The following is a 144179-nucleotide window of genomic DNA, read 5'->3' as shown; positions in this document are numbered from 1 at the left end:
GACTAGGCGCTCGGAATCCTAGAAATAGTTGGAAAAGAATCATCTTGGCTGCAGAGCTTAGAAAAGAAAACTTTCATTGTAATGACCGTTAGAAAATATAGTTTTGCCTCCAACAAAGTTATACTCTGCTTATTCCAAACCTGGAGAAAGCAGATATTTAAACACAAAAATAAACACACTCAACAGAAAACAGTAAAGGTTAAATAGTATGTTGTGCACATATCTATGAACTAAGGAAATATCTCATATCCCAACTTCTCACGTGTAACCTTTTAAGTGAACTGAAAATACTTATCACTGACACTGACTGGCATTCGGAATCCCTCGTCTCATTCCGTTAGCTTCATAAAACCTCGGGAAGCAACAGTGTACTGATACCTTATGATATCACTGTAATCCGTGTAACACGAAATCTCACTGCTGGATATAATAGTAATACTAGTAATAATCCGCCTATATTGCGCTCATATCCAGGCACATTGCTTGCTCACGGCGCTACGTACATTACTATGCCCTGTCTTAGGACACTATCGTACTTTCCGATACTTTTTCAACTCCCTGGAGATCATACAGCCATGGTGCCTGTTAGGCACATTGGACTAAACACTCACATTGCTAGCACATCCTCATGGGTACCCATTTTACAGATGGGTGAACTGAGACAATGTGGATCTAAGTATCTTGTCCAAGGATAAACGCAAATGTGCCCACCTCGGGACCCAAACCTAGGTGCCTCCACGGGGATCGAACCCGGGCCTTCAGCGTGATAGGCAGACGCCTTACCACTGCACTATTGCGCTCCGCACATATCCATACAACTTTACAGTAAATTTAAATAAAAGAACCGCACATGAGTCAGAAATATACAATATGATAATAGGTAACACTTAAGGGTAACGATTGCCGACTAATCATGTTTTGCAGTGTGATAGTAACACGAATAAGTAAACCTAGTGAATCCTGTTTCATTGCGGATTCATCCAAGTGCCTGCCGATGTGTCTGTGGATTGAGGGAAGTCGAGTTCTCTCTGTCCTTGCCATGTCCATACTTCATTTCTGCTACAGAATAAGGCGATCTTCTCAAAATGGCTTATGCGTTTTGTTGATGCAAGAACTACAAATACGAAAAACTCGCACCATTTAACAAAGTTTATTCACTGGAGCATATTCGTCATGTTCATTTATTCACGTTGTGGCATTTGGTTGTACTGGTGACAATTTGGCAATATAACCTTGACGACATTGAAGTCCACATGTCAAGGGACGGTTAGAAACTGTCGGCACAATACTACACAAATCCATGAATTGGTAACATTAAAGCTGGTCTCTTCCATTAGCCTTTAGATAGACCAGTGTTCATTTAATGGCAAGGTTCATTAAATGGCGAGGTTCAGAAACTAAAAAGAAACAAAAAATACCTTACTAAATATGCTTTGACAAACAATACCATAAAACAGTTTCTGAAACAAGTTACTTACAGCAGCATAACTTTAAGGCATAATTACTGCTGTGTTAGTAGTTACATTGGCTGAATAATAATTCAAATGAAACATGAATTGAGAATAGAATTATTTCTGCAATGAAATGCAAACATTACTTTAGAATTCCAATTCCTATTCAATAACCACAAGCATGATAAAATACTATACTCAAAATAAGTCATTACTCCAACCTTTCAGAATTGACAGATAACCTCAAATACATGAAATAAACTTACATTTGTGTTCCAACACTCTTGTCATTACACCAGAGACCATCTCTGTTCACACATCTGTACACCTTGAGGCCTTCCACTCTTATGCCATGTGGCTGGATTGCATGAACTGCACATGCTTTGGGTCACATGACCACACACTGCCCTGGCTCCTCTCTAGACTTACTGCTAGGCTCTTATTAAATACTGATTACATGGAAAGACCACTGAAATTACTTCTTGCTTTTTGGTAACTTGTTAGAATATAATTGAAATATAATTTAAAATGACAGAAAACTACCTTTGGAAAAGAAAATTATAAAAACAATTTGCAATTAGCATTGAAAACAAAATCTGCATTCTTTCTTTGAAGAGTGTATGTGATATTAGCCACCATGTTAGGTGGATATTCCGATGTCGAAGGCATAAAAACATATTCCAAGTTGAGAACCACTGAAAACAACCTCGTCCATGCCCACCGGATATGTAACAAGGTGACACAGTCAGAACGACACACCACAAGTAGGTCCAAACTGTGTGATGTTACCCACAAGCAAAAAAAACATTCACCACAATTAATGTACAGCACCGAGATAAAAGTAAGGAGACGCGTTGTCGTTGATGACAGCTGTTAATCACTGGATTGTTTACAGACCGCCGCCATACAGCTGGAAGATTGCTGAGTGCGGTGTAAAACTAAACTCACTCACTCACTCTAATTTTAGAAAACAGTTGCTAATTAAAGAACATTTGCCCTTGCCTGTGTTGGTTGTAGACCTACTCGTAGTTGGGAATGATTCCTGGTAAACGTTTTAAGTTCCATCTTGGAATGGAAAGATGCAAACAAATCCAATAAAGACTTCGTCCGGAGGTTGAAATACACACTTGCCAATCTTAATCCCTAGTGTCACATCAAAATCTGATTGAAAAACTGTTACATATTTAGAGATATCATTTTTAATCAAAACACAACACCTCCTACGTCTCTGTCCAGAAGCCCTGCTAGTTAACACTGTTTTAAAGCTATCAATATCAATCACGTCATCTATAACATCTGTTTATATTTCTTGAAATCCAACAATACTAACTGTATTTATTTAATCTATTAAGCCCTGATATTGGAGCTTAATACGTAAACGGCAGACATTCAGTGAAATTATGTGAAATCTACTGGGTTCTATTGTAATATCAATGTCACTGATTGATGCTGAATTACTGTCACAAAATGATAACCGTAGCCCTCTGTAGATGAAGTAGGTTTCGTGCTTCCCCGTTCATGCTCAAGCGGAAGTTGGTCGTCTTCAACTACCATTTCTTAGATAGACAGTCGATCCCGGTAGAGAGTGAGTCCCAAACTTCGCAAGGTTTTGATATTTCCAAGTAGTAAATGTTTTTGAAATCGACTTATCAACTGAATGATCATTGATTATAGCCCCTATATCAGTTGGTCATGACATATTACATTTTGTTTACATTTGAAGCATTTCGTGACACGTCTGTCGGCGCGAATCGGAAAAGCCGAGAAATCGACCGCTTTCCACGTCTTAACATGTAGACAAATGTAGCTACTTTTGACATTGATGTTGAAACCGAACATGTTTGTGTTTATTTTTATATGGTTTTTATAGGTGATCGATAGCCAACAAAGCTCATGCAATATACATGTAATTAAATCTAATGATATATTCCTTCAAATAAACTTTCACATTATCTTGCAAAATTCACCAAACCTAATTCATTAGGCTTTGAAAATTGTAAATTGATTTGATCTAAGATGAAATTTTTGGGGAAATCCTCAAATAGTTTAGGAAATAATCACTTTTTAGTGAGCATGGGGTCGGTCTGGCGAAAGGCTAACAATCCAATGTATTGTCGTACTTATTGTATATTATCGAGGCGAGAGGTGTTTTTAGCTGAATGAAGCGCAGGTCTCGGAAGTCATCACCTCGCTACCGTCTTGGGGATTACTTTGAGCGAGCGCTGTGGACGAGTATAAGTGTAGTATAAGTGTGCGTGTGTCTCGGCTCAGGCTATGATGATGCACGGCAGGCTGACTAGCGAGGCAGACTGGTGGCGCTCGTGGTCGGCGGCAAAGCCAAACAATATTTGGGTGGGGGTGACCACACTCCCGATAAAATTCACAAAATGTCGGCCGAAGAAATCGACAAGCTGTACCCGAGATACGAAGCCAGACTCGGCGCCGAAATGACGAAAACCATAGGGTCGGTCCTAACGCAGATCTACGCTGGCATAGCCTCCTACATCCTTCCCATTCCGTTGGAACGTCGACTTCTCGAGAAAGATCCGTTCATCGAACATGCTTTGAGCGCCGTCAGCTGCATGCTGTACCACAGGTACGGCATGTTTTAGCCCCGTTGACCGCGGCGATCATCACCGCAAAGCATTGCCAATTTAAAGAAGAACATAATGATGCTGCTGTTCCCGAGCAAAGACAGCAGACGATGGAACAAGTGATTGATACCGTAACCAGAAGAAAAAAGGATCCCAAAAAAGTGGCCACCGGTCGCAAAGGTCAGTTAGCTAAAAAGCAGAAACAAAACTCGTCAATTGATTTGTTACACCATAACGACGGCAGCATGCATCACCACCGTCATCACCGTATTGCTGTACAAATTCAACCCGAAGATATCACCACCACCAACCCGGGCAGCGGTACCCGCCCCTCAATTAGAAGTAAACCCTCACATCATGTTATAAAAAAAATGTCGACAACCAATGGAAAAACGTTCGTCAACGACGCGTATCACGCCATCTTGGTCAGCGTACTGGCCATAGGCTACGCTCGATTGAGTAAAATGATCACCAAACAACCAGCACCCAAACTCGATTTCAACCTGCAAGACATGGGCATGCTCGTGTTCGATTTAGGATTGGCGACGGCCACCAAATACATGCTCGTCAAGCAAGGCATCATTCCGGAAAACATATTGAAATAATATCGTAAATAACATACCATAAAAAGATGGCCACGATCGCGATGATGGTCGGCAGGGCATTAGTCAACGCCCTCGCATTTTCTGGCAGCAATTACCTATTTTCCAAATTACGAACGTCCAAAGCAGCTGAAATCGAAGCGGAACGCAAACGTCACGATATAGCCGTGGAGAAACTGCAGGCCGCGCAAGCCGAGTACGCCAAAATACGCGTGCAGAGAATCGATTACATCAACGCCCAACTCGCGTGCGAAACCCACGCCCTCAAAACGTTCGTGAACGTCAACGACGCCATGCGAGAATACAACGTGCTCACCGGCAAACGACTCGAACCTCTCGACGGCGGCGGAGGCCCACCACCCACGCTATCTCAGTATTACGCACCTTCCAAAGCACAGAAACAAGGAGAGCTGATCTTCGTGGCTCTGGGTCTAGTCGCAACCGTGTTGATCGTCAAACAATTAGACTAGATCATATTTATGTGTATACATAAAGATGGGAAGACGTGCGTTGAATAACTGCTAGTACGTGCTGCTCGGCAAAGCCGAAACCTGAGGCAGGAAATGCATCGCCGACTATTTGCGGCATCCACATGATGTCCATACGAAAAGGTTTCGTGAATTACACGTGCGAAATGTGCAGCGTGGGCGTGAAATGCCATTATCGCCGTTGCAAAGCCCACAGAGCGGACACAGTACGAGGCCATCTCATCTACTTGACAAAAAGAGACTACCTCAACGAACGCAACCGACAGCTGAGAATAAAAATCTGATATTTTACACTGTCTGTACAGAAAGGATCGTGGTGTGAAGGTAACATAGACGAGGTCACAATACTGAGGTACAGCGTTCAAATCCAAGGTTCAACCGAAACTTTTGCGAATTTGTTTTCACAATATTTACAAACCTGTTAGAGATTTGACTTACCCTTCTAGATATATAAGCAACTGAACTATAAATTGCTTAACATTTGCTTGCATTATCAACAACCTTCGTAGTGTGAAGGTAACATTGTTGGGGTCACAATACCGAGGTAACGCGAGTTTCGCAAAAGGAACTTTTGTTTTTCGACAATGCCAACTGTTCGAAAACTGAAAAAGATTGCCAAAGAACGCGGAGTTAATGGTTACTCCCGTTTGAGGAAACCTCATGTCGACGAACCTACAATGAAATAACTGAAGCCCGAGCAAAGGAACGTGGGCTCAGAGGTTATTCACGCATGAGGAAAACCGAGCTCGTCGAACTGCTCGAGGAGGAACGCAAACCCAATGAACTACGGTTCGAGTGGACGAAGCATGCCGTGGGTAAGTATCTGAGAGGCTGGCGGATCGACGTTAACAAGATCATGGAGGTCGACGACATCAAACGACACGAAACGATGGATCGCCGACGATGGAGTCACCACCTACGCGTACGGACACACGCGCCTGTATTAAACAAGTAACATGCAGGCAATACATACACGATGGAGAAAATATACTACAGCCCACGCTGGTACTGGAAAGGTGCTGATGCCATCCCAAAACTCGCCAAAGCCACTCGAGTCTCAGAAGAGAAAGCCAAAGCCTGGCTCAACAAACAAGCCATCTGGCAAGTCTACCTTACGACAGAGTGAGGCGCAAAACCTACAAGTACGCCCTGACGATCGTGGACGTCGCCAGGCGCTACAAGGAAGCTGAACACATCTACAAAAGATTCGAACGAAGTCGCCAAAGCCTTGGAACACATCTACAAATGCAGTCGCTTGACCTGGCGTACCGTATTGCAAGGCGATCCCGGACGCGAGTTCATGGGAGCCGTGTCGCAGCTGCTAGCCAAACACAAAGTACGGGTGAGACTATGTATAGTGGGAGCTCACCGCAGCCAAGCCATCGTCGAGAGATTCAATCGCACACTAGCTGAACGCCTGTTCTCGCATCAGTACTCGCAGGATTTGATGGATCCCGAAGACAGAAACACGGAATGGGTCGTGCGCTTGCCACGAGTGTTGGATGCCATCAACAACTAAGTCACCAGACTCGTGGGCAAAAAACCCGTCGAAGCCATCAAAATGAAATCCGTCGAAACGTCATCGGCTGCGGCACGACGTAGTGATAAAACGGAGAAAACGTTACCGGACCGTGTCAGCGTTGGATACTTATACCAGCCGGGCGAATACGAGGGAGACAGCAGAAAACGCGCCACCGATCCGATATGGTACATGAAAACGTACAACGTAGACCTGGTCGACATCAAAGACGGCGAAAGAAACTTGTACTACTTGAAAGACGGGCCACTGAGAGCATTCGTCAGAGAAGAGTTGATGATCGTACCTCGCGACACAGTCCCTTACAGATCACCTACTGCTGAATAATTCTCATGGTTTGTGTGCTATGATATGTTATGCGACCAAAAATCCATGCTCGCTCAAAAGTCAGTATCTCCTAAACTATCCAACCGATTTTCGTGACATTTTGCATGCACCACAGCAGTAGTATAGGGAATGGTGGTACGGGATCAGGGCCGTACCAAGGGCTCAATTTATATATTGAGCCCTTTATGGGAAGGGTCTGGTCCCGTACCACCATTCCCTATACTACTGCTGCAGCATAAGTTTGCGTTGAGGGAGGTGAACGGCTTGCAACAACTTTTTTAGCTTCTTGAAAGGAAATGTTGTTTTGACATTTCACTGTCAAAACAAACTTTTCATGTATCCATGAAGGACAAGATTTAGAAGCAGCGTCATGTTCACCCTTACAATTCACGCAGTTCAGTTCTGGTCTACAACCAGTGCCTTCATGTTTACCTCCACATCGGGGGCACGCAGAAGGACGATTGCAGAATTTAGAACCATGTCCAAATTTCCGACAATTGTAACAGCGGATCGGACAGGGCACATCCACATCCACTCCGATGTTGAAATAGCAAGCTTTAATGGATTTCGTGATAGCAGTCAGTGAAAATGTGAACAAATAGGCATTTGTTGTAATAGATACGTGTCCATCTCTTCTCATGAAGCGTTTCACTGAGGTAACATATTGTCCAGAAAGTTCTTTTAAGATTTCTTCCTCCATCATTTCCGCTAGACAAAGGGAGCCGCCTCGAACACGTGAAACATATATCACCTCACCACAAATACCTTCAATTGCTTTGAAAATAGCAAACAGGTTGGTGTTTAACGGAAGACCATTCTTAGATTCAACAACAATAAATCGTGCACAAGAAGGAGGAGATACATCATCATCAGACGACAATATCTCAGCTTCCAAACATCTCTTTTTTCATTTTGGTTAGAACCAAAATGATTGTGAGCCATGATTATATCAAAGAAATTCGACAACCCTGCTCCCCACCCACCATGGAGTGTCAACAAGGACGGTGTCTAACTGCATCGGGTCACCAGCATGCAGACACCAGGGATACAGGGGTGCTATACTCCAGCAAATATGACATAAATTGCTATATTCGTTTACCAAGTTTATTGTCAGGCTGGTTCTGCCCATAACAATAAATTATAAACATATAGAATTCAGCGGTCAACATCACCAGATTGGCCCATGAGCCACCGCCTTCTGGCATAGGACTCTAGGCAATATAATATCATGAATAATTGGTATTTCGAAAAGCCTAGGCCAAATAACATACCAAACGTGTGCAATAATACCCACTTTGCACAGGGCCTGGCACGACCAGCCGATTGTTAAAACGTTGCCCATCCACCACCCGTCAAGGTGAAGTTAGGGCCGAATTGATGTGTGTTGGGCAAAAGGAACACGGTTCCAGCCTCCTTTTGCACTCTCACCACCAGAATCCCTTCATCCATCGACACAGGGCGCAACTCACGGCAAACAGGTTGCCCAATTCGGTCCTAGGACCAGCAATGGGGTGCTGGGGACCACTATACTCCCGGATCCACAACGGGGTTTTGAAGAGCTCTTGGCGTTACCCAGCATCCACCACGAGGAGGTTTCTCTTCATGGGTGCCCAAATTGTATGAAGCCAGATACTAACCCCGATGTAACATTAGGGGGAGTGGGGTACCCTATTGGTTAAAGCCTTCGCTCGTCAAGCTGAAGACCCGGGTTCGATTCCCCACATGGGATTTTACAGTGTGCGAAGCACGTGTTTGGTTACCCCAAGCCGAGATTTCGCTGGAATATTGCTAACAGCGGCAGAAGAAGACAAATGCCTTGGCAGATGCTGTTGAAAGTCTCCGTGACAAAAGTGTATGAAGTCAGATGCAAACTGTTCAACATTAAGGTTCTTGTAGGTAGCCTAGTGATTAAAGCGTTGAAGACCCGGGATCGATTCCCCCACATGGGTAAGGTGTGTGAAGCACATATCTGATGATCCCAGCCGTGATATTGCTAAAATATTGAAAAAAGTGGCGTATAACTACTCACTCCCTCACTGTTCAACATTAACAAGTAGATTCACTCGGAGTGTGTCTGTTGGTAGAACGTGATTGCCAATGGAACCACCCTGAAGAACCGCCACCATTTTCCTGTGGGGTTTTAGTGGACATTATCTGGCGAAAGAAATTATAAATTGTCGTGACTTGTTAGCTTCACATTCATGGCTGTGTTACTTGTGCGACCGTGACCTTGTTAATTTCTGCATATTTACTTGAATGTGCGTGTTGTATTAAGTACCATGTTTGATTCACTGTTAGGACCCAGTAAGATCTGGATGATTTGATTCTTACATTCCTTTTTCAGAGTGTAATGTGGACAGAGAGAATATAAACGGAGCAAATGGAAAAGAGGGAGTACCGATAACGCTTGGTTTCGTCTTCTTTGAATCATGTATTAATATTCAGAAGCACTTCTTCCACCACACAGCTCGTTGCTAATTTCAAATGCTCAATTCTTAAAGATTTCTAAGTAACTAGTAACAGTTTCTGTTTCATTTCTTTTAAAGGAAAGACTTTTTACAAACAAGTATTCGAGATGGCATTGTAAACTACAACACGGCATGACTTTTGGCATTCAATTTTATTAAAGGTCAGGCTGATATTCTAAAGGACGAACGTTTTAAATAAGAATTATGTCTATCCATAGCAAACTTTAAAGGACATGACGTTTCAAAAAGGACGAATTTTGCCTTGTTTGGAATATCAATCAATCTTGTTTCAGTACTTAAAAAGACCACAGGCCTGTAGTACATTTATAGTTTACATGAGTAGATAGAAGTCATTTATAAATGTGGCATGGCTGGTTTTGGCAGGCTGCCAGTTTGCACGAAACTAGGTCCCCATCCACAGCAACATAATTTTACACGTCCTCCACTAACAGACTCAAGTGGATAGATAAGAGGCAACTGAATGCATCTGGAGATCGGGTTGGCTGATTTGGTTGACAGGTGTCTTCGTATCCCAATTACCATGGTGGATGCCCAATCACAAGATTGTTTTGTCGAGACTCGATCATGAACAAACAGCCGTTATCTGGGTGAGGCATTGGTTAGAACAAAGTCATGGTACACACCTGACTTATGAGTGTTAAGATAGTGAGGTATGAGTGTCACCTGACGAGCCTGCACGATGAAATATTCATGATGTCAGGGTCTCCAGGTGTAACGCGATCCAGTCACCGTGGACTTTGTATTCCTCATGACAAGGTTTGTCTTTCACTGATGGTCCTCGTTGGTGACAGGTCCACTGATAACAGTATATCAAGACTGAAGTAGATTTACATCTGGTAATAGGGTTGAAGGTAGGGGTCAAGCTGTGATCACATCACGTGAAATGTACGTGTGTGTACGTGTCCGTTTGCAAGCGCGCGTCCCTGTGTGTTCGTATCCATGTACGTGTGTGTCTGTGCGTGTTTATGTGATTGTGTCTGTGTTTCTGTGTGTGCGTGTGTTATTCACATGCAGGTACACCCGAGTCGACCAGTCCTATTTTATCCCTTTAAATACTGAGACTACAACAAGCAACGTCGTATTGGCTCTTAGCTATTCACTAACTAAACCACTAAATAGGAGATGAAAGAATGTATCGATACTCATGCTCTCCTTGGCATTTTTAAATGAGTGACTACAAAATGAATACAACATGTGTAGTCTCGTAGTCACACATTTCTTCCGGATCCTTAACCAAGAATGGGTAACTCTAACCTGTGTTCCAAGAGTGAAAATACAAAGCTGTTTAATTTTAGGAAAACAGAAAGACGGGAGCCATGCTGGTTTTTAGTTCTGATTGCTTTTCAAATAACTATTCAGTTGTTGGCTTCATTATTAATACTCTCATCACTTCAAGGCTCCCTGACAGGTGACACACTTTGTTTAAGAAGAATTGATTCATTAAACAGAGAGAGATAAACCCTGACCCCATCCGATGCCAGCCTACCCTCTCCCCACCCCCACCCCCACCCCCACCCCCACACACACACCAACACACACACTCACACACACATATACTTGGACACAATAGGTTCTTTGAAACTACATGTACCTGCACCTGTTGAGAGAACGTTGTGTCGGTGTTTCGATCTCCATTCCAAAAGATGGTAAAGTAGCAACTGATTGTTACCCTGCCTGGTGCTCGGGTTTAAGGGGTGAAACAGGGACTGTCAATATACTGTGGCTGTCTGAGGTATTGTTGTGACTGTATTTTAGGGTGCAAAGGAGTGCCCTACACCAGGTACCTTAGCGTAATGCCGTTTGAAGTGGCAATGGTTAGTTTAGGACACTACATGGTCGTGAGAGAGATAGGGGTCCATCTACCAGCATAACATTCAGGTATCCTGGGTACATTAATACAAGTAATAACACAAGACAAAGTTTGATAAACAAATAAACGTTACTAAAATTGGGTCGATCTATAAAACAAAAGAACGTGGCCAGGTGACTCCTCACAGAGTGGGTAACATGTGTGAGTGTGTGTTTATGTCTGTGTGCATTTGTGTGTAGGTGCGTTGGTTCATGTCGTTTGTGTGCATGTATATACATGCCTGTATGTGCGTGTCTGTCTGTGTGTGTGATTGAGTGTCTGCTTAAAAAATTGCTGTCTGTGACCGTATGTGTTTGTAGACTTGTGTATGTCTGCTTCCCTAAGTTTGATTGCGTGCTCATGTTTTTTTCGGCCTGTGGTTGTGTCGTCGTTTGGTCTGGCATTAACATCGGACAAATACGTGGACAGGACCGACTCGTCACAGAGTGACTAACGTATGTGAGTGTTGCCTGTTTGTGTTTGTGTGTCTGTATTAGTCTCAGTACGTCTGTCTGTATGTGCATTGGCTTATGTCTTTTTGTGCATGTATATACGTGTATGTATATGCGTGACTACATTTGCTTTTTTGCGTGAATGTGTCTGTGGGTGTCTGCTGGCCTGTAGTTGTGTCGTCATTTGGTCTGGACTACTACTTCTGACACACATTACAAATGACGAAGCATGCAAGACCTGCGTAATGTTCTTTAGAGGTGACCGTATATGTTTGGTTTCACCCACGTGAGCATATTACTTGTGCAAAGTAACGTGACATGCATAAGTCACTAATGATAGAGCTGTGTTCTACATATTATGTAGATACGTGAGTGTTAAGGCATATCACGTGGTAGCCAAACAACCTTCAACCCTGATTACGTTGTTATGACATAGTACATATAAACCTGTACCTCACGCCGACCTGTCACTCGCAGTAGACGTCGAACCATACGGAGGGCTTCATGTATACATTATTCTAACGGACAAAGACATCTCACAGGATTCTGTACTGTTCACGAGATGGCCGAGTTCAAATGCATGTCATGGTTTCTGACATCTATGTCCCTAATCTGTATTTGTAATGGCCAGGACAGTATGGTGTCTGTCCTAAACAAACTGAGACAGTTTGAGAAGGATCTGCTTGACAATAAGGTGGGTGTGCTCCTTATGGAGAAAAGAGTACTTGACACCATAGATGTTTCTAGGGAGTCCTTGAGAGCTGAGTTAAAGGAAAATATACGGGATGAAGTGAGAGAAGCCATGGCCGAGATTCTGCAAGGAGATTCTCTTCAAGAGATGGTGAAAAGTCAGGTTGTCTCTGAGTTGCGGCATCTAAAACACGGCTACCACCAGATGAAGAGGCAGTTGCATCATGTCTCAAGATCATTCAAAGTATTCCAAGACGAGACGAACGTATTTCACGAATCTCTCTTGAAGAAAACAGACGTTTGGAATCGGGAGAACTCAAGTGATATCTGTGTCAAAGAGAAATACAGACTGGAAATAGAACTTCACAAGGCCGATGTTACCACTGCTAATCTCAAAGCTGACATCAAGCGAATCACGAGATTGAAAGAGACGTGTGAGTCAAAAATGTCAAAGCTGATAACCGTGTCTCCTTCTATCCCCGCTCCCCTAAATGTTACATCAACCTTCAGGACATCTGTGTCAACAACGGCACCCAGGCCAGAGGAGAAGAAAAGTAGGATTTTGATAGCTTTAATCCAAACAAATTACAGACATGCGTTCCGTCAACTCAACATTCACAGTAACGACGTTAGTACCTCTCCTTATCACTCTATGAAGCAGGTGACTTCCCTTGCCTACATAGCAAAGACAAACACACTTCTGATAGGGTTACAGAGCCCTAATAAGATAGTGTCATCTACCCTGGATACACGTCACGTGACGGTATTCAGAGAACGTGTAAAGACTTACGGCATGGCAGTGGATGAAGATCGGGAAATCGTATTCATGTCCACCCACAGTCCACATTCAATCAGCCGCATGTCAACACAGGGAAAAGACTTCAGTACCATCATTGAATTATACAAGTACGGTAGGAATCCACTCGATATAACTCTTGACACAAGGAAAAGAGGATCTACGGGTCCAATCAAGGGACACTGTTCACTGTGACATATGATGGTCAAGGCCTGATAACATTAGTCACAAGAGGCGTGTTTGCCGTAACCCTGGATCAGACAGCAGGTGTGTTGTATTATAATATACAGAAGAAACTGATGAAGATGACTGTGTCCAATAATGTGAGTACAGAGGTGACCACACTGGACACCGTCCTCTGGAACATTAGACTGTATAGAGGCACCATCTACTACAGTTGCTATCGTTCTTCTCTTGTAGGTGTACTTCATGTAACACATAACACTGTGGCACATGGTCTCCAATCAGTCACTACGGCCGGTTTTAGTTCCTGCATGTGTTTGATTCCCTAAATGTATCAGTTGCATCGTGTTTTCTATCTATATTCCGATCTCATCAAATCTGGGAAACTGTTTTAAGAGTATATATTTCATATAGCATATAGCCATGTTGCAATGTTTGATGTATGTATTATCAATAAATATCTTGTTACAGTTCTACTGCTACTATTTGTTCTTCCAGCTTACACAAAACAATGCTTCATTACCCATTATCTCCGCTGATCTTTATGTATTTTGCAGCAGGGTGGGAAAATGGAATGTTTTGTTTGTAATAGGCTTCAATTTAAAATGGAGATAGAGTACTGTGTTTTAATATAGCCTTATTTATTTATGAATGGGTCCTCTTCTTATCAAATCCATCTTGACTGTGGTGTGGTGTCGCACGAGGTTCCGTACTTGGCCCTGTCCTGTTTACATGGTACATCAAAGAGCATGGAACCTGCATAACTCCATGATTGGCCGCCATATGTATGCAGACGATATTCAACTATATGATGCGTTCAGACCAAGCCCAGTTGAGATAGACCCTGCACTTTACCACTTGCTGCAGTGGGGAAAAACCTGGACGTTCAATAACAAGTTGAAACATAATGAAACTAAGGCTGAATGTTTTCTCTTTGGAACTGATCTCCGTAGGGCTCAGTCTTTCATCTCAACTTTTGATGCTGGCGACGTCGAGTTGGGTCAGTGGATTCAACAGGTAGTTATCATCTGAATGAATATCAAACCCCTGGGCAATAGGATTCAACGTAGAGTCTTGAACCTCTATCGATTCTAAACCGACAACAACAGATATAAAACCATGTTGTGTGTATTTGTAAGTGAGTGTGCACTTGCGTCTGTGTGTGTGTGTATGTGCGACCATGCGTCTGGTTTTGTATTTGTGCATATACTTATGCATGTACGGGCAATATTCACCTGTGTGGCATTAAAAGCATTGTATATGCAAATCCTTCAGCAGCTAGTGGGGTTGTGTCAGTGTGACATCCACGTTGCTAAAGTCTAGTGAGGTTGAACCCATGTGGGAAATCGAACCCGGTCGTGAATGCTTTAAGTGCTAAGCTACACCATTTTAAGTGCCCCATTTAATTTCGCCCGGCCCTTGATGCTAAGGCAACCCACGAGAAGCAGATCCTGACAAAAAAATAGGAGATCGATTATCTAGCAGTCTGCAATCTCAACAAGTCAAACACAGGGTTGGCTGTCCCCAAACCTCACCACATCCACTCCCTGCCCCCAGCATGCATCTGCTCCATCCTACTACAGTAGACGATTCCCGTTCAATGTGAACAAAATGACTTCAGCCTTGGTCCCTGGCAGTGAATTTCAAGTATTTCAAGGACAGGTGAAAGGGCTTCGATGTCCATAAAACAAAACTGATGTTCCTTCCACGGGCCCAATGTCATTAAGCATGCAGTGACTACGTTCCCATAAAACATGTAAGCTGTTTCATTCTCAATTAATGTAGCATTCTCAATTACTATTGGCCTTAATATTACTATTACGTTTAGGCATTGACGGTGATCTTGACCCTTTACATAATGGCATCGTATTGACATTTAACGTTTGTCTTCAAGCAGCTGTTTAAGGCAAACCAGGCGGGCGTTTACCCTGTTGAAGGTCCGAGTGCCTTTTCCCCAAGGATATTCAGATATATTGTCGTGACAAAAACAAACTGTGGTTGTAAATGACTTCGACGAAACCTGGCATGTGAAGTTGAAGAATATTCATTACTATATGATGCCAAAGTGTCCTCTAGCCTTAAACTTTAGTCATTCATAATTTAAACATTCGCATCACTCACGTCAGGTTTGAGTGTGTTAAAAAATAATTATTAATTATGTATTCTCTAAATAAATACTCTCTGTGTATTCTATAATATTTCAGCTATTCCGAGGAAAGTCGCAAGTTTAATATGATGGACTAGGCGCTCGGAAACCTAGGAATAGTTGGAAAAGAATCACCTTGGCTGCAGAGCTTAGAAAAGAAAACTTTCATTGTAATGACCGTTAGAAAATATAGTTTTGCCTCCAACAAAGTTATACTCTGCTTATTCCAAACCTGGAGAAGGAAGACATTTAAACATAAAAATATAAACACTCAACAGAAAACAATAAAGGTTAAAAAGTATGTTGTGCACACATCTATGAACTATTGAAATATCTCATATCCCAACTTCTCACGTGTAACCTTTCAAGTTAACTGAATATCACTGACACTGTCTCATTCCGTTAGCTTCATAAAATCTCGGGAAGCAACAGTGTAGTGATACCTTATGATATCACTGTAATCCGTGTAACACGAAATCTCACTGCTGGATATAATTGTAACAGTCCGCTTATATTGCGCTTATATCCAGGCACATTACCTGCTCACGGCGCTACGTACATTTCTATCCCAGGTCATAAGACACTATCGTACTTTCCGATACTTTTTCAACTCCCTGGGCATCATACAGTCATGCTGCCTGTTAGGCGCATTGGACTAAATACTAACATTGCCAGCACATCCTCACGGGTACCCATTTTACAGCTGGGTGAACTGAGACAATGTGGATCTTAGTATCTTGTCCAAGGATAAACGCAAATGTGTACACCTCGGGACCCGAACCTAGGTGCCTCCACCTATGCAGACGCCTTACCACTGCACTATTGCGCTCCACACATATCCATACAACTTTACAGTAAATTTAAATAAAAGAACCGCACATGAGTCAGAAATACACAATATGATAATAGGTAACACTTAAGGGTTACGATTGCCGACTAATCATGTTTTGCAGTGCGATGGTGGCATGAACAAATACAACTAGTGATTCCTGTTTAATTGCGGATTCATCCAAGTGCCTGCCGATGTGTCTGTGGATTGAAGGAAGTCGACTTCTCTCTGTCATTGCCATCTTACTACATTCCAGCTCCAGAATTAGGTGATCTCCTCAAAATGGCTTATGCGTTTCTTTCTTTGAAGAGTGTATGTGATATTAGCCACCATATTGATATTCCGATGACGAAGGCATAAAAACATATTCCAAGTTGGGAAACCACTGAAAACAATCCTCGTCGTTGACGACCGCATATAGAGCAAGGTGACCCAGTAAGAACGACATAGCACAACTAGATCCTAAATGTGGGATGTTCCCCACAAAAACGTTCACCACAATTATTAATGTTTAGCACCGAGATAAACCTAAGGTGACGCTGTCGTTGATGATAGCTGAAACAGGTTTACCTCCCTCACAACGTTCGTCTTTCAAAAGACAATTTTGTATTTGCCTTACCCCATGACTGACTGACGCTCACCTGCCCGATACTTGTATTAGGTGTGTGTCGCCTTTCTACGGGATCATATGCACTTTATATGGCCTTTTCTTTGGTATGCAAAGGGAGCTAACTCTTGCCTGTCATCTCACATTACATCTCAAGAAGACCAGGATTGTGTGTGATGATTATTATAGCCTGGATACTTTTCTACCTACAGTAGCTAGAATTGATCTTCAGTAAACGATGCTTGTGTAAGAAGCGACTAACGGGATCGGGTGGATCAGGTTCGCTGGCACTTTTTCATCGTATCACAATAGCGTAGATCGATGTTCCTGCTGTTGATCACTGGATTGTCTGGTCCTGACTCGATTATTTATAGATAGACAGTCGATCCCGGTAGTCCCAAACATCGTAAGGTTTTGATATTTCAAAGTAGTAAATGTTTATGAAATCGACTGGTCTTATCAACTGAATGGTCATTGATTATTGCCCCTATATCATTTGGTCATCACACATTGTATTTTACAACATGACCAACTGAATTAATTTTTCTTAATTGCACTGTGTCATCGGTTCCCAATTGCGCAGACCGATGCTCATGCTGTTGATCACTGGATTGTCTGGTCCAGACTTGATTATTTACAGACCGCCGCCATATAGCTGGAATATTGCTGAGTGCGGCGTAAAACTAAACTCACTCACACTCACTTAATTGCACTGGGGGGCATTTTAGAAGAATTTATTGCGTTAGTTAAAGAGCACTTAATGGTAAAATGGTAAAAAGGTGAAATTTCACACGTCAATAGACAAAGAGCTCTCCACTACAAAAACAACCATTGTTGTTTTGCTGTGTTTTGTTTGATTTTATTGAAATTAAACAAAGAAGGTTTAATTCACATAATATTAAAAATAAACGTGCAGAACGAAGGAGAGATTGTAATGAGAAAGACACAGGGTGCAGAAAAGGTTTACTCAAAAAGAATAAAATTTGGTTAAAAACATTGACATTAAGGGAACAGATATGACTATTTTATATGAAAGTTTACGTCCTTTTCGCCGAAAAATATCTTTTCTAGTTTGAAATGAGAGGAGACTGTAATTGGTTTTCTGATTCAGTCAAACCAGATACAAATACACGCAAGAGATAATTGAGTAACCTGCCACAGATTGATAAGATAGCTACTTTGACATTGATGTTAAAACCAAACATGTTTGTTTATTTTGATATGGTATTTATCCATAGCCAACCAAGCTCATACATTATACATGTAAGTAAATCTAATGATATATTCCTTCAAACGAACTTTCATCTGTTCTCGCAATATTCATCATACATAATTTAGTAGGCTTTCAAAATTTAAAATTGAGTTAAGATGAAACTTTGGGAAAATCAATATATGTTTTTCACCTTTTCCCCAAAAATGAAAAATGTCCCAAATCTGCAAGACTTCTCGTTTTGAATTTGCAAAGAAATGATAAACAAATGTGAAATCATGGTATGATCTCATACTTATTTAACCGATTTAGCCGCCGGCCATTTTGAAAAATGTCCATAAATGTTCCCATTTTCGGGTAGTTATGATATAAATTGACGTCCGTAGACCTAACCGTTAAAGATAGAAAGATATAAATAGATGGAAAATTATCGGCTGTTGATTTCTTACAATTTGATATATACTCAGCAGCCAAACAAAACCCCGTCAGTACGAATTCAAAATTAGATAGGCACTGTAATCAAGTCATTACAGAAATTGACATAATAAGCGGATCAAAAACATTTTTTGTGTACAATATTTTGACACATCAGTGAATAACTCAGCAGAATTTAAAGACATTACGTGAACGTTTGCAGCCCATTCAGACTCTTGACTTCAGTATCTAGTGTGACCACCACGAACGGCAATAACTGCAGCACCGCGTCTATGCATTGGGTGCACCAATCGATTGATGAAGGCCATTGACACCTGGAACCACACTCTGAGAAAGGCCTGGCGCAATAAATCGACTGTGTTCGGTCTTGGTATGACATTATCCAGTCTCCTCTGAATTTCATCCCAAAGATGTTCAATTGGGTTTAAATCAGGACTAAGGGCTGGCCACTGCATAATGTTGACACCGTTGTGCTGAAGGAAGTCCCGTGTAGCTCTGGCAGTATGGGCCCGGGCGTTATCATGCTGAAAAATGTTGTTCCGGTGACGTGCGAAATGTGGTATGACGTTGGGTCTGAGAGCTTGGTTGATGTAGCGCACCGCTGTGATGCAACCTCCTCTCCCTGGACCAAGGTTCTGGAACACCACAGGACCCACTCACTGGTTCAGGCCTATTCCACCCCATACCATGATGCTTGCACCTCCCATGAGTCTCTTTCCATAACACATTGGTCTGAGTAACGCTGGCCACGTCGTCGCCATATTCTTGTTCTGCCATCTGCAGTTGATACGCAGTACCGACTCTCATCTGTGAACAGAACAGTTCTCCATTGCCTGTATCGCCAGTTTTGGTGTTGTAGGGCAAACTGTAGACGTTCACGCCGATGACGAGGATTGATATAGGTCCACGGTAAGGTCTACGGCAATGGAGGTTCCCGCTGTTGAGACGTCGACGTACTGTATCAGTACTGATTGTCGTCCGTGTGTTCCCATTGTTTGGTGTGCCTGCATGAAGGGATTCTGTACATGCTGTCGCACAATATGGCGGCCTTGTCGTCTTGTGGTCACCCGTGGTCTGCCAGTACAGGGGTGATCATTTGTGATGTTGGTGGTCCGGAAACGTTGCTGCAGCCTGTAGATGGTCCGAACGTTGACCTGGAAGTGATTGGCAACGACTTTGCAGTGTGGCCGGCTTCAAGTCTTCCTAGCGCCTGGTTCCTCTCAGCTGTCGTGAGTTGCTGACGTTATAATGTGAATGTTTCAACCAGGTTTGGGGGTGCAATTTATAGGGCTGGTCCTTGTGAACAGTACGTGCAGCATGAGTTGCATGAAAAACATGGAGAACACCGTACCATCTCCGAGATCAAGTTGCGTTTTTGAGACCATTTCCTCGGTTCCATTCTGAGTTTCGGAAGGAATGTCTTTGCTCAGGTAAAATAGGAGATGTTGTCAAAAATATACAATCAAAACATTAAATGAGTTTACAGTAATCCGTTTCTGCGAAGGAAAATTCCAAACTGACGTTTCTTTTGATGCTTAGTATATGATCTATGAGAATTGTAGAATTTTTAAAAAGTTATGACGAAAATAGTAAAAATATTATTATTTTCTCCAAAAATATGAAAAATATAAAAAGTCTGCGAGGCCCCTCGATCTTTATTTAAGAAATACAGTTCGCTCTACCACCATGCATAGTGTAATAAAGCACACTTTCGCCCTGAACTATTATAATTAAAGTACGAGGGCACAACCATAGAGTATATATCTTTATCAGGAGTGATGTGTTGATTGAATCCCGTTTTATACGTTTTCACACACCCTTACTGCGATGCTCTTTTCCAGGCTCCTCGGAAGGATTTCGAGAAATCAGGAGTTTGGTACAGTAATGCCCCTTTGGGAAAAACACCTTGGGCACCATTATGCAGAAGATTAAAAAAAGACTGGTTTATCACAGGTATACACTTGTCATTCAGTCAGAGCTTCCACCATCATATGCATTCGTCGTTGATTAAATCAAATGACACGAGCCAATACATTTGATATATGATGGATAGACATGGAAGATCAAATTCACGTGTGTTGGAAAATAATGAACAGTTTGGTTCCATGTAGAGTGACGCAATTTATGGTGGTTAAATATAGAGGCAACCTAGCTTTACATTGAAAACACAGAATTAATATCCCCCTATAATGTCGATAATGTTTAATGGACACACATGAATGGGTTCCCGGTCTAAATTAGAAACACGGTGATGCAAAACTATGTAGTAAATATGAGTGTACACTTAAGCGGTGTTGAGTGACATCAGTACACATTTACTGGCATAAATTTGAGTCGATGAAGCTACAAGCTAGCACAAAGTTGGCGCCGAAATATTTAAAGTCAATACAAAAGATTAACCAGTCTTGTGTATTCTCCGAAACAGATTCCATTTGAATTCAAAACATTGATGACAATTACATCAATGGATTACTGAAATTCAGTAATGACTCCATTAGTTCGCAAAGACGGTAATCGGGTAATGTCCTCCCGGCAGCATCAGCCGTTTACAAAAATTAACTAAAAACTGTGTATTGCTTGACGTCGTATTGACCAATATGACACAATATGAATAGAATGGCCCTTACAACGATGAGGCTCGAAGCACGTCACTATCAATACCCAACCTTCGCATGGGGTAACGTATAATTGTACAATGATTGAAAAATAAACAACAAACATTCTGTCTAAATATTGGCATCCGTGATGATGAGGTCGTCACTTGAACTGCTTCAGAAAGAGATTGTTATTGGTATTTGAGACCTGTGATTGTGTGAGTCGAGTGTTTCCGTAATAAATGATAACATGTGGATTGTAGACATCCTGGAATCAAACACATGAGTAAATCACTAGCCCCCTTCATGCTGAATGACTGGAGAGTATATGCCACAGTGTTATATTTTACATCAACGGCACCAACACCAGTAGGATCATTGGTACTGTAGTAGATGATGCCTCTATACAGTCTCACATTCTTGAGGACGGCGTTCATTGCGGTCACCTCTGTACTCACATCATTGGACAAATTTACCTTTATCAGTTTCTTCTCGTCACCATAATACAACACACCTGCTGTCTGATCCAAGATTACTGCATATATATGTCTTCTTGTGGCTATTGTTGTCAGGCCTTGACCATCATATGTCACAGTGAACAGTTTCCATTCATTACACCCATATATCCGCCTTCTCTTTGTGTCAAGAGCTATTTGCCTTAGAACGCCCCCGTACTTGGATAAGTGAATGATGGCAGTGAAGTCTTTCCTCTGTGTAGACATGCTGCTGAATGACCTTTGTGGTTTATAAGTGGACATGAAAACGATGTCCCGATCTTCATCCATTGCCATGTCATATGTCCGGACACGCTCTTTTAATACTGTCACGTGACGTGTATCCAGGGTAGATGACATTATCTTATCAGGGAAGCGTAACCCTATCAGAACTTTGTTTGTCTTTGCTATGTAGGCAAGGGAAGTCACCTGCTTCACGGTGTGATAAGGATAGACAGTCAGGGAGTTACTGTGAATATTGAGTTGACGGAACTGTTGTCTGGTAGATGACCAACCTGGCGCAATGAGGATCCTACTTTTCTCCTCCTCTGGCTTTGGTGTATCCACTGGCGATGTCGACACGGGTGGCGTGACTGTAGTCGTAACATGTTGAGTTGGTTGGGAAGAAGCGGTTACAGCAAGAGCTGGTTTTAGTCGTGATAACTGGATCTGACACGTCTCATTTAAATCTTTTAACTGCTCATTCCGAGTCTTGAGACCAGCGGCATAAACAGTACACTTCTGTAACTCCTTTTCTAATTGAGTTTTATTTCTGATACAGACATCACCTGAATTGTCTCGATTCCACACATCTGCCTTCTTCAGGAGAGATTCGTGAAATACGGCCGTCTCGTTCTGGAAGTCACTGAGTGATCTTGAGACATGGTGCAACTGCCTCTTCATCTGATGATAACCCTGCCTCAGATGCCGCAATTCAGAGACAACCTGACTTTTCACCATGTCCTGAAAAGACTCTTCTTGCAGAATCTCGGCCATGGCTTTTCTCACTTCATCCCGTATCGTTTCCTTAAACTCAGTTCTCAAGGAGGCCCTGGCAACATCTATGGTGTTAAGTATTCTTTTCCCCATATGGAGCACACCTACATTATTATCAAGCAGATCCTTCTCAAACTGTCCCAGTTTGTTTAGGACAGACACCATACTGTCCTGGTCATTACAAATACAGATAAGGGACATAAATGCCAGAAACCATGACATGCATTTGAACTCGGCCATCTTGTGATCTGTACAAAATCCTGTGAGATGTCTTTGTCCGTTAGAATATTGTATACATGGAGCCCTACGTATAATTCGACGTATCTTGTGAGTGACAGCTTGACGTAAGGTTCAGGTTTATATCTACTGTGTTGTCACAACGTAGTCAGGGTTGATGGTCGTTTGATTAATACCTGATATGTCAGAACACTCACGTGTATATATGTACATGACATGTTGAATACCGCTCTATACAGCTCTGAGGCAGGTCACGTTGCATTGCACAAGTAATATGCTCACGTAGGAGAAAACAACCAATTGGGGTCACCCCTGAAAGACATAACGCGAGTCTTGCTTGCTCCGTCATTTGTGATGTGTGTCAGAGGTAGTAGTCCATGCCAGACCAAACGTCGATACAACCACAGACACATAGACACCCACAGACCCGTGCACACAGAGACAAAATATAGACTCAAACATTCGAAAACACAATCAGGCATACATGCAGATACACAAAAGTACAGACACACAAGAAAAATATTGAAGTTAGACATATATACACAAATACACACTCATTCAGACAGATATATACATACAGACAAATACAGACATACAAACATACATTAACACACACTCCAACACGTCACCCACTCAGTGACGAGTCTCTCCTGTTTTGTTTTATAGATCGACTCAATTTGAGCACAACGTTTTTTTCAAATTCATGTGCCCAGGATACCTCAACGCCAGGCTGGTACTTCAGTGTATCGGTCGAGTTTCAGAGCAGTGTCTTCAACTGATGGTTGGGACTCCAAACGGCAATACACTGAGGTAACAGGTGTAGGGCACTGCTTGGCACCCTGAAATACAGTCACAACAATACCTCAGGCAGCCACAGTAAATTGACTCCGAGCCGACCAGTCCTTGTTTCACCCCCTTAAACCCGAGCGTCAGGCAGGGTAACAATCAGTAGCTTGTTTACCATTTTTGGGGTTAAAGAGTGAAATCTGATGCTGTGTTCAGAAGTCGTTTCTTAATGACTCTTTTATATAGGGTGTAACTAGATATATGTCATATATGTAACAGATGATCAAAATGTTGTATTATATTTTTTCAGGAAAGTGCGGATTCTAGTACATTGTAACAGTCTCACTCAAGACACGAACCCATAGTCTCAGCATGAGACACCAAATCGCCAGCACACAAAGTCAGCGACATATTCAGCCATCGCGGCTTCCACAAGAAATGTATTTCTGAGAACGAGTAGTCTGGATCATACACGTTTTATACCTCTCTGACCACTGTAACTTGGAACTGGTCACACGGAAGAAAACTGTGAAGTCACAATGCCCCTCAGAAATTGATCAAATTTAACATGTATTATATTTGAAAACATACTTGTATATTTATTTTCTCAATGTTTTCAGACACCTCCAAATACAGTTTGTCGTCCATCTCCAAGGCCTGAAAATAGTGGTTAGACGGTTAGATTTACATACAAACCTTGGACATCCTGGATTTACCGATGCAAAGGTAGCAGAGATGTACAGTTTCGTTTACAGCGGATATTCAATCAGCCTTTGTTACTATAGTAGTTGAGGAAACATTCAACTCCTAATATAACAAAGGCAACTGTAATTCCTGATAGACACATGACCCATACACTCCGCAAGCTACTGATGTCAATTTTCGGCTTTGCATGAACATATGGCTCATGCTGTGTGTTGTACAACTTTCTTGCCAGGGCTTCCAATACACCGTTAACATACAGACGTATGATTCTGAAAATGAAAATACTTAGATTTGTTATTCCACTGCACAATAGCGTTGTTTTATGGGTGTAGGAATGTAACTAGTTTGTAACTCACTGCACATTCTGTTTTCCCGTTTACATCTCCATAAATTACACATTAGATCATCAACACATAACAGTGAGGATCACAATTACAAGTACAAGCAAACTGCACCAACGTATATATCAGCGGCTAATAGCATTAAACTTTAAACATAATCATCATTAGTACTTACTTGTCTGAAAACATCTCTGCAAGAGGCGAATTGATAGGAAAGGGCAGACTCAGATAAATTGGACTAAGACCACCTCCTTCGTAGGTTATTGACTGTAGGTTCCATACCATCAATAGTGGCTGAATCGGTCATGAATGTGTAGTAGCCAGTCTGTAGGAGCATCTTATAGAGACAATCCTCGTCCAGAGAGTTTCCGATGTGTGAAGATCGGGTGGCCAACACTTTTGTCCAGATTTTAGTACTTACACTATCAGTAGAATTCTGAAAAGTATTCAGAAAGTACATTTATTGGATATCAGCTGAAATAATATATGGGGCAAGAGGAACTTTGTGTTTCATCTGTGGCATCGAATTGCATTCACAAAATGTGATCAATAGATTGCAAAACGATCAATATTTGGATTGCAATTGGCCGATGACAGACAAAAGTTCCCATCCAAGCAGATTAGTATTATATTCTTGGCATCAAATTTCATTCACATAGTGTGTACCTTTCCCAATAGTATGACGCGGAGGAGTCAATGCACGGTTTACAAACAGTTATTCTACTCACCTCGTACATATCTTCAAAGGATGATCCTTTACGAATTATTATCTTGAAGTCCCCATTTTCGGCAAGGTCTTCCATCGTATTAAAAGGTTTTCTCTCTTTCACCACGGATATAATTGCAACCGGGTTACCCGTGAATACTGCAACAATGGTAATGCAAAACATACACCAGCTGGTGTAAAATGTGCGGCCAGATATGCTGTGTGCGAGATGCAGGGATCCTGTGGATGCCATGTTTCCACTTGTTAAAGTTACTACTCCAAAGGAGCTAAAGGCTATTTTCATATCACTGTGGATTAACTATTGTCATAGGAAAAAATCGTGTGTTATTTAATTTCTTAAAGTAGACTTGGTTTGAGAAATTCAACCAATATTTGGCAACATGTTGAAGCATATTTCCGGAAGATATGATATATATTAAGTCTATCCTTTTTGCTCAGTGCACTAACATGGCATTTTCCTACTTGTATTCTATGATTATATTTACATGAGGAATTTTGAACTTCAGCGGCGGATACGCCAGAGGCAGTTAAACGTGAAGAAAATTCCATCACAATAATTCTGAAACGTCATTTGAAGAATACAAGACTCATTTAATTCATCTTGTTGTGATATTCCGTTCATTTCCTATATGGAGGTAATGGAAGAAGCTGCATCCGATGCGTACATAGCCTGGTTACCTTGCCTTAGGTCGAAATCCGGCCTCAGTGTGGTGTACATTGGGGTTTTACTTCAAAGGATGTCATACAACTCCTGCTCTGATTTTGTTTGATCAAGGTTATAGCATTCAAGGTTTCATTAAAAAAACTTCCAAATTTGACATAAGTGACAAATATTATATCTCATGCCAATCCCTATTTAAGCACTATACTATATGTTCCCGGTATTTTCTCCACGGTGAACGGTGGACTACTCATGGAATTTCTATATGAGAGGTGACCTGTTGGAGCATGGTTCGTTCACCTTTTCCCAAACACTTTCTGATTCACTCTCTTACAGTGATGATACTATTAGACAGTGAAACACTGATAGTGAGTGAATCACTGTTAGTGAGTGAATCGACGCTGCTTTTAGCAGAGATGTTTTGTGAAGGTGGAAAGGGTTCTTTTGCATTTATTACCAATTGCGTAAATCTAATGACAGAAGTTTACACAATTGTAGCACAAACAATTAATTTGTGTAACCACAATCCCCAGTATTTCAGAGGTATTAACACACTTTATTTCCGAACATTTAACCAACGATGATATCAAATCTTTGCTCCAGCCTTGAAAGTCAACATTGTCCCCAAATCTGAATACCTTGCTGGAGCGGCACCCGAACCGCTGTCATGACACTGTCCGATGTTGATGGTGGACATGCAGGAAGCTCCTTTGTCTCAATACGCTCTCTGGCCTTGTATCGTTCCAGCAATGTGTACAGTCCTATGCATCATGCCATCGCCAGCAGTCCGCATACGTACACTTCCCATTTATATACAGACACCAACAACATCCAGTGGTTGTCATTTGTTGACAGTTTCCTATGGACAACTTCACATTCGGATTTGTACAGAATGGAAGAAAATGCAAAGGACTTGCTTCTCTTAAGGCTTAGTCCGTAAGGTATGCCGGAAAGATCGACCTCCTGAAAACACAAGTTGGAAATGATTGAATGTGTAATGTTCCAGTGGATCTACATATGCAATCTGATTGATTCTAAACATTCCCTCCTTACATTTCGTGCAACCATACCAAGTAGACCGCTCCATGTTTCTTTCAATTCACTCCATGACTGGTCAGGTGGTTCGATCAGCTCATATCTGAAGTGAAATAGAAAGAAATTGGTCATGGAAAATAACAGATACTTGATGAAAGTGAAATGGTATGGCAGTGAAGGCGGACAGACAGTATATCAACATAATTACATCTAATACTAATGTTGTCGTTTCAATACATACGTGAAATGCCGTGCCTTAAACTTCATTTACCCGGCAACTATTCTGACCATCCCCTCACAAAACGTTTGATGTTACAATCAGATGGCTAGAATGGCTAGTCATGAATATATATGTATGTCATGTATGTATGTATGTATGTATGTATGTATGTATGTATGTATGTATGTATGTATGTATGTATGTATGTATGTATGTATGTATGTATGTATGTATGTATGTATGTATGTATGTATGTATGTATGTATGTATGTAGAAAAGGGGCGGTGGGGTAGTCTAGTGGTTAAAGCGTTGGCTCGTCACGCCGAAGACCCGGGTTCGAATCCCCACATGGGTACAATGAGTAAAGCCCATTTCTGGTGTCCCCCGCCGTGATATTGCTGGAATATTGCTAAAAGCGGCGTAAAACCAAACTCAGTCAGTCAGTCAGTATGTAGAAAAAACGAATTACTCAATTATCTGCTTACAAGATATCCATTTAGCTAAAGATAACATTAATATCATGAGAAATGAATTGTGCCTACAAAGCATTATTGCACCTTTCAGGTCTAATGCAAAGGGGAGTGGCAATACTATTTAATAAAGATGTAGACCTCACTATTCACAGATCCATTGAAGATGAAAACGGTAACTTGATAATCGCAGACATAGTATCTGTTAGATAGTAAAGGATTTACATTTACTAATATATATGGACCTAACAATGATAATCCAAACTTATTTGAAGATATATTCTCATTAGAAAATGACACCTTAGTCATTGTTGGGGACTGGACTTTGGTGCTTGATCCATGGATACATTTAGGAACTTATAAACATATTAATAATCCAAAATCCAGAATGTGCAATATGACCTTATAGATGTTTGGAGGGACCTAAATAAATCTTCTAGGAAGAACACTTGTTGGAAAAAAATCCCAGACAACAATATTTTACTTTTCCAGGACATACATGTATTATATAAGAACTGGATTCTGACATCCTACCAGGTTTTAAACCTGATCACTCAGCAGTATCGTTTACCTTTTTAAACACTATCAGGAAAGGGGGCGTGGGTACTGAAAATTCAACACTTCATTACTGCTTCATTCTGATTACGGAAAATTGGTAAAATCCATTTTAAGGGAAACAATAGAAGAATATAATGACTGATTACAGTGCTTAAAATTAAAATTGATGACGGCTTATTTTTTTAGACGATTTTAGTGAAGTTCAGAGGAAAATCAATATATTTTTCATCATTCCTTAAAAAGAAAAAAAACAATAAGACGACAGAACTTGAAACTAAAATGTTGGGATTTTTAGATTTCTCAATTAAAAGGAAATTGTCTTTGACTAGGAAAAGGGGAGTTATAACTGGTATCCGTAAACCAAATAAAGATAAATCTTAAATGCCCTTTATAAGACAATCAGCACTTGTATTACAAACCGGTTAAAGAAAACATTAGATTCACTTATTTATGGTAATCAAACTGGCTGCATTTATTCCAGGCAGAACCCTTAGTAAAAAAAACAAGACTACTTTATGATATTATGTTTGAAATCCCCCCAAAAAGAAATGTTCCAGGTTTACTGATTTTGACAGATTTCGAAAAGGCTTTTGATAGTGTCTCTAGAAGGTTTATTGATTTAATATTGGTAAAAATTGGTTTTGGCCCCCCAACTTAGAAGCTGGATAGACCTCTTGACTTTACACACAACATCCTGAGGAATTCAAAATGACCATTTATCAAATTTTATACAAATGAAAGAGGCTGCAGATAAGGAGATCCCATATCCCCATACCATACATGAAAGTTTAGGTTGCATGCAAAGAGCAAAGAAGGACGTAAAAGGAATTACTATAGATGATAAAGAATACAAACTTGGACAATATGTTGATGACACAAAATTATGTCTTGATGGCTCAGATGAAAGTCTGTATGCTGCTATCAATACATTGAATACCTTTTACGATATGTTGGGTCTTAAGGTAAATATTTATAAAACTAAAGCAATCTGGATGTGATCAAAAGCTGGTAGTGATGAAATATTATTGTAATAATATAAAAATAGAATGGCACATAGATGAATTTGAGGTAATAGGTATCAAATTTACCTCAACACTTTATGACTTATGGGTGATAAATACTAGAAAAAAGCTTGAAAAAAATAATAGACTGTTAAAAATAGACTAGAAAAAGGCATTTAACATTAATAGGAAAGATAACAGTTACCAAGACATTAGCAGTTACAAAATTAGTCCATATTCTTTTAAAACATTACCTTATCCACCCAACACTTTTATTGCTTCACTTGAAAGAATATTCCTCAAATTCATTTGGAATGGCAAAAACGATGAAATTAAAAGAGAGACTGAAAAGATTAAAAAAGTGGTTGGGCTACAGATGACTGAAGTACAAACTTTTACTGAAGCTTTAAAAATCTCTATTTTGTGATTACATTATAGAAAAATCACTGCAAACAATCCATGTAATATACCCTTAAATGATATATTCAAGTTTGGGGCTAATGCTGCAAAGGTTTTTGATATCCAAAACCCTTATTGGATTGATGTTCTAAAAGTATGGACTAAATATTGTAAAAAGACTGAAGTTGATGCATGTAACATTGACAATATTCTAGCCAAGCCTTTATGGTTTAGTCACAGATTAAAAGATACTGATCACTTCAATAACATTGGGCTCATAAAGGAATCTTAATTATTTAAAATAAAGTTGTCTCCGGCTGAAGGTTAGGCTATGATTTTTCTTGAAGAGTTTACCTTTTATGTGAAATTTACTAAAATGTTTTAATTCATTTCTCTAATATATAATGCTTAAATACAGTGATAACGTTGTTAAACAAATATTTTGACCAGTAAGTGACTGAGTGAGTTAAAATTTACAGTCACTTTGGCAATATTCCAGCCATATCGTTACTTAAAAGGGTCACGTTTAAACAATTCATAATGTTATATCTTAAAATCTTTCTGTGAAGGACAGTAAAGTAATTAGAATACCACAGTGAGAGATTTAAACTAGCATGTGACTTAAAAGTATATACTATTTAGGATATTACAATATAAAAACAGGCTATAGATGACCAGCTGCCCAAGTAAGTGACTCTGTTTCTTCATTCTGAAATTCCATCCAAATTTGCTGCTTTTTAAGTTTCACACATTATCAAAGCATATAAACACGTAACTTTGGTTGCATTCATTTACCTCTCAGACGCCAATTTTCAGTTTTCGTCCATTCAACATGTATGCAGTATTGGGGAAGAGGGGAGCTACAAAGGCGGCGTATATTTCCCTGTTGTTTGTGATGTTGCCGATTGGTGACCATTTTCGACCGTTAGGCTTCCACAAAAGAGTACTGATGTTCACGATAGAACTTCCAGATATTCAATTTTCCTGAAAACAAAAGTAAACACTTCTTAGGGAACAAAATAATGTTCAATACAGTTATATTTATCCTCAGTCAATGGTGGTTGCTATGATCGGTCAATGTCAGTTTATCTCATGTAATATAATACCTTGACTGCTATCGCTATATTGTCCAGATCAGCATGCACTTCTGATAACAAGGGCGGGTTCACAGTGAAGAGTAAGTGAGTGAGTTAATACTTAACGTCACATCGGCAATATTTCAGCCATATCGTGACGAGAACATTTGATATTGAAATGAAACACATGTACATTATAAAAACCTGTCGACGAAGGACAGTAAAAGAACTAGATTATCACAATTAGAATTAAAACTAGCGTTGAAAGTTTAAAACTAATAGCACTATTGGGACAATACAATATAAAATCAGGCTATAGATCGCCAACAACAGAAGGTAGATCACCATACTAGGGTCCATGGGGACTTACAGTACCTTTGCTACCTGCATGGACCCTAGTTGGATTTACACCATCCCTTCAGCTGCTGGCGAAATGTTAGCCAAAATTAAAATGACAAAAATGCTACGTTTAAAAATCCTGGCAAGTTTAAATAGACTTAGAACATTTTGGGACTTACGTACCCTCTCAGGAGGACAATAATTTTACACCACTTCAACCCCCTTTGAGGGTACAGCCACTAACAATCTCAGTTACTAATATAAACTACCAACATGCTTGACTGTGATTCTTTCATCACAAGGGATGCAAAACAGAGGATCTTCACCTTTCAGTAAATATTCGTGAGTATATCTGGTGTGGCCAATGCGACATCGTCGCATAATGACCTCTTCAAATCTGGACTGACAACCCAAGTAGGTGTAACCAATGTAGGGTTTTATTGCATGTAATTTATTAATACCTACTTGGGTGTCCCACTTCTTCTGCATTAGATCGCGGATATATGTTCTAATGCTGGCTTTATAATCAGTGAGTGAGTGAGTGAGTTATTATTTAACGTCACATCGGCAATATTTCAGCCATATCGTGACGAGAACATTTTACATTGTAATGGAATATGTATATATTATAAAACCTGTCATCGAAGGACAGCAAAGCAACTAGAGTATCACAGATATATATATATGTAAAACTAGTAATTGAATCTAAAACATTTTAACCATAGGGGACAACACAATCTAAAAATGGGCTATAGATCGCTAACAACTAAAGGTAGATCACCATACTAGGGACCATTGGGACTTACAGTACATTAGCTTCCTGCATGGGCCCTAGCTGGATTTATATCATCCCCTCAGCCGTTAGCAATTAAGACATATCTAGCCATACATTAAAATTACAAATATTCTACGATTAAAAAACGGAAAGTTGAAATTTACTTTGAATGTTTTGGGACTTACGTACCCTCTCAGGAGGACAATAATTTTACGCTACTTCAACCCCCTTTGAGGGTACAGCCACTAACAATCTCAGTTACTAATTTAAACTACCAATAATAAAATATATATCTATTTACAAATCAGTTAGCAAGTCTAATTTTTTTTAAAAGGCAATAATTAAATGAGAACTGACATTATTAAAAAGATCCTTCAGAGTTTTGGATTTGAAATAGATATCCCTTGTGATGGAATATTCAATGCATTCAAGCAAGACATGCTTGACTGTGATTCTTTCATCACAAGGGATGCAAAACGGAGGATCTTCGCCTTTAAGCAAATATTCATGAGTATATCTAGTATGGCCAATGCGACATCGTCGCATAATGACCTCTTCAAATCTGGACTGACAACCCAAGTAGGTGTAACCAATGTAGGGTTTTATTGCATGTAATTTATTAATACCTACTTGGGTGTCCCACTTCTTCTGCATTAGATCGCGGATGTGTGTTCTAATGCTGGCTTTGTAATCAGAGTATGGAATTAGAAGTGGTGTCACAGATTTGTTGAGTGCTGCCTTAGCAGCAAGATCGGCCAGTGTATTCCCAGAAATGCCAACGTGGCTGGGTACCCAACAAAAGACGATGTCGCATTGGCCAGTAGCAAGTTCATTGTACAATTCAATAATTTCTAATAAAAGTGGATGTTTGCAAGAAAGATTTTTAATAGCCTGAAGACACGAAAGAGAATCTGAAAAGATGATATATTGTTTATATTTACGGTGTTTATTAATATATTTAAGAGCTGTTAAGATGGCGTTTGCTTCTGCGGTGAAAATAGAGCTGTTATTTGGTAGTCGAGAAGATATTGTTCGGGATCCAATGATAGTGGCACATGCCACTGCGCCACCATCCTTGGACCCATCTGTAAATAAGGATTTATATGTATTATATTTATTTCTTAATTGACTAAATTCTTGTTTATACTGTAAGTCATTTGTTTCTGATTTTTTAAATGTAGTTAATGTAAGGTCAACTTCAGGCCTAACCAACTGCCAAGGCGGAGAAGAAAGAAAACAGGAAGGAGCTATATGTTCTAGCTCAATGCCAGCAGCAGAAAGGAAAGGTTTCAATCTTATACCAAGAGGCGGAACAAGAGAAGGCTTCTTGTTATACAGATCTTCATATAGTGGATTAAAGACACAGTTATATGCAGGGTTTGACTCATTGGAATAAAGTTTTGTAATATACTGTAAAGTTAATTTTATACGGCGTTGTGTTAGAGAGGGCTCATCTGCTTCAACATATAGACTATCAATAGGAGAGGTTCTAAAGGACCCAGGAGAAAGTCTTAGGCCTTGGTGGTGGACAGAATCAAGTAGTTTTAGGTTGCTTTTGCAGGCTCCACCATATACGATGGAGCCATAATCAAGTTTCGAGCGGACCAATGATCGATACAGGTGGAGAAGGGTAGCTTGATCCCCTCCCCACTTTGAGTTGGAAACAACTTTCAACAAATCGAGTGCCTTCAGGCATTTGGCTTTAAGTGATTTAATATGTGGCAAAAAAGTTAAATGGGAGTCGAAAATTAGACCCAAGAATTTGGCCTCCTTAACAACTTTGATAGGAGTGCCATTTAAAGATAGTTCTGGATCTTTATGCGGTTTATATTTTCTACAAAAGTGTAGACAATTAGTTTTGGATTTGGAAAATTTAAAACCGTTTTCAAGACACCATTTATTTATTTTATTTAAACACAACTGCAATTGCCGTTCAATAGTATGCATATTTTACCACGACAAGAAATATTAAAATCATCCACAAAAGTGATCCATCAATGGAATCGTTTAAAACCTTGGATAAACTGTTAATCTTGATACTAAATAAAGTGACAGACAAAATACTGCCTTGAGGGACACCCTGATCCTGATTGTAATGATCAGACAGGGTTGAACCCACTCGGACTTGAAATTGTCTGTCTTTCAAAAACCGTGATATAAAAAGAGGCAAACGGCCTCGCAAACCAAAGTCATGTAAATCCCTCAAAATGCCATGCTTCCAGGTCGTATCATAAGCTTTCTCAAGATCAAAGAAAATTGATACAGCATGTTGTTTACTTACTATAGCATTCTTAACAAAGGATTCTAAACGTACCAAATGATCAATGGTACTACGATTTTTCCTGAAACCACATTGAATATTGGTTATAAGGTTATTGGTTTCAAGATACCAAGTTAATCGATTATTCACCATACGTTCCATGGTTTTACAAACACAGCTAGTTAGAGAGATCGGTCTGTAATTAGACGGATCTGTATGATCCTTGCCAGGTTTTGGTATTGGGACTACAATGGCATTACGCCACGAAGGAGGAAATTCTCCAGACGTCCATATTTTGTCAAATATATCTAAAAGTGTCATCAGACATGGTTCCGGTAAGTGTTTCAGTAGCTGGTAATGTATATTGTCATCACCCGCTGCAGTGTCATGAGCTTGCTCAAGAGCAGTATGTAGCTCATCTAATGAAAACACTTCATTATAATCTTCACCGTTATTTGATTCGAAATTAAGTTTTGTCTTTTCCTGTTGTTTCTGATAGCTCTGAAACTCAGGGACATAATTTGCCGATGATGAATTTTTGGCAAGGGTTTCGCCAATTTTATTTGCAATGTCAGATTTATCAGTTATCAAGTTATCACCATCTTTAAGATGGTGTACAGCTGATTTTGAACCTTTGCCTTTTATTCGCTGAACCATGTTCCAAACCTTAGACATTGGCGTGCGCGAATTAATTTTGGAGACATAATTTCTCCAAGATTGTCGTTTGTTGTGTTTAAAGGTACGACGCGCCTTTGCATTGAGTATTTTAAATTTATTTAAGTTATGGACAGTTGGATGATGGCGGAAATAACGCTCTGCCTTTTTCCTCGCTTTTCTGGCTTGTCTACAATCTGTATTAAACCATGGCTTTCGTACATGTGGAGTCGTAGAGGACTTTGGTATACACTCATCAGCTATTTCATTTAAAACATCAGAAAAAGTCTGAATGGGATCAGTTATATCACTGAGACAATCAGGTCGCAGTTTCGATTTACAGTTAGTTTGAAACGAAGACCAGTTAGCCTTCGAAAAGTTCCATCTCGTGTACGAAGGAGAATCAGATGGAGTTATTTCTGAAAGAATAGTTGGGAAGTGGTCACTTCCACAAAGGTCATTATGAACAGACCAATCAAATTCATTCAGGAGGTGTGAATCTGCAAGAGACAAATCCAAAGAAGAATAAGTGCCAGTTGCAGGATGCAGATAGGTGCTTGAATCATCATTAAATATGCACAGGTCATTATTGGAAATGAAGTCTTCAATTATTTTACCTTTAGTATTAGTGGTAGTACTGCCCCAGAGTGGGTTGTGACCGTTTAGGTCACCCATGATAACACATGGCTTTGGGAGTTGGTCATAGAGTGATTGAAGATCAGTCAGCTGAAGTGTCGATGAAGGTGGGATATACAGAGAGCACAATGTAAATGCTACACCCAGAGTAAGTCGCACTGCAACAGCTTGGAGATTAGTGTTAAGAGTAACAGGGCTGTGAATTACATTCTGTCAAATAAGGATAGTAGAACCTCCAGTGGCTCTATCACCTGGAGGGGAGAAATAATTATAGGCTTCAAACTGACGCAAGTTAAAAATATCCGTCTGTTTCAGATATGTCTCTTGCAGACAGAACGCTGATGGCGTTAAATCCTGGAGCAATAGCTGTATTTCATTAAAATTTGTCCGGAGTCCTCTACAGTTCCACTGCACGATATTGGTAGATATACCTATCTTGGAGGCGGATTAATTGGGGATCTACCCCGCACCGTTTTCGAGGGCGACAAGCTATGTGCCCTAGAATGGACGTTTTCGGACACGTCCATGTCCTCAAGTGATCCGTATTTGTTAAATAACTTGATTTTATCATCTGACCCCTTGGGGGCTCTGCCACTTTGTTTCTTTGAATCTGGCTTCGATTTGCCTTTGTTTTTAACGATTGGTTGAACCTTTGACGTTGATTGAGACCGTTGAGTTGACTGAGAAGAGGTGCCACGGTCACGAGATGGGTCTGATTGGACTTGCGGCGTACCAGGAAGTGGTTCTGCAGTTTGTGTAGATATTGCAGGTGACAAAATCTGAGGAGTAGACATAGCAGGTGACAATATCTGAGGAGAATCGGTTGTGAGCCAGGTTAGATTCGTCTGACAGCTCACAGACGATTTGGTTAGTGGAGGAGTTGAATCAGACGATGTTTTGGCTATGGATGCATAGAATTCCTTAATTTCAGATCGTAAGACAAGCTTTTTGGCATCAGTAAAACTAATGTTTTGGGTGAACTTGATCTTATTGATCTCCATCTGCTGTTTCCAGATCGGACAATCTTTTGAGAATGATGAGTGATAACCTGCACAGTTGGTACATTTCTTAAAGTCACTGTCACAATCTTCTGTTGTATGTGTCTTCTCACCACAGTGAGCACACACAACAGACAATGTGCAAGTACTAACCCCATGACCAAACTTCTGGCATTTAAAACACCTTAAAGGATTAGGTATGTAGGTGTCGACATTAATGTGACAATATCCTGCCTTTACTGATCTGGGAGCATTTGGAGAGGAAAACGAAAACAGGTACGTATTAGTCTGAATGGTTTCCTGGTTTTTACGTGTTGTAAAACGCTTAACGTGTGTGACCCCTTGATCTTTCATTTCGGAAACAATATCAAGTTCAGACATGTCAGCAAACAATCGATCTCTATCTCTGATGATTCCTTTGCTGGTGTTCAGTGTTCTATGAGGAGAGACTGACACTGGAATGCCGACGAATGTTTCAGTTGACATCAGGTTATTAGCCTGCGATCTTTTGCTGCACTCAACAAGTAATGCACCTGAACGTAAACGTTTGATATTTTTAACGTCACCGGCAATGCCTTGTATGCCTTTCTGTATTGCAAAAGGGTTCAATTTTAGTCTTGTGCTATCTTGAGTCTCAATCACGAGAAAACGTGGCCAGTAATCAATGGATGTGGACAGTCGTTGTTCGTTATCATCTGGATCAGTGTCAAGTGGACGTTTTGTTTTTTTTTAAGGGGGGTTTCGTATGCCATGGTTAGTTTTTAATGGTTCATCATCCGAGCTCCCCACCCACCACGGAGTATCACAAGGACAATGCTAAACACAAGTGGGTCTCCAACTTGTAGCACCAAGGATACTCGGATGATATACTCAAGCAGAAAAACTAAAAGATTAATTTTTCCACCAGATTGGCCCATGAGCCACCGCCTTCTGGGTATAGTACTCTAGGCAAATTACAAAAGTGAAATATTTTCAAATTCAAAACATAAACATGAAGCCAAGTCATTTCAGAAAACATTTTCCAAAGTGTCTAAAACGTGTGTATCAAAATATACATACACAGGGCTTGGCATGACCAGCCGATTGGTTGAACCGGGCCAGTTCAACCACCCGTCTAGGTGAAGTAAGGGTCGAAGTGGTGTATTGGGCAAAGGAACGCTGTTCCTGGAGCCCTTGCCCTCAACCACCAGCATCCCGTCCTCCACCGACACAGGGGCGCAACCCACGGCAAACGGGTTGGTGGACCTAATATCCCCCCGGGTCCACAACGGGGGTTTGAAGGGCGCTTAGAGTGACCCAGCACCCACCACGAGGAGGTGGCCCTTCATGGGTGCCTTTATAATCAGAGTATGGGATAAGAAGTGGTGTCACAGATTTGTTGAGGGCTGCCTTGGCAGCAAGATCGGCCATTGTGTTCCCAGAAATGCCAACGTGACTGGGTAACCAACAAAAGACTATGTCGCATTGGCCAGTGGCAAGTTGATTGTACAATTCAATAATTTCTAATAAAAGTGGATGTTTACAAGAAAGATTTTTAATAGCCTGAAGACACGAAAGAGAATCGGAAAAGATTATATACTGTTAATGTTTAGGATGGCGTTGAATATATCTAAGAGCCGTTAATATGGCGTTGGCTTCTGCTGTAAAAATGGAGCTGTTATCTGGTATTCTAGAAGATATTGTTCGGGATCCAATGACAGTGGCACATGACACCGCGCCACCGTCCTTGGACCCATCTGTAAATAAGGATTTGTGTTTATTATATTTAGTTTTTAGTTGATTATATTCTTGTTTATATTGTAATTCATTAGTTTCAGATTTCTTAAACTTTGTCAGAGTTAGGTCAACTTCAGGCCTAACCAGTTGCCAAGGAGGAGAAGAAAGAACACGGGAAGGAGCTATATTTTCCAGCTCAATTCCGGCAGCAAACAGGAATGGCTTAATTCTGTGCCCAAGAGGCGGAACAAGAGAAGGTTTTTTGTTGTATAAATCCTCATAGAGGGGATGAAAAGACACAGTTATATGCAGGGTTAGACTCATTAGAAAATAGTTTAGTAATATATTGTAAAGATAATTTATACGGCGTTGTGCAAGAGATGGCTCATCTGCCTCGACGTAGAGACTGTCAACAGGAGAAGTTCGAAAGGACCCAAGACAAAGTCTCAGGCCTTGGTGGTGGACAGAATCTAAAAGTTGTAGGTTGCTTTTGCAGGCTCCACCATATATGATGGAGCCATAATCAAGTTTGGAACGTACCAATGATCGATACAAACGTAAGAGGGTAGCTTGATCCCCTCCCCACTTAGAATTTGAAACGACTTCAGGCATTTAGTTTTTAGGGATTTAATATGGGGCAGAAATGTTAAATGAGAGTCAAAAATTAGACCCAAGAACTTGGCCTCCTTAACAACTTTGATGGGAGTGCCATTTAAAGATAGTTCTGGGTCTTTATGAGGTTTGTATTTACGGCAGAAATGAATACAATTAGTTTCGGATTTAGAGAATTTAAATCCGTTTTCAAGACACCATTTATGTATTTTGTTTAAACACAACTGCAGTTGCCGTTCAATAGTATGCATATTTTTCCCACGACAAGAAATATTAAAATCATCCACAAATAATGTTCCATCGATTGAATCAGTTTAAACCTTGGATAAACTGTTGATCGTAATACTAAACAGGGTGACAGACAAAATACTGCCTTGTGGGACACCCTGATCCTGATTATAATGATCAGACAGGGTTGAACCCACGCGGACTTGAAATTGTCTATCATTTAAAAAGTTGGATATAAATAGAGGCAAACGGCCTCGTAATCCAAAATCATGTAAATCTCTTAAAATGCCATATTTCCACGTTGTGTCATATGCCTTCTCAAGATCAAAAAAGATAGACACAGCGTGTTGTTTATTAATTAGAGCGTTTTTACCAAACGATTCCAAACGCACTAAGTGATCGACAGTACTTCTGTTTTTACGGAAACCACATTGTATATCTGTTATGAGGTTCTTTGTTTCCAAGTACCAAACAAGTCGATTATTGATCATTCGTTCCATGGTTTTGCAAACACAGCTAGTTAGTGAAATAGATCGATAATTGGACGGATCTGTATGATCGCGTCCAGGTTTAGGTATTGGTACTACTATAGCGTCACGCCATGAGGGAGGAAATTTACCTGATGTCCAAATTTCATCAAAAATATTTAAAAGAGTTTCTAGGCAGGGTTCTGGTAAGTGCTTCAGGAGTTGATAATGTATGTTATCAGCACCTGTAGCAGTATCATGAGCTTGCTCAAGAGCAGTATGGAGTTCATAAATAGAAAATGTTTCATTATAATCTTCCCCATTATCTGAATTGAAGTTAATAGTTTTCTTTTCTTGTTGTTTTTGATATTGTTGAAATTTGGGCACATAATTAGAAGAGGAAGAGTGTTTAGCGAGAGTTTCACCAAGTTTATTCGCAATATCTGATTTATTGGTAAGTAGTTGATCTCCATTTTTAAGATGATGGACACTAGATTTAGTACCTTTACCTTTAATGTTCTGGACCATGTTCCATACTTTGGACATGGGCGTTCGAGAATTTATTTTTGATACATAATTTTGCCAAGATTGGCGTTTATTCTGTTTAAAGACACGCCGCGCTTTAGCATTTTAAATTTTTAATTTATTCAAATTATGCACCATAGGGTGGCGACGGAAATAATGTTCTGCTTTTTTCCGTGCCTTCCGAGCTTGTTTGCACTCATCATTGAACCATGGTTTTCGAATGTGTGGAATTGCAGAGGACTTTGGAATACACTCCTCAGCTATGGTAGTCAGTTCATCAGAAAAACATGTGATAGCATCAGGAACATCAATAAAACATTCAGGTTTAAGTTTGTCAGCACACAACGTTTCATATAAAGGCCAGTTAGCTTTTTTTAAATTCCATCTTGAGGATGGAGGAGCATCAGATGGGGTTACACGTTTCAGGATAGTAGGAAAATGATCACTTCCACAAAGGTCATCGTGGACTGACCATTCAAATTCATTTAGTAAGTTGGAGTCAATTATTGACAAATCAAGGGCTGAATATGCTCCTGTACCAGGATGTAAATATGTATCTGTACCATCATTATATATACATAAATTATTATTTGAAATAAATTCCTCCAGAATTTTACCTTTAGTGTTTGCGGTTGCACTCCCCCAGAGTGGGTTGTGGCCATTCAAATCACCCATGAGTACACATGGTTTGGGAAGATCATCATTAAGTGTTTGAAGATCAGCCTGCATAAGAGTCGATGATGGCGGAATGTACAATGAACACAGAGTAAGTGCAACGTTCAAGGTAATTCGCACTGCAACTGCTTGGAGATTTGTTTTGAGTGTCACGGGGCTGTGGATAACACCATGTCTTACGAGAATGGATGATCCTCAAGTGGCCCTATCACCTGTAGGAGAATAATAATGATATGTGTTGAACTGACGAAAATATAAAGAATCTGTCTGCTTCAAATATGTTTCTTGTAAGCAGATCGCTGACGGTTGAAACTCCCGGTCCAATAGATGTAGTTCATGTAGATTAGTTTTAAGGCCTCTACAATTCCACTGAATAATGTTCGAAGAAACTATTTCTTCCGGGGTATATTGGGGATCTAACCCTTGCCTTTCTAGAGGGCGACACGCTATGTGTCCTATTGGGGATGTTTTCGGACACATCCATGTCCTCCAACGATCCAAATTTATTGAAAAGCTGGATTTTGTTTGTAGATCCTTTTGGGGCTCTGCCACTTTCACATTTTTGTGAAGATTCACTTCTTGATTTCACTTTGGGATGTGCGATTTCTTTGACATGTGTTTGAGAATCAGATATGGATTGAGATTGAGTTGACTTACATAAAGATGCATCCTGAACACGGGTTGACTCCGGAAGAACTTCTGCAGTTTGAGTTGGTATTTCAGGTGAGAGAGTCTGAGGGGAATCAGTTTTAAGCCATGTCAAATTGGTTTGACAGCTTGCAGATGTTGTAGTTACATTGACTGTATCAGAAGGAGGTCTAGATTTGGAAGCATAAGTTTCAGGTAGTTCAGATGTTTGTACTAGTTTTTTGGCTTCTGCAAAACTAATGTCTTGCGTAGCAAAGGAACACTGTTCCTGGACCCAGTGCCCTCAACCACCAGAATCCCGTCCTCCACCGACACAGGGGCGCAACCCACGGCAAACAGGTTGGTGGACCAAATATCCCCCCGGGTCCACAACGGGGGGGGGGGCGAAGAGCTCTTGGCGTTACCCAGCACCCACCACGAGGAGGTGGCTCTTCATGGGTGCCTCACAGTGAAGAAAAGCCATTTCGAAAAATGACGTAGCAGCGTTCTTTGTCCGAATTCCTTGTCTTTTCTGGAGGACGGGGACAGAAAGAACAAATCATGAATGTTTACTGGCCACAAAACGAAACGGTATTCATAGGAGATAACATATATATTAGAACTACATGTGTACTCAAATACTTATATAAACAAATATGCATGTGTACGTTTCGTTCCGTCAGTTGTTTTGGCATGGGCGCGTTAATGAATGTGCCTTTTGATACAATGAAATGCCTAAAACTGTTGTCAATTTGGGAAGTCTAATTTTTGGACGAGTGATCGTGCATACATTTTAACACCTTATGAAACAGGTTGATTAAATATCTGAATGATTTTGTTAACGTACATGTACTTCGTTAAACTTACGGTGTCTGTGATGCATGGCAAGCAGTTGTTAAAGTCGACACAGAAGACGACAAAGTTTAACAATTTGCGATAATTGTTGATTCGGTTCTTCTGGAGAATGTGCTCCATTAGACCAGCAAGACTCTGTTCAAAGGTTGGCATTTGGAAGAACATGACAGTCACACCATGCTGTGTAGTCCAGTCCTCAATACTGTCATGTGTATCTCTCCCTGTTGGAAGATGGATATGCGAGATCATAATAGGAATAATATTAACATGTACGATGATCGAATTTGCCTTTCACGATGGGCGCAAAGTGATGTAATCTAGGATAAAAAATACATGATGCTTTGTTTAGTTAGGACTGCAATTGTAAGGACCAGTGACAGATTCACTTCCTGATAGATGTATCACCAACAAAAATCAAGGAAGAGCCCGGACTGAGAGACATCATGTTTAATAGGTGTTGAATTTCATTTTTACCAAATATTAGTCCGGGAGGCACTGTAAATATATAATGGAATGGAATATCTTGTACATTGGTACCTTGAAAAAGGATCTCGCATTATGTGTTCAGTTTGTATAGCCACTGTACCTCCTGAACTACTCGTGGAATGTTATCGCGGATGCGGATGTATTAATGTATTAAATACAGGTTATTCATGTTCATATTCATACAATTAGAGGAGCCAACATTAGGAACCATCATATGTACACTTAAAAACATATTAATAAGCCTTATAATAATATAGATACGTATAAAATATTTTCTCCACAGAAAGGATGATGGTATGTATATAAGATTTCATCTAACAGGCGGCAATTTAATGGAGCTCGCCTTAATTATGTGTAAATAGATGCGCGTCAGGTGTCTGCTCTAAAGACGTTTCGCACAATGGACACATTTCAGCAAATGAATGCAGCATTATATTATGCAATTTATGCTACAACTACACTTAATATTATACTTTGACAATATCAAAGAGAAACAATTATAATATAATAGAGTTTCTACAAACCTGTCAAGTTTTCGAAACGAGTGCAGGAGCAACCCATAATGAGCAAATGACCAGTTACATACAGATACATGCGTACAACGTCCATGACTCTGGACGTTTATACAATATTCAACAGAAATGTTCAGATCAACCGAAGTACTGCAGGAAATAAACGAATAGTTTGGTTGATGAGACGTTGTTGTCATTTAGTGGTTGTGTTTCCTGTGTATGAATCGCTGGGTAAATATACACTCATGAGTAAAACTACTAGAACCGAGATAAAGATCAGCAAACATTGTACGTTTCTGGCAGGCCAGTGAGTAGTTCAATACTTTATCGTGGTGTTTTGTGTGGTGTTCCTTCGTAACTAAACTCCATAATGGAAGGTTTGCACGTTTGCCGATATCAAAAGCAAATTTCAAACTTCATTAATGGAGGAACTGTTTTGAACGGAACGGAATTTGAAGTATCGACACAGCCATAAACACAAAGGCCACCGGCAAAAAAGTAGGCCTTGTACATTCTTCACGAGCTGTCGTGGGCGTTCAATGCTTCACCGTGCTGGGCGTTTTGTGTGTGGGGTTTTTTTAAAACAATGCAAAAATGTCAGTTACTGAAGTCAAGTATAATCCGTTGAATATGTAACTCGATCTAAATATCTTGATATTTTATTTTACTTCACCGTAGTAAGCGACATTGTTTCACTCATCTTAGTTAGATGTGCAGTAGGACTATAAGAGACTTCCGTCTTCATCCCAAATGCATGTAATTGTAACGTTGTTTATGTGTTTCCATGATATCTCAGTCATTGCAGAAATAATTAAAACATTTTGAATATCTCGTATAAACCAACTTCCAAGTGTTGACTTACTGGTGTTGTCCTTTAGTCGATGTGCTTCCTGTGCATAAATTGGTGGATAAATATGCACCCGTAAGAACAAAGATGGAACGGAGATAGAAGTCAGCAAACATTTTACAATCCTGGCGAGTTGGCGCGTGTGTAGAGTACTTGACATGTCTTTTCGTTGGTTGTGTTTTAATCAAGACAAAGAAAAAACACTTATTGAAGGTCAGCATGATCTACTTACTATGTTGTCGATTTCAGAAACAAATAGAGGAATCGTTTTCATCGGAATCTATTTGAAGTATTGAAGCAGCCATGAAGACAAAGTCCACATATATTCGAGTGTTTTGAGTATCTTCCGTAGCATATAATGGGAAGCAGTTGGTATTCCGTCGTAACTGGCGTTGTAATTATTGGATCAGGAAACATGACACACTGGTTTTAAATTTAACGGTAGGTGTACACATTACATACATAGCACCCGAATCCCAGTGGTGCCTAATACAGATAAATCGATAAATATCAAATGCTTTTAACTGCAGACACTATTTACATATTCAAATATTAACCAGGGAATATCGTGGCTGGCGATACCAGCAATATATCTAGAGGCTCATGCGTTTTGCATTTGCCTGTCATAGATTTATGTTATAAGTAGTTCCATGTTAATGACTCTTTGGTAAACACTGTTCTAGCATAATTGGCACATAAAGAAACACTTGACGGTCGAGATTATAATCCATCTGTATTATCCCTGTGGTGAAACATAACCAGTGTCCTATATATCACATGTGCACATGTGCACATATCACTTTTGTCTAGCAACCACTGTTTCCGTATACCATCGTTAAACAGGGCTGTCTCACTTGCTTACCGTGTTTTACTGCACAACTGTACATGAATAACATGGATAATAAAGAAATTATTACACTTGCAAGTGTGCCACACGACCTATACGAAACTCGTGCAAAATTGTGTATTGCCCTCGGTCTCGTTCGGGCAATGCAAAATTTCACACTCCTTTCGTAGTATGACACACTTGCTCGTGTAATAATCTCTATTTACATGCGGAACATATCTGTTGTACCAGCATTTTTACCAACACCACACGTATAGCTTGGAATGGTATATGGCAGTTTCAGTATATTGCCAGTTTTGTAGAATCTAAAGAATGACATACACATTCGGTGCTATAATAGATATAAATCGTATGATTAAGCACAATGTATTTCAAAAGAGACACAAATTGTGTTTCCTTATTAAAACAACATGCTAAATACAGATTCATGCTGGTGTGTTATCAATCGTATACTTAATGTCATGAACACTGACATGTTTAGTGAGGATTGTTTTATTAAATGACTGGAAACAAATCCGGCGCTTTTAAAAGAAACAGTAGCAAGAGATGGCATTCTAACTGTTCTAAAATCTGGAAACAGGCAGTCGACAAAGTTAAAATGCTTGTCCTTCTGATAGCATGTGCATATGTTTATGAAAGGTAACACCAGTCCAGAGCTCCAGATAAGCTGTGTATTTGCGTATAATACGCAAGAAATATAAATGTCAGCGTATGAAAAAACACTAAATATTTACGTTTTCGCTATGTCAAAATAAAAATGCGTATTTACCCAATACATCAAACTTATGTTGGTATCGTATCAATTCAAGCCAATCGAAACAAAGTTTTCCATCTCCAAATATTCGCGATTAAAATATTCTTGAATAATTCTAAACGCAATTAAGATGCGCAATGCAGATAGAATACCAGTCATGGTTTGTTAACCCTTCACTGGTTGGCCAATATATACATAGCGACCAATCAAATAGCTGTTTCCTGCGTACATGTCCTGTAAACAAAGCAAGCATGGTCGAAAGCTTCCACACACTCAAAGTAAAATATCTAGGTTTTTTTACGCTACAAACAGAACACAACTTCATTAAAGGACTGCTAGATGAATTAATATTATGCTGTGTTTCTCAATGAGAATGAATTCCCGGTGATATCTTAAATGAGCTTGTAACATTAGCTCTTCGCTCTATTGACACTTTCCTTCATAAGTCCACAAACATTTTCTATTGGATTTAGGTCAGGGCTATAGCTTGGCCAATCTAATAATGTCATATATTGGGTCCGAAACCAGGCCTGTGAATGCTTTGAACGATGTTTTGGGCCGTTGTCCTGCTGGAAAATCCAAAAATGTTCATAGAACACGTGAGCAGATGGAAGTACATGTCCCTCGAGAATATCTGTGTACCGCTCACTGTTCATATTCCCTTCAAATACACAGAGGGGCATTGCCCTTAACACCCTTATGACATTTTGATTGAATTTGTAAACAGATGCTTATATTGCCCTCGGTAGTAGAAACTCTTTCAGTACAGATTTCATCTCATGATAGAAATGGTGTTTCTTGCTTCTCTTTTCGTCACAACATAGAAACAATAGCAAATCTCACAAATATAGCGAGTGAGTGTGTTGAGTTTAACGTCACAACATAGAAACAATAGCCAATCTCACAAATATAGCGAGTGAGTGTGTTGAGTTTAACGTCACAACATAGAAACAATAGCAAATCTCACAAATATAGCGAGTGAGTGTGTTGAGTTTAACGTCGCAACATAGAAACCATAGCAAATCTCACAAATATAGCGAGTGAGTGTGTTGAGTTTAACGTCGCAACATAGAAACAATAGCAAATCTCACAAATATAGCGAGTGAGTGTGTTGAGTTTAACGTCGCAACATAGAAACAATAGCAAATCTCACAAATATGGCGAGTGAGTGTGTTGAGTTTAACGTCACAACATAGAAACAATAGCAAATCTCACAAATATAGCGAGTGAGTGTGTTGAGTTTAACGTCGCAACATAGAAACAATAGCAAATCTCACAAATATCGCGAGTGAGTGTGTTGCGTTTAACGTCACAACATAGAAACAATATGGGATGGTGACAACAAACGTAGAAACATGATCGATGCAAACCGGGATTCGAACCCACGATCTTATACTCCTGCCGTACCCAACTTTAAAACGAATGATGACCCCTTCGGCGTATACAACGTACGTGCTACATGTTGCAGTGTCTGTGATGTAGGATTTTGGCGATGACCTGATACACTGCTGTCCCGCAGAATGTGTGTCATCTGGTGTCGAAGTGTTATCACAATGACACTGGGTCGACAAGACGACTTACTTCTACACCAGCATTGTTTTTGCCAGTACGGGAGATTATCGTTCACATCGTTTGTTATGAGGATGTGTTTTTGTTAATTATGTCACATTAATTAACTTTTAGTTTTTATGGGTTACAAAAACTTAAAGCGCTGTGCGGGAATTTGAATTCACACTTTGAACTTGGTCTATGTAACTTCACCTGTTAATAGAGTAAGCTAAGGAGTTAGAGTTACCGCCTCTCGAGAACTGTATAATTAGTTAGAGTTACCGCCTCTTTGTTGTTGTTGTTGTTTCTTCCGGCAGAAGACTGTGGGATTCAGTGATTTCTATAAGGCTGTAGTGTGGTCTAACTGGTCGTAATGGGGCAACTGCTAGAACTCTCGAGAACTGTATAATATGTATATAAGGGGTTACCGTGGCAAAAGTCTTGTGAGTCCCCTTTTAACCAGCAAATTAGAACACAGATAAATTTATGATATTCAATAATATATTGAATAAACAATAAACAAAGTTACAATGAATGACAGTACATATTTCCAATACAATACAATTGAGTGACAAATCTAAAATATTGAGGCATCAATATCTTGATATTTCTAGTAAACAGATGTGCTGATTGAAGATTGCTGACAGCTGTTGAAAGTTCAAAATAAACGAGGCCAGTTTAACGGTGAATCTTGAAGCGCTCATGTTAGCAAACAGTTGAGCGTAAATAACAAAAAAGATTAGTTTAATGTATCTATTGGAGCATAAATATACTCCATTCTGACTGTGTGAAGAATAATATCTCAATTACAGTAATAACTTTGACAGTGAACTTAGCTCCTTGTGTAGATCACAGACACCAGCATGCACATGTTATCAGTCAGCTCCCACTGAAAGCATATACCGCTGGGGACGTGAATTTACTGGGTCCTTACTTATCTTAGGTTGTTAAATTGTTGTACAAAATTCCCTCTTCTGTCAATGAAGTATTCTTTATTCCGGCAAAGTGAAGAATGAGAAAACGGAAGACGACTGTTATATGTTCTAGATAACGTCAATGTTTAAGAAAACAGTCAGAAGATTCTGATTCAACTGACAATAACTTCCAAATCGTTTTTCGGTGACATAAGCGGGATAGTACTTCTGTCTCAGTGTTGGTAGGCATTCGGAAGTACACATTATACACGAAACGTGTATCTGTGAATGTGTCTGTTGTGTGCACGATACTTCTAGTCCCCGTGCCTTTCTGGGCGCCTGTTTGTATCTGTGTATGTGTCTGTTGTGTACACGACCATGTGAGTCCCCGTGTCCTTCTGTGCGCCTGTGTGTATCTGTGTATGTGTCTGTTGTGTGCACGATACTGCGAGTCTCCGTGTCTTTCTGTGCGCCTGTGTGTATCTGTGTATGTGTCTGTTGTGTGCACGATAATGTGAGTCTCCGTGTCTTTCTGTGCGCCTGTGTGTATCTGTGTATGTGTCTGTTGTGTGCACGATACTGTGAGTCTCCGTGTCTTTCTGTGCGCCTGTGTGTATCTGTGTGCACATGTATTTCCGTGTGTATGTTTGTGTGCGTCGGTTTAGCTGAGCGTCTATGTACCTGAACTAGCCCGCGTTGAAACTGCGACATATATTATCAATGACAAAGATAAACTTAGCGGCTGTTTGTTAAATCAAGCAAACCGTGATAACCGAGTGTTCTTTACACATAGCTAGGTGGTGCCCACAGGTGGCCTGCAACGCTGATTACGTAGTGATAACACCCTAGATGTATATTTGACCTCACATCAGCCAGCCAGTAGCAGTAAACATCGAACCATACCAAGAGGTACACGTTCACATCTCTCTAACGGACCAACACACCCCAAAGGATTCTGTACACATTCTGATTTAACGATGGCTGATTTTAAGTATCTTCCGTGGTTGCTGATATGTACCTCCCTGATCTGTTCTAGTAATGGCCAGGACAGCATTGTGTCTATCATACAAACACTGGACAAGTTTCAGGAGGAAATGCTTGATCACAAGGTCGATATGATCCGCATGGAGAAAAGAATAGTAAATGTTATTGATGTCGCAAAGACATCCCTGAGAGCTGAGTTACGGGAAAACATACGGGATGAAGTGAGAAAAGCCATGGCAGAGATTCTACAAGAAGATTCTCTTCAAGACATGGTGAAAGGTCAGGTTGTGTCTGAATTGCGGCATCTGAGACAGGGCTATCACCAGATGAAGAGACAGTGGCATCATGTTTCAAGATCGCTCAGAGACTTCCAGGACGAGACAAACGTATTTCAAGAATCTATTCTGAAGAAGGGATATGTGTGGAATCGAGAAAACACCAGTGATATCTGTGTCAGAGATAAGAATAGACTGGAAATAGACCTGCGGAAGTGTGATGCTACCACTGCCCATCTCAAAGCTAACATCATCCGATGCATGGCATTGAAGGACACATGTCAATCACAAATGTCAAAGTTGATGACAAATCTGCCTGCTCCTACCCCCTCTCCTCTAAATGTAACATCAACCTCCACGACATCTGTGTCAACAACGACACCCAGGCCAGAGGAGGAGAAAAGTAGGATTTTGATAACCCCAGTCCGATCAAGTTCCCCACTTCAGTTCCGTCAACTCAATATTCACAGTAACTCCTTGAGCGTCTATCAGTATCACACCATGAAGCAGGTGACCTCCCTTGCCTATATAGCAAAGACAAACAAACTTCTGATAGGATTACGCAGTCCTGATAAGATAATGTCATCTACCCTGGATACACGTCACGTGACGGTATTAAGAGAACGTGTATGGACACATGGCATGGCAGTGGATGAAGATCGGGACATCGTGTTCATGTCCACCTATGAACCAAGACTCTCAATCAGCCGCATGTCTACACAGGGGAAAGACTTCACTGCCATCATTGACTTGTCAAGGCATGGGGGCTATCCAAAGCAAATATCTCTTGACACAAGGAGAAGGAGGATATATGGATGTGATAACGAAAAACTGTTCACTGTGACATATGATGGTCAAGGCCTGACAACATTAGCCACAGGAAGCCAAGTGTATGCTGTAAGCCTGGATCAGACAGCAGGTGTGTTGTATTATAGTGACGCGAAGAAACTGATGAAGATGACTGTGTCAAAAAAATTTGAGTACAGAGGTGACCATACTGAACGCCGTCCCCTGGAACCTGGGACTGTATAGAGGCACCATCTACTACAGTAGCTACAAATCTCCTATTGTTGGTGCAGTTGATGTGACCTATAACACTGTGGCATATACTCTCCAGTCAATTCGTGTGGTGACGACTGATGGTGTATGCATGTGTCTAATTCCCTAAATTATGTAACTGACATTCTAACATGATTGAGGAAAATACAAATCTCTGATTCCAAAAGAGATTTGAGGCCGCAGATTTTATCTATAATTTAGTGATAAGTCAGTGGAACAATTGAAGAACAATTCCGTCTCAGAAAACTCACATCTTACATGATTTCATTATAACAAATTAATTTTACTGTATCTGTGGTATCCGTTTTGTGACAAAAGTCCCACGTAGTTAGACATAAATGAATTTGTAATTCTATTTTGAGTTAATAAATCTCAATATTCCATCTAAACATCTGTGTTTTCATAAGCTATACACGTTATATAGAGAATCTCACCCGAGTGTCTTTTGATATCAAACATATCACCACGCGTTGATAAAGTAACAAATATCCGAGGCTTGCCGAGGATATTTTTCCTTTTATCAACAAGTGTTGATATATTTCATATCAGAAGACACGAGGGTGAGATTCTATTTATCATCAAATATCACTCTTCATTAGTTTTCAATAAAAAATGTACATCTCTGAACACAGTACTGCCATTAGATTTGCAGTGCAGCGATCTCATAGCAGCGTGACGTCATCAAGTTCATGACGTCATAGCATTGTCAGGGCATTGTGCAAAATCTACTGTCAAACGATATCTCCTAGGAGCTATCGTCTGATCTCACACAAGCGATATCTCCTGTGGAACACAGTTTTGGATGATAAATGACAATCATTAAAGGCAGCTGTAGCATCACTTCTTTTCAATTTCGGAGACTGAATAATCTCTGTACGTGTTAATCTGGCCACTCACTGCTTAATCCCAAGTCCTTTGTTTTGTTTGCATGAGGAAACTGCTGATAAATACCAACATTGGATTCACTGTAAATTGTATTTGATAGCAATTACACGGAAACCCATCATCTTACTTTACTTCCCAAATGTCTGGGTTTACTAATGAGACATTGGCGAGTCTGGATTATGAAAATAGCTACAATATGTCGCCAAACGCTTTAACAGTCACCAACTGAAATGTACAGAAAGACCCTTTATGTTTTGATCAAATACTAAATACACAGAAATATTGCTATACCTCACGAGAAACGTACGTGTAGGTTGCCTTGTTTGTTGTTTAACGCCGAACACCGTAAATATTCCAGCTGTATAACGACAGTCTGTAAATAATCGAGTCTTATCCAGTGATCAACAGCATGCCATTGATGTACGGAGTTAGGATATAATGACATGTGTCAGCCAAGTCAGCGAGTCTGACCACCCGATCCTGTCAGTCGCCTCTTACGACAAGCATTGTTTGCTGAAGACCAATTCTAACCCGGATCTTCAATATTAAAGAGCGTGTTTCCAAACTAAGTTATTCAGTTTCAAAGCGTTTAATTCATCTGAGCCGGTAGAAATATCTAAAGCTTCAACGATCATCACACCCAACTCACACCCAACCTGCATGCTGGGAGCCTCGTTCTCAGTCGTAAGAAGCGATTAACGGGATGGATCTGGTCAGGCTCTGAATAGCATTACAGCTGCATAGATCGATGCTCATGGTGTCAAACTTTGCAACGTGTATTCCATAACACATGGGGCGGTGGGATAGCCCAGTGGTAAACGCTGAGTACCCGGATTCGATTCCTAACATGGGTACAATGTGTGAAGCCCATTTCCGGTGTCAAACGGATGTGGCTGGAAAATTGCTAAAAGCGACACAAAACTAAACTCACTCATTGACTACAGAATATAAATATTCATGTGGATTTCTGAGCCCCGTAGCTTTATATGTTATGATTTGAGCCCAGGTCACAAATCAGTTGAAGTTAAGCAAAGTTGGTCACGGAGAGATCTTGGATGGGTGACCGTGTTTGGCAGCTTGACTGATGAGAGTATCTAGGACTTCAGTCCCGCACTGCAACGAAGCATACATGGTCTCAACTTAGGCACGTGACGGGTGACTTTGTTTAAAATTGCCTCTGTTCACACAGTGGAATAAGTCAAATGACTATTAACGTTCCAGCGCCACACAGGCGGGGGTATAATGGAGGTGACAGAAACTCAACCCCCTTGAAACTCAGTGCTAGCAGTATCAGATCCCAAGGTTTTGCTACCAATATTCCACCTACATGACAGTGGTCTGTATATAATGGGTGGTCAGCCAGACAACCAAGTGATTGACATCATGAGCATCCTTCTCACTCGAAAATGAGCATGTGCATAAAGCTAGTCAGCGAAACTTGACCGATCCCTAGCAACCTAAAAGTCATCTAATGAATCGTTGGGGTCGATGACCTGGTTGGTAGCCTGTCATTGTTTCCCGTGGAGAGTTGCTCATTATATCGCTCCCTGGTTTACCTGGACCCAACAATTACGATCATATGACTAGAATACTCCTGAGTTAAACAGCAATCCAAGAAACATGGAATGACAACTGATCAGTTGTTGACGTCGGTAGACTTGATAATTTACCCCTTCACAATTGTCACTGACGAAAAAACAAAGCTCGAGATCAATCCGGTAAACTGAAAATGAAATTTACTGAGAAAGAGTCATCCAGATTGTAGGTGGTTGGTTTGTTTTTTAAGGGCGTACTCGCCAATATTCCAGCTATTAGGTGGTGGTCTGTAAGTAATCGAGTCTGGACCAGACAATCCAGTGATCAACAGCATGAGTGAGTGAGTGAGTGAGTTAATATGTAACGTCACATCGGCAATATCGCAGCCATATCGTGACGAAAACAATTTATACAATAAAAAGTAAAAACATTTGGAAGATTAAAACTTGTCGACGATGGACAGTAAAAATACTAGAGAATCACAGGTATGAATATAAAACTAGCGAGCAAAACTAAAACATTAAAAAATTAAAGAAGACAATACAGTATAAAACACGGACTATAGATCGCCAACAACTGAAGGTAGATCACCATACTAGGAACCATGGGGACTTACGTTACTTTTGCTACCTGCATGGATCCTAGCTGGATTTACACCATCCCTTCAGCCGCTGGCGATTGTAGGAAAATTTAGCCAACAGTTAAAATAACAAGAATACTACGTTTAAAATGTGGCAAATTTATGTTTTACTTTGAAAGTTTTGGGACTTACGGACCCTCTCAGGAGGACAATAATTTTAACCCCCTTTGAGGGTACAGCCACTAACAATCTAAGCTACTTATCTAAACTTCCAATCTTTAAACCAATAATTAAATGAAACTTAACAGTTGTAAAAAGATCCCTAACTGTTTTTACATTGAAATATCTATTCTTTATGATGGAGAATTCAACGCAGTCAAGCAGGACAAAACGAAGGATCTTCACCTTTTGACAGGAATTTGTGAGTATAACACGTATGGCCAATGCGATATTGACATTTAAGAACATTCGTCACCACTCGCCCCTTTCCGTAACCTCCAAAAAGACTCGTCCCCCACTCGATACTTGTTATGTGCGAAAATACGACAAACCAATCAGAACGCGCATAATGAGCGCGGTGCTTTGATAAAAATAAACCCAAGTACTTAAATCGTTTATGGCATAATGTCATTGTTTAAAATATCATGAAAAATATATATCGTCATATTGAAAGTACAAAGAACGTAGCTAAAATGATTTTGCTGCCTTTATGAAGTTTTTAATAAGAATCATGCGATTGACGGTGAGAGATTCAAAAACACGAACGTGCGTTTGTTGACATAACTGCTCTCATGGGTCCAACTCAGTGTATTTCTGACGACCTTGCGGGCTTGTTATCGAGATTGTACGTGCGACCAATTTTAGAAAATGTAATTATAATCGCTACGAGTTTCAAAACAATAATATCGTATTTGTATGTAACTAATCAACCTTAATCATTAACATTGGGCTTATGAGCTCTGGGGATATTTTAGTCTGACTATTTTTTGGTCATTCATATTTTTTTCAGCAAATTTATATAAAATTCCACCAGGGGTGTGACAGCGAGGTTACACGAATGTTCAGTTTGAGAAATATTTTAAAGTCATTTTTCAGTATCTGCTTTGGGATTTAATGTAGCTGAAAAATATTATTTTATTTGCATATTCAATAAGACAAATTCCCATTTGTGATGATTAAACCCTATTAAGAAATTTAACATAATTGGAAATATAAGCTGAACAGCTGGTAATAATTACATTATAATATGTCTTTAACAAATATGTTTTTCTCCTTCTTTTAGTTGTATCAAAGAGGTTTAGTTCTTTAAATTAAATAAGCAAAATCAAAAATAGCAATACAATGTACGAGTGCTTCGGTGGTATTAAGTACCATTGGAATCAAACAGGGTTAGAGTTATCGTTCTTGTTTAAACTAGTTCTGATGTTCATGCGCCAATATGAAATCCTTCCAGAGGGGCACGAGTCGCTATTCGGCTTGTCCCGGAATAACACAAGTTGGTCACGAATGATTTAAGAACTGTTAGTATTGCATTTGCTTCTGCTGTAAAAACAGAGCAATTGTCCGGTAATCAAGAAGATATTGTTCTGGATCCAACGACAGTAACACAGGCCACTGCGCCACCATCCTTGGACCCATCTGTAAATAAAGATTTGTATGTATCATAATTACGTTTTAAGGGAAGAGAGAAGGCGGGAAGGAGCGATATTTTGTAGCTCAGTGCCAGCATCCGAAAGGAAAGGTTTAATTCTTATTCCTAGTGGCGGAATAAGCGAAAACATCTTGCTGTACAGATCCTCATAAAGAGGATTAAAGACACAGTTAAATGCAGGGTTAGACTCGTTAGAATATAGTTTTGTAATACACTGTAAGGATAATTTTATACGCCGTTGGTTAAGAGAAGGCTCATCGGCCTCGACACAGAGACTATCAATAGGAGAAGTTCGGAAAGATCCGAGACATAGTCTCGGGCCTTGATGGAGGATAGTATCTAACAGCTTACGGTTACTTTTGCAGGCTCCAACATAGACGATGGAGCCATAATCCAGTTTGGATCGTATAAGTGCTCGATACAGTTTGAGGAGGGTTTTCTTATCCCCTCCCCACTTAGTGTTGGAAACAACTTTCAATATATCGAGAGCCTTCAGACATTTATTTTTCAAATATTTTATATGTGGCCAAAAGTTAAAATGTTAATAAAACATTAGACCCAGGAACTTGGCCTCTTTTACAATCTTAATAGGAGTACAATCTAAAATTAATTCCGGGTCTTTGTGAGGTTTATATTTTCATCAAAAGTGGATACAATTTGTTTTTGATTTTGAAAATTTAAAACCGTTTTCGAGACACCATTTATGAATTTTATGCAATCACAATTACAATTGCCTTTCGATAGTATGCATGTTTTTACCACTACAGGAAATGTTAAAATCATCCACAAATAACGATCCATCAATTGAATCATTTAAAATTTTGACAAACTATTAATCTTTATATTAAATAAGAACTACAAATTGCAAAATACTACCTTGTGGGAGACCCTGATATTGTTTGTAATAATCAGACAGGGTTGAAATTGTCTGTCATTTAAAAACTGAGTATATAAAAAGAGGTTAACGGTCCCACGATCCCAAATCGTGGAGATCTCTTAAAATACCATTTTTCCACGTAGTGTAATATGCTTTTTCCAGATAGAAAAAAATCGACACTGCATGTTGTTTATTTATTATGGCAGTTTTGGCAAAGGATTCCAAACGTACCAAATGATCAATGGTACTACGGTTTTTACGGAAACCACATTGGATATCAGTGAGAAGATTGTTAGTTTCCAAATACCAAACGAGACGGTTATTGATCATGCCTTCCATGGTTTTGCAAACGCAGCTAGTAAGTGAAATGGGTCTATAATTTGAAGGATCGGTATGAACACGTCCAGGTTTAGGAATAGGGACAATTATTGCATCACGCCATGAAGAAGGGGATGTACCAGAGGTCCAAATACCATCCAAAATATGTAAGTGTGTCCCTAAACAGGATTCTGGTAAATGCTTCAAGAGTTGAAAAGGTATATTATCACCTCCTGTGGTAGTATCGTGTGCTTGTTCAAGAGCAGTATGGAGCTCAAGAATAGAACAGATTTCATTGTAATCTTCCCCATTATCTGAATGTAAATTTAAATTTTTCCTTTCATGCTTTTTTTGGTACTTTTGGAATTTATGCACATAATTAGATGAGGAAAAGTGTTTCGCCAAAGTTTTTAGCAATATCAGATTTATTAATTAATATCTGGTTTCCGTCCTTTAGATGGTGAATGCTAGCTTTGGAGCCCTTTCCTTTGTTTTTATGGATCATATTCCATACCTTTGACATCGGCATACGTGAGTTAAGTTTTGCCAAGATTGGCGTTTATTTTTTTTAAATGTTCGCCGTGCTTTAGCATTTAGAATCTTAAATTTATTCAAATTATGCACCAAGGGGTGTCGACGGAAATAATGTTCTGCATATATCCATTCCTTCCTAGCATGTTTGCAGGTATCATTAAACCAGGGTTTTCGAATGTGAGGAATTGCAGAAGACTTTGGGATGGATTCGTCAGCTATATTATTCAGTTCATCGACAAAACACTTTAGAGCGTCAGGAACATCAATAAAAAGTTCAGGTTTACAGTTTGGCAGCACACGTCGTTTCATATAAAGGCCAGTTATCCTTCCATCTTGATGATGGAGTAACATCAGATGGGGCTATAGGCTTTAGTATTGTAGGAAAATGGTAACTTCCACAGAAGTCATCGTGGACTGACCATTCAAATTCATTTAGCACGTTTCAGTCTGTAATGGACATGTCAAGAGCTGAATACTTCCTGTGCCAGGGTGTAAATATGTGTTGGAACCATCATTATAAATCATTATTCGAAATGAAATCCTCCAAAATATTACCTTTTGCGCTCGTGGTCACACCACCCCAGAGTGGGTTGTGCCCATTTAAATCACCTATGAGTACGCATGCCGTGGGTAGTTGATTATAGAGAATTTTGCAGATCAGCCTGCTGAAGAGTTGATGAAGGTGGAATGTACAGTGAACACAGAGTAAGTGTAATGTTCAAAGTAATTCGCACTGCAACTGCTTGAAGATTAGTTGTAGTGTCACAGGACTATGAATAACATCATGTCTTACAAGGATTGACAATCCTCCAGTGGCCCTTTCGCTCTTTTGAGAAAACTAATGATATTCATTATACTGACGGAAGTTAAAAGTATCTGTCTGCTTTAGTTAAGTTTCTTGTAAGCAGAATGCTGAGGTTTCAAGTCTTGAACTAATAGGTGAAGTTCATTAAGATTAGTCCTCAGGCCTCTGCAATTCCACTGAATAATATGTGAAGAAACTATTTCTTCGGAGGGTTTATTGGGGATCTACCCTTTGCTTTCCTTGGAGGCGACACGCTGTTTGCCCTAATTTGGATGTTTTCGGACGCATCCATGTCCTCTAAGGATCTGAACTTATTACAAAGTTGGATTTTGTCATTCGAACCTTTGGAGGCTGTGCCACTTTGACAGTTTTGCGAATCATTTCCAGTTTTGATTTTAATTTTGGACTGATGTTTCACAGTATTTTGATATTGATGTTTTGGTATGGTCTTTGATTCTGCTGCTGCTGCTGATTGTTCCTGTGTAGAAGATTGAAACTGAACATGAGCAAGTGTTTTAGGGAGGGATTCAGCAGTCTGAGTGGACTGGTTGGGTGTGTATACTTCAGGGTTAGCTGTATATCCACCCATGTCGAATCCGTTTGGCACAGTGTTGATGAAGTGGACACAGTGATAGTAGTTGCTTTGTGGCTGATTACAGAGGGTGTTCTCGTAATTGAGGCATAAGATGCATTTGATTCTGTTGTGGGAACAACACGTTTGTAAGCATCAGCAAAACTGATATTCTGTTAATCTCCATTTGTTGCTTCCAAATTGGATATTGTTTAGAAAAAGATGAATGTGTTCCAGAGCAGTTGGTGCATTTTGAAGGGCGTTATTGCAATCCTCAGTAACATGGGTTTTCTCACTGCAATGAACGCATTTTACAGAGTTTGTGCATGTATTGACACCATGGCCATACTTTTGACACTAGAAACATTTCAATGGGTTTGGAATATAGGTATCAACACTGATATTGCAATATCCTGCTCTAACTGATTTTGGAATGTTTGGAGAAGAAACGTGGAAGATATAGGTATAAGTAGGTTTTGTTTCAGAGTTTATTCGGGTTGTAAATCTTTTAACGAAAGTCACTCCTTGCGCTTTCATTTCTGATACGATGTTTAGTTCAGTCATATCAGCAAATAATTGATCTCGATCTCTGACAATCCCTTTGCTCGTGTTCAGAGTTATGTGTGGAGAAACTGAAACACTGTTTGACGACAGGTTAGTTGATTGCTCTTTCCTGCTACATTATCTTTTTAGGGAACTACATAATCTTTTTATATTTCTTACCTCACCTGCGATACCATGTATACCTTTTGATACTGCAAAAGGGTTTAATTTCAAAGGTGACCTGTCAAGAGTCTCAATCACGAGAAATCGTGACCAATATTCGATTGACATAGACGGTCGTGGTTCATCATCATCATTGTCAAGCTGACGTTTGTTTCTTTTAAGGAGTGTTGTGTAAGCCATAGTTAGTGTAGTATGGTTCATCATCTGTGCGCCCCACCCACCACGGGTATCACAATGACAATGCTAAAAACAAGTGGGCCTCCGACTTGCAGCACCAAGGATAATTATATCCACCTAGATTGGCCCATGAGCCACCACTTTCTGGGCATACGACTCTAGGCTATTTCACTTGGTTGACATAGTCATGCGGTTCCCAATCAGATCGATGCTCATGCTGTTGATGACTGGATTGTCTGGTCCAGACTCAAATTTACAGACCGCCGCCATATGGAATATTGCAAAAAGAATGGCTTTTCAACATAGTGCCCTTATCAGGATCCTTTATAGAAATCAAATTTGGGCAATATCAAATAGAAAGGCTTGGCGTGACCAGCCGATTGATTGAACCGGGCCCATTCAACCCCCCGTCTAGGTGAAGTTATGTGATATGTTGCCTAGAGAATATTATCAACTTCTACGTGTGACCATTTTAGGCCCAGCTTTTACCTGATTGAGGATATACACTCAATGATGTTCAGATAGATATGCCAAATCTGTTTTAGAGTTGTGCTTTTTCTTCTTCATTCGTCTTCAAAAAGACTTCGCACCACCATCATGAGGGAAACAAAATACGACTACTCTGCCAGTTGATAGCTGAGACAACGTGAAGTAAACCGGTTTATCAATAATAATAATAGTAATAGTAATAAGGGCCTGATGATGTACGTCCTCCGTGGTGGGCCTAGATAGGGGAATTTTATTCCCTGAACCAAACGTACATCACCCAGTTAGGGCTGACCCTCCGAAGCTGGTTTATATACTGGGTTACCGAAAGCCAAGGAGAATACCATCTTTTACCTCCGCAGCCCAGTCAGCATTCCTCCGGTAGTCAAACCAACCACACTGGAGATGGGACTTGCCCCAGGGGAAGGCACAGCACCCGATAAAGAATATCTTGGTCAAACCACATGAAAACCATACTACTAGAGTGTGCAAGAGCGACAGGATGGCCTGCAAATCCGCGAATAAACGGCTAGTCGCTTAAGCTGCATTGGGACAATGCCATGCCCATGTATGCTTTCCTGACGGAGCAGAATCTCCGAGATCAATTCCGGCGGCTTAAAAATCTCTTGCCCCGTGAGCCAGTTCAACCCATAACTGATGCCCGTCAGCAACCTTTGCATGAGCAGAATGCTCAAGTGGCAGCAGACCAAAACTTCTGATGGACGTCCGCGTTAACCTCTCTCCTCTTCCTGGTGGAAACTCTTCCGGCATAGAGCCAATTGGCCCCGAAATTTCGGATCCTCACTCTTCCTCTTTCTCAGTTGCAGATCTTTCCTAAAATCCTGTGTATATTTTGTTTCATTCTATGTAACCCCTTTAACGTCGAGAAAAGAACGACTTGCTGTATGGTGCGAATCCGTTTATTCCTTACATCACAGGAAGAGGTAGCAGAAGAATACCCTGTAAACATTTCATATATATATATAATATCACATGTTTTGGTTTGTTGTTTTTTTATCACAAGGGTATTAGCACAGATTCATTTGTAACAATTGATTAAGAGAAAAGGGAGACAACTGAAGCACATATAAATCATGGTCACATTGAGCGATATGCACATCACATTGAACGAAATAAATACATTGATAACAAATATTTTTCCTTTTCAGTTGGTTGACAAATATGACCATACTGAGTGTGAAATAAGAACTTTGCATATTGGTTACATTTTCCAGAGAAAAATGAAATATTTACACGTTTACATTATATTCAAACTTTGCTCACCCGTCTATAAGACGAAGCTACTCCTAGACATCTGCTCGATGCGTGACATGTGACTAGATGCTAATACAATCCTATGAAATCATTAAATTTGGACTGTGTCCGCAAATCCCAAAGCAATCAAATTTTGCTGTCTGTATGTATTTGGTATCATTGGCAAAATATTGTATTTGGTGGGTACGAAATGTAAATAAATTCGAACACAAGCAGCTAAATGGAGACGATATTGTCTTACGTTTCTTGTCACTCTTAAAAACGCGTATAAGGGTCGACTTCTTTCGTCTATCTAGATCTTCGTTTGCTAACTTCTGGCTCTCAACTAACATATTCTGCTCAGTAAATCAAGGTGCCTTGCAATTGTTATTGTGATAAATGTTTTAATTTACTTTTATCTATTTATACATATATGCACATTATATTAAATGTTTAAATATAGTAATGCAATGTATGAATTGTACATCAAATGATATGACCACATGATTAACCCCATATGCCCCAAACATTAACCATATTCTAACATTAAATCTATTGTCCATTACATAAGCACTCATTTAATTTTATCAATGTAAATATGTGATTCAGTTGTAAATATGTTGTTGTTAATATGTAGTTGTTTGTAGTTTTCATAGATTCATTATGTTGGTGTTATTACAAAATTGTAATATAATGCTGTTATAGCCTTCAATTGTAAATATGTTGTTGTTTGTGTTTCAAGCTCTCGTAAAGTATTTCTTCATTTTCTTTAGTTTTAACATGTTAGTGCCACTACCCGAACACTGTGATAACGTTTTTATATTAGGAGTAGTGACAGAAACTGCTGTCCAAATTTGTATAATTATTGTAAATGAATAAATTTTATGAAAAAAAATCACAAAAAAATCACAATGAACCCATCACTTGATGGCACTGAGAAAATCTTCAATGCCACTATTCATACTTTAAATATATACGCGTCCTTCTCCGGCCTCAAAATGAATGTTGAAAAAAATACAAACTGCAAGAGTCTCCTTTATGGACATATTGTAAGGCTACAAATAAAACTATTACACACCTTTTAGTTGACTGTCAACATGTAAAAAGCTTATGGCAACACTTGTTGGAATGGATCAAATATAAAACTGGAATCACTCTAGAACCAAGTGTAACACTCATCATATTTGAAGACGCTATGTACTAAAAAAAAACAACCCCAAAAATAAAAAAATGGAAAGAAAAAACTCCGCACATAAATGGCTTTAAATTAGTTTTACAAGACTCCTATAACTCCTATAACATCAGTAAGCAGCTCATCTACACAGATTATAGATTCATCTCCTTCTGGTCTTCATGCCACAACCTTTTTACATAATTCCTTTTCGAAATGTATGTCATAAAATAAAATTTTCTTGATCTACAAGGTACGCTATGTTGAAAATGTATGTTGTACATGTTGGGATACCTACAAAAAAGAAATAAAGTGATAAAAAATATCTTCTGAACCTCAAATAATGTCTACACAAAGCAAGGCGTTCATGTAGGTGATTCGGGACTGGACTTTGGAGTGTCGCTTGGCGATGTGGCCCGATCTTCTGCTCCCGCCATCGGTTGGCCACGGCTCTGCCACTAACCAGTATCGACCTTGGATGTGTCCAGTGTGTCAATGTTGTACTTTGGTATGGACACATCACCCAAATAATGTTTTCATGATTCATGACCATGTGCTCTTCTCATAGTCGGGATCTTACAGTTGGCACTGTTTTCAGCATACATTTCTTACGAACCTGGACAGTGACTAATTGAGTGAGCTAAAATTTATAGTCACATTGGCATTATTTCAGCCACATCGTGACTATGAAAGTTGTATATTACTAAAACCATAATCAGACAATGTAAATACCTGTCGACCAAGGACAGTAAACAACTAGACCATCACAGATTTAGACTTAAAACGAGCCTTATGTCATAAAACGATAATTCTATTGTTACGGTTGATAATTTGGAGTGACAAAAGGTTTGTGAATGCCTCTTTCAACCAGAAAAATATAACACAGACAAGTCTAAAATATTCAATGATATATTGATCAAACAGTGAGTAATTCACAATGAATAACAATATTGATGTCTAGTACAGTGCAATTGAGTCACAAATCTAAAATATTGGGTCACAGATATACTGACTGAACTTTGTTGACAATGACAGCAGTAGAATAGACAAGCACGGTCAATCTTGAAACGTTGATAAACTTGACGATGGCAGACAGATGTGTATAAATCCGAAGTCCTCAAAGTCATGTGTTAGTCCCCTCACACAACTCAACAATCATACTTTATATAGCTCTTGCACAGTTCTCGAGCATTCTAGCAAAGCTAGGCTCCATCACTATCCTCTGAGAACGTTATGGAATGCCATCGAAAACACGACGAAACGTCATCGCTGGAAGTCAAAACAAATAAACAACCCAGCCAAGGCAGGCATCCCTCAGTCTCAAAATGGCATGCCGATAAAAATTTATTGCCATTGAACAGACATGATGGGAGATGTGAGCCAAAACCCACACTCAAAACTTTAAACTTTATGACCCATAATAACTATCAGATAATCAATGTGATACTACAAGTTACATTGTTAGAAAAAACAACACTCTCATAAAATTGTACACAACAATCCAATATATCAATGGGCTAATGTTCTCCAACAACTGAAGGTAGATCACCATACTAGGCACCATGGGGACCATGATCGCCTTTATTTTATTGGCTGATCTAGATCCCGCCCTAGAGCCAGCCTATGTCATCTACAACAGTTATAGAGATTGTATGACTCCAGTGATATTCATGTAGCAGTGATCAGGATCACCCTTCTATCGTTTGCCAAACCATATGTCGTTGTTTTCCTCGTTTTCATATTTCTAAGTTTTAACAATTAGGTATCTCCAGAATAAGCCTTTTCATGTTATAATATGAAATAATAGTGAACATGCATAAAACGCCTGTATCCATTTGTGACATTATAAGTTTTAACAACTATGTATCTCCAGAATAAGTATAATATGAAATATAGCTGGAATATTGGAGTGCTGCGTGAAACTAAACTCACTCACTGCCTCACTCCAAACTGAGAACTACAGTTTTCTTTTGACGTACGCTACAAACTCAATTGGGTCGAGCACCCATTCAATAATCTGGTTTGTTGATTCTGACTAATCTTGTTGTCATACTGCATCTGCCTCTGTTTGTATCTTTGCTGGAGACAACAGTTGAGGTAAATCCTTCCAGAAAATATGCATGTTATTTATTACACTCAGTCAATAAAGACGACATTACACAATATTCATAGTACTTAAAACACGTCAGCGCCACAGAATACTAAACTCGGTTCATCTGAAACAGATTCAGATTGGGGAAAAGTCAAGCAGCTGTGAAATTGTGTCAATGGTGCAGATGATGTAAATGTAAATACATAACACATTGTGGCTGTGTAACAACAACAAGACATGGTGATATGTATCATAAATGTAACATATATTTGGGAACTGATGATTCACTGCTAACTGTACGGTTGTTTGAATCACAAAGTCAGATATCTCATGCATCGCAGTGACCACAAAAATGGATTTCTTGTAATTACACTTTTATACCCATGCCTTAAATCAGAACGGCTCCTACACAAGAAAGCTTTGGCCTCAGAAAATGGTCAAATGCAACATATATTATATTTGGAAACACACAGGCATTAGTTATGTCGATTATGATACTACTGTAGCCTTTATTGATTGTACAGTTTTAGTATTTTTACTGTAAAATCTAATATATATATATATAATATATATATATTTTCTCATAATCTTCAAAAGATAATTTGTCGTCCATCTCCTAGGTCCAATGGTGGTTGACTTGGACACCCTTGTTATTAAGAAGACCCTCATTATTATCCCTTGCTGAAGACCTGGGATTGGCGCATAGCGCATAACCATTTTTTTAGGAGAAGGTGAGAATTTATGGATGTCAGTTTCTTTGCAATATTATTACTAACAGCGTAAAACCATGCTCATTAATTCCCTCACTACCATACAGATAGGAGTAAACATTTATTCTTATGTGTTGCAAACAGCATGAAAGGTATTTCGATTTTAAAATATGGCTGAAATGGCATGACAGACATATATGATAACAATGGGCGATTAGTGCATGTTTCATAAATTAAATTCAACCATTGTTTATGTCATAATTTAGGATACAGTTACTAACACTATGGCTGATATTCTACCCAAAACATATCCAATTCTTTCATATTGCTATACCTAATCTGCCGAATCGTTATTACACCATGAGTACAGTAGTGTATACTTTGGTATGCTACGACAGATTAATTAACTACTATTGAACATATATTTGAAACGGATTGTTTTAAACAGTAACAGTGATGTACACATCTTCATATAATATTCAATCAGCTATTTGATACAGTAGTTGAGAAAACATTCGACTCCTAACATAACAAAGGCTACTGTGATTCCTGATACACACATGACCCAAACACTCCGCAAGCTACTGATGTCCACTTTCGTCCTTGCAGGTACATATTCCTCACGCTGTGTGTTGTACCACTTCCTTGCCAAGGCTTCCAATACACCGTTATCATACAGACGAATGAGTCTGAAATTAGAACACTTAGATTTGCTTTAATATTGCTTAAATATTCTTTTCGTTTAGGGTTTAGGAACGTAACTAGTTTGTATTTAACGGCACATTCTGCTTTCCCGTTTGCATCTCCAAAACATTATTATTTGATCATCAACACATCGCAATGAGGACCACAATTGCGACAAATGGAAGCAAATTGCACCAAAGTATATATCAGAGGATAATATCTATAATATAAACATACACATTAGTACTTACTTGTCTGAAAAAAGCTCTGCAAGAGGTGAGTTGAGAGGAAAGGGCAGGCTCAGATAAAATTGACCAAGACCACATGTCATCCTTTGTAGGTTATTGATTGTAGTTTCCATACCATCAGCAGTGTTTGAACCGGTCATGAATGCGTAGTAGCCAGACTGTAGGAGCATCTTGTAGTGACGATCCTCGTCCAGAGAGTTTTGTATGTTTGAAGATCGGGTGGCCAACACCTTTGTCCAGATTTTCTTACTTACACTATCAGTAGAATTCTGAAAAACGTTTAAAAAGTACATTTGTTAGATAGCATCTGATATAAGTCGGTTGCAGATATGGGGCGTGAGAAACTTTCATCCGTATTTCATCCGTGACATCAAATTACATTCTCAAAATGTGATCAATAGATAAGTAAAGCGATATTTTGGGGGATTGTAATGGGACTTCCGCCGACAAAAGTTAATGTTCAGCTACAACGGTGCGTAAACGTATAGCTTTGACCATTTGGGTTGAGAATCAAGTCCTATATATGTCCTATTTCCTTGTGTGTCTTTCCCAACAGTATGGCTAGGCGAGGTCAATGCAACTACACAGCGTACAAACAGTACATACCTTGTACAGATCTTCAAAGGCTGATCCTTTACGAATAATTATTTTGAAGTCTTCGTTTTCTGCAAGGTCTTCCATTGTATTAAAAGGGTTTATCTCTTTCACCACTGATATAATGGCAACCAGGTTACCAGTGTATACTGCAACAATGCTGATGCAAAACATCCACCAGCTTGTGTGGAATATGCGGCCCGGTACGCTCTGTGGGAGATGCAGGGAACCTGTGGATGCAAAGTTTACTGTTGTTAAATTTACTACTCAAAAGGAATTAAAACACCTGGCACTTTCATATCGCTGAAGATTAACTGCTGTCATAAGAAAGAATCGCGTGTTACTTAACTTCTTTGGAGTAGACTTTGGGTGGTTTGAGAAATTCTTGTATATATTGTAACTAAAATGGCATCCTCCTACTTATGTTCTGTAATAACATTTACATGAGGAACTTCAGCGGCGGATGCGCAGAGACGCTCAACCTTTAAGATCATTCCAGGAACAATACTTCTTAAGGTCATTTGACGAATCATGACTTTTTCCTGTGATATTCCCCTTCATTTCACGCATGTAGGTAATGGAAGAAGCTGCACCAGATACATAACCTGCTGACCTTGCCTTGGGTCAACCTCTGGCCTCAATTGTGGTTTACAGTTGTGTTTTACATTTAAAAGAGAGAATTCATTGAGCACCATACAACTCTTGCTTGGATGTTGTCTGATCAAGGTTACAACATTCAAGGCTTCATTAAAACATTTGATGTTAGATGTGGAAAATATTTTCCAAATTTGACACATCAGTGACAAATTTTATAACTGATGCAAATAACATATATATAATACATATATACTGTGTATTCCCAATATTTTCCAGGTCAACGGTGACTACCTTTTCCCGAACACGTGATTCACTCTCCAATAGTGATGATTCTGTGATGAATCACTATTGCAGAGTGTATGACGCTGCTTTTAGCAGATATTTATCATGCTTGAGTGAGTGAGTTAAAGTTTAGCTACAAAATATAGTTATACGCTTATAATAAATACATAAATTGAAAACATGTCTACATAAGTTTGCACAATTTTCAGATATGTTAACAATTTGTATTTCCTATCATTTAAGCAATGATAATACTAATTCTTTACTCAAACGTTGAAAACCAACATTGTCCACAAATCTAAATACCTTGTTTGAACGGCACACGAATCACCGTCATGACACTGTCCGATGTTGATGGTGGATGTGTAGGAAACTCATCAGTCCCAATATGCTCTCTAACTCTGGTATCGTTCCAGCAGTGTATACAGACCTATGCACCATGCCATCGTCAGCAGTCCGCATACATACACTTCCCATTTAAATACAGACACCAACAAAATCCACTGGTTGTCATTAGCTGACAGTTTCTTATAGACGACTTCACATTCTGATTGGTACAGAATAGAAGAAAATGCAAAGGACTTGCTTCTCTTCAGGTTTATTCCGTAAGGTATTCCAGAAAGGTCCACCTCCTGAAAAACACAAAGTCAAAATGATTGAATGTGTAATGTTCCAATGGATCTACATATACAATCAGGTTGATTCAATACATTCCGTCCTTACATTTCGATCTACCATTCCAAGGAGACCGCTCCATGTTCCGTCCAATTCACCCCAAGACTGGTCAGGTGGTTCGATCAGCTCATATCTGCAGTGAAATCAAAACGTATTGGTCATTGTAAAATGTAAAACATAAGTACTTGATGAAAGTGAACTGGCATGACAGTGACAGTATATTAACATAATTACATCTAATACTAATGTTTATTTTCAGTTGCACTCTTCATTAGCTCAGTTGTTCTAGTTGTGTGGTGATATTGGCAATACACAATAACAAGATCCTCCGGGTTAGAACTGGTCCATGTGTGCCATTAGAAGCCATTATCTGAATCGGGTTGTTGGATTCGGCGACTTGATTTACGACAGATCATTGCTCGTGAGTTTGATCACTGGATTGTCTTGATCTGATTATTTACAGACAGCCTGATACAAATAACGGAAATGGTTATCGAAAAGACGTACGTGAAATTGAGATATTCACCAAGGCTGTCAAATAGATCCTTGCAGACACGAATGTACACAATGGACCCATTTGTTGAAGTTGTTTCTTTGCAAAATCGTTCCCACTGCAGACAAGCATGCATTAAGATCAAGTGTATTCTAAAACCAATTAGTTATGTTCATTTTCTATCCAAATGCACGTGAGAAGTTGTTTAAGTTTGCACTTTACTTTATCTGTTTTCTCGAAGAGGTTATTAAGTATGTGAAGCAGTTTGACTGAAGGTTTTGATTTAATGTCTTTAATAAATACTGTTACAATACGGTGAATACGTTGTTATTTCTTCTTTCTGAAATATCATCCAGATCGCTGTTAGGTTTGTGACAACCTTTTTATGTTATACGAATTATTCAAAATCATTTAAACATCTAACTGCGGTGGCATTTGCTTACCTCCATGATGCCAATTTTCAGTTTTCTTCCATTCAACATGTATGCAGTATTGGGGAAGGGAGGAGCTTCAAAGGCGGCGTATATTTTCCGGTTATTTGTGATGTTGCCGACTTGTGACCATTGTCGACCGTTGGGCTTCCACAGGAGAGTATTGATGTTCACAATAGAGCTACCAGACAAACACTTTTCCTGAAACCAAAGGTAAAACACTTCTTTGAAGTAATGTTCAATCAGTAATATGTATGCTCTGTCAATGGTGGTTGGCGTAATTGGTCAATGTCAGTTTCATGTCAGATTATATCTAATAATCTAATACCTTGACTGCTATCGCTATATTGTCCAGATCAGCATGTACTTCAAATAACAAGGGCGGGTCCGCAGTGAGGAAGAGCCATTTGGAGAAATGACGTAGCAACGTTCTTTGTCCGTGTTCCTTGTCTTTACTGTAGGACTGGGACAGAAAGAACAAACCATGGATGTGTACTAGCCACAAAACGAATCTGTGCTCGTAGGAATTAACATATATATTATAACTACAGTGAGTGAGTTTAGTTTGACGCCGCACTCAGCAATATTCCAGCTATATGACGGCGGTCTGTAAATAGTATGGACCAGACAATCCAGTGATCAACAGCAAGAGCATCGATCTGCGCAATTGGTAACCGATGACATGTGTCAACCAAGTCAGCGAGCCTGACCACCCGATCCCGTTAGTCGCCTCTTACGACAAGCATAGTCGCCTCTTGTGGCAAGCATAGATTGCTGAAGACCCATTCTACCCGGATCTTCACGGGTCTATTACATCTACATGTTTACACAAATACATATGTAAGCAAATATGCCTGTGTACGAGTCGATGCGTCAGAGGGTTTGGCCTGGGCACGTGGGACGCGCTGGTGAATGTTCCTTTTGATAAACTGTAATGTCAAAAACGTGCGTGATTGTTCTTACAAATTTAGCACCTTATGAACCAGGTAAAATGTCTGAATAATTTTGTTAACGTACATGAACTTCTTGAAACTTACGATGTATGTTATGCGTGACACGCAGTTGTTAATGCCATCACAGAAGACGACAAAGTTGAAAAGTTTGCGATAAACGGTGATTCTGTTCTTCTGAAGAGTTTTCTCCATTAAGCCAGCAAGACTCTGTTCAAAGGTGTGCATTTGGAAGAACATCACAGTCACACCACGCTGTGTAGTCCACTCCTCAATAATGTCATGTGTATCTCTTCCTGTTAGAAAATGGAAATGCGGGATCACGACAGGAATAATATTAACCTCTACAAAGATCGAATCTGATACAATCGGAGATCAAAGAGTACGTGATATTTTGTTTAGCTAAGAAATAGGTCTTCAATTGAAAGGACGATTCACTTACTCATCGATATATCTCCAACAAAAATCAAGGATGATCCCGGATTGAGAGACATCATGTTTAGTAGGTGATGCAGTTCATTTCCTCCAAATATTAGTCCGGAATGCACTGTAAATATATAATGAAATGAAATATTTTGTACATTGGTACCTGAAAAAAGGAAATCTCGCATTATGTATTCAGTTTGTATAACCACTGTAACTGCTTCAATACTTCTGCAATATCATTACGGATGTATTCAATGTAAATGTCTTAAGTGTATTCATACTCATACAATTATAGAGGTGTCAAGTTTAGAAACCATCTTATGCACAATTAAAACCCATATTAATATGCCTTATAATAATGTGGATACATATCAGATAGTTTCTCCACATATCAGAAAGTATGATGGCAAGAGTATAATATTTCACTCAAAAGACGGCAATCTAATGAAGCTTCATTTATTTATGCATAAATAAAGGCACATTATGTGTCTGCTCTAGACAAGATTCGCACAATGGACATATTTCAGGAATTTCATCCAGCATTATATTCAACAAATTACTCTGCACTTAATATTCAACTTTGACAATATCAAAGAGAACCAATTATAAAGATAACTGAGTTTCTACAAACCTGTCAAGTTCTCGAAACGAGTGCAGGAGCAACCCACAATTAGCAAATGACCAGTTACATACAGGTACATGCGTAAAACGTCCATGACTCTCGACGTTTATACAATATTCAACAGAAATGTCCAGACCAGCCTCTAATTATCGACTAACTACAAGAAATAAACGAATATTTTTAAAAATTAGACGGTGTTGGCATTTAGTTGATGTGATTCCTGTGTATGAATTGCTTGGTAAATATGCACTCATAAGTAAAACTATTAGATAGAAGTCAGCAAACGTCTTTTTCTGGCGGGCCAGCGATTGCGTTCAATACTTGTTCATGGTGTTTTGTGGGGTGCTCCTTCGTCAGCAAAATCCATAATGGAAGGTTTGCACGTTTGCCGATTTCAAAAGCAACTTCAAAACACACTAATGGAGGAATTGTTTTCAAATAAATCAGCTGGAAGTATTGACACAGTCATAAACACAAAGGCCACCGGCAAAGAAATAAGCCTTGTACATTCTTCACGAGCTGTTGTGGGCGTTCAATGCTTCACCATGCTGGGCGGTTTGGGTGTGTGTTTTTAAAACAATGCCAAAATGTCAATTCCTAAAGTCAAGTATAATTGGTTGAAAATGTAACTCGATCTAAATTTTTTGCTATTTCATTTTCCTTCACCATAGTAAGCGACATTGTTTCACGCATCTTGATCAAATGTGCAGCAGGACTGCTGTTGGCTTCCGTCTTCATCCCAAACCCATGTAATTATACCGTTGTTAATGTGTTTCCATTGCATTTCAGAAATTGCAGAAATATTGCGAATGTTTTGAATATCTTGTATAAACCAGCGTTCGGTTGTTGACTTACTGGTGTTAAGACATGTGCATGCATTGGGGGTAAATTTGTATTCGTAAGTAAAACTAATGGGACGGAGATAGAAGTCCAAACATTGTAAATTCCTGGCGTGTTGGCGCGTGTGTAGGGTACCTTGTCAAGGCAAAGATAAATCACTTGTTACAGGTAAGCAAGATTAACTTACTATGTTCATGATTTCAAATGCAAATAGAGGAATTGTTTTCAACGGAATCGATTGTTATTATTGAAACAGCCATGGAAACATTGTAACTTTAAAAGTAAGTGTACACATTTATACATAGCGCCCGAATCCACATCAGTGCATAATGCATGTAAATATATAAATAACTAATGCTATGAACTACAGACACTATTTACATATTCAAATGTGTTAAACCTGAGAATATAGTGGCTGGCGACACCCGTAATATTTCCAGAGGCTCATGCGTTTTGTCATTTGCCTGTCATAGATTTGTGTTATAAGTAGTTCCACACTAATGGCTCTTTGGTTAACACTCTTCTAGCATTATTGACCAGTTAGATCGAGATGATAATCCATCTGTACGCACAGAACATGTCTATTGTAGCTGCATTTTTAAATACAGTGTTGAATTGGTGTGGGGCAGTTCAAATATATTGCCAGTTTTGTAGAATCAAACGAATGACATACACATTCTCTTTAACAAGCATTCGGTGCTATATATTGAATTAAGTATTTCACGAGAGACCATGGTGCTTTCTTATAAAAAAAACACCATGCTAAATACAGATACAGATCATGCTGATGAGTTATCGATAGTATAGTTTATGTCATGACATGAAGAGTATTTCTTGAAATGACTGGAAACAAATCTCCATGATCTGGCACTATTAAAAGAAACAGTGCCATGCGATGGCATTCTACCTGTTCTAAAATCTGAGAATGTCAGTCGAGAATATTAAAATGCTTGTCACTTTCACAGCATGTGCATATATTTATGAAAGGTAACACCAGTGCGGCAGGATATGCTCATATATTTATGAAAGGTAACACCAGTGGGGCACAAAATACTCATGTGTTTATGTAAGGTAACACCAGTGCGGCAGGATATGCTCATATATTTATGAAAGGTAACACCAGTGCGGCAGGATATGCTCATGTATTTATGAAAGGTAACACCAGTGATGATGTAAGGTAACACCAGTGGGGCTCATATATTTAAATACTCATGTGTTTATGTAAGGTAACACCAGTGCGGCAGGATATGCTCATATATTTATGAAAGGTACCACCAGTGCGGCAGGATATGCTCATATATTTATGAAAGGTAACACCAGTGGGGCAGGATATGCTCATATATTTATGAAAGGTAACACCAGTGGGGCAGGATATGCTAATTTATTTGCGCACCTGGTATCACCCTGATTTCATTTTGATTGAATTCCATACACACATGTATATATTGTCCTCGGAGTTGTACAGTAGACACTCTTTTAGTACAGATTTCATCCAACGATAGATATAATAATAACAAACACAATCTAACAAATAACGTGATGGACGAACAGTACATGGTCACCCTTCTCATTTAGTCATGGGACATCGCAGTGTCGTCGTGAACTCTACACAAGAGCTCTTGTGAAGAAGCATGTATCAGGGTCTTCCTGGACCAGAACAACTTATGACGAATTTGAATGGTCCTCACAGGACATATAAGGGTTCTGTAAAGTTATCAGATGGAATAGTTGTTCTGTAAGATGTTATCATTGTGTATACAGCAGGAACTATACATTACATGCCTAGAATTAAGTTTCGTCATTTTCCTTGTGCGTCCTTGAGAAGACATTTTTTTCTGCGACCATTCTATCCATTTTGTTTGTGCTTACTGGAAACCCACGATTTGTATGTTTGAAAAACAGTATCGTATAGCAACAATGCTGATGTTTTAGATACTATTCATGGTCAGCTACCTTTACATGTTCAAGGAAAATGAGTGTCAGTGTAAAGAGTTTCACATATCAATGGTTTTCCATTTACGTATATAGCGACTGAGTGTGTTGAGTTTAAAGCCGCTTTATACAGTATTCCACTCTTCGGCATGTCAGCTTTGTGTGAGATGAAATCCCGGATCTCAGGCGGATACCACTTAGACACCAACGAGGAAATACTTGTCACGGCCTGTCATTGTGGGACGAGTGAGTGAGTGAATATTGTTTACAGTTAATCGCGGCGACAATGTTGGAAGACCACGTGACCTCAGACGTTTAGACGTTAAACACTTTGGTGAAAACCACGACCACTGGTATGGTGAAGACAAACGTAGAAACATGATCGATGCAAACCAGGATTCGAACCCAGGATCTTATATCCCTGGCGGACCCAACTCTACAACGAATGGTGAGCCCTTCGGCGTATACACCGTACGTGCTACATTGTACATGTTGCAGAGTCTGTGATTTAGGATTTAGGATGGCTATGACCTGGCACATTGCGGTTCCACAGAATGTGTAGCTGTTGATGTCGTTCTGTTATCACAATGACGGTAGCCTGACAAGACGACTTGCACCTGCACCAGGTTTGTTTTTGCAAGTATGGGATATTCCCGCTCACATCGTTGCACTGCTATGATGAAATGATTGCAACACATATTCCCGTCTCCTGATTCCGCCACACGTTGTTGGTAATCCTGCCAACGTCCAAAGATTGTGTGCTGACCGATATCAAATACTCTGTCGAGCCTGTAAACAGTGCTCTGTAAATCTACCCATAGCCCCTGGGCAAAATGTGACTCATTTATGTGTTCTCTGGAAAGTGCCTCACCCAACAACCTCACTAGACTTTATCACCGTGCATGCCACATCCAACAACCTCAATATAATGTCTTTCAGTGGCATTTAGAAGTTGTACATTGATGTCCAATATGTTTTTATGGATTAAAATTCTTTTTAATTTCTCTCACGACGTTTCGAGACCATTCCAGGTCCCTTCATCAGGTGAACTGGCAGTTAGGACCACCTCAATATATATAGTTAGGACAACCTCAATATAGTTCAACAGCATGCATGCCACACCCAACAACCTCAATATAGTCATGCACACCCAACAACCTCAATATAGTTCAAGAACATGCATGCCATACATAACAAGCTCAACAGACTACAGTATAAGTTATACACGTGACAGCCAACAACTTCACCAAACTTCACTAACATGCACGTGACACCCGATACCCTTACTAAACTACACTAGCATGCACGTGGCAACCAACAACCTCACTAAACTTCAGTTACCAGCACGTCAGCAACATGCATTCCACCCATGAGACGCTCGTTAGCCTTCAGTAGCCCGCAGCAACCTCACTAGATTTTGGCAAGATGCACGTGACACACAACAACCCCACAGGGCTTCAATAACATGCATGCCGCCTCAACAACCTCACTAGACGTCAGAAACCTGCATGCCAGCAACAAGCAATCTACCCCCAAGAGCCTCATTAGCCTTCGGTAACATGCAAACATCCTGTAACAACCCCACTAGACTTCAGTAACATGTATGGCACACCCAACAGCCTCAAGAGTGTTATGTAGCATTCTATATTCTACCAGCATATATCATATTACCACAACCTCACTAGACTTCAGCAACATGCATGTCACACCAAACAACCTCATGAGTGTTCTGTAGTATTCTATATTCTACCAGCATATATCATATTACCACAACCTCACTAGACTTCAGCAACATGCATGTCACACCAAACAACCTCATGAGTGTTCTGTAGTATTCTATATTCTACCAGCATATATCATATTACTACAGCATAACCTCACTAGACTTCAGCAACATGCATGTCACATCAAACAACCTCATGAGTGTTCTGTAGTATTCTATATTCTACCAGCATATATCATATTACCACAACCTCACTAGACTTCAGCAACATGCATGTCACACCAAACAACCTCATGAGTGTTCTGTAGCATTCTATATTCTACCAGCATATATCATATTACCACAACCTCACTAGAATTCAGCAGCATGCATGTCATGTTATCACAACCTACACCACAATGAGGTAGGTCGATATTGTGCGCCGTGCTCATCCACAGCAACCTAATTTTACACGTCCTTCTCTAACGAACCCAAGTTGATAGAAAAGACGCAACTAAATGCATCTGGGGATCAGGCCAGCTGATTGGGTTGATGTGTGTCCTCGTATCTCAAATGCGTGGATGGATGCTCAATCACCAAGTTGCGTTGTCCAGACTCTATAATCAACAGACAACCGTTACCTTTGTGGGGTAATGGTTGGGAGAAAGCCAGGATACAAACCAACAAACCTCACTAATGAGTATTGAGGTAGTGAGGTATGGGCGCCATCTGATGAGCCTGTAAACAGTTTGGCCATGAGCTATAAAATACCCATGATGTCAGAGTCTCCAGGTGTAACGCGACCCAGTTACGCTGGAATTTGTATTCCTCAAGTCAAGGTCAAGGCCCCTCGTAAACACGGTGTTCACAGTATCTCAAGACTGAAGTAGGTGTACAGTTAGGGAGGGGTGACCATGACTGAAGTAGGTTTAAAGTTAGGGAGGGGTGACATGTATTGGGGTTGAAGGTAGCAATCACGATGTGTGCACTTATATCACGTGAAATATACGTATATGTGTACGTGTATGTTTGAGCCTGCATGTGTGTCTTCATGTGTCCGTGTGTGTATGTGTCTATGTGTTTGGGAGAGTCCTATTTTATCCTTGTAAATACTGACAGTACAACAAGCATCGTCATCGTTTAAACCACTGAAAAGAAGATGGAAGAATGCAACTATACTAGACAAAATGCTCTCCTGGGGATATATATAAGTCATTAAGAAACGACTTCAACGTTATTATCCCCATAATCGGTTTGAACACCACATTTATTTTCACTGTGGACCTTTATCCAAGCTTGGGTAACTCTAACCCGTGTCCAAAGATTGAAAATACAAAGTTGCTTCATTTTCGGAAAATAGAAACACACGAGAAAGACGAGTGTTTCGATCCCATTTCCAGATGGTAAAGAAGCTACTGATTGTTACCCTGTCTGGCGTTTGGGTTTAAAGGTGAAACAAAGACTCGTCGCCTCGGAGTTAATATTTACTGTGGCTGCCTGAGGTATTGTTGTGAGTGAGCAGTGCCCCATACCAGGTACCTTAGCGAAATGGAGTTTGGAGTGGCAATGGCTAGTTTAGGGCACTACTCTTTCGACAAGCATGGTCGAAAGGGAGTTGGGGGACCATAGACCGATGCTCTGAAGTACCAGCATAACATTCATGTATCCTGGACACATTAACACGAGTATCAACACAAGAAAAGGTTTGATAATTAAATAAACGTTATTTGATTTGAGTCTACAAAACAAAACTACGTGGACAGGACAAACTCGTCACTGGGTAACTTGTGTGGGCATGTGTCTCTGTCTCTGTCTGTTTCTGTGTCGCCGTTTGGTCTGGCATGGACTACTGCTTCTGACACACATTACAAATGACGGAGCATGCCAAGCTCGCCATGTGCTCTTTAGGGGGTGACTCTACATAGTTGTTTCAACTACGTGGGTACATTACTTATGCAGTGCAACGTGACATGCATAAGTCACTAATGATAGACCTCTACAAATTATGTATATAGAGATACGTGAGTGCTCTGGCATATCACTTGGTAACCAACCGTCCTTTAACCCTGATTACGTTGTGATAACACAGTAAATATAAACCTGTACCTCACAACGATCTGTCACTCGCAGGAAAACATCGACCCATTCCCAAGGGCTTCATGTATATATCATTCTGGCGGAGAACATCATTCTAACAGGATTTTTACAGTTCAGAAGATGGCCGACTTTAAATGCATGCTATGGTTGCTGACGTCTATCTCCCTAATCTGTTTTTGCAGTGGCCAGGCAATAATGGTGTCTGTTCTATACAAACTGGAACAGTTTGAGAAGGATCTGCATGAGAATAAGATGGGTATGCTCGCTATGGAGGAAAGAATACTCAACACTATAGATGTTGTCAGGGCATCCTTAAGAGCCGAGTTAAAGGAAAACATACGGCATGAAGTGAGAAAAGCCATGGCAGAGAACCTGCAAAGGGAGTCTCTTCAAGACATCGTGCGAGGTCAGGTAGCCTCTGAAGTGCGTCATCTGAAACAGGGCTACCATGAGATGAAGAGGCAGTTGCATCATGTCTCACGATCATTCAAAGACTTTCAGAATGAGACGACAGTATTTCACGAATCTCTCCTGAATAAAGTAGATTTGTGGAATCGAGAGAACTCCAGTGACATCTGTGTCAAAGAGAAGCACAGACTGGAAATAAAGCTTCAGAAGGCCGATCTTACCACTACCAGACTCAACCAAGACATCAAGCGAATCACCATATTGAAGGAGACGTGTCAGTCAGAATTGTCAAAGCTGATAACAAATGTCACTGTGTCTCCTTCTACCCCCGCTCCTCTAAATGTTACATCAACCTCCAGGACACCTGTGTCAACAACGACACCCAGGCCAGAGGAGAAAGAAAGTAGGCTTTTGATAGCTCTAACCTGGTCAAGTAAACCACATCAGTTCCGTCAACTCAATATTTACAGGAACTCGCTTACTGTCTATCAGTATCACAACATGAAAGGGGTGAGTACCCTCGCCTATATACCCAAGACAAAGAAACTTCTGATAGGGTTAGTCAACCCTGATAAGATAGTGTCATCGACCGTGGATACACGTCACGTGACAGTATTAAGAGAACGTGTACGAACATATGGCATGGCAGTGGATGAAGATCGGGACATTGTTTTCATGTCCACTTATAAACCACGACCTTCAATCAGCCGCATGTCTACACAGCGTGAAGACTTCACTTCCATCATTGACTTATCCAAGCACAGGGGCGTGCCGAGGCAAGTTACTCTTGACACAAAGAAAAAGAGGGTATATGTGTGTACTGACAGTAAACTGTACACTGTGACATATGATGGTCAAGGTCTGACAACATTAGCCACAGGAAGCCAAGTGTATGCTGTAACCCTGGATCAGACAGCAGGTGTGTTGTATTATGGTGTAGAGAAGAAACTGATGAAGATGACTGTGTCCAATAATGTGAGTACAGAGGTGACCACACTGAACGCCGTCCCGTGGAACATGAGACTGTATAGAGGCACCATCTACTACAGTTCCAAAAATTCCCCTATTGTAGGTGCAGTTAATGTGACATATAACACTGTGGCATATACTCTCCAGTCAATAAGTCTGAAATGGGGGGCAACTTACTGTATGTGTTTGATTCCCTAAATGTATCAATAGCATCATGTTTTCTATCTATATTCCGATTTCATTAAACCTGGGAAACTGATTTTAAGATTACATCTGTAGCATGTACCCTATGTTGTAATGTTAGATGACAGTAAGCTTTATCTATAAATGTGTTTTTGCACTTCTGTTGTTACTATCTGTGCTTCCAACTTACAGAAAACAATGCTTCATTATCCCATTATCTCCGCTGATCTTTATATATTATCTTGAAGCAAGGCAGGAAAATAGAATGTTTCGTTTCTTACAGGCTTTATTTGTTTTAAATGGAGATGGCTTACTTTGCATTCAATATAGCTTTACTTCACTTGTGGATTCTACAAGTAGTTATCATCAACACCAGATAGAAAATCATATCTTTGGATTTGTGTGTGTGCGCATGCATGTATATATGTGCAAGCATGCATCTGGTTTTGTATATGTGCATATAGTTATTCACACACTTGCACTATTCACCTGTTTCACATTAAAAGCATCGTATACGTAGATCCGTCAGCAGTCAGTTGTTTGTCATTTTTTTGGCAACTACTCAACTGGTGGATTCAGACATTGCAAGGATCATTTATTTAATTCTCGCTGTTCCCGTGACGATCCTGGTTAGAACTGATCTTCAGCAACCCGTGCTTGGTTACCGGTTGGTTAGGTTCGCTGACCTGGTTGACACATGCCATCGTATCCCAGTACCAATATACATGGTGTGACCAATCACTGGATTGTCTGGTACAGACTCGGTTAAAACAGACCGCCGCCATACAGCTGGAATATTGTTGAGTGGGGCGTTAAACAACTAACCATCGGAGGTTAGCTACGAGCCGTCCACAAGACGTTAGCTACCAGCTGTCAGAGTGGGGAGGCCATCTGCTGGATGAATCCACAGCCTGCTTCATTCCCTCCTGTGCCTCCTAACACTACCTTCTGACTCCTCACTAGACTTAAACAGCATGCGTCTCACATCCCATTATACTCACTAAACATTGACAGCAGTTGCTTAATGAATTTGGAGTCAGATTATCTGACTAAGTTTAGTATATGCCTTGAGCAAGCACTAGTTGCCTGGATATGTGCGCTATAGAAATATCGTAAAATAATTAAAAAAATAATAATGAATCCCAACTTGATGGACGGACATTATGTCAGTGATAGGATTGAGTGACATAGACAGGTCATATTTATGTCCGTATATAAAAATCCTCTTCTCGTGAGGAGTTATTGTAACTTATACAACACAGGTTGTATTGCAAATAGTATTACAAGGTTTGAATTGTCTCCGGGACGAACAAGCAGTTGCAGTCCACATTAAGTAGTTTAGCAGGCATACTCAAAACCCTTGATGAGCAACAGTGACGTCATTGGTGAAAAGTTTGTCAAACCCTTGAGTAATCCTGGCACAGTGACACTGTCTGCTTCAAGGTCATTGAGGATATTTTACGATTAATAGGAGGCAGTGATTCATTGCCTCCAAAGATTTCTATCAAAATCGTTGACTCCCATATGTTAATACTTGTATTTCAGAAGACAGTAAAATAAAGAATGGTTTGTAGAACACAAATTGCATGGTTTAAATTAGCTTTGTTTATTTTTAATTTTTGGGGGGTTTAGTGCCGCATGTCTGTAAATATTCGAGTCTGGACCCGTGATCAACAGAGTAAGCAAATCAGTTGGCAGACAACGACATGTGTCAACCAGGTCAGCGAGCCTGGGCATAAATTAGCACCTAACTAAGGTGAGTTACAATCTCCAATGGGATTACGTACACAATAATTGCTTTTAATCCATGAAACAAAACATACTGTTGTCAATACTGAAAATGGGAATGAACGTAACACTTATTTAAGAGTTATTGAATGACTACAAGCTGCCCAAGGGTAACACACATGCATGTTTTTATTCAATGGAAATGTATCACATAGTTTGTGGGAAGATACAACTGTTCAAAAATTGTTAAATGTGTTCAACCCATACTTACCCTCTTGTTAAGTTACATGGAAGATGCAGATGAATTGCACTATTCATTATTGATCAAAAAGGTTTTAACGTGTTCAACCCACACTGACTCTCTGGTTAATTCATATGCAAGATAATTTAATTGCAATGTTTATAATTGATCAAAAAGGTTTAAATGTATGTATCTATCCCAAACTAATGCAAGATATGCAATATTGTTAAAAAGGTTTAAATGTATGTATCTATCCCAAACTAATGCAAGATATGCAATATTGTTAAAAAGGTTTAAATGTATGTATCTATCCCAAACTAATGCAAGATATGCAATATTGTTAAAAAGGTTTAAATGTATGTATCTATCCCAAACTAATGCAAGATATGCAATATTGTTAAAAAGGTTTAAATGTATGTATCTATCCCAAACTAATGCAAGATATGCAATATTGTTAACAATGTTTAAATGTATTCAACACATACTCTGTTGTTAAATCAGATGGAGGATACAGATAAATTAAAATGTACATGGCTGTTTTAAAAATGTTTGATATTCAATTTGCACTAACTCCCTTTTCAACCGCAGCTTTTTACCTCCCTTCAAACATCTTGGTTATCATACGATCGCTTCGTTTTCTCAATATACATAGTAAAAGATATACACTTGTTAACCGATTTGTTGAAGGGGTTGAAGTAGCGTAAAATTATCGTCTTCCTGAGAGGGTACGTACGTCCCGAAATATTCAAAGGAAATTTAAATATTACCAGCTGTTTTAAATGTAGTATTCTTGTCATTTTAATTTTGGCTAAATTTGACTTCAATCGCCAGCGGCTGAAGGGGAGATATAAATCCAACTAGGGTCCATGCAAGTAGCAAAAGTACTGTAAGTCCCCATGGTCCCTAGTTTGGTGATCTACCTTCAGTTAACTTGTTTGAGTGGCATTTTAGAAGTTGAGACGTTTTTATGGATAACAACTTCTTTATTTCGTGAGGTGCGACGTTTCGATACAGATTCTTGTACCGTTGTCAAGCAAGAGTGATACATGAAGTGGAGGAGCTGCATATTTATACTGTGTATAACAATGAAACTGCATACATTGTAATTGACAAAGGAAACAACATAATTGCCATAATTGGTTAAGCAGTAAGCTGATGAAGCCAGTGAGTACACAAAGGATAGTGAATGGAAGCCAGAGATGTATAAATACAGGAGTGGTACAATGAAGGAGATGTTTATACAATAGGTGCGATGTTTATACAATAGATTGGGCTTGGTGGAGGAGTGGATCATAAGCTGATGGAATGAAGTATCCTTGGTCACGGTTGATGGTGGGCTTATGGCGTTTGATGTGAATGGCTTCGGTGAGCTTGCGTTTAGTGAAGTCCGTTTGGTTGTTGGCGAGAATGGTGAAGTCGGACCACTCTATTTGATGTTTGGGGTTTGCTTTGATGTGGTCAGAGATAGCTGATTTGGTGTCGGAGTTAGCAACAGAGGTGCGATGTTCTTTGACTCGGGTGTTGATGGGTCGGGATGTTTCACCTATGTAGCTTTGTCCACAATCACAGTTTATTTTATAAATAACACATTTCGGGTTGTTGTTGATAAGGCCCTAGAAACTGCACCCTTCAAACCTTCCTGCTGGTACCGCAAAGTGGATGACACCTTCGTCATCCTCCAACCTCAGCAAGATCCCAAGCAGCTCCAGGAACCTGAATCATATGTTGAAATCTAGGGTCACCTTTCTCGGCTTGTCATCATCGTTCAGTTGTTCCTTGGTTTTACTTAAATGGTAAATGTCTGAGACAAGCATCACTTACGCTTTCCTCCAACATCCAACACAATATAACTGGAGTACTTATCAAAGCGTCGTTGAACTCACTCACTCACTCACTCACTCACTCACTCACTCACTCACTCACTCACTCACTCACTCACTCACTCACTCACTCACTCACTCACTCACTCACTCACTCACTCACTCACTCACTCACTCACTCACTCACCCTGTGAGAATCAAAATAAGTATGCATTTCCTATCTGACTTACAGAGAAAGTCGGCACTGGTTTAAACGCAATGACGTTTTTTTAATGTTTTTTTTTTGTTTGTTTCTGATTTTAATACTACAATGTAAAACATGACAGAAAACGATTACACGTTTAACAGAATTCCATCGAGTAAAAGTCTTTCTCCGAATTGCATGTAGATGGTTGTTGAAGTCGTAAACCTATCAAGGCACCACTATCGTGGTAAAGACGCTTTTCAGGGGAGGTTTAAATTTGTTTCAAGATGATTAATTGTGTTGTGTGCGTGTTGCTGAACGCAGCTATCAGAATATTCCAGTTATATCTGAGCAAGCCGAACCAGTGTTTGGTATTATAAAGGGCGAGCTTTGAACTCATGCATACGCCCAAGTCGTTGTGACTGACTATGCACGCGCGCACACACACACGAGCACATGCAAGTAGGTTCTTCCTTTTATTATTATATGTGTGCATGTGAGTCCAATAGTCCAAATCAGCTATTCCCAAAGGTTTGGCAGAGAATGACTCTTATCAGTTTCTGCATTTCAATATCATCATCCAGCAAAAACAAATGCGTTTAAGAAAATATACACAAGAAATTAATTACAAAAATGGAAATTCTAAATAGAAATAAATGGGAAGTTGCTTAATATATTATAGGTGTATAGTAGCCATGCTCCTAATTAATGTTACCCCTATATCAAGACGTGTACACTCACGTGAGTATAATAAGGAAACATTAAGCATCAGCACGATTCGATAACAGGGTGTTTCAATAATCCGCGATGAAGTGCCTATGCCTATTTGTGTCTTTGTTGGTTATCTCTTTCTATTCAAATGCTGTAAGAATCGGGTTTGTTATCCTGTCGGCGTCCCATTGCCGTAAATGTGTGAGCTGTCTACAACCTATTTGCCGGACGTTTTGTCAGAAATCTAGTCAGAATCGAGCTGGAATTTGCTTAAGTTATTTTTGAGTTGGGTTTTGCACCATTTCACCACCATAATTGAAACCGAACCTGAACTCTTGTAACCAAATTTTGTCAGAACCGTTCAAGTTCATGTTTCATTCGGAAACCAAGCATGTTCTGATGACGCCAGGACATGCTGATTCCAGACCCTGACCGGACATTGTGTCCTTCTTTAGCAATTAGAGGACGCCATCGAGCGATACACAGCGATTGGATGGCCTTATATCACATATGACCTAAAAACCATTTGCATTTGTGCAGAGTTCACCGTATTATCACTAACATTTTGAGGAAATACATATATTAAGAAATGTGATACGTTAATAAGGTAGGCCATTGTCATAACAATTAAATTGAGGTTTTATCTGAAAAGGTTTAGTGATTTGAGTGTGTGAGTGAGAACAGTTTATAATTATATCAAAGATCAATAAAGTTAAAAATTAAAAAACCTGTTGACGAAGAACAGTAAAACTTCTAGTGTATCACAGATATCCATTTAAAACTAGAGTAGGCTTTTTGTTGTACAAATCCTCATAAAGAGGATTAAAGACAAAGTTAAATGCAGGGTTAGACTCGATAGAATACAGTTTCGTTATATACTGCAAGGACAATTTTATACGGCGTTGTGTAAGAGACGGTTCATCTGCCTCGACGTAGAGACTGTTAATACGTTATCACTATACGTTATCAACGTGCATGTCACACCAAACAACGTCACTATACGTTGTCAACGTGCATGTCACACTCAACAACGTCACTATACGTTATCAACGGGCATGTCACACTCAACAACGTCACTATACGTTATCAACGGGCATGTCACACTCAACAACGTCACTATACGTTATCAACGGGCATGTCACACTCAACAACGTTACTATACGTTATCAACGTGCATGTCACACTCAACAACGTCACTATACGTTACCAACGGACATGTCACACTCAACAACGTCACTATACGTTATCAACGGACATTTCACACTCAACAACGTCACTATACGTTATCAACGTGCATGTCACACTCAACAACGTCACTATACGTTACCAACGGACATGTCACACTCAACAACGTCACTATACGTTATCAACGGACATTTCACACTCAACAACGTCACTATACGTTATCAACGGGCATGTCACACTCAACAACGTCACTATACGTTATCAACGGACATGTCACACCAAACAACGACACTATACGTTATCAACGTGCATGTCACACTCAACAACGTCTCTATACGTTATCAACGTGCATGTCACACAAAACAACGTCACTATACGTTATCAACGTGCATGTCACACTCAACAACGTCACTATACGTTATCAACGTGCATTTCACATCCAACAACGTCTCTATACGTTATCAACGTTCATCTCACACTCAACAACGTCTCCTTACGTTATCAACGTGCATGTCACACCCAACAACGTCACTATACGTTATCAACGGACATGTCACACTCAACAACGTCACTATACGTTATCAACGTGCATGTCACACTCAACAACGTCACTATACGCTTTCACCGTGCATGCCACATCCAACAACGTCACTGTACGTTATCAACGTGCATGCCACACCAAACAACCTCAACAGACTTCAACAACATACAAGCCACACCCAACAACCTGACGAAGCTTCAGCAACGTGCATGTTACTCCCAACAACCTCACTACACTTCAGCAACATGCATGCCACACCCAACAACCTCAGTAGAGTTCATGAACGTGCATGTCACATCCAGTAATCTCACTAGAGTTCGCAACGTGTATGTCACACCCACACTAACAGGACTTCAGTAACTTACATTACACATGATCCAACAACACCCCTAGAATGCAGCCATGTGCATACCATATCCAACAATAGACTTCAGTAACATGCAAGTCATAACTAACAACCTCACCAAAGCAAGTCCCACCGACACAACCTCACTGTAGATAGGTAACACGTACAGTACACCCACACAACATCAGAGCAACTACCACATGTTGGACTGACTTACACAAAGGAAGTGGTTCAGTGAAATTACTGGCTTTGGCAGGGCTGCCAGTTTGCACGAAGTTAGGTCCCCTGTACTTACAGACATGCCACCGTCACCGGGTGGTCACTGTTACAGCAGATGTGAGTGTCACAAACGTGTAACCATCAGTGATACGTCTTGACAACTCTAGATTCAACTACAACAGTGTGTAAACTGACATCGCTTGATACAAGGACAAAGTCAGGGTACAAACCAACAAACCCCACCAATGACTGTTAAGGTCTTGAGGTATGAGCGCAATCTGACGAACGTACCGGATAAAATATCCATGAGTCTATAGTCTATAGATGTAACGCGACCCAGTCACGCGGGACTTTGTATTCCTCATGACAATGTTTGTTTATCACTAAGGCTCCTGGGCGTAAGCAGGTCAACTGATAACGGAAAATCAAGACTAGAGTAGGTCTACAGCTGGTAATGGCGTTGAGGGTAGGGGTCAAGATGTGTGCACATGTATCACGAGAAATGACAGAGCTGTGTCCTACATATATGTACACAGAGATACGTGAGTGTTCTGGCATATCACGTGGTAGCCAAACAACCTTAAATAAAACCTGTACCTCAGGCCGACCTGTCACCAGCAGAAAATCATTGAACCATACTGAGGGGTGCACGTTCACATCACTCTTACGGACAAATACATCTCAGTACTGTACAATCCTAACGATGGCCGACTTAAAGTATCTTCCAACGTTGTTGACATGTGCCTCCATAATCTGTTCCTGCAGTGGCCAGGACAGTATGGCATCTGTCCTGAACAAGCTGAAACAGTTTGAAGAGGATCTGTTGGATAATAAGATGGATATACTTCGTATGGAGAAAAGACTACTTGACACCATAGATGTCACAGGTATGTCATTGAGAGCTGAGTTAAAGGAAAGCATACGGGATGAAGTGAGAGAAGCCATGGTCGAGATTCTACAAGGAGAGTCTCTTCAAGACATGGTGGAAGGTCAGGTTGTCTCTGAATTGCGACATCTGAAACAGGGATATCATCAGTTGAAGAGGCAGTTTCATCACGTCTCAAGATCGCTCAAAGAATTCCAGGACGAGATGGTCGTATTTCAGAAATCTTTCCTGGAGAAAACAGACGGACGGAATCAAGAGAACTCAAGTGATATCAGTGAAAAGCACAGACTGGAAATAGAACTACAGAAGTGTGATGTTGCCACTGTCAGTCTGAAAGCTGACGTCAAGCGATGCACGACATTGAAGGAGACATGTCAGTCACAAATGGCAAAGCTGATAACGAATGTCACCGTGTCTCCTTCTACCCCCGCTTCTCTAAATGTTACATCAACCTCCAGGACATCTGTGTCAACAACGACACCCAGACCAGAGGAGGAGAAAAGTAGGATTTTGATAGCTCCACTCTGGTCAAGCGCCCCACATCAGTTCCGTCAACTCAACATTCACAGTAACTCACTGAGCGTCTATCCTTATCACACCGTGGAGCAGGTGACTTCCCTTGCCTATATAGCAAAGACAAACAGACTTCTCATAGGATTATATAACCCTAATAAGATTGTGTCATCCACCCTGGATACACGTCACGTGACGGTATTAACAGAACGTGTAGAGATATATGGCATGGCAGTGGATGAAGATCGGGACATCGTATTCATAGCCACCTACACTCCACATTCAATCAGCCGCATGTCTACACAGGGGAAAGACTTCACTGCTATCATTGACCTTTCCAAGTACGGTGGTAGTCCAAGGCAAATAGCTCTTGATGCGAAGAGAAAGAGGATATACGGGTGTAATGGCGGGAAACTGTTCACTGTGACCTATGATGGTCAAGGTCTGACAACATTAGCCACAGGAAGCCAAATATATGCTGTAACCCTGGATCAGACAGCAGGTGTGTTGTATTTTAATGACGTGAAAATATTGTTGAAGATGACTGTGTCCAATAATGTGAGTACAGAGGTAACCACACTGAACACCACCCCATGGAACATGAGACTGTATAGAGACACCGTCTACTACAGTAGCTATTATTCTCCTATTGTAGGTGCAGTTGATGTAACACATAACACTGTGGCACATACTCTCCAGTCAGTCAGTATGGAGGGGGCGACTGCTTTACTTATGTGTTTGGTTCCCTAAATGTATTAATCGCATCATGTTTTCTCTCTATGGTCCCATCTCCTAAAACACAGGAAACATTTTTAAGATTGCATATTTGATAGTGCATGTAGCCGATGCTGCATTATTAGTTTACTGTAGGCTTTATCAATAAACATCTTGTTACAGTCCTATTGCTACTATTTGTGCTTCCAAATTACACAAAACAATGCTTCGTTATCCATTATCTCCACTTATCGTTATGCATTTTGAAGCAGGGTAGCGAAATAGTATTTTTCGTTTCTAATAATTTTTTTTGTTTAGAATGTAAATAGACTTCTGTGTATTCAATATAGGGCTTTTTAACCTGTGGATTCAGCACGTAGTTATCATCTGATTGAATATCAAACCTGTGGGCAATGGCATTAAACGTAGAGCCGTGAACCTGTATGAGGAAAATTATAAACCGACAACACCAGATACGAAACCATGTGTGTGTATTTGTGCGGGTGTGTGCACATGTGTCTGTGTGTGTATGCGAGAACATGCGTCTGGTTTTGTATATGCACATGTACTTACGCATGCACGGGCAACAATCAACTGTGTAACATTAAAAGCATTGTATAAGCGGATCCTGCAGCTGTCTCTTGTTTGTAATGCTTTTTGCAACAATACTAAACTCATAGATTCATACATTGTAGGGAGTATTTTCATTTACTTCTCGCTGTACTCGTGAAGATCAGGGTGAGAATTGGTCTTCATCAACCAATACTTGTCGCAAGAGGGGACTAACGGGATTGGGTGGTCAGGTTCGCTGACTTCGTTGACACATGTCATCGGTTCCCAATTGCGTAGATGCTCATGCTGTTGATCACTGGATTGTCTGGTCCAGAATCGATTATTTACAGAGCGCCGCCCTATAGCTGGAATATTGCTGAGAGCGGCGTAAAATCAAACTCACTCACTCACTCTTCTTTTCCTCATTGCAGCATGTAGCAAATATTGGAGGGCCAAGGTGAACCAATCGTCTAGTGACACCGAAAGTTTCGTCCACCTGTGAGCTAGAATCCTTGTTCGCCCCGATTATGTTTCTGGGCTTGTCAGCACCACACCCGTGCTCGTCAGATTCACGAAAGTGGTAACTGGTTTGCATCTTGTCGGGCTTTCCTTCCATTAACGTGACACTTGTGGATATGAATGGAAGACTGTTGACTCACTCACTCCACACATGAATGTATTGGCAAACCATTCTATACATGATATGGTGTTTATTTTACTATAATCCAAGTCCCCATGGTCCCTAGTATGGTGATCTACCTTCAGTCGTTAGCAATCTACAGCCTGTTTTTATATTGTATTGTCATTTCTAGTTCCAATATTTTAGATTTAATTGCTAGTTTTAGATGGATATCTGTGATACACTAGTAGTTTTACTGTTCTTCGTCAACAGGTTTTTTAATTTCTAACTTTATTCATCTTTAATATAATTATAAAATGTTCTCGTCACGATATGGCTGAAATATTGCCGTTATGACGATAAATATTAACTCACTCACTCATTAAATAATGCTACTTGCTCAGCATCACAATCGGCTTGGAATCATTATGCTTTATCTGAAGTGGGACATCTGTGTCCAACTGCTGCATGGTTTCTCGATGGGTGAGTGACCCAGCGTGAGCCAATTGATCCGCATGCTACGGTGGAGACTAAAAACCTGTACAAGAACATCAAAGCCCTGACTTCTCTAAAGTGATGTTTGGCTATCATGCTGACACAACATTGGGAGTTCAAGAAGAGCATCCTCCATATTTGGTCCAAACGCTTACGGCAATGTGCAGGGATACATCTTTGGTGTAGGTGTTCAAAATGCCCATCGGAAAAACGAAATCAACAAAGCCAAAACCCAAATATTTTCAAGCATATCAAATAGTCAAAAGCCGCTGTGTCGAACTTCGATGTCTCAGAGTACAAGCTTGTCCCTTCCCATGCTTTACTTTTCAACATTGTCTGGTAGTGTTGAACCTGTATTCACCAGGACATTACGCCAACAATGTCTTTTTGTAGAAAGTGATCTTTAGTTAGCCGTTTCATGTAATTATCGCCCCGGAATTACCTTGCTCCCAATGGTATTCGTATCGGTAGAGCGTCAAGACAGGCTGTTATCGAGCGTTGACGTTCTATTTACATTTGTGAAAAAATAAAGACCATGTATTTATTTTCAGGAGAAACGGACACTGTCTGAGTATCCCGATGAGTTGTCTGACACCAGAGGTGTAACAGGACAATACCCAGCTGTGTATTTTAACATTTTAACACTAAATTATAGATGACCAAACCTGACCACAACCTAGCTGGCCAAGCTTGCTTATGCAAGAGGCCAAGTTATAACCTTTTCCCAACATCTCAAGAAACCCGTCACTGCAGGGTCCCCATGGGTGAAGCAAGATTCAGGGGATGTTCTTCATACAGTTAAAGGAATCCTCCCTGGAGGAGACTATAACCTGATATACAATGCAAGGAGAACCCGGACAAGATTGCTGACAGGGCTCTTAACCTAACCGACTTCAGTGGTAAACTAATTTCATTTATCTTCCGACCACTTCACAGACTAAACGGAGGATGGTTTTGGTGGGGTCTCTCTACCCAGACTCAGAATACAGCGGATGATTTGAAAGATCTGTACAAGTACATCGAGACGTATTTAGGGGATACAAGAGGTGTGCACAATATGTTGTATTGCATCAGCCCAGGTAAGTCCAAGACAAAAGATGACTACCTTAAGGTGTATCCTGAAGAAGACTTCGTCGATACCTTGGACACTGACTTCTATTACACGCACCCAAACACATCTAGACACAAATCAGCCATCAATCCCGAAATGATATAGGGCATAGATACAATTCCTACTTTGGTTCAGAGCGCAAGCAGGGGTATGGTCCTCACAAACATGAAACCATCATCAGTGTAGGCTACATTCATAGATGACGTGTGAAAATACAGTCAATTCCTTTTTGTTTTATTTTTATTCTCATTTGGTTTACATCTTGTTCTGAACACGTTCTGAATACATGTGGCACAGACTTGACAACTTGCGCGTTGGTTCAAACAACTACTGTCAAGACGAAAAGTACGCAAAAGACGCAAAGGAACAATTGACTGCAACAGAATAGAATATATTGTTTATAACTGTTGCTTATCAAATAAACATTAAATACATGTATTATGTTGAGAAAATGAAGTGTTTCCATACCATTTTGTATCACCTCTCCCTCCACACGTGTCTTTCCACATTCTACCCTGCAGTCTACACTGTACGATATCCGCGTGAGCATGCGGCACTACATTCAAAGCAAAACTGAATTAGAGTTACCTCCCATGACCTGAGTGGGAATTTACATAAAGCGCTCATAAAATACGTAATCATTTTGTACTCAGAGATCGCACTTGTGGCTATCGTAACAATGGTTAGACTAGGTGAGAATATAAGCGACTCTTCTGCTTAAGAGTCGATCTTCAGGATGTCCAGTACGTGGTTATTCCAGTTGTGTACACAATCGGTTCCATTGTTGATCATGAAGATTCCCGTCTCTGTCAATGCAGGGATTTTATTTCTGTTTCAGCAAACTCCACCAGTTCGTCCAAAGTTCTCTTTGGACCGGATACAGAAGGCCAGTTCTCGTTGACGAAGTAGTAGTCAGTACCGAGTACATCAAAAACCTTATCTCCCGGATACACCGTGAGGTTGACATCTTTTGTCTTGAATTAATCTGGGCTGACGCAATAAAGAATGTTATGGACGCCTCTTACGTCTGTTAGGTAGGTCACGATGCATCTGTACAGAGGAATTAAATCATGTGCAGTATTCTGGGTCTATTTCGAAAGTCCCCACCAAAACCATCCACCATGTAGGTCATGAAGGATGCGGAAAAAAAGGAGTTGGTTTGCCGCCCGAGTCTGTGAAGTTGAGAGCCCAGTCGACAATCTTGTCCAGATTCTCTTTATAGGTGTGGTTCTTGTGCCCACCTTGAAGGATCCGTCTGACAGTGTGAAGAACGTCTCCATTATCCTTGCTGACCCAAGGGGAACCCCGAGTCACGGGGTTGTTGAGATGTTGTGATATTTGCCTATTTGCCCTCGAGCATAAGCAAGCTTTTCCAAATACGTAAGGGTGATAATATGTTCATCAGTGAACTGAGCAAAGTCAAAACCGGATACTGCAGGGTACTGTCCAGTAACACCTTTTGTGCCGGAGAGTTCATCCGGATCCCCATTTTTGGCTTGTTGGATCTTAAATATACTATCCAAAAAAAGAAACGCATAACCCAGAAATCTGTTGCGAAAACGTACTTTCAAACATGTATAACACGTTCACAAATAGGCTTTAGTGCATAATTGTTTACATCAGTTTAGAAGAACGAAATGTCTATACAACCAAGTGGATAATTTTAGATAACGGAGACGTTGAGCGCGATGGTGACGACGTTGCACGGTCCCGATGTCGGGTCTCCTGGCTCTCAGTCCAATCTCTCTCAGCCTATTCCGTACAGTTTGACCAGATATCCTCCGAAGTCCAGGCACCCTGGCTTCTGTGCACTCACCCGTGCCAGTACGATCACGCAAATGTAGTACCCGGATGTACTAAAGCCTATTTGTGGATGAGTTATATACTGAGCAGCAGAAAAAACGTCAGTACGAATTCAAAATTAGATAGGCATTGTAATCAAATCATTACAGAAATTGACATAATGAGCAGATCAAAAACATTTTTTTGTGTGCAATATCTTGACACATCAATGAATAACTCATCAATAACTAATTTCAAGACATTACGTGAACGTTTGAAGTCCATTCAGACTCTTGACTTCAGTATGTAGTGTGACCACCACGAGCGGCAATGACTGCAGCACAGCGTCTATGCATGGAGTGCACCAATCGATTGATGAAGGCCATTGGTACCTGGAACCACACTCTGAGAAAGCCTGGCGCAATCATTCGGCTGTGTTCGGCCTTGGTATGACATTATTTAGTCTCCTCTGAATTCCATCCTAAAGATGTTCAATTAAGTTTAAATCAAGACTAAGCGCTGGCCACTGCATAATGTTGACAGCGTTCTGCTGTAGGAAGTCCCGTGTAGCTCTGGCAGTATGGGCTCGGGCGTTATCATGCTGGAAAATGTTGTTCCAGTGACGTGCGAAATGTGGTATGACGTGGCGTCTGACAGCTTGGTCGATGTAGGGCACCACTGTGATGCCGCCTCCTGTCCCTGGAGGAAGGTTCTGGAACACCACAGGACCCACTCTCTGGTCAGGCCTATTCCATCCCATACCATGATGTTTGCACCTCCCAATGAGTCTCTTTCCCGCTGTTAAGAGGTCGGCGTACTGTATCAGTACTGATTGTTCTTCCGTGTGGAAGTGATTGGCAACGACGTGTGCAGTGTGGCCAGCTTCAAGTCTTCCTAACGCCTGGTTCCTCTGAGCTGTCGTTAGTCGCGGCATCCTGCTGATGTTGTAATGTGAATGTTTCAACCAGGTTTGGTCCTTGTGAACAACACGTGCAGCATGAATTGCATGAAAAACATGGAAAACACCGTACCATCTCCGAGATGAGGTTGCGTTTTTGAGACCATTTCCTGGGTTCCATTCTGAGTTTGGGAAGGAATGTCTTTGGTCTGGTTGAGTTGGAGATGTTGTCAAGAATGTACAATCAAAACATTAAATGAGTTTACAGTTATCTGTTTCTGCGAAGGAAATTCCAAACTGACGGTTTTTTTGCTGCTTAGTACACATGCTTGAAAATACATTTTCGCAACAAATTTCTGGCCTATGCGTTTCCTTTTTTGGATAGTATATTTAAGGCCCAAAAACCCCAAAATGGGGATCCGGATGAACTCTCCGACACAAAAGGAGTTACTTGACAGTATCCTGCAGTATCCGGTTTTGACTTTGCTTAGTTCACTGATGTACATATTATCACCCTTACGTATTTGGAAAAGCATGCTTATGCTCGAGGGCAAATAGGCAAATATCACAGCATCGACAACCCCGTGGTTCGGGGTTCCCCTTGGGTCAGCAAGGATAATGGAGACGTTCTTCACACTGTCAGACGGATCCTTCCAGGTGGGGACAAGAACCACATCTATAAAGAGAATCTGGACAAGATTGTCGACTGGGTTCTCAACTTCACAGACTCAGGCGGCAGAGTTTGTACAAGGTTGATGTGCATTGGATATTTGATATCAAACAATCAACCACTCTGTACATTCAACCTCCCCTGCTAAATCACTTATCAAATATCCAATGAACATCAACCTTGTTAAGTGTATATACTTACTATGCAGCAATGTATATATTGTACTTGTTTCAAATTGTTGTATCACTTGCTTGATAACGGTGTTAGTACCTACACCGAAATGTCGCAATCATTACAATAAAGAAGTTGACTATCCATAGAACTTAGTTTTCCTTCACCTTCACAACTTCTAAAATGCCTCTCAAAGAACGTCCTCTTGTTCATAAGGACCTCTTGTTCTTTATCCGTTGAAGATCATGAAATATCAAGATGGGTCAACAATATCGGAATATGTCTTCATTAAAAATATATGATTAAAATAATGGTTCATATATTTTGACTTGAACCACTCAAAAACTGATATGAGATCCAATTTAAAATTGCTTTTGACGTCTATAGTGAGTGAGTCTAGTTTACGCCGCACTCAGCAATATTCCAATAATATGGTAGTTCACTTCTATAAGTGACAGACAACTAAATCAATAATTAAATGTGACATTTGAATACCTTTTAGAAGTAAAATTAGTATATTTAACTAGTCCAAAAAATGTAAGCCTGTATATTTCCGTCATGGGTGAGAGTCTGCACCAAATAAGCCACGTGTCTTCATGATGTCCGAACATCACTTCAGACGAGTTACTTCCAAGGTCTTTCATATAGTGGAATAGGTTCCTCGTCTGTCTTGCAGCCTTCTGATCTGCTAGACCACACGTGACAGACCCCAGGAGAAGAATTACAGGTAGTAAGTGTCTGAGAAAGCAAAGACACTCAAACACTGTTGTGTCGACGTTTGTGTGGCGTAAAAAATAGTACTTCGAGTTATCCGAGGTTCGATAATAATATATGATCTATAATAGTATGTTCAGCTACGTTGATATTTTCACATAAGGTATCTTTAGGCCGAAATGTGAATTTTATCATTGAGAGATGATGTCTCGCCAGCGTGGGTATTACCTCTAGATTATGAAGGATGTATTCTTATTTTGTGAGTTGCATTTAACGTCACTTTTAGCTATAATATTCCAGCTATATTTCAGCGGGGTACACCAGAAAGGTGCTTCACACGTTGTACCCATGTGGAAATCGAACCCGGGCCTTCGGCGTGACGAGCGAATGCTTTAACTACTAGGCTACCCCACGGTCCCTGTTTGCCTCAGAACATAAACGAAAAAGCAAAAACGAATTCCGACCTCACAGAAACGATGGTTTCAGTTTAAATTGCTCATAAAAGCGCCGAAATCTTTTCCATATACATGAGACACTTCTGCCTAACACAGAGTCAGTTGGACGACCACGATTATCATTGGCAAGAGTCACGATTAAACAGTGGTACCAGATGCTCGCTTTCGATTTGTTCAAGGCATCGGTGGTGAATGGTAAGCGTTTGTTAAGAATTAACAGTTGAACGTTTTTGAGAGGCCTTTGAAGTTGGGCACTGAGGAAGGATAACAATATATGGATAAACATCACTCGCTTATGACAGTGTTAGAATGTACACCGAAACACTGTTCCCACTATATCAAGAAGTTTTTGAACCATACATTGTTATCCTTCCTTAACAGGTTCAAGGTTAAACCTCTACCATTGTGAGGTAGATAAAGTGGTCCGTTGTTCATAGTTCATGTGGCCTTGTGTTTAGCCAATCCATGTATTCTATATAAAAAATGTAACTGCAATAAACTTATAATCATAATTCCAGTGTTTACTGGTTAAAATTATCAATGCTACAAACTTCAAATTACAAATATGAGGTTTTCAAATTAGTCGAAGCTCATTATGTCTGCAACAACACTGGCTGCCGTCAGGCTAGCTGAGATAACGACATCCAAGCCAATTTTACCAATGCAACATCACACATTAGATACCTTGGTGGCATGTCAGGTCAGATTGTGTGACTAAACCTTGACAGACACTGTTCACGCGTGCTTAACGTCTGAGACGCAATTACGTTTTTCATAGTCATTTAGTTTAAAAACATCAATACGTGACAATTCATATGACAACGACCACTGTTTTGTAATGCCGTGTCAGATTCACCGCGGTACTGGGACGTCTTTACAAGGGATACTTGTCCATAAAATAGTTGTGTCATATAGTCATATACAATGTAAGTTAACACACCGTTCCATGCATTGCTAAGCAAAACTTCGTATATCAGTTCTAAACCGTACCCGCGAAGATCCTCGTTAGAACTGATCTTCAGCAACCGTTGCTTGTTGTAAGGGTTCCACTTACTTGCGACTAATGGCTTCGGGTGGTCAGGCTCGCTTGACACATGTCATCGTAATGCTATCATACACGCTCGGTGCCCATGTTGTTGTTCACTGGATTGTCTGGTCCAGACTCAAATATTTCATGACCACCGCCATATAGCTGGAATATTGCTGAGTGCGGCGTCATAACAAAAAAAACAAACCTTGGTAGTACGTAGCCCATTTCATGTTATTGCTGGGATATGTGGCGTAGAACCATGCCCACAGACTCATTCTCGCCAAATCTTAGTGGCCCAACACTACGCAATGAAACGCAGGCAAAAAACATAGATACTAAGTAACGGCGTTAAACCAAAACGTACTGGCCGTCCGTGGAGATATGGGTTAGACACTGCCTTTTACAAACCAAAACATTGAATTTTTTATCATTTTGGAGTAAGCTACAGAAATTGGAACAATCCACATCACCAAGTCTGATCTTTAGATGGTCAAACAGTACCCACATTCTGGAACAGTACTGATTCTAAATTGATTGATAATCTGAATTTATCATTCGATCTCAATGATATCTCAAGAGCTGATTTTTGTCATATTAAAGTCTGGATTAAGTCTCTTGATAGTCAATCCTGGTACAACGATCTGTATAACGACCGTGGTCAACTAAACGGAAATAAACTACGTACTTATCGATTATTTAAGAAATTATTAAAGCCACAACAGTATGTCACTTTACTGTTAACAAGATCCCACCGTAGTGTACTGAGTAAGCTGCGTTGTGGCACTTTGCCTCTTGAGATAGAACTAGGCAGGTATACCCGCCCGAAAACGTCTTTAGAAGATATGATTTGTTAATTTTGTTGCAGCAAATCTGTTGAAGATAAGGTACACTTCCTCGCCGAGTGCGACTTTTATTCAGATATCAGATATAAGTTATGGCAGGATATCTCCCGTATTGATCCTCTATTTTCAGAAATGTCTCCAAAAGCTCAATCTATATTCTTATTACGTAATGAAAGATATGTCAAACCTCTTGCCGTAATAATAACGCAAATGCACACTAGATGGAAACACACGCTTTAGTCCTGGACAATAATTATCAGAATGTATATTAATATTTAAATGTTTTTATTCTTGTACCAATAAGTTCCACATTTTTATGTGGAGTTTAAGTAGTTATCGTGTCTCATAGGCCTTAGGGCCGGGTGGTCTGCTTTTTTTATTGTGATTTTAACATGTAAATTGTATACCACGAGACACGTTAATAAACTATTTTTCTTCTTCTTCTTCTTGTAATCAGTGGTGTAGAATTTGTTACATCAAGTAACTTTGAGGGTCAAGTTTGGTCTGGAATATTATGCAACAGAAATTAGCGTGAATAAGATTCTGGAAAGTTTTTAAGACTAAGTAGACCATTTTTTCCCACTGGATATCCAGCTCAGGCCTTTTCAGGAAACTTGACCACTGTTGCTACTTGGTAAATAATTAATAAGGATGTCTCTACTGTTACGCCATGAAGGTGCGTACTTGGTAAAAGTTTGTTTGATTCTTTTAAACCTCTCCTTTTAACCGCCGATCCAATTCCCTATTTTGACTTGTACCATTGCTAATTAACAATAATTACATGTGAAGAATGTATTACCATCTGTAAGCAGTGGTGTAGAATTTGCTATATTTAGAAGCTTTTAGCCTCAAGTTTAGTCTGGAACAAATCAACTGTTCACCTGAAGAAATTCGGGAACGTGATATTCAAGTCAAAAAAGGGAAAGGCATCGTTACTTCATTTTTTGTTCTCATTTGTCTTCTTTATTTCGGGTGGGTAAATTAGTGAAAGAGCTTTGGCTATTGTATCGTTACTGAACGATATTAGATCAATAATGTACCTAAAACTTTAGGTAAACATTTTTTTCCGACCTGGCAGATAGTCTCACAGAACCAAAAGGATGGGCATACAATTGGTGTCCATGGAGATTAGCCATACAATCGTTAACACGTCATCATGCATTTGCGTTTAGTCTGCTTTTCCCTTTTTCTATATATTACATTGAGTTCGTTTAGAAAAATTCAATCTTGTGATTTTTATTAATGTTATGGCTTGTACAATAGAATGTGTATGTCCATCTTTGAAAAATACGTAATACATTGGAACGGTCCAATGCTGCTTGATGCATTTTGAACGACGTGTTACTGGACTGTTGTATTTGTACGAATGAGGTAAAATAAATACGTAGCGGGTGGATTGTCTTCTCGATCGTTAAGGACCCTTAGTTGGTCTATTATGCTAGAGGCTAGATAAACAAAGAGTTGTCAATTTCCTACCCGTTCATAAAACATAAATCTATGACAGACAAATATTAAAACAATTAGTTTCGCCCAACACCTTATTAATTGTTTGGTTTAACAGATTTCAATATTTGAATAAACTATTAAATCAAAAGCATCTATTGTATATCCACTGATCTACATTATGAATCAGTGTGGAATCTGGTCCTACACATATGTGCATGTGTACACCTACTGTAAAAACGTGTGTCCTTTTCGATATATACATAGCACAGCTACTAACGACGGAAAGGGAATGCTTTCATTTTTGTATTGTATTGTACAATGGATTAAAAGCAATCGGAATAATTAAACATACTTCCCAAATCATTGAAACACTCATGGACAAAGCCATACATGGGTTTTAGATGAAAAGAATGTTGATGCACATCGTCAGTAGTTCTACTGTCCGCTTTAACATGTGAAACATTGATGGTTATTATGGTGGCCTACAATAAGCTTCCATACATTTGTTTTAAATGTAAAATCGAGTTACACAGTGAGCAGAATATATAAGCTTGCAGCAGCTGATTTCTTTGCTATCTCCAATACAAAACGACCACGGTAACGTATTGAGCACACGAGACAGCCCGCCTCGCCACTGTGTAATGCCTACGTAGTTCTATGTCAATTATTTCTGGATATGACACTTGTGGTTATGGCTGCGTTCATATTTGTAATCAATCTGCTGAAAACCGTTTGCTCATTAGTGTGTTTTCATTACACATTTGCTGTTGAAATCGATAGATATTGCAAGAAGATCATATGAAGTATTGAACAACCGGCCCGGTTTATCGGAAGGTACGATGTTTCTTGACTGTTATCTCCATTCTATCAGTTCTTGCTCAGGGAATCATGTTTACCTTGATTTTGCTTTTCATGTACAAACACAGTGAACACAGCGAACTATTCAATCATTGCCTGCAAAACGTCGACAATTGGAAGTTGGTCCAGGGATTACTCTTGAATGGCATACAGTGTCCAGGGCCATGGATATTGCACAAATGTACATATACGTAACTGGTCAGTTGATGCTTATCGTCAGTACCTCCTGTACTCCTTTCAAGAACTTGACAGGTTTGTAGAAAATCAGGACTATAAAATGTTTTTTATTAACTCATATTACACTGCATTGGTTTCGTGCATTATACCCGCTTCTAGTCCACATTACCCAGAGTAGACACATAATGTGCCTCTACATATTAATCATTACACTCGTCGATCTTCATTAAATTGCATCTTGTGTATTTTCTAATAATCATTAAGGTTATGACGTGCAAATCCTATACTCAAGGGACAATTCTTTCTGGTATATAAGGGAAAAGCTATCTGATGTGCATCGTGAATAATATGAGGCATTAATGTGATTGTTAAGTGTTCATTGGATGGCTCATCAACTAAGCTCTTCTTGTTGTGTTAATACGAATATAAATACCCTTAAGACATTCAATAAATGCACCTTCATTGTGTAGAAGTATTGCTTAAGAGGGGTTTGACACAGTTTCACCTGTTTAAGGTACTAATCCGTGTTATGGTTTCTTATCATGTTTATGAAACAGAACCTTCAAGAATAATACTTGAAAGAACTGATCTACATCAGCTGTTAAGTACGATGTCTCTCAGTCCGGGCTCATCCTTGATTTTTGTTGGTCATTCATCAATGGGTAAGTGACTCTTTTACTGGTCAGAAATAACACCATTTTGCGTCATGAAAGGTACGTTTACCTTTTATACATGTTGATAGTCCATAACATTCCAGAACGAAAATTCACAACCATCATTGAATCTGTTATTCGTCTGCAAAAATGTCCTTTTGTGTCTATTTCGGACAAACTTATCTATTAAACGTCAAAACAGCATTTCTATAACATCGCACGTTTCCATTTCCTAACAGGACCTGACATGCATGGCACCGTTGAGGACTGGACTACACAGCATGGTGTGACTGTAATGTTCTTCCAAATGCCAACCTTTGAACAGAGTCTTGCTGGCTTAATGGAGAAAACTCTCCAGAAGAATCAAATCAACATTTATCGCAAATTGTTCAACTTTGTCGTCTTCTGTGACGGTATCAAAAACTGCTTGTCAAGCATCACAAACATCGTACGTTTACGCCCAAAAGCACGTATTATTTTCGTTTACAGATTAATTCATATATCTATCTAATAGAAATGTTGGTTTTAATAGCAACTAATCGTTCAGAGAGAAAGTTCGCCATTTCATCATTACATACAAACATTATCATTAATATAGTGTGCATTCATTGTTTGTTGTTTCTGCTGCAGGCCTCCAGAAAAGACGCGGAATATGGACAAGGAACGCTGCTTCGTCATTTTTCGAAATGGCTCTTTTTCACTGTGGACCCGCCATTGTTATTAGAAGTAGACACTGATCTGGACAACATAGCGATAGCAGTCAAGGTAATCAGATAACAAATACACTGCCAAGAAACTTTACAGATGTTTAACGACTGAAGCAGAATAAAAACCACCATTTACAATAGTATCATGATTTTATTCATTTTATCGGCTAAGTGTACACAAAGAACTTAATTAAGTACCCTCTGTATTTTTGCAGTGGTAGGTTTTCAACACGTACATACATTTCTCGTGGTGACCACGATGGAGTAACATGATTTTCTCTGACCTGACTAGTATGATCCTTTGACTCAAAAAGAAAACGACCCAATGAATGGAATCCATGTTGATTTTATGATGATACTTGCTCATTTAAAACCACCCACTGATTTTCAAACAAAACCATGTATGTACAAGTATGGACCTGGAATGTTTAATGTTGAATTTATTGGTGAATGTGAACATTCAAAATGTCATTTTGCGTGCCTTACACGATACAAGGTCAATACCGAGTGTAACCTCCATGTGACTGTATGACAGACATCACTCTCCTCCTTATACTTAATGTCAGCCTCCTGATCCTGGTAAGAGGCAGTCTACGCCATTCCTCATGTGAGGCAGCTTCCACTTGGGCCAGGTTCTGTACAGGAGGATCCCTTTGTTGCACACGACGTCCAATCAAAGGGTTAAGATCGGGGCTCATTCAATCGTGAGATATGTCAGGGGGTGCTTTACTAAGTTTTTTGTTGTTTTTTTTCACATCCGTTTCAGGAAAACAACATATCTGGTATCTCTACTGTGATAATCAGTACTCTCTTGTGGAAGCCCAACGGTCGAAAATGGTCACGAGTCGGCAACGTCACAAATAACAGGGATATATACTTCGTTGCTCCTCTCTTTCCCAATACAGCATACATGTTGAATGGAAGAAAACTGAAAATTGCCGTTTTGGAGGTGAATAACTGCAAACACTCGTAGATTCTTAACACTTTTTCATAATTTATATCGCATGAAATAGTTGTCATAAACGTACTTTTCTCAACAATTTGGGATCATAATGCAAAATGGAGTCTGGGACAAAATATTCGGTTACTAACTTATATAAACGTCTCTCCTGCAGTGGGAACCATATTGCAAGAAATCTCCAACAAATGGGTTGAATGTGTACACTCAAGTCTGCACGGATTTATTTGACATCCTAGGCGAATGTCTCAATTTTACGTACGTCTTATACATAACCATCTCTATTAGTTGTATCAGTCTGATATTTTCCATTGCTACTACTTATACCATCTAATTATAACTACTAAGCTAATGGAGAGTGCTACTGAAAATAAACACAGGCACCGACTGTAATTGTACTAAACTTTAACCCCTTTAACTGTCACGACATCGCACATTCATGTGTGGTACAAATGAAGTTCCTAATAGTTTGTTTGGTCCAAGTTGTTTCGATTTCACTTCAGATATGAACTGATTGAACCACCTGACCAGTCTTGGGGTGAATTGTCAGACACATGGAGCGGTCTTCTTGGCATGGTAGAGCGAAATGTGAGGAAAGAATATATTAAGTCGGTCTCTTTGCACATGTAGATCTTAAACATTTAACATTGATCTATTTTCACGATGTTTATTTTAGGATGTTGACATTTCTGGTACACTGATATGTATGCAGACAATTTACTGAATATGCTTTGTAAACGTTGTTGATTCACTTGAACATTACACATTCATCCTTTTCCATTTTGTCTATTCAAGGAGGTCGACCTTTCTGGTATACCTTACGGAATCAATTTCAAGAGAAGCAAGAGTTTTGCATTTTCTTATTTTCTGTACAAATCGGAATGAGAAGTAGTGCATAGGAAACTGTCAAATAACGATGACCGTTGGATGTTGTTGGTGTCTGTATTTAAATGGGAAGTGTTGGCATTGTTGCTCGAAATGTAAGACAAAAATGTTTGAGTCCATCTGTTTTCAAACGGTTTGAATTCACTGGAACATTACAAAGTGGGCCTTTTCTTCCTTGTTTTCTTTCAGGAGGTCGACCTTTCTGGCATACCTTACGTAATCTCCCTCAAGAGAAGCAAGACCTTTGCATTTTCTCACATGCTGTACCAAGGAGAATGTGAGGTTGTCCATACGAAACTGTCAACTAATGACAACCACTGGATGTTGTTGGTGTCTGTATTTAAATGGGAAGTGTATGTAAGCGGACTGCTGACGATGGCATGGTGTATAGGACTGTACACATTGCTGGAACGATACAGTGCTGGGGATCAACATGAGGAGATTCCTGCATGTCCACCATCAACATCAGACAATGTCATGACGGCGGTTCGTGTGCCACTACATCAAGGTACCCTGCTGTCAAACAGATTTAGGACAATGTGGGATTTTGCGTTATATATTAATCTATTTAAATATAAACTTATCCTATCTCATTTAGTTTACTCTCTCTCATGAGTCATGATTCGACAGCTGAGTGGAAACGAACTACTACGAAGAGTTTTGGCCTTTCATGGACCATTCGCGCAACACTCCCCTCTGCTCCCGTTCATGGACAACCTCGGCCTCTGTGGAGCATGTCACATCAATCGTGACTCATATGTCTGATCATTCTCTTTCCTGTCGAACTGCAGTACAGAAGTGTTGTAAACGAAGGGACATATATTGCCATTTTCCATCATGGGTAAAGAAGACTCTACTTTAAAAAAAGAAACCCGAAAATTGTGTGCTCAATGTAAGAAGAAGTCAGATCCCAAATCGACGTGTATTGACTTCATCGGACTTTGTAGCTGGGAAAAAGATGCGATCGTTGCAAGGATCTATCTGACGATGCCTGTGCTGCCCTTTGTAAGGTTGGGACCCGGTGCCTTGCAGATAGAGAGAAAACGCCCTGTCAAGATTGCTAAGCGTTCAGTCACCTCTTCGTCAGACCAAGAGGATTTTTGGAGGCATCTTCTGATTCGTACTTGAATGAGAACTTGCGTCTCTTGTTACGCCCCTCGGAAGATGTTTCGCCTAAGCCCACAGTCGCCTCAAGACTGATGGTAGTGTGACGGCCGACGCAGTTGCCCCACTCGCCCTCTAACTCGCCGGGAACTCAGGGTTTGCATAACCGTTTGACATGATCTCGATCATCACTTCATACTACTGGGGGCGGTGGGGTAGCGTAGAGGTTAAAGCGTTCGTTCGTCACGCCGAAGAACCGGGTTCGATTACCCACATGGGTACAATATGTGAAGCCCATTTCTGGTGTCCCCCCACCGTGATATAGCTGGAATATTGCTAAAAGCGGCGTAAAACTAAACAAACTCACTCACCCATACTACCGACCCCTTGGATCACTCTCGTAGAGAGTACGGCTTGGATTAGATTAATCCTACTTTTGATTCTCCGAATTACTATAACTCGACGACCTTGCCTCGTCTCTTCAGTTCACTGGGTTCTCCTCGACCCATTGTAGCTCTGACTATCACCGCTCTGACCGTCTCTATCAGTTTGGCTTTTGCACTCACTGTGATGTTCCAGGCTTCATGCGCCGTACAATCCAGTCGGCCCAGCCATTACGATTCAGCAAAGTGGTCCAGTTTGGTGCATCATTCCAGCTCGCAGCAACGATCCAGCTTGCATTCGGCGAATCGTTCTGGATCAGCTCATCACTCACTTTCAATAAATTTTATTCGTTTATTTGAACCATTCCGACTTGGGGTCAACTGCCTCCGGAGATGTGAGACCCTCTACTTCAGCAACTACATCTTTTTTCAGGGATTCACCCTGCTTAAGCGAATCCTCCACTTGTTACGGAAGGTTCGGGATCTCATGCTATCATTGCACCTTTTCCGGTGTTACACATTTCCTTGGATCCGTCGCAAGATCGTCAGCCACATCAATCATTTAAGTTTGATATGATGCTTCATAATTTCTCCACTGCTTTTGAAGCACCTCCTCACTCAGTGAGCAGCCGGTTCCTCATTCAGTCCTGCAGCCCGAGACGACCATCGCTTCTCGATCACATGTTCTGCCTCCATCCTGCCCTATGACTTTGGCTCCAGTTTGTCATTCTGTATCTCCATACCAATTTGGAGGATCTCTTTACTCTGGGGGCAGCATTGGCTTAGTAGATCCGTCACGTGTACTTACCTGCATTGTCGACAATTTAGAACTACCCAGAAGCAAGTCTCCGGAAGATTTACCGCAAACAAGACTTGTCTACCATCACCCTCCCTCCTCATCTGTGTATCACCCAGCTGGCTCACTCCCTCGACTAGGCATTTAAAAATCTTTCACGAGTCAGGGATGGTTTTACGGCTCCAAGGTTTTCACTTTCGGTGGTGCAAAGCCATGGTTCTGCCTTTTTTTTTCTTAACCAGCTGTAGACGAAGACATCCACACCCTTTGTCTAAAAAGGAAGCACTCTCCGTTTCATATTGAAGACCGCAAACTGCTGCGTATGAATTTGGCCATTCGGCGCACTCTACTGACTATCAACTTATCGACCGTGAATTCTGTCTCTGCTTTAGTAGATCATGTGACTTCTGGCGTTCAGGCATACATCAGAGTAGCCATGTCCATCATTAACATGCAATTTCAGACAGTTTTGGATCAAATTACACATTTCCTGGGATATGATTTAGAAATCCGCCAGATTCTGCGGTCACCCAGATTCAGCGAACCTATCCGGCGGCGCAGCTATCAACGCTTCGAACCACAATAGGTAATCTGCTAGAGAAGCAAGCTACACAACTTCTCGGTTATTCGTCTGACAGCCCCGTCTTCTATTCACCGACCTTTCTGGTACCAAAGAAGGATTCGGACAAGCTCGGTATTAATCAGCTTCTTGAGAACCATTCTGAAAACAGGAGATTACATGATCAGCCTCGATCTCCAAGATACCTACCTGCATCCTGCCATTTGCATACATCGACGACTGCATTCAAGCCGATCAGGATCGACGGATCCTGCTGCTGTATCTTCAGTTCACCAATCGACTTTTGCAGCAGATTGGTTGGCTAATCAACGCAAAGAAGTCGGAACTAGTACCGATTCAACGTTTGGAGTTCATTGGGGCTGTCTTTGACACCCATCTGAGGATTATGTCCGTGCCCCAAGACAGATGGCTGAAGATAGACGTTTCAGGAGACATCTCTACGCCAATGGCAAGAGTTGCTCGGTCTTTAGACATCAGCTGAAGTCCTCACCTGCAGAAGTTTCTGCGGCCGAACCTGAGAATCGACGATCCCAATGCACTAATCCGTCTACCTTCGTCATTCCATCTGTTTCCTCAATGGTTGTTCGATGAACAGAATGTTTGAGGAGAAGTCTCTTTGATGCCATTCAAACCTACTCACCACCTGTAGATCTGTGACTTCAAGGTTGGGGAAGGTACTTACACGATCTTCAAATGGCAGGGTTGTGGTCAGTCCCTTCACAAAGCAGTGATACTGGCCATAACATTGGGCTCAAGACTTTCGATCCACCAGACTTCTGATTCAATCGGACAAATCAACTGTGGTTTTGTACACCAATCACCTTGGATCAACAGGTTCATCGCATCTGCTGGATTGGGTGAATCAGTTCTTTCAACTAATAGACTCCCTGAACATCGTAGCAAAAGCCAGGCACATTCAAGGAGTCAATAACGTCATTGCAGACGCTCTATCTCGATCCTGCCGACCGTCTCAAACGGAATGGAAACTACATCCGCAGACTTTCAGGTTGATCTGCCTTCCGATCACCAATCCTCAGATAGGCCTGTTTGCGACCAGATTCAACAACCAGCTGCCAATGAATGGGAGCAGAGGGGAGTGTTGGGCGAATAGTACAAGAGAGGCCCAACAAATTTGTTGCACTTTGTTTCCACTCAGCTGTCGAATCAGGAGAGAGAGCGAGTACACTAAGTGAGGCAGGGTAAATATGTAAATATACAATTTTCAGTTAAAACTTCCAAATAAATATATATATACTCAGTGCCAGTATTCAAGGGTCATGTGCCATTTGAATCAATTCCCTATTATGAATATATCAGTAATGAGAAGTCAATGCTGTTAAAACCCTGTTGACATAAGGCACCATAGAACAAATTAGGCTATGCACATGTCTCAATGATTGAGAAGGTAAAGATATACAGTGTTTAAAAACATGATCATTTTGATAAATGTTTTGTTTCCGTGAACACTGTCAATGTCTGTATCGTGGAAAGGCAGCATTTTGTCTTGTATTGCAGGAGAAAGTGCGACTTCCCATGCACAGATTTAGGTTATAAATGTCAACTGTAGTCTCACCCTGACATCATGGTTTCTGATACGAAATGAGACGTTTCCTGGCGGTAGCGGACAGGGGTGAAGCAATTGGTCTCATACAAGCTGGTCACAGTCAATGTGAGTCAAAGTGTCATTTGGAGACTGTGGCAAAGTTGTCAAGCCACGGGATCGATGGAATATGTAAGAAGACCAGGTCGACCTAGAGTTACCACAGCAAGGCAAAACAGGCACTTGGTTAACGTCGCTTTACATAACCGATTCGTGACCGCCGGTGACCTTCAGACTGAACATTAGAATGTTTATGGTGTCAGGATAAGCAGGAACACTATTCGATGCCAATAAGGTGCCAGTGGGCTCCGTTCAAGACGACCAGCAGTCCGTCCACCACTTGTGCAACGTCACAGACATGCACGTTTAGCCTGGAGCAGACGTCACGGTCGTTGGAATCAACGTCAATGGTCGACCGTGCTCTTTACACGAGAGCAGGTTTAACTTGTCTTTTAATGATGGTCTTCGGAGAATATTCCGCAGCAGAGGTGAACGGTTCACCGATGCTACAGTTGTCACACACAATAGGTTTGGTTGCGGGTCAGTCATGGTTGTGGCCGGTATCATAGCTACAGGAAGAACACAGCTTCACATTATTGATGGCAATTTGACTGGTCAGCGGTATCGAGATCAAATCTTGATCCCCATTGTTATTCACTTTTTTGCACGCTATGCGTGGATTTTATGGTCGCGATCCTCTTCTACAGGACGATAATGCCAGACCTCACAGAGCCAGGATAGTCACTGATTATCTTCAGCAACAGGGTGTGGAATGGATGGACTGGCAATCATGTTCACCAGACCTGAATCCAATCGAGCATGCATGGGATGAATTTGGCAGACGTGTTTACAGACGTCACCCTGCTCCACAATATCTACAGTCTCTTAGGAGAGCTCTTGTGCAAGAACGGGAGGCTATTCCACAGGCATTCTTTATGAACTTGATCAGATGCATGAGGTCACGATGTAACTCTGTCCAGGACCAGAGAGGCGGCTACACAAAATACTGTTTGGTCATGGACTCCATTGTTGTGACCTTCCGTTTTGGGGGTATCCCTTTGTTTGATGTCCGTGTAGATACAGTCCTGATCCTTTTCTCACAGCTTAGCACCGAACACTCCCCTCAGTAAATAAAATATCTCTTCTTTCTATAATCTTGTCACAGCATACATTAATTTGCATTATATTACCTTATAGCTATATGACCCTTCAATAATGGCACTGAGTATATATATTAAAATACCCCAACATATACACAATCTCAATACAATATTTCAGTTCTGGACCAGGAATTACAAACATCTACTCATTTTACCACCTTTAGAAAGAGATGATAATGTCAGAAATATTTGTGAACTTCTTTTCTTTTAATAATCAGAAACGTTGCTTCAACAGGGTCCCAGCATCTCCCACAAAACAAATCTGGCCGTATATTCTATGCAAGCTGGTGGTTATTTTGCATCATCATTGTCGCAGTTTACACAGGGAACCTGGTTGCAATTATATCAGTTGTGAAAGAAAAAGTACCCTTCAATACGATGGAAGAACTGGCGAAAAATGATGACTTCAAAATTATCATTAATAAAGGATCACCTCATGAGGATATCTACAAGGTCGGTAGCTCAAATGCTGTGAAAACTGTCCTTGTTATATCGTAGGAAAAGGCAAACTTGTAACTAGGACATGGATGGGAACTCTTAAAGTTTAAAGGGGATGAATAGTCCAAACATTTACATATAAGTTTTTTTACACATTGTATAAAACAAATGTGATGTCAGGAATATGATACTTAGCCTCTAAGGCCCACCTACTTCTATCAGCTGATATGCAATACATTTTCAGCATTCTAATGATAGTGTAAGCAAGAAAATCTGGACAAAGGTGTTGGAGAGCCGATCTGCAAACATCCAAAACTCTCTCGATGAGGATATTCACTATAAGATGCTCCTACAGTCTGGCTACTACGCTTACATAACCGGATCAGCCAACATTGGTGGTATTGAAAAAACGGTTAATAACCTACGAAGAATGAAATGTGGCTCTGGTCCGGAATATCTTAGTCTGCCCTTTCCACTCAATTCACCTCTTGTGGAGTTATTTTCGGACAAGTAAGTACTACTGTAACAAATGTGACATATTTGAATGATATTATCCATTAACATATGTATCGGTGCAGTTTGTTTTGCATTTGTGAACTATTTCGTAATTGCTGTCTGCTTATTTGTTCGTTCATGATTAACTGATTTTAGAAGACATAAACGGAACTAACCGATGTGCACTGAATTATAAACTAGTGACGTTGATACACACCAAAACGACAAAAAAACACTGTAGTCAAATCGTAATAGGTGGTCTTACAAATTTGAATGTTATTGTTTTTAGACTCATCCGTCTGTATGACAACGGAGTGCAGGGCGCCATGGCAAGAAAATGGTACAGCTCAAAACTTGAGGAGTATGTACCTGCAAGGACGAAGGTTGACATGAGTGACTTGCGGAGTGTGTGGGTCATGTGTGTATCTGGAATCACAGGAGCTTTTGTTATATTGGGGGGTGAACGTTTCCTCAACTACCATATAAACAAAGATTGAACACTCTATGGAAACGTGTGTGTACGTCAGTGTCACTGTTGTATTCCAAATTACATGTATTCTACAGAAGATGAATGATGCAATAGTAACACACAGCTATTTTTTCTAAACATGTTTCCATTTGCTTGTTATGTCATTTCATTTGTGTGGTAGGATACATTTTGCGTTATACCAGACCTTCTACTCCTCAACATATTTACATCCAAATACTTTTTATTTAATTTATTACCAAGCAAAGAATGATAATTAATTGACCATATCTTTGAGTATGTTTTAAACAAACATAGGTAATCAGACAACAATCAAAAGAAATAATTGTCATTCATTGTAACAATCCCAGGCTTTCAATGCTTTGACTAATAGGGTATCCAATTACATTACGATTGACTACTTTGAGTGTATTAAGCACTGAACATATTTACAAAGATTTGAGAATTTCGTTTTATATGCATATATGTTTGAAAACAACAACCAATGAACTCCAGATTATATGTGACACTGTTTTTTGGTAACTGTGACATTAACAGTTCAGTCAAAACTGTTGTATGTCCAGTTATAACTTCTTGTGATTCATCTGCCATACTGAATGGTTTAGCGATGACTGTGTTTTTACATAGCTATGTCAGTTTAGCCTTTGGTATGACCAATGGAAATGGTTTGGGTGCTTGATTTTACAGGGATGTTGCTTTTGCCGCTGTTGAGAGAATCGTGCTTTGCAATGTGTCCAGTGAGCTTTTTGTACGACAGTGACATGTGTATGGCGTCCTGTTTTGTTTTGCAATTCAGTCACGTGATTCTATAATTTGTTTGTTTGTTGTTTAACGCTGCTGTCACCAATATTAAAGCTATATTAATGGACCAGAGAAGCCAGTGATCGACATCATGAATACCGATTTACAACCTACCTCTGGAATACGATGACATGTATATCAACTAAGTAAGCGAGCCTGAACACCCGATCTAGTTAGTCGCCTCTTACGACAGGAAATGGTTGCTGAAGACCAATCCTAACTCGGATCTTCGTTCTATCGTAACTGCAAATAGAGTTGCACATGTATCATATGTTTTTCTTTTCGGGGATAAAATGGAAAAGCCCGAAACTTGTGTAAAACAGGATATCAATAAAATCAAATTATTCGCATACTTGAACATCAATCAGGTATTCTGATTATAAATATATACTGAACATCATTGAAAACGCATCACCTGTATTAGTTTGGATTTCCAAGAGCATAAATGAGCAATCGGTGTAAATGTTACATTATTTTGTAGTCCAAAGATTGGTAAAGAAAAGAAACAAGAACCAATCCAGCAAAACAGTGAAGTTTTAATTCAGCTGGCCATGAAAGAATGATGGAGTCAAATTGGAAGGTCAGTAACGTGTATGACCACCGTTAGCAGCAACACAAGCTGTGCAACGTCTCCTCATTGAACTGATAAGTCTCTGAATAATGTTTTGAGGCAATGCAATTCCACTCTTGTTGCAAGGCATTCTCAAGTTACCCAAGGTTGTTGATCTGTGGCCGATGTAGTCCCACAAGTGTTCAATGGGAGACAAATCTGGTGACAATGCAGGCCATGGAAGTAGAGGAATGTTGTTGTTTGCCAGAAACTGTGTTGCAACACGTGCAGTGTGCGCTCAAGCATTGTCCTGCTGGAACGTGTGCAGATCTTAATGTAGGTTAAAGAAGTGAACGACGTTGTTCTGAAGAATGGTGTCACGGTAGTAAAGGGCATTCACTCTGCCACGACAAACTACCAGAGCGGTTTTGTGATGATAACTAATCCCTCCCAGCACCATAATGCTGCCTCCACCCCAGCGATCTGTTTGCACAACACAGTCCTGATGGTAACGTTCTCCCCGTCGACGCCATACCCGTAAACGCCATACCCATAGACGCCCGTCAGCATTTCGCAAGTGAAAACGTGACTCGTCGGAGAACACAACACCATGCCAACGTCATAACAACCACAAACGATGCTGTTCAGCCCATCGTCGGCGTTCATGGCGATGTCTATCAGTCAGGATGGGTCCAACATAAGGGCGTCGACAAAGTAATCCTCCCGCACGAAGACGGCGTCGGGCGGTGGAAGCACTGATCAAACCACGTCGGCCTGGAACAGAGTTGGCGGTTCTGGCAGCCGGCAACGTACGATCCCGAATATGACGCCGAACAATGTCTCGATCTTGGCGAGGGGTGGTAACAAGTGCATGGCAAGGACGTTGGCGGTCCCTGGTGGTTCCTGTTTGTTGGTACCTGTTGTTAAGTCTTATGATGATGGAATGATCGTCTGGCAATAATCCTGCTTGATGTGCCAACATGCAACATGCCCAACGCCCTTTCTCGTTCCTCTGGTGACAATCTTGGCATTGCAAAATAAACTTTACTTGCGGAGGTACAGCTAAAATGAGAACGGTTTTTGGCCGACGGTCATTTATACCCCTAATCAGCATGTTTTACGCATGCAATTGTGCTTTTCGTGTGTTTTGTGCATGAATTGTTTTGTTGTCATGTGATGTGTTCCATGCTGTGTTCGGGCAATCCGTTCTTTAGTGTACAGCATTATTTTTTGTATTTTGTGTTATTAACAACAGTTCCAACGTTCATTTTCACTCTCAAAACAATCCTATTACCATATTTCAAAAATACAGGTGGTATGTTTTCAATGCTGTTCTGTATATATAACAATAGCATATCGTTTCATAATGCATTAATTTTCTGTAAACAGAATGTGATATTCACGTGAACAAAAAGTAGTCACATGACCGTGAGAGGCATGAAGTGTTTCCCTGAATAATTTAAAATTAAGCACACTTCATTGCAGGAGCCGTATAAACCATATCTGTGTTTTGCTAGCTTTAAACAATTTTGAGATTAAGTTGTGGCAACACAGAGATAACAGCTATCCCAGAGTGTTGTTCTTATAGGCTCCTATCGAAATACACCTGGGAGAATTCTAGTTACACTGTAGTTCGTTACACTTGGCATTAAGGGGATAAAATAAGGGATGTTCAGCTCGGGGTATATTGTATCTGATCACGGTATCCATGTTAAACTGCAGCATGCCATCACTGTGGGATATGCTTTAAAGCAGTGTGATATATTGTTTATTCAATGTTGTAATTGAATTATTCAATGCTTCAATTTATTACATTCTATCTGTTAAGGCTCAGGAGAAGTTCAAAGCAGTGGGTATTACCATTAATTAGTTGTAAAAAATGAATTACTTATCACATGTAAACAGTGATTGATTGTGTACCTTTCGAGAACAGCAAACACTAATTCAGCTCTTTCATCCATTATTACATCAAAACCAAAGGTTGTGTGAAGGTCACCTTTTACACTCTGGATATTCAGACCTATTAACGAAGCTTGACGACTGTTGCTTGCTACGAGGTGAATATTGTTGTCACTGACTTTACTACCATAGCTAGTAGTTTTATTGCCATTGTATTTGTACTGCCTTTAAACAACTATAGTATCGTGCCACTAAAAATGTATTCAATAAAGCTTGGTTTGCAAATCAATACAAATCAGTGCAATTTATGTGAGGGGCAGTTGTTGTTGGACTCGTGGGTAACCCTCTGATACAATGGTGTCAGGGAAACCCTGTGTTACAATGGTGTCAGGGTAACCCTGTGTTAAAATGGTGGTCAGGGTAACCCTGTGTCAGAGTGGTGGTGCAATCGACCCTGTTCTTTGGGAGTGAAAGAGAAACTGCCAAGTCATTGTGCATTAAAACAGAGTCGTGTGATACAGGTAGCACAGGTTCTAAAGACGCCAGCCTTTCAACCCCCACAGGAACATATCCAGTCCAGCTTTAATGAACCACAAACATGACACGAAGGAACAGTATTTCCCAAATTAAGAAGGTATTAGAAATTTATGAACACTCAACTGATATTTACATAGGATTCATAGGCGTGTAAATCTGGTGATTGCTTTCACATATTTTAACAGGTGTTAAACACGTTAAATGCTGTGACTGTAGGTCATGGATTTCACCACCCTTGAAATCTCGCATGACCAGTGTTGGGATGTGTCATATGTTAAACACACATAGGTTTCGTTAGCACATCCCACCACGCCATAATCTACAGAGATTGTTAGAAACACATGGCGAAGAGATACCAATGACTGAGCTCTTACAATTTAAAGGGCTGCACTATTGACGTGTGTTCCTTTCTTGACCCTCACATAATGGTTGTTATAAAAGGTTCATATATCGGGTGTGATCAGCATTGACAGATATTGCTGTATTGTTGACGTACTTGATATAAGAGTCCGTACCTATGAAAAATAGCTATGAAATATAACTTTTAACAATTCAAAAGCAGCGCGCTCGAGATCTTGATCTTTGTAGATGATTCGGAACATTTTACTGGGGTACTTGTGTTCGAAACAATAATCATAAAGGTGTCTGTTTTTGCAGTATGGACAGACTACATATTTCAAAACATATCTTAGAAGGATCCGCGATGTTTAGTCAGTATGTATAATGACAATGGGACCAGGTTTGCCAATACTGGCAGAGATTGAAATGTCGTCCGAAATTAATTAAAAGATTTTGGAGGAAGGTCAGAAAGACAGCGATACACTTATATAAAACGTTGTTGAAAATACTCCACTTACTTATCAATAATAACCCAATGAGACATTGCAATTGCATTCATGTCGGCAGATCTGAACTTGAACAGGCGAGGTCGTTGATATCTTGGCCGACGCATGAGAATGCATCCCGTCATTCATTGCGCTCAACTATACCATCTGGACATGATAGCAACATCGCATAAATAATATCGCCGTTCTCAGTCATGTCCGTGGCAGCAGTAGCGGCTGTTCTCAGTCATGTCCGTGGCAACAGTAGCGGCCGTTCTCAGTCCTGTCCGTGGCAGCAGTAGCGGCCGTTCTCAGTCCTGTCCGTGACAGCAGTAGCGGCCGTTCTCAGTCCTGTCCGTGGCAGCAGTTGCGGCCGTTCTCAGTCCTGTCCGTGGCAGCAGTAGCGGCCGTTCTCAGTCCTGTCCGTGACAGCAGTAGCGGCCGTTCTCAGTCCTGTCCGTGGCAGCAGTAGCGGCCGTTCTAAGTCCTGTCCGTGGCAGCAGTAGCGGCCGTTCTCAGTCCTGTCCGTGACAGCAGTAGCGGCCGTTCTCAGTCCTGTCCGTGGCAGCAGTAGCGGCCGTTCTCAGTCCCTTCGATGACGGCAGTAGCAATGTGGTAGAGTAGGGGCCGTCAGTGGTAGCAGGATCAATGGTAGTAGAGTAACGACTGCTCTGTCCTGTCAGTGGAAGCGGGAGCGCCCGTTCTCAATCCCGTCGATCACAATAGTAGCAATGTTGGTAGAGAGACGTTCCTTCTCAGCCCCGCCGATGGTGGCAGTAGCAATGTTGATAGAGAGGCGTTCCTTCTCAGCCCCGTCGATGGTGGCAGTGGCAATGTTGCTAGAGTTGCGTTCCTTCTCAGCCCCGTCGATGGTGGCAGTGGCAATGTTGGTAGAATAGCGTTCCTTCTCAGCCCCGTCAATGGTGGCAAACTTAGCAATGTGGTAGAGTAGCGTTCCTTCTCAGCCCCCTCGATGGTGGCAGTAAATATGTTGGTAGAGTAGCGTTCCTTCTCAGCCCCGTCGATGGTGGCAGTAGCAATGTTGGTAGAGTAGCGTTCCTGCTCAGCCCCGTCGATGGTGGCAGTAACAATGTTGGTAGAGTAGCGTTCCTTCTCAGCCCATGGTCAACAATCCATTAGTATGGTACATGGAGACAAATAATCCCCTAGGCAGCACCCAATGGGGTTCCGAAAAAACGTACGTACCACTGACCAATAGGAATCATATATATACATAAACCTATACATATGTCCCTCAAAGCAACATCCTATATGTTAAACCTTTTAGCAAACAAGTAATGTCTATATGATAGAAAGACAACTGCAACTATGTCTTTACAAAATTCAAAATTTAATATGTATTTTCCGATAGTACTCGTATCAAGGCAGAAGGAGAGGCAAAATTCCTGAGGGCTCATATTTGACTGTCAACTAACATTCTTATCGTACATAAAATATCCGAACGTAGAGTGCATTTTACTTTCAAATTCCGAGTGGGGAGGGAAAGGGTCAAGGCAAGCCTCATTTACTTGAACAGGTAATGTATTTGCTCCGTCATCTATAGTGGAGCCTGTAAGTGCAATGCAGAAAACAAATAGACTCTATTCACCACCAGGTTGCATGTCTACGTCCTCGCCGGTTGACAGTCTGTATGTGGACCAATGCCACGTCAATACAATATATTTCAACCCCCTGTATGAAAGCCTATTTCTTAATCTGCCATGCCTGGTCCCACCACTTGAAATCAGAATTCAAAGACACATATGTCTACAGCTAAAAGTGATCTCATTATATCACCTGGCAGACTTCTGTCTTCCCTGCCCTGGCAGATGGTGAAGTCATAGTGAGAACATACCTGAGTCCGAGACAAATCCTTTGATGTTTTAACAGAAATGCAACCAACAGATCCACTCGTACATATGGATCGAAGGATGGTGGAAAAGTTGCCAGAACCACTGTCATTGGATCCAATTGTTCAATCTTCTCTGCTGAGGCCAAACTTATCTTTTCAGTTTTTACATATTTAACAACGAAACAATTCTAAAATGCTGAAAAATGCATCATCTATTTTTTGCGCACTTCAGGCAATTCAATATTACGTATTTAACAACAAATCAATTTAAAAAAGAAAATCATCATCAATTTCTTGCGCCTCATTTTATCATCGACATTTGTTGGTTTCCATGTCAAGTGGGCATAGCAGGTAACACAAAAGCCGATGCTGCAGTTCGCGATGATGTCGTATTGACCACAGTCGGTAAACACCCGAATATCTGCTTTAAACAGATAAGGACGAATCTACTATGTGTATCCCCAGTGGTGAAGGTCACCGTCAAGCATATTTTGCTTGACTGTGTGGACCTTCCAACTGCAAGGGATTCACATTATCAAGCAGTACACCTGTTAGAACTGTCTTCCTGTGGAAGCTGTCATCTTACGTTTAATTACTAGAAAGAAGTTGATCTGTACTATAAATATACATCGGACTATAAATATACATACTCATTACAATGTGCTTGTTTGTAAATTTGGGCTTTCAGCCCGTGTTATCGATTGTGAGTAGTATTGTATAGCCCGTGTTCTAAATTGTAAATGTATAACACTGTGATGCTAAGATGTGCATACATAAACTTGCTTTTGAGTGTAACTTTGTAATAATGAATTAGTGTTCATGTGTAAACTTGGTCTCGTCGCTATATGGCTGAAACAATGCCAGTGCGACGTTAAATACTAACTTACTCACTCATAAGCATTGAAGCATGTGTTTATGAACCACCATCAAAGAATGAGGAGTGTATCCTTCCCCGTCGGTTGTACAGGTCACAAACATGAACATGCATCAACAACCACACGCATTTTAACATTCTCCACCAAAGTTGTTTTTTCTGTCTTGAGGAAGGTTAAAATGATGGGTCATGTCTACGTTTCTTCAAGCAGTTGCGACATCACAGCGATATTTTTCCAGCCATGTCATGAAATAATCCTCTCAATATGTCAGTGCTTACAACATAGGCTAAACAGCCCAGTCACCGTTTTTCTATAGTTGACATATTTCTAACGGCTTCTATACGAAAGCACATTGTTTCGCGTTTGAAATATTTTACCCTGGAAACATTATGAGTGCCAGTGCACTTAATGTTTTTATTGTGGAATATGTATGTAATTCTTTGGATTCTAAAACACATGAATTGTATTTGAACGGTTCCATATAACGATGCCATTATAATGATATATATACTTACCCGATCTAAGGATAGATTATCTACTCGATCGTTAAGATATCTTAATCGGTTAGATACAGAAATCGCGCCACATCGTTGAAAGAATATACAAGCATTTAGCAACTAATTGTTTCATTTTGTTTAAAACACACGAATCAAGCACTAACTACTAAGTATTGAACAAATGAGAGCTCTTGCCAAGTATGTATAATGCTTATTTCTCTCTCATTTGTTCTTGCCTTGTGTTTATTGGTGTGTCAATATTTGTTATCGACTTTGCTGGAGAAAGTTCTTCCACCAACGTGTTCCCATTAAACATTTGCTATTAGCGTCGACAAACACGATAGGTTAATCATACTAGCCTTGCGTACTTTGCTTTGCTTCTTTTTTTTAAGCATTGGACACACATGCCAGTTCACCTGGAATGTAATATGTTTGCCAAATATCATCATCTCAGTTCCATCAGTGGATGCAGATGCAGTTTACCTTGCCATTCATGTAGATGACACACGGCGCCTAATCAACACCAGCATATACTTAACATCGAGCTATTCCTTCATTTCCTGCAATACGCCGACAATTGGAAGTTGGTCTATGGATTACCGTTGAATGACATGCAGACGCCCGAAGCTATGGATGCTGTACGTACGTACATGTATGTAACTGGCCATTTGGTGCTTATCGTCGGTTCCTCCTGTACTCCTTTCGAGAACTTGACAGGTTTGTAGAAGATCAATTCTTTAATGTTTTATAGTGTCACTCATATCACACTTGCTTTATGAAGGCAATACACACCAATCACATCAATTTAGATTTTCATTTTCAAGGTACTAATGTTCTTGACATTTTGTAATCAATTTTATTCAACAGCGCCTTCCAGAATAATAACTGTCAAAACTGAACTTCATCACCTATTAAACAAGATGCCACTCAGTCCGGGCTCATCATTGATTTTTGTTGGTCGTTCTTCTATGGGTAAGTGAGCTTTCCATTAGTCAAATACAGGAATGGTACATAAAACACCAGAGCATCATGGAATATTTTGTCTGTGAACATAGTTTTTGGCGACCATTACCAAAGAAGAACTTGTCTATCCTAATAATATTGCTGTTTCCATTTCGTACCAGGCAGAGAAATACACGATAGTATTGAGGACTGGACTACACAGCATGGTGTGACTGTGATGTTCTTCCAAATTCATGCCTTTGAACAGAGTCTTAGCGAGTTAATGGAGAAAACTCTTCAGAAGAACCGAATCGACATTTATCGCAAATTGTTCAACTTTGTCGTCTTCTGTGACGGTATCAACAACTGCTTGTCACACATCATAAAAATAGTAAGTTTACCAAACAACTTTCATGTCTTATGTTCGTTTACAATAATAACTTACATATTTCTTTGATAGACATACTGGATTTTTCACCTGCAAGTTTATTTGACCGTTTAAAAAGAAAGGTTGTCATTTCATGACAACATACAAACGTCATCATAAATTATAAAACATAAATCATTTGTTCCATCTGCCAAAGACTTCCAGAAAAGACGCGGAATGTGGACAAGGAGCGCTGCTACGTCATTTTTCGAAATGGTTCTTCCTGAATGTGGGTCCACCTGTGTTATCGGAGGTGCATGCTGATCTGGACAATATAGCAATTACAGTCGAGGTAATTGGATATGAGATAACTACGAGACTTGAACAAAATGACAAAATGACCATCGAATCATAGATACAGTCATGATTGAGTACCGTTATTATTTTAATCCCGAAGTAGTTCATTACATTCGTTTTCAGGAAAAGCATATATCTGGTGGTTCCGCTGTTACAATTGATACTCTCATGTGGAAGCCCAGTGGTCGGAAATGGTCGCGAGTCGGAAGCATCACAAACAACAGAGAGATCCGTGACGCATTCGTTTCTCCTCTCTTCCCAAATACAGCATACATGTTGAATGGAAGAAAACTGAAAATTGGCATTTTGGAGGTGAATAGCTACATTTAAGGGTGTATGTTTAGAAAAGTCATTAGCTTCTGAAATGTAAAAGATAATATTAGTTAAAGCCATAAATAACATGCATTTGGTTAAAATAACGGCTTTTTACTAAGATATTTAATGCTAGAAACTTATATTCTGCAGTGGGAACCATTCTGCACGAAATCAACTCCAAGAAATGGGTCAATTGTATACGCTCATGTATGCAAGGATCTCCTCGACAGCCTTGGCGAATATCTCAACTTTACGTAAGTGTTACCAATACCTATCTCGAATAATTGTATCAGTTTTACATGTGCATTTGTACTCTGCATCCATAACAACTACGATAACCAGGGGTGTTACTGACACAATTTTAGTCTTCCGTCTTTTCAAGCGCCAACTTTCTCTTAAACTTCAGATACGAACTGCTCGAACCGCCTGACAAGTCGTGGGGTGAACTGACACAAATGTGGAGCGGTCTTCTTGGGATGGTAGCACGAAATGTAAGGAAATGATATATCGAGGCGAATTGTTTGCAAACGTTGATACATTGAAACATAATGCTTTAATCCAATCCCACTTTGTAATTTCAGGACATCGACCTTTCAGGCATACCTTATGAAATCACTTTGAAACGAAGCAAGTCCTTTGCATTTCCCAATATCCTGTATCAATCGGAATGTGAGGTAGTCCATAGGAAACTGTCAACTAAAGACAACCACTGGCTGTTGTTGGTGTCTGTATTCAGATGGGAAGTGTATGTATGCGGACTGCTGACGATGGCACTGTGCATAGGTCTGTATACACTGCTGGAAAGATACGGTGTTGGAAAGGATATTAGGGTTGGGGAGATACCTGCATGTCACCCCTCAACGTCGGACAGTATCATGACGGCGGTTCGTGTGCCGCTATATCAAGGTAAACAGCTATCATTTAGATTTTCTGACATTGGTTTTTGTAGATATCAGCGTGTTTAGTTTATCGTAGACCACTCGTTTGGGATATATATATTTCATCAATATCACTGAAGTAGTCAGGAACAGGAAAGTGGTTCACAATTAATCAATAAAGATATCAAACAATAACTACTGTAAATTACAACAACTCCAATCTATCCATATATATGACAATCTGTGATACTCTAGTAATTTTACTGTCCTTCGTTGACAGGGTTTTATATTTTATATGTTTTATGAATTTAGAACTAGTTTTAGTCACGATATGGCTGAAATATTGCCAATGTGACTTTAAATTTTAACTCACTCACTCACTCACTCCATATATATGGACGTCTAGTGTCACGGACATTTATGTTTAAGTACCACATCACCCCATACATGACAATTGCGTTTCTTGGTATGGAACCAATGTTGGCTGTGAGCAGGATCGTTTGTGTTTTATATCTTTCAACTGCACTCTTCACAAAAGGAAACCATGAACACAAAAGCAAAATATCATTGAAAAAAAAATGGTTTTATTCAAATTCCAAATAAATATGCGAAATTCAACGGTACAGCTCGACATTTTGTCGAGTAATACATTGGTATCCCGTGAACATTTCACCAGGACGACAGTCATCATAGTCATCACTGCTGTCCACGAGGTGGCATTGACGTTAGTACCTCGTATGTATGACCACCTATTACTGCTAGAAGTGAACGACACCTCCTTGGCACAGATCGAATCAGTTGTGTGATGTTCCGCTGTGGAATCCTTCTCCATTTCTCCTGCAGCATGTTGAACAGCTGTTGACGCGTCAATGGCGGTTTACGGCGTCGACGTGAATGTTTCTCAATCTGATCCCACAAATGTTCAATTTGGTTCGAATCTGGGGATCTAGAGGGCCAGGGAGGGACATTGATGTTGTTATTGGCTACGTAGGCCACTGTAGCACGTGCTGTGTGACGTCTGGCGTTGTCCTGTTGGAACAGCGCCCTCTGGTCGGCGATACACGTGAGAAAGAAGAACCTGGTCAATATGTCGAGCGGCCATCAGATTGTATTGGACAAACACCAATTCCGATCTGCGGGTGTATGAGATGGATCCCCACATCACGACACTCTCTTCACCAAATCTGTCCACTTGCCTGATTCAGTTGGGTGCAATACTTTTATTGCGTCGTCTGTAGGCACGTTGTCTTTCGTCACGTCGCGATTCATCACTGAACCATATTCGCCTCCAGTTTCCAAAGTTCCATGGCTGCACGGTGCTACACCACCTGATGTAGTCGTGTCAGAGACGTCTGGCACGCACACCTGCCTCTCGGAGACGGTTCCTGATTGTCTGGTCAGACACTGTCCAGGTTACAAACTGCCCTGTGTCTCGGGCGGAATGATGGCGGTCACGTAGGTATGTTACCCGGATGTAGCGATCTTGACCTGGTGTGGTGACTCGCTATCTTCCTGACTTTGGGAGGTCATTTGTCGAACTGGAATACACAAAATGATCCCACAAACGAGTTATTGTGCTGGGATGAACGGTGAAGTCCTTGGCTCGACACTTTTTGATTTGCCAGCTTGCAATTGTCCAACGGCAATATTTCGGACTGCTGCGTTGAGACGTCCCATTTTCTCATCCAATATTTGCAAAGATCTTAGATGAATTTCCGAGATGCACTTGGGTCTTTTATAGTCTTAGGTTGCACTCATGCATTTCCCATGAAAAGCAATAATTGCGGTTTTGGTTGTGTTCCATGACAATCAAGCTCATCATGACAATCATGATCAATAAAACCATTTAAAATCGTTTCTGGTTGCGTTTGCTCGCCCATATTCTTCTATACCAAGCCAGCGACAATATTCAATCCTCAAAACATTCTTAATTTGACACATGCGTACAAACTTTCGTCATTATTTTCAAATTTCATTTTGTATTTCTTTTTATGAAGAGTGTTGTTATCGATATTAGATTTCCCCCAAAATTAGCTGAAAACATAACATCCTAATGATACTTTACATATAGTCAAGCTTCAACTGGATTTTGTACAAATTGACAAACAAGTCCAGCCCAAACCATCAACACGTGTGTGCAAAACTGTCTGTCTGAAAAAAATAGAGATCTAAAAAGTATAAACTGGAAATAATATTGTATGTTTTGGACAAGAGCATTTTAGGTTAGCTCAACAAAGATTAAAAAATACGAGACAAAAAGATTTAAATTAATCATATAAAATGTTCGACTTTGGATGTACCTGTCAAGGATATACATGAGATGCTGTCTCTCTATATACTTCAGCCTGAATAATGCCAGCTCTCTTACATGGCATCTTAGAAACACTGATAAAGAAAGAAGGTTCAGTAACTCTTTAAGTTCGCATATAATACCAGATCTTTATGTTTGTCAAAGAATAACCTGATAAAACAGGTAAATCTCCTTATTACACAAATGTTGTAAATAGCCTGTCTTGAGTATTTTACACATGTTTTTTGCAAGTGTCACCCTGCACCCAAATTCCATGTATCCAGACTTCCGTGTAACATTCGTCTCCCATGTTTCTGCTTTTAATAGCACAATGCTGGGCCAGTCAAGTGAATGCACGTACCACTAGTCGACCAGTCCAAGAGACGTACCAACTTGTTTTCAAAGATGTCTCTCCTCTTCCTGATAGCATCCCTCAGTGTCATATCCACCAACAATGAATAGTAATGTGTTAATGAATATGTTATTACATTTCTCTTGAATAATGCATTGAACATTTGAAATTTTCATCCACAGGATCAGTGCATCTCCCACAGAGCATATCTGGCCGCATATTCTTGGCAAGTTGGTGGTTGTTTTGCATCACCATTGTCGCAGTTTACACGGGTAATCTGTTAGCAATTATATCTGTGGCTAAGGAAACGATACCCTTCAATACAATGGAAGAGCTTGCAGAAAATGAGGCCTTCAGGATTATCATTTCTAAAGGGTCAGCTCACGAGGATATCTACAAGGTAAGTATTATAGACAACGAACTGTTCGATAACCTCATGTTCACGTGTTTTGGGGTCCTCGACCGACATGTTGTATACTAATTGTTATGAACAATCTACATATTTGCTGCTTTACTGATGGATCACATTTTGCAAATTGAATTCCATGTTAAGAATAAAATAGTAAGCTACATTGGCCCTGTGTCACAAACCTACTTTACCAATAATTGTACTTTTTGAACGCCTTTCAGTATTCTAATGATAGTGTTAGTAAGAAAATCTGGACAAAGGTGATGGAGACCCGATCTGCAAATATCGGAAACTCTCTGGACGAAGCTCGTCGCTATAAGATGCTCCTACAGTCAGGTTACTACGCATACATTACCGGTTCAGCCATTGTCGATGGATTAGAAAAGACAGTAAAGAACCTTCGAAGGATGAAATGTAGCAGTGGTCCGAAATATATTAGCCTGCCCTTTCCTCTCAAGTCACCTCTTGTGGAGTTATTTTCAGACAAGTAAGGACTAAAATCGTACACGTTTCATATTTAATTCGCACTCTAACACGCAAGAAATTAATATTTTCCGGTGATATATGCGCTTTGGCAATCTCTTTCGGCAATGCAACACACAATTTCTTCTGAAACTTAAGACTATCAGTGAAAAGATGTTTAGTTTGATTGATTGATGGTATGAGTATGGTTTAACCCCAACCGTAGCAATTATAAAGCTGAAAAAATACAAATTGGCTTCATACATTTTAAACATGCGGAGAATCGAACTCCAGTGTTTCACTCAATGGCCCAAGGCTTAAACAACTAGGCTAACCCACCGCTTCTATACTTATATATTTACAGTAGTGTTACACATACGCATTTCACTGTTCCAGATTCCTTCGTCTGTTTGATAACGGCTTGCTGGAAGCCTGGGCAAGAAAATTGTCCAGCACTAAAGGGAAGGAAAGTGTGCACAGAGTGTCGAAACTTTACGTGAGCGACTTGCAGGCTGTTTGGCTCTTGTGTGTATCAGTAATTATAGTAGCCTTCGTTACATTAGGAGTTGAATGTTTCCAAAACTACCGTGAACACAATGACTGATTGTTTATTCTATGTAAACAGGTCCACTTAAACGTTACTGTTGGTTACAACTATAATTGATGCCCTGTTCATTGCATAGGTGTCAGCATATGGTCTACGATATGCCTCAGATAGCATGATAGACGACTATGTGTCCAAGACAGCATGACAGATTTACTTCAGCGGTATGAAAAGTATTGGTGTTCCGAAGCTTTATCAAAGCAGTATATCCACCACGGTTAGCAATCTAAATCTGTCGTAAATAAATGATTTTGTAAGTCGTCGAGTGTCATGATATAGTTTCCTTTGGTTTGTTTTAAAAGCAGTTTGCCAGGACCGGAATGTTTCGTTTGTTTGCTTGTTGTTTAACGAACCCAGCAATATTCTAGCTATCTGACGGCAGTCTGTAAATAATGAAGTCTGGACCACACAAACCAGTAATTGACACCACGAACATCGATCTACGCCAATAGAATACGATGTCAACAAAGTCGGCGATCCTGACCACCTGATCCCATTAGTCGCCATGACATACATGGGTTGCTGTTCAAAGACCAATTCCAAGCGACTGGAATGTCATTTCCTGCATGTGATTTTTTATTAATGGAACTGTTATCTATTTAGAGTGAAATACGCACCGGAAATGTATCGCATACAGTGGTGTATCTTCAAACATCGGGATAATATCGTATTTAGAGATAAAGTACAGTTGAATGTAATTTTACGTTTAGCACAAAAATTATAACGATCCACAAAATTATCCCCTGAATATGTCTCATTGGTAATATTAAATGCAAATAAACCTTGTCTCGTGTTCTGAATTCATGCTGGACACAGAGCCAGGGGGGAACGGATGTGAAAGAGTGAATAGTGTTGTAGCTGTTTTTAGTAATATACTAATAAAATCACAGCAGGGTCGTGAGAAATGGGACTGACACAGTTGAACCATGTGGAGAATGGAACCTTAATCTATGGCGTGAAGGGCACACGCTTTAACCACTAAGCTAACCAACAGCTCCCATATGGCGGGAAACAATTTGATTGGACTAAAAATGAATACCAAAAACAAAACTAACTAAAAACACGAGTTGGCACCAAAGCCTTCAAAATAAGTATTTAAAGGTCACATGCAACCAAAAAATCAAACATAATTAAAACACAATTATCACTTATTCATGACATATAATATACATTGCTGATTATGAAAAAACATATAAACAAAATTATAAGGGTACAATCGCAAATCAAAAGTGCAATATTTTGAACTTGGGTTTACTTCCCTAGAAACGAATCAGCCGGGATACCGAACCCAGTCAGAGCGGGTGGGTGTGCACTCAAGTGTAACGGCTGGTTCATTTGCCGATGCCCTCACGGCTCATTGTGTGTGTATATATAGAGATGTTGGGTTTTGTAAATACATGCTCATTTTTTGTGTATAACATTTTGCAATCAACAGACATCATAACATGTCATGTGTACAAGTATCACACATGCCTGTCTGTGTAATTACATAATGTGACAGAGACCGAACTCGGGCCATAAATCAATGCGTTTTGTTTATGGTGTATAGCCTGATAGGTGTTAAGTTCAAATTGCATGTGGTCAGTGATCGAAGTTGTGTATTGAATATTGTAATTAGCAGACAGACGAGCAGACACATAGCTGTAAATAAAACAGACATTGAGTTTTGTCTGTGACAACGACATATCTATATCACAGTTAGAAATTCTGTCAACGCTAAATAATGACATTGCTTTTAAGTATCGAACTGAGACAGTGACTCGGTAAGAAGAACGTGTGGGGAAATAGACAGATGAAATTATCTAAACAGTTCAATCAGTAATCTACTGTCATAACATATAAAAAGCTCGTGCCTGTGAAGTATCAACAAAACATTAAAACAATAGCTCACACCAAAGCCTTCACCGAGTATTCACTGGACAACCCGCTTCCAAGCTGCGCGATCCTATTTCACCGCGCATGTGCTATGAGTGCAGCCCAGCTGTTGAAACCACTTTTCCCACAAGCGCTGGGGGAAAACTAGTGAATTGTTTTAACTCCGATTTCGCGCAGTTTTTTTCATCGCGTTATTTTTAACTTTATAAGATGTATTTGCATTTTTGATGATTTGTTTCGATAAGTCCATACCGAAAGGTATCAGAATCTGCAAAATTGTGTTTTACGTACCATGTGACCTTAAACAACAACAGTTCATGAACATTCATGCTCTCTTTATTTGTGGTTTCACGCCGCAAAAAATATTCAAATTGTATGCACAGTACCAAGTACACAAAAAGCAGAATACTCCCTCAGAAATCACAGACAAAGAACAAAGACAGCAATGAACAGAAATTCAGACTCGGGCATAAATTAGGTGAGCGGCACATCCTGCTCTTGGCCGTTCTTACACAATATAATTGTGAACAGGTATATAGACATTGACAACAATAAGAACAGCAAGTGGCACGGGATAACAATATTCATTGCAGTAGTCATATGGATTGAAAATCGAGACTAATTGCAATTATATCTTGGCATCATAGTATTTGACCTTTGGAGTTAAATCGCGTAATTCAGTCGATATAACAGTACCGTCCTCATGCTAAAGTGTATTCGTCACACTATGTCACTCTTTAATGCTGACTAAGAGGCAAAGGGCAACTGTCTTGCCCACTGGCTCGGTGATACAAATTGCAGCTGAGCGTTTACATACACAAGCTACAATGTACTTCGAGGTCACGAAGTCAGACATCTGATCAACATTTTACCTAAGGTCCACAACTCTAGCAGATAAATTGTAGTAAAATGCACAGTGAATGTAATCTACTCAAGTTTAATTTCACTTCCATTAATCGATTAGCTTTATGCCGGAAAGAATCAAAATAAAGCTATTGAACATACACGAGTTAATGCACTGACAAAAGCTCACGTCAATGGCATTGTACACATATGTATACTACACAGTAAGAATCCTACAATCGACTCTTTGGAGATGTTGTTGACATTTGTATGACATCCTGTTGTGTTTGCAATTCAGTTGGAAGTTTCTGAACTTCTCAGGGCAGTCATTATTGCAGAGGTGTGTACTAATGTATTACATGGGTTATTAGGTAAAAAGCTATGGAATATCACAACAAACAACTGAAATATGTTTGACATTTAATGAGTGAAATGGAATATAGTCAACCCATTGAAAATATAGATATGCATGTACTTTTATTATGAGGAATTGAAAATCTTAACAATATTGTTCAAAAGTCCAAAAGTTCACATGAACTTGGAAAAAAGCTGACTTTGACAATACAGCAGTGTTGTGTGAGCGTGTGTTATTTTCACTGCTGTTGATGAGGATGAATTGTGTTCTCCCATAAATAAACGCAGAATATGTCCGAGCTGTTAATGTGGTCGTTTGGTATAGACACGCCACCCGAAAACTGTTTCCTTGTTAATGTGATCATTTGGTATAGACAAACCACCCGAAAACTGTTTCCTTGTTCATGTGGTCGTTTGGTATAGACACACTACCCGAAAACTGTTTCATTGTTAATGTGATCGTTTGGTATAGACACACCACCCGAAAACTGTTTCCCTGTTAATGTGATAGTTTGGTATAGACACACCACCCGAAAACTGTTTCCCTGTTAATGTGATAGTTTTGTATAGACACACCACCCGAAAACTGTTTCCCTGTTAATGTGGTCGTTTGGTATAGACACGCCACCCGAAAATTGTTTCCTTGTTAATGTGGTCGTTTGGTATAGACACGCCACCCGAAAATTGTTTCCTTGTTAATGTGATCGTTTGGTATAGACACGCCACCCGGAAATTGTTTCCTTGTTAATGTGATCGTTTGGTATAGACACGCCACCCGAAAATTGTTTCCTTGTTAATGTGATCGTTTGGTATAGACACACCACCCGAAAACTGTTTCATTGTTAATTTGGTCGTTTGATATAGACACACCACCCGAAAACTGTTTCCTTGTTAATTTGGTCGTTTGATATAGACACACTACCCGAAAACTGTTTCATTGTTAATTTGGTCGTTTGATATAGACACACCACCCGAAAACTGTTTCCTTGTTAATGTGGTCATTTGGTATAGACACACTACCCGAAAACTGTTTCATTGTTAATTTGGTCGTTTGATATAGACACACCACCCGAAAACTGTTTCCTTGTTAATGTGATCGTTTGGTATTGACACAACACCCGAAAACTGTTTTCTTGTTAATGTGGTCGTTTGGTATAGACACACCACCCGAAAACTGTTTCCTTGTTAATGTGATCGTTTGGTATAGACACACCACCCGAAAACTGTTTCCTTGTTAATGTGATCGTTTGGTATAGACAAACCACCCGAAAACTGTTTCCTTGTTCATGTGGTCATTTGGTATAGACACACCACCCGAAAACTGTTTCCTTGTTAATGTAGTCATTTGGTATTGACACACCACCCGAAAACTGTTTTCTTGTTAATGTGGTCATTTGGTATTGACACACTACCCGAAAACTGTTTTCTTGTTAATGTGGCGTCACACATGGTATTATGATTCGACGAACATTGAAAACTATTTGTTTGGTGCCATACCTTTTTGTCAGAGGTTACAAAGTTTGGTGAGCATTTAACTTTGCCTTGCACGCGTTCATCACGAGTCAAAGGTTGGACATGATACACCCACCTTTTCACAAACACCCGGTCTTATCATTATCTGATCATGATGCATGAATACATACTCTTGATATAGTCGGAATCTTACAATCGACTCTGTTTTCAGCATGCTTTTTACTTATGAACATGAAGAGGGTTTTGTAACCTTTATTCCATTTGCTAACGAAGATTCAACCCGAGGGCCAACCGATGTTGTCTACAACGGTCTTGGATATCGTATGTCTCACATGTTACTCAGACACCAATGGTCAGGATAACCCTTATTGTTTTGCCAGACAATACGTCATCGCAACTACCTTGGTTTCGTTACATTTGAACAATTGGGTACACTCCAGAATAGGCATAATATGAAAAGTGAATTTCGAGTGACCCCACCCACCCTTTTAATGTAAACAGAAACAGTTTTTGTAATGGGAGCATGACCATATATAATTTTTAAATATGATCATACTTAAGCCTGAACACAAAGGCTGTTTGCATAAATCCAATAAATATTAAAGAATATTACTACCACTCTTGACCAAACTGAGAACTAGAATTTTCTTTTGACGTACACTATAATCTGAATCAGGTCGAGGTTCCATTCAATATTCTGGTTTGTTTATTCCAATTAATCATGTTGTGATAACGGTCATTTTGCACCTGCGTTTATATTCCCCAATGGAATGACTGCGTTTTTAAGTGAAACCATAGAAATGCGGAGTTTGCCAAACATACTGCTATTGATTTTCCACTGAGAATTCCATCCCCATCTGCTACCGATAGAATAAGCTGCATTTATCCAGGTGGGAAGTGATATGAGGATTGTAAGTAGCGGTGGTGACCTGAAGTTTATCATCGCCATCCAGATTATTATAATTGTACATTTGCATGTGTGTGTAGGTGTGTTCGTATGCGCGTGTGTGTGCGTGTACATGTGAGTGTGTACCTGACCAGTCCTATGGTGTTCATATCGTGTCCAACTGAAAATTGAGATGATATGTAAACCTAGAAATGTATAAGCAAAAGACTTCAGTGTGACACCACGAACAGCAAAGAAATATAATACTGTTCTACAATTATCTTAAATTGATGATGCACATGAAGTGCGAAGCAGCATTCGATCTGCGCCTATTAGGAAACGCTATAAAGACAACCCATGGATCTATGGGAGGCAATCGTCTCAATGGAGTCTAAAAGACAGATAAAGTGGACGCAGCAAAACAAGTAATGAAAATAGTATCAGTTTATTTTCATAATCACAATTGATAGTACTAGTTTCAATGAAAGTCAAAGCTCTTTATTTTGATATTAGCCGAAGACAGTTGAGAGAAATCCTTCAAAAAGGATACACGTTATTTATTACACTCCCTCAATAAAGTGTCCTAAAATGATTGTCCTCCTGAGAGGGTACGTAAGTCAAAAAAACTTTCAAAGTCAATTTCGCTCAACCATACTTTTTAATCGTAGTATTTTTGTTATTTTAATTTTGGCTAAATCTTCCTAACATCGCCAGCGGCTGAAGGGATGGTGTAAATCCAGCTTGGGTCCATGCAGGTAGCAAAAGTAACGTAAGTCCCTATGGTTCCTAGTATGGTGATCTATCTTCAGTTGTTGGCGATCTACAGCCCGTGTTTTATATCGTACTGTCTTCTTCGATTAAAATGTTTTAGTTTTACATGCTAGTTTTATATTCATATCTGTGATTCTCTAGTATTTTTACTGTCCATCGACGACAGGTTTTACACTTTAAAATGTTCTCATTTTCTACTGTCTAAATTGTTTTCGTCACGATATGGCTGAGATATTGCCGATGTGACCTTAAATATAAACTCACTCACTCACTCTCTCAATAAAGGCGACATTACGCAATATTCACAGTAATAAAAACACGTCGGCGCCATAGAATACCAAACCCAGATCATCTGAAACTACAGATTCCAGTGGGTGTAAAAGGTCAAGATGCTGTGAAGATTATATGAATGGTTCACTGAAAATAGTTGATGATGCTAAACTTATGTATAACACATTGGCTGTACCATGTAGTGCGACAGGAGAATTTCAGAAGGGACACAACAACCAGGTATAACTATATAGATGTCATATATGTAACAGATGATTAAAATCTTGGATAATACGTTCTCAGGAAAGTGCGGATTCTAGTACATTGTAACAGTCTCACTCAAGACACGAACCCATATTCTCAGCGTGAGACACCAAATCGCCAGCACGCAAAGTCAGCGACACATTCAGCCATCGCGGCTTCCACAAGAAATGTATTTCTGAGAACGAGTAGTCTGGATCATACACTTTTTATACCTCTCTGGCCACTGTAACTTGGAACTGGTCACACGGAAGAAAACTGGGAATTCACAATGCCTTTCAGAAAATGGTCAAATATAACATGTATTAGATTTGGAAACACGCTTGTATATTTATTTTCACAATCTTTGGCCACACTTCCAAATACAGTTTGTCGTCCATCTCCTAGGCCTGAAAATAGTGGTTAGATTGTTAGATTTACATACAAGCCTTGGACAAACTCAAACGTTAGCATCTCATGCCGAAGACCTGGGATTAGTGCAAAGCATAAAACAATTTCTTGTTGATTAAAAGGTGAGAATTTGTGGATGTCAGCTTCTTTGCAATATTGCTACAAGCTACAAGCAGCGTAAAACCATGTTCATAAATTGCCTCACTAAAATTCTAAAGATACGATCAAACAATTATTCTTATGTGTGGCATGGAGCAACAAATGCTTTGAGTAGAACGTCTTGTATGGTTTAACAAGTCACATGAAGTAACTGAAATAGCATACCAGATATATATGATGACACTGGACGATTAATACCTGTTAGTAAAAACATAATTCAATCATTGTTTATACCATAATTTAGTGGCTGATATTCTACCCAAAGAAGTCAAAGAATATGCAATTCTTTCATATTACTATGGGTAATATGTGTGGTCATGATTGCTCAGTTCCTATACCAGAGAACAGTAGTGCTTACTTTGGTATGCTATGATAAATACCGTCTCTCGTGTCTCTATTTAAACAAGATTTACCGATGCAACAGTAGCAGTGATGTACACGTTTGTTTTCAGAGGATATTCAATCAGCTTTTGTTAATACAGTAGTTGAGGACACATTCGACTCCTAATATAACAAACGCTACTGTAATTCCTGATAGACACATGACCCATACACTCCGCAAGTTACTGATGTCAATCTTCGGTCTTGCTGGTACATATGGCTCATGCTGTGTGTTGTACCACTTTCTTGCCAGGGCTTCCAATACACCGTTATCATACAGACGAATGAGTCTGAAAACAAGAATAGTTAGATTTGTTATTCCACTGCACAATATCTGAATCTTTTGTTTTATGGGTGGAGGAATGTAACTAGTTTGTAATTAACGGCACATTCTATTTTCCCGTTTACATCTCCATAAATTACACATTAGATCATCAACACATAACAATGAGGACCACAATTACGACAAGTGCAAGGAAACTGCACCGACGTATATATCAGTGGCTAATATCATTAAACTATAAACATAAACATTAGTACTTACTTGTCTGAAAACATCTCTGCAAGAGGTGAGTTGAGAGGAAATGGCAGGCTCAGATAAATTGGACCAAGACCACATTTCATCCTTCGAAGGTTATTGACTGTAGTTTCCATACCATCAATAGTGGCTGAATCGGTCATGAATGCGTAGTAGCCAGACTGTAGGAGCATCTTATAGAGACGATCCTCGTCCAGAGAGTTTCCGATGTTTGAAGATCGGGTGGCCAACACCTTTGTCCAGATTTTCCTACTTACACTATCATTAGAATTCTGAAAAGCATGCAGAAAGTACATTTATTGGATATCAGCTGATATAAGTAGGTTGCACATATGGGGCGAGGGGAACTTCGTGTTTCATCCGGGACATCAAATTGCATTCGCAAAATGTGATCAATAGATAATCAAAGCGATAAATACTTGGATTTGCAATGGCCTACGGCAGACAAAAGTTCCCATCCAAGCAGATTAGTATTATATTCTTAGCAACAAATTTCATTCACATAGTGTGTACCTTTCCCAACAGTATGACGAGGAGGAGTCAATGCACGGTTTACAAACAGTGATGCTACTGACCTTGTACATATCTTCAAAGGATGATCCTTTACGAATTATTATTTTGAAGTCTCCATTTTCTGCAAGGTCTTGCACCGTATTAAAAGGGTTTATCTCTTTCACCACTGATATAATTGCAACCAGGTTACCAGTGTATACTGCAACAATGGTGATGCAAAACATCCACCAGCTGGTGTAGAATATACGGCCCGATATGCAGTGTGCGAGATGCAGGGAACCTGTGGATGCAATGTTTACTTTTGTTATATTTACTACTCCAAAGAAGCTAAAACACCTGATACTTTCATATCGCTGTAGAATAACTGTTGTCATAACAAAGAATAATTTGTCATTGAACTTCTTTTGAGTAGACTTGGTTTGAGAAATTCAACCAATGTTTGGCAACATTTTGAAAAATATTTCTGGAACATATGATGTATCTCAAGCATATCCTTTCCGCTTAGTGCACTATTATGTCATTTTCCTACTTGTATTCTATAATTATATTTACATGAGGAAGTTTGAACTTCAGCGGCGGATACGCCAGAGGCAGTTAAACGTGAAGACAATTCCAGGATCAATAGTTCTGAAACTTTCATATTACTGTAGATTGTCAGATTGTACTATTGTCATAAGAAAGATTCGGTTGTTATTGAACTTCTTTGGAGTAGTCTTTGGGTGGTTTGAGAAATTCAACCAATATTTGGCAACATGTTAAGCCTATACGTTTAGCTTAGTGCACTAATATGGCATTTTCCTACTTGTATTCTATACTCATATTTACATGAGGAAGGTTGTACTTCAGCGGCGAATACGACAGAGACGGTTAAACAATAATTCTGATACGTCATTTGAAGAATACAAGTCTCATTTAATTGCATTCTGTTGTGATATGCCCTTCATTTCGCATATGGAGGTCATGGAAGAAGCTGCATCCGATGCATACATTGTACATAGCCTGCTTTCCTTGTCTTAGGTCGACATCTGGCCTCAGTGACATTCGAGGCTTCATTAAAACGTCAAATGTGGAAAATATTTTCAAATTTGACACATAAGTAACAAATATAATATCTGATGCAAATCCCTATTTAAATATATACTGAACATCATTGAAAACGCACCACGTGAACATTTTGAAATATGGTAATAGGATTGTTTTGAGAGTGAAAATGAACGTTGGAACAGACAATATATAATCCTGTACAGTAAAGAACGGATTGCCCGAACACATCATGGAACACATCACATGACAACAACATAATTCATGCACAACACACACGAAAAGCACAAATTGCATGCGTAAAACATGCTGATTAGGGGTATAAATGACCGTCGGCAAAAACCGTTCTCATTTTAGCTGTACCTCAGCAAGTAAAGTTTATTTTGCAATGCCAAGATTGTCACCAGAGGAACGAGAACGGGCGTTTGGCATGTTGCAGGTTGGCACATCAAGCAGGATTATTGCCAGACGATTCGGTTGCCATCATTCCACCATCCTAAGACTTGCCAACAGGTACCACTAAACAGGAACCATCAGGGACCGCCAACGTCCTTACCAGGCACTTATTACCACCCCTCGCCAAGATCGAGACATGGTTCGGCGCCATATTCGGGATCGTACGTTGCCGGCTGCCAGAACCGCCAACTCTGTCCCAGGCCGACGTGGTTTGATCAGTGCTTCCATCGTCCGACGCCGTCTCCGTGCGGCAGGATTACGGTGACGATAGACATCGCCGTGAACGCCGACGAAGGGCTGAACAGCATCGTTTGTGGTTGTTACGACGTTGGCATGGTGTTGTGTTCTCAGACGAGTCACGTTTTCACTTGCGAAATGCTGACGGGCGTCTACGGGTATGTGCAAAGAGATCGATGGGGTTGGAGAAAGCATTATGGTGTGGGGAGGGATCAGTTATCATCACAAAACCGCTCTGGTAGTTTGTCGTGGCAGAGTGAATGCCCTTTACTACCGTGACACCATTCTTCAGAACAACGTCGTTCCCTTCTTTAACCAACATCAAGATCTGCACCCATTCCAGCAGGACAATGCTCGAGCGGACTCTGCACGTGTTGCAACACAGTTTCTGGCAAACAACAACATTCCTCTACTTCCATGGCCTGCATTGTCACCAGATTTGTCTCCCATTGAACACTTGTGGGATTACATCGGCCACAGATCAACAACCTTGGGTAACTTGAGAATGCCTTGCAACAAGAGTGGAATTGCATTGCCTCAAAACATTATTCAGAGACTTATCAGTTCAATGAGGAGACGTTGCAAAGCTTGTGTTGCTGCTAACGGTGGTCATACACGTTACTGACCTTCCAATTTGACTCCATCCTTCTCTCATGGTCAGCTGAATTAAAACTTCACTGTTTTGCTGGATTGGTTCTTGTTTCTTTTCTTTACCAAACATTGGACTACAAAAGTATGTAAACTTACACCGATTGCTCATTTATGCTCTTGGAAATCCAAACTAATACAGGCGGTGCGTTTTCAATGATGTATAACATTATCCGTTTAACTGTAATCACTTCTCCCTGAAGATAAAAGTGAAACATGTTGGAGAAGATCCGTGTCGTGTGATTATTTCAGAAACTTTTTCTTATATACACTTTCTGATTCACTCTCTTATAGTGATGATACTATTAGACAGTGAAACACTGTTAGTGAGTGAATCGACCCTGGTTTTAGCAGAGATTTCTTATGAATGTGAAAAGGGTTCTGTTGGCTTTATTATCAATTACATAAATCTAATGACAGAAGTTTACACATTGCCCAGTACTTCAGAGCTATTAACGCACTTTTTATTTCCGAATATTTAACCGACGATGATATCAAATCTTTGCTCAAACCTTGAAAGTCAACATTGTCCCCAAATCTGAATACCTTGTTTGAACGGCACACGAACCGCCGTCATGACATTGTCCGATGTTGATGGTGGACATGCAGGATTCTCCTCATGTTGATCGCCAACATTGCATCGTTCCAGCAGTGTGTACAGTCCTATGCACCAGGCCATCGTCAGCAGTCCGCATACGTACACTTCCCATTTAAATACAGACACCAACAACATCCAGTGGTTGTCATTAGCCGACAGCTTCCTATGGACGACTTCACATTCGGATTTGTACAGAATAGAAGAAAATGCAAAAGACTTGCTTCTCCTAAGACTTAGCCCGTAAGGTATGCCGGAAAGATCGACCTCCTGAAAAAAAGGTTGGAAATGATTGAATATGTACTGTTCCAATGGATCTACATATGCAATCTGATTGATTCTAAACATTCCCTCCTTACATTTCGTGCAACCATACCAAGGAGACCGCTCCATGTTTCTTTCAATTCACCCCATGACTGGTCAGGTGGTTCGATCAGTTCATATCTGAAGTGAAATAGAAAGAAATTGGTCATGGAAAATAACTTAATGAAAGTGAAATGGTATGGCTGTGAAGGCGGACAGATGATATATCAACATAATTACATCTATTATTACTCGCCCGTGGAAGATACTGCAGTGTAATATTTGTATGGCAATATTACACTAGTGTAATACCGTTAGACGTATTACGTCATAATGGTTACAGTTATGACGTCACAATGCTAATACCTCTGTCAATGGTATTAGGCCTTGCTTGAGTGGTAGAAAGTTGAGTGTCATCAGACTTCGTAGGCAGTTCTATCAGTTTATGTTCGAGAGTAATAAACAGAATACTCGTGACAGATTTAGCATCAAACTCGATTTCGCTCGTTTGATACCAAATCATTAACTCGTTTAATAAAAATGGTATTACACGGAAGGTCGTTTAGTATCCTCTATATACTAATGGAGTTTTTTCAGATTTTTATTATGGATGTATTGTGAATTTGACAACAAAACAATAACACGATCCTTGGAGATCCGGGTTAGAATTGGTCCATGTCTGTCGCAAGAAGCCAATGTCGGGATTAGGTGGTCGGACTCGATGACTTTGGTTGATACATCGTATCTCAGTTACGTGGGTCGACGCTCATAGTGTTGACCACCGGATTATCTGGTCCCGATTCGATTAGTTCCAAACCAATGCCATGTAGCTGGAATATTGCTGAGAACGGCGTTAAACAACAAACAAACAAGCAAAAGAATAACAATTAAAAGACTGATACATATAATGGAAATTGTTACTTATAAGACGTACGTGAAATTGAGATATTCACCAAGGCCGTCAAATAAATCCTTGCAGGCCTGAGTGTACACAATGGACCCATTCGTTGAAGCTGTTTTCGTGCAAAATTGTTCCCACTGCAGACAAGACGAGTATGCATCAGGATAATTGCATTCTAAAACCAATTCGTTACATTCCTCTTTTAGCCAAATACACGAGAGAAGTTGTCTCCGATTGCAGCTTAGGTTGTGTTTTTTTCTTGAAGAGGTTATGTTTAATGTGAATCTGTTTGACTGAACTTTTTTATTTAATTTCCTTAATATAGAACGTTGAACTACAGTGATGACGTTGTTAATCGAATATTTTTGCCCGAATAAGATGGCTCTATTTCTTCTTCAGATTTGCTGTTTTTTAAGTTGCACACATTATCAAAGCATTTAAACATGTAACTCTGGTTGCAGCTATTTACCTCCAAGATGCCAATTTTCAGTTTTCTTTCATTCAACATGTATGCTGTATTGGGGAAGACAGGGACTACAAAGGCGGCGTATATTTCCCTGTTATTTGTTATGTTGCCGACTGATGACCATTGTCGACCGTTAGGCTTCCACAAAAGAGTACTGATTTTAACAATGGAGATACCAGACATACACTTTTCCTGAAACAAAAGTAAAACACTTCTTAGGGAACAAAATAATGTTCAATACGGTAATATTTATCCTCAGTCAACGGTGGTTACTGTGATTCTTCAATGCTAGTTTCATGTCAGATTATCTCTTATAATATACCTTGACTGCTATCGCTATGTTGTCCAGATCAGTATGTACTTTTGATAACAATGGCGGGTCCACAGTGAGGAAGAGCCATTTCGAAAAATGGCGCAACAGCGTTCTTTGTCCGAGTTCCTTGTCTTTTCTGGAGGCCTATGGCAGAAAGAAGTAATCATGAATGTATACTATCCACAAAACGAAATTGTATTAATGGGAATTAAAATATACTAGGCACATAAAGAAAATGTGCATACAAAACCTATGTAGACACATAAGGATTTAAACTCAGAGATTAGTGACATGTATCCAACATGCATGCACGAGCCACGTTCCGTGACGTCAGTGGGTTCGTCCTTGAAACGTGCAATACGTTGTTGCACGAGCATTCCGGGAAAGAGAAACAGAGCAAATGAATGCCACACAATACTGTCACTTTGGAAAGCTCAACCCCTGCCCTTGCGATCGTTCAAAAAATTAAACGGCTATTGAAACGCATAGCATGCCAAGGCTCACGTCTGCACAACGTCATGAGGCCATTGGGATGGTCCTTTGGGGAATGTCTCAACGACAAGTGGCTGCACATTTCCATTGCCACCGGAACATCATTTCTGCACTGGTGAGACGCTAACAGAACTAAAATGTCATCGATCGGCCACGTTCTGGACGTCCACGTGTATCAACGCCAAGACAGGACATATGGATAAGGGTGACCCATCGTCGCCACAGGTTTCAGACGGCAGTGATGACTGCCCGAACCATCCCATGACTTCGCCGTATCCACCCCAACACAGTTCGACAACGTTAACGTCATCACGGGATCAGACCACGACGTCCCGCCATACGGCCTATCCTGACACAACGTCATCGACAAGCTCGCCGAATGTGGTGCCGAAATCATGTCCGCAGACCCTTGTTTTGGTGGAGAAATGTTGTTTTTACAGATGAGGCCAGGTTTAACATTTCCCATAGTGATGGACGTCAACGTGCCTATAGACCCGTGGGAGAACGTTATGCACAGGCCTGTGTATTGGAGAGGAATCGCTTTGGTGGTGGTTCCGTGATGATTTGGGGTGGAATAACAGCACGCCAAAGAACTCCTTTGGTGATTGTTCAGGGCAACTTAACCGGTGTGGGCTACAGGGATCAGATTCTTCGACCTGTGGCAATTCCTTTTCTGCAACGTCATGGCCCTGGGTTAACATTCCAACAGTACAATGCCCACCATCATACGGCAAGGGTTGCTATGGATTTCTTGCAACACCACAACGTTGGCCTGCAAATTCACCGGATCTCTCCTCGATAGAGCATGTTTGGGACGAGATGGATCGACGTCTACGCCGTCTTCCTCATCAGCCAGATGACGTCCTTGACCTTGCAACAGAACTTGCGAGAATCTGGCGTGACATCCCACAAGCCTTCCTTGCACGTTTGATAGGTTCTATGTGTCGTCGATGCACTGCTGTTCTCAATGCCGATGGTGGACATACCCGTTATTGAGCTTGTGACATGGTCGTTTGACCCCTGTTCCGCTTGTGGACTCGTGACGTCATTGTGATTGACTTTTCAATTGAAATTCTCCCGACTTGTTATGGTCTCATGATCCCTCCATTAAAGTTTATATATACCTTTGACATTGTTATCGTACTTATCAACTGGGATAATATTTTGACAATGCATAGTTTCTTTATGTGGCTAGTATATATATTAGAACTACATGTGTACACAAATACGTATGTAAGCAAAAATGCATGTGTACGATTCGATGCGTCAGAGGTTTTGGCATGTATACGTGGAACACGCTGGGGAATGTCCATCTTGATAAACTGAAATGTTCACGCAAATTAACACCTTATGAATCAGGTATAATCAAATATCTGAATAATTTTGTTAACGTACATGTAATTCGTGAAACTTACGATGTCTGTTATGGATGGCAAGCAGTTGTTAATCCCGTCACAGAAGACGACAAAGTTGAACAATTTGCTATAAATGTTGATTCGGTTCTTCTGGAGAGTTGTCTCCATCAAGCCAGTCAGACTCTGTTCAAAGGTGTGCATTTGGAAGAACATCACAGTCACACCATGCTGTGTAGTCCACTCCTCCATTATGTCATGTGTATCTCTTTCTGTCAGAACAAATGCGAGATAAAAACAGGAATAATATTAACATGCACAGTGATCGAATTTGGGCGCAAATATAGGTAATCTAAGATAACATGATGCTTTGTTTAGTTCAGAAATAGGTGTTCAATTGTAAGGACCAGAGAAAGATTCACTTACTGATCGATGTATCACCAACAAAAATCAAGGAAGAGCCCGGATTGAGAGACATCATGTTTAGTAGGTGATGTAGTTCATTTTTTCCAAATATTAGTCCGGAAGGCACTGTAAATAAATAATGAATGAAATATCTTGTACACTGGTACCTGGAATAATGAAATCAGTGAAATAATGTGTTCAGTTTGTGTAGCCACTGTAACTCCTTCAATACTCCTGGAATATGAGGGCGGATGTATTAAACGTGAATGTCTTTAATGTATTGATATTCATACAATAAAAGGTGCTAATTTTAAGAATCATCTTATGCACATTTAAAACTCATAGTAATATGCCTTATAATAATGTAGATATATATCAAATAGTTTCTCCACATATCAGAAAGTATAACTTTCAATCAAAAGGGGCAATGTAATGAAACACGATCTAGTTATGCATAAATAGAGGCACATTATGTGTCTGCTCTAGACAAGATGCGAACAATAGCCACATTTTAGCAAACTATCCAACATTACATTGTGCAATTTACACTACACTTAATATTATACTTTGACAATATCAAAGAAAAACAATTATAATATAATTGAGTTTCTACAAACCTGTCACGTTCTCGAAACGAGTGCAGGCACAACCCACAATAAGCAAATGACCAGTTACATACACGTACATTTGTACAGCGTACATGGCCTGGACGTTTTATGCAATATTCTTCAGAAATGTCCAGATCAACCGACTTACAGCAGGAAATAAACGAATAGTTTGGTTAAATTAGACGTTGTTGTCATTTAGTGGATGTGTTTCCTGTGTATGAATTGCTGGGTAAATATGCATTCATGAGTAAATCTACTGGAACCGACAGAGAAGTCAGTAAACATTGTACGTTTCTGGCAGGCCAGCGAGCGGTTCAATACTTTATCGTGGTGTTTTGTGTGGTGTTCCTTAGTCAGCAAAATCCATAATGGAAGGTTTGTACGTTTGCCAACTTCAAAAGCTAATGGGGGAATTGTTTTCAAGGGAATCAGTTGGAAGTATTGACACAGCCATAAACACAAAGGCCACCGGCAAAGAATAAGCGTTGTACATTCTTCTTCTTCACGAGCTGTCGTTAGCATTCAATGCGCCATCGTGCTAGGCGTTTTGGGTGTGTGTTTTTTATTAAGAAAAGCAAAGCGAAAATGTCAGCTACTGAAATCAAGTATAATCGGTTGAATATGTATCTTGATCAAATAGACGTAACAAAAATGTAGTCAATCTACAAAACCAAACTACGTGGACAGGACAGACTCGTCACGGAGTGGGTAACGTGTGTGAGTGTGTGTTTATGTCTGTGTGCATGTGTGTGTATGTGCTTTAGTTTATGTCTTTTTGTGCATGTACATACGTATGTACGTGTCTGTAGGTGTGTGTGTGTTTGTGCCTCTATGTCTGTATTTGCCTTTCGTTTTCGTGTGATTTGCGAATGACTACTGTATGTCTGAGTGTGTGTGTGTGTGTGTGTGTCGGTATTTTGTCTCCATCTCTCTCTCTCTCTTCTCTTCTCTCTCTCTCCCACTCTCTCTCTGAGATGGTACCAGACGTCCTTCAACCCTGAATACGTTGTGATAACACAGTAGATATAAACCTGTACCTCACGTCTACCTACCATTTGCAGGTAGACATCGAGTCATTCGCAAGAGCGTCATGTATACGTTGTTCTAGCGGCGTACCACATCTCACAGGTTGTTGTTGTACAGTTCACAAGATGGCCAAATGCGTGTCATGTTTGCTGAAATCTATCTCTCTGATCTGTAGTGGGCAGGACAGTATTTTGTATGCTGTAAACAAACTGGGGCAGTTTGAGAAGGATCTGCTTGATAATAAGGTGGGTGTGATCGCTATGGAGAAAAGGATACTAAACACCATAGATGTTGTCAGGGCATCCTTGAGAGCTGAGTTAAAGGAAAACATACGGGATGAAGTGAGAGAAGCCCTGGCCGAGATTCTACAAGAGGAGTCTCTTCAAGACAAGGCGACAAGTCAGGTTTTCGCTGAACTGCGGCATCTGAAACATGGCTATCTTGAGTAGAAGAGTCAGTTTTATCATATCTCAAGATCGCTCAGACACTTGCAGAACTAGATGACCATATTTCACGAATCTATCCCCAAGAAGGCAGATGTGTGGAATCGAGAGAACGCCAGTGTTATTTGTGTCAGAGATAAGCACAGACTGGAAAAGGAACTACAGAAGTGTGATGTTACCTCTGCCAATCTCAAAGCTGACATCAAGCGATGCACGACATTGAAGGACACGTGTCAGTCACAAATGTCAAAACTGATAACAAAAGTCAGTGTCTCCTTCTACCCCGTTCCTCCAAATGTTACACTCACTCCAGGACGACTGTGTCAACACCGACGCCGAGGCAAGAGGAGGAAACGAGTAGGATTTTGATAGTTCCAATGTGGTCAAGTACCCCACATCAGTTCCGTCAACTCAACATTCACAGTAACTCCCTTAGTGTCCACCCTCATCACACCATGAAAGATGTGACTTCCCTTGCTCACATAGCAAAGACAAAGAAACTTCTGATTGGGTTAGGCAGCCCCGATAAGATAGTGTCATCTACACTGTATACACGTCACGTGACAGTATTAAGAGAACGTATACGGACAGTTGGCATGACAGTGGATGAAGATCGGGACATCGTATTCATGGCCACCACTGTACCACGATTCTTAATCAGCCGCATGTCTACACATGGGGAAGACTTCACTGCTATCATTGACTTATCCACTTACGGTAGCAAATAGCTCTTGATACAAAGAGAAGGAGGATATATGAGTGTCATAACAAGAAACTGTTCACTGTGACATATGATGGTCAAGGCCTGACAAAATTAGCCACAGGAAGCCAACTGGTTGCTGTAACCCTGGATCAGACAGGGGGCGTGTTGTATTATAATATACAGGTGAAACTGAAGAAGATGATTGTGTCCAATAATGTGAGTACAGAGGTGATCACACTGAACGCTGTCTCCTGGATCATGAGACTGTATAGAGGCACCATCTACTACAGTAGCTATGGTTCTCCTATTGTAGGTGCAGTTGATGTGACATATAACACTGTGGCATATACTCTGCAGTCAGTCAGTATGATGGGGGCACATACTTACTGTATGTGTTTGATTCCCTAAATGTAGCAATCGCATCGGG

General features: G+C 40.1%; 1 long non-coding RNA gene across 1 annotated transcript; it reads left to right on the top strand.

Moving 5' to 3' along the window:
* Window positions 1-78109: 78109 nt before the first annotated feature.
* On the top strand, window positions 78110-143822 carry LOC124272972. Its single transcript, XR_006897509.1, has 4 exons — window positions 78110-78300; window positions 86490-86499; window positions 128287-128293; window positions 143771-143822. It is a non-coding gene; the product is annotated as an uncharacterized LOC124272972 (long non-coding RNA).
* The last annotated feature ends 357 nt before the right edge of the window (window positions 143823-144179 follow it).

The sequence above is a fragment of the Haliotis rubra genome, unplaced genomic scaffold, assembly GCF_003918875.1.
Source record: "Haliotis rubra isolate DU_JTF1 unplaced genomic scaffold, ASM391887v1 Scf175, whole genome shotgun sequence".
Taxonomy (NCBI): Eukaryota; Metazoa; Mollusca; class Gastropoda; order Lepetellida; family Haliotidae; genus Haliotis; species Haliotis rubra.
This window is presented reverse-complemented; position numbering and strand designations above follow the sequence as displayed.